Source organism: Microtus oregoni, unplaced genomic scaffold (genome assembly GCF_018167655.1).
Source record: "Microtus oregoni isolate MIOR12 unplaced genomic scaffold, Mior012 000012F_ref0000307, whole genome shotgun sequence".
NCBI classification, from domain to species: domain Eukaryota; kingdom Metazoa; phylum Chordata; class Mammalia; order Rodentia; family Cricetidae; genus Microtus; species Microtus oregoni.
The window spans coordinates 51,151,801-51,291,257 of NW_024543071.1; the positions used below are offsets into that span (position 1 = coordinate 51,151,801).

General features: G+C 49.2%; 6 protein-coding genes across 8 annotated transcripts; 1 reads left to right on the forward strand and 5 right to left on the reverse strand.

The window, feature by feature from the left end:
• Positions 1–4,098: 4,098 nt before the first annotated feature.
• Ehd1 (EH domain containing 1) lies at positions 4,099–25,877 on the reverse strand. The gene is made up of 5 exons (XM_041661629.1): positions 25,247–25,877; positions 21,375–21,472; positions 7,735–8,147; positions 5,274–5,438; positions 4,099–4,911 (listed from the first exon to the last, which is right to left on the reverse strand). The coding sequence occupies exons 1-5, from the start codon at positions 25,648–25,650 to the stop codon at positions 4,387–4,389; spliced, it is 1,605 nt and encodes a 534-aa protein (XP_041517563.1). The 5' UTR covers positions 25,651–25,877; the 3' UTR covers positions 4,099–4,386.
• A 14,414-nt stretch (positions 25,878–40,291) lies between these two features.
• Atg2a (autophagy related 2A) lies at positions 40,292–60,951 on the reverse strand. 2 transcript variants are annotated; one of them, XM_041661539.1, is made up of 40 exons: positions 60,670–60,951; positions 58,134–58,296; positions 57,902–58,054; positions 57,668–57,770; positions 57,136–57,370; positions 56,225–56,321; positions 55,982–56,143; positions 55,739–55,879; positions 54,647–54,890; positions 54,415–54,562; positions 54,246–54,338; positions 53,630–53,785; positions 53,299–53,542; positions 52,808–52,904; positions 52,563–52,722; positions 51,886–52,028; positions 51,689–51,804; positions 51,422–51,579; positions 50,930–51,080; positions 50,625–50,818; positions 50,427–50,507; positions 49,889–49,995; positions 49,712–49,804; positions 48,453–48,523; positions 48,162–48,238; positions 47,600–47,764; positions 47,331–47,460; positions 47,036–47,250; positions 46,451–46,659; positions 46,103–46,238; positions 44,983–45,186; positions 44,700–44,801; positions 44,532–44,616; positions 44,308–44,440; positions 44,153–44,225; positions 43,952–44,034; positions 43,451–43,572; positions 42,321–42,475; positions 41,033–41,185; positions 40,292–40,962 (listed from the first exon to the last, which is right to left on the reverse strand). In XM_041661539.1, the coding sequence occupies exons 1-40, from the start codon at positions 60,838–60,840 to the stop codon at positions 40,726–40,728; spliced, it is 5,760 nt and encodes a 1,919-aa protein (XP_041517473.1). In that variant the 5' UTR covers positions 60,841–60,951; the 3' UTR covers positions 40,292–40,725. The 2 variants fall into 2 exon arrangements, with proteins under 2 accessions (XP_041517473.1, XP_041517472.1); XM_041661538.1 differs by having other exon boundaries at positions 47,594–47,764.
• A 6,502-nt stretch (positions 60,952–67,453) lies between these two features.
• Positions 67,454–75,106, forward strand: Ppp2r5b (protein phosphatase 2 regulatory subunit B'beta). The gene is made up of 14 exons (XM_041661405.1): positions 67,454–67,798; positions 68,215–68,663; positions 69,335–69,531; positions 70,213–70,314; positions 70,462–70,554; positions 70,672–70,802; positions 71,857–71,916; positions 72,008–72,116; positions 72,451–72,504; positions 72,570–72,620; positions 72,730–72,849; positions 73,644–73,771; positions 73,970–74,071; positions 74,357–75,106. Exons 2-14 carry the CDS (start codon positions 68,465–68,467, stop codon positions 74,502–74,504), a joined length of 1,494 nt encoding a protein of 497 aa, XP_041517339.1. The 5' UTR covers positions 67,454–67,798; positions 68,215–68,464; the 3' UTR covers positions 74,505–75,106.
• A 179-nt stretch (positions 75,107–75,285) lies between these two features.
• On the reverse strand, positions 75,286–76,200 carry Gpha2 (glycoprotein hormone subunit alpha 2). Its single transcript, XM_041661406.1, has 4 exons — positions 76,178–76,200; positions 75,766–75,865; positions 75,472–75,656; positions 75,286–75,387 (listed from the first exon to the last, which is right to left on the reverse strand). Exons 2-4 carry the CDS (start codon positions 75,863–75,865, stop codon positions 75,286–75,288), a joined length of 387 nt encoding a protein of 128 aa, XP_041517340.1. The 5' UTR covers positions 76,178–76,200.
• A 3,596-nt stretch (positions 76,201–79,796) lies between these two features.
• Positions 79,797–100,663, reverse strand: Majin (membrane anchored junction protein). The gene is made up of 10 exons (XM_041660673.1): positions 100,563–100,663; positions 97,453–97,498; positions 94,073–94,148; positions 93,539–93,664; positions 92,472–92,503; positions 91,603–91,694; positions 89,241–89,304; positions 81,889–81,961; positions 80,725–80,833; positions 79,797–79,842 (listed from the first exon to the last, which is right to left on the reverse strand). Exons 1-10 carry the CDS (start codon positions 100,661–100,663, stop codon positions 79,797–79,799), a joined length of 765 nt encoding a protein of 254 aa, XP_041516607.1.
• A 21,487-nt stretch (positions 100,664–122,150) lies between these two features.
• Batf2 (basic leucine zipper ATF-like transcription factor 2) lies at positions 122,151–129,609 on the reverse strand. 2 transcript variants are annotated; one of them, XM_041661659.1, is made up of 3 exons: positions 129,378–129,609; positions 127,141–127,245; positions 122,151–123,391 (listed from the first exon to the last, which is right to left on the reverse strand). In XM_041661659.1, the coding sequence occupies exons 1-3, from the start codon at positions 129,414–129,416 to the stop codon at positions 122,705–122,707; spliced, it is 831 nt and encodes a 276-aa protein (XP_041517593.1). In that variant the 5' UTR covers positions 129,417–129,609; the 3' UTR covers positions 122,151–122,704. The 2 variants fall into 2 exon arrangements, with proteins under 2 accessions (XP_041517593.1, XP_041517592.1); XM_041661658.1 differs by having other exon boundaries at positions 122,151–123,394; positions 129,378–129,606.
• Between the last annotated feature and the right edge of the window lie 9,848 nt (positions 129,610–139,457).

Below are 139,457 nucleotides of genomic sequence, written 5' to 3' on the forward strand. Positions count from 1 at the left end.
GCGCCACCCTGTCTGAGCTGCTTCAGGGAAGGGTGGGTCTCCCTGTTTTATTCTGAGTGTTGGGTGGGGTACCATGCTCCCCACATTCCCCACCTTCCTGAATAGCCCTACCCAAGATGCTCAGGGAAGGAAGCTGAGCACAGGTCTCTTTGGAGTCCAAACAGGCTTCCTAGGCACAAGCCAGGCTCAACTCCAGTAAGGAGCAGAGCTGGAATTTAGACAGGCAGCTGTTTGATCAAGACTGCTGTTCCAACGCCGATCGCTGTTGCTGACAACTGATTCATTTACTGCAGTGCTGGGGGATTAAACCCAGTGTCTCATAAGTGCTATGCATACAAACTTTAAAGCATGTATTGGGCAGATTATTTCTTTTTTTTTTAATTTATTTTTTTAAAGATTTTATTTATTTATTATGTATACAACATTCCTCCCATGTATGCCCGCATGCCAGAAGAGGGCACCAGATCTCATTATAGATGGTTGTGAGCCACCATGTGGTTGCTGAGAATTGAACTCAGGACCTTTGGAAGAGCAGCCGGTGCTCTTAACCACTGAGCCATCTCTCCAGCCCTGGGCAGATTATTTCTATGTATAGGTGCATGTGTCCTTCCTCAATACCATTCACCTTACATTTTCAGACAGGGTCTCTCATGGGCTTGGCTGGCTGGACATCCCAGCGGTCTGCCTGTCTCCCTAGTACAGGGGTCCCGAGCATCACCACACACTGGTTTTATGACGGTTCTGGGGATTGAACTCAGATCTTTGTACTTGCCATTAACCCAGCCCAAGCATTGGAGCTTTGATTTTGACAGCAGAGGACAGGAATGGTGGTTGGTTGTCCTTTTACTATTTTAGGTGTATGGGTGTTTTGCCTCCATGTCTATATACCAACTCGAGCAGTGTCCTTGAAAGCCTGAAGACAGTGTTAGATCTGCCGGAACTGGAGTTAGAGTTGTGAGCCCCCACGTGTCAGATCGGGAGCCTCTGGAAGAGCAGCCAGTGCTCTAAATTGCTGAATCCTCCCTCCAATCCCCTTGCCCATTGTCCCCTTACCAGCCCACTGGCCTTGGGCAAGCCCTTTGACCAGGTAGGAAGGATCCTGCAAGAGACCTCAGCAGCACATTGAAGCCCTGGCATGTGCCGCACAGAAGTGGGCCCTGTACCTCTATGGTCTCGGGTTTGTGTGGTGCTGTGGGTTAGGATGACAGACTGTCCTGAAGGCCTCTTATCCTAGGGTTTGGAAGCAGGGTGGAGAGAATTTGCTTCCTGATAGAGCTTAGCTTCTAGGAAACTAGAAAGGAGGCAAGGGCGCAAGGGCCAGCCCTCCGGGTGGACATCTCTCCTTTATTCCCACATGGCCCAGAGTTGTGGAAGCCAAACTTGCTCTCAAGTTCATGGTCAGCAGGTGATGCCTGCCCTTGTTCTGCCTCAACCTTCTATTTCAGTGGGCACCATTTGGGTATCCTCTGGGGAAATCCCTCAGAGGGATGGGCCTGAGTGGACAGAATACCACTAGTCCCCCAGGCAAGGGGAAGGCCTTGTGCCCGTTTTCTTTGGTCCTGACAACTTGAGCCAGCGCAGGGCATCTATCTCTGCAAAGCTGACAGATGGTCGCAAGCTTCTAAAACCTTAGGTGGAGTGACAGTTTTGACTCTTTTGGAGCCTGAGAATAGTGGCAATTAAGGGTGATGTGGGCTCGGATGCACAAACTGTCTATGCTTTCAAAAGTGTTTCCAAGCCGGGTGGTGGTGGCGCACGCCTTTAATCCCAGCACTCGGGAGGCAGAGGCAGCCGGATCTCTGTGAGTTCGAGACCAGCCTGGTCTACAAGAGCTAGTTCCAGGACAGGCTCCAAAAACCACAGAGAAACCCTGTCTCGAAAAACAAAAAAACAAAAAAAACAAAAAAAAACAAAAAAAAAACAAAAAAAAAAAAAAGTGTTTCCATGGGCTGGAGAGATGGCTCAGTGGTTAAGAGCATTGCCTGCTCTTCCAAAGGTCCTGAGTTCAATTCCTGGCAATCACATGGTGGCTCACAACCATCTGTAATGACGTCTGATGTCCTCTTCTGGCCTGCAGACATACACACAGACAGAATATTGTAAACATAATAATAAATAAATATTAAAAAAAAAAAGTGTTTCCATGAGAACCTCCTCAAGAACAGGACCAGAGTTGGTAGGCTTGAGTTTGAATCCTTTTGGCTACCATTGCTACCTGTGTTGCCCTGTCCTGGGCCCTTACTGTGTGAAGTAGCAAACCTAGCACAAGGTAGGACCACACTGAGTGTCAAGTCTATGGCGCCTCCCTTGGCCACAGCAGAACCCTGGAGGCAGCTCTGCATCAGAGATAAACACCTGTTTGTCCCAACTGCTGACCCAACTGCCTGGAGCAGTCTCTCTCCAGCCCTGCTTCCCATCTGCACCCTTCCGGACTTGTCACTCCCAATTTGTCATCCTTTCCTCTCTTGTCATAAACAGGTCCCCTATCTGTGACATCAGCTGGCTCGAACCAACCCCACCCAGAACTGTGAATTTGGTCTGCTGTCTTCAGAGCAGGCTGCCACTGTCTCCAAACCTGCCTTAGGGCAAGTCTTTGTTTGAAAGACCCCTCCCAAATCCCAAGCACACTACAGATGATCCCACTAACCAGTCTGTGGCTACAAGGTGGTGGTCAGTGGGTCTCCTGTAATTCTGCTGTCAATCTCTGTTGGTGTTTGAACTCTTGGCCCTCCCTCCAAATCCCAAGTGCTGGGACTATGGGTGGGCACCATCAAGTTCAGCTTCCAGAGAGTCTTGTCAGTTTCAACACTGCACAGGTGGGTGGGTGGTCATGGGCTTCTTGCAAAGACTTCCAGGGCGCCTCCATGACCAGGAAAAGACAACGGAGCATGAGAAGCTTTGGCACAATTAAACTTTTTTTAATGCAAGGAACAAAGTCTTTGCTCAGGCACCCCCCCACACACACACACACAGGTGAGGATTGAGCCGGCTGGACTTTAGTGAACCTGTGAGGTCATCTCACCTAACTCTCAGCTGAGGCAGGGAGCTAGCAGGCTGGAGCTCAGCATCAACAAGGCCCAGAGCAGTGCTGGGAGGTGGTAGGCAGCTCCCTGAAGCCCACCTGCGGTGTGGGATGAGCAGGCTGCAGCTGCCCCACCCACCTCAGTAGAAAGCCCACCCTGACAGCCAACCACTGGCCAGAGGGTGTACCCGTCCCAGAGGCTGCAGTGGGGTGGTTAAAGTGGTCATTTGCTAGCTCTGGCTTCTTACTGCTCGGTCTGGGGATCTCAGGACACCCAGACCTCCTTGGCTCAGCAGGGGAGGAGGGAGGAAGGAAAGAGAGGGAAGGGGTTGGGTTTTCCCCTGTCCTGCTGCTCGGCCACTACACCCAGGCCAGAGCCACAGGCTTCCTCTTACCAGCACCAGACCACCCCAGGTCACAGGCCCCACTGCCCACCCCAGGCAGCCAGGGGCTCCAGGAAGCTGCCGTGAAGACTGATGAAGTGAGGACATTTCAGAGCACTCAAGAGCAGGAGCTAGGATGGCCTTCCCTCAGCTAGACTACAGAGCCAAGGCCAAGGGGTCTGCTCTGTGCTGGAACTGATGGACGCTAGGGTACAGGAAAGGGAAGACAAAGATCACAGCTTTGAACAAGTGTTGTGGAGTTACTGGAAACCTGGTCAAGTATAAAGAGTTCGCTTACAGAACAATGCCTAGCTTATGTGTTTTCCTGGAGGACACCGTCTCTCACCCCTCCAGTCCCCACAAAAGTTAACAGTGGCTGGGTCTTAACCTGTGGCTGCTGTATTGGCTGGGGTGTCAGAGACGGGGTGTGGAAGCAACAGGAGGGTATGCACCCCGACCACAGCAGAGACCTGAAGCAGCTTCCCCCGAGTGCTAGCAGGAAGCGAGTCACTGCCCCATGAATAAACCTCAGGTTGAAAACAAACTGAGAGAGCTGGGGGGCCCCTGTCTACACATGGGTGTGCCAGGGTGGGCTGTGAGGGGTGGATCCCCAGTCACTATGGCTGCCTGGGCAAGGCAGGGCAAAAGGAAAGGCTGAGTGTGGGGCTGCCAGACAGAGGAGGAGGCAAGAAAGAAGGCTGCCTCTAACATTATATATTAAAAATATTCATGGTTCTTGTGCACATCCAAGCATCACCCATGCCTCCCCGCTGAACCCCCGACAGCTTTAAAAGAAAGATGGTGGTTTTCCTATTCAAGAGCTGAGGAAACGCTGCTCAGTCTTTATGGACCTTGAAAGATGGTGACCCTTTCCCTCCCCAAATCTCTGCCCCTCCGGGCTCAGGCCCACATGGGCAGGCAAGGCGCTGGCAGGTAGAAAGTGCCAGGGCCCTGGAGCTTGGGGGTGTGTCAGCACAGCTGTCACTCATGCCTCCGTTTGGAGGGTGGGATGAGATGTGGAGGAAGGTCAGCAGGTAGCTCATGGCCTTCTAACTTGACCTTGATAAGGTGGTTGGCCAGGGCAAACTCCTCATCATCCAGCAGGCCATCCTTGTCCACGTCAGCCAGCTTCCAGATCTTCCCCAGCACGGTGTTCGGCAGCTTGGACTTCACCATCTCCTTCTTGGCGTTGGCACCGGTGATCTTGCCATTGACAGGAGACAGCGTATAGAAGATCTCGTCGTAGGTGGGCTTGTCCTTGCCAACCACCCACTCAACATCATCGATGCCCTCGCCAGCCCCCTCTCCGTAGCCATGCCCAAAGGGCCCATTCATGGTGCCATCAAAAGCCCCTCCCTTCACAGCCTGTGAGGGCATCAGGGACTCCTCTTGGCGCACCATCACCATCAGCCGGGCTATGTCGTTGGCCAGCATATCATCCACTGTATCTAGCAGCTTGGGCTTCAAGGCCTGGAACTTGCTGAAGTCCTGAGTCTGAAGGAGTTCCTGTGAGTGGAGAAGGAGAAAGGAAAGTTTGGATGGGACAGCCTCCCAGACTCCAGACCAGTGAACTGAGTCAGGCTACCTAAGCATGGAGAGTGGGAATCCACTTACTGGCTCAGGCAACTTAAGCTAGTGCTGCAGGCCTGGGCTCCACACAGTGAGGATTCCCCAACAGGCATGCCGCACCCCCATGCTGAGTCACCACATTCCCCTCTTCAGTGTCAGTGTCTCGACCTAGGTCAACTCTGACTCGGGTGGGGAACTGGTGACTAACCCAGCCGCTTCCTTTTGTGGTTCCCTCCAGAACCACTGCCCAGCCCCACGCAGAGCACTCGGAATGGTCCAGGCTGGCCTGGTGACTGTACCTGCATCTTGCGCAGGCTCGGGAAGTCGCCAGGGGAGATCTGGTGCTCCCGCTCGATTTTCTGGTAGATTTCTCCCAGGTTATTCACCAGCTCTTTCTTCTTGCTCTCTTTCCCAAAGACATTGGGCATCTCCTTCTTGAGGGAGCTGATGATGTAGGCATGGACCTGAGGGGATAGGAAACAGGGGGCATCAGGGACTTGCTTGACACATTGCCCTCTGTGTCTTTGAGGCCTCTCTAGTGCCTGAGGTTCACTCTTTGGGTAGAGGAAAGCAGAAAGGTCAAAGTCAAGCTGAAAGTTGAAGCCACCATCATAAGAATCCAAAGGCCCAGGATTGACACACGATTTTGACAAGGACCATGACAGCTCACTGCCATGGGAATGGAAGCAAGGAAAGGGCACTCCGAACAGAGGACAGATGATGATCTTACAGAAAACTACAATTCAGTTCTGCCTGGTTTTCTCCCTGTGCTGCCCTCCCAATAATACAACATAGTGCAGAGCCACAGAGAGCTGTGTGGGAGCCACTGTCCACCACGCATCTACGCAGTGCTCAGGATTCCCGAGCTGAATCCACTTGAGCAATAAGCCACATGTCACCAGAACAGGTCTGGATGACTCAGGACTAGAAAATTCCATGAAAGCTTTCCTCAGCTCCACTGCTCCCTACGCAGCACAGGGGACAGCCTGGCCAAACCATCCAAACCATCCAAGAGGTGTAGCCTTTCCTGGATCCTGGGGCTTGTGTCTGGGCCTTCCCAGGAAAGCAGGGGTAGGTAGGTCACGCAAAGTCAGTCACAGGTCTGCCTGCACAAGCCAAGAAGTCGCTGTCACTCGGCAGGACAGACCTGTGTGGAGCAGCGCTGGAGACTGCAGTCCAGGAAGTTGTACACTGCCGGGAAGCTCCTTTAGGACCCTAGGCTGTCAAAGGTGTTTGCATGAGTTCCTGTCTCAGACCTGCTCAGCTCATGAGGAGTTCCTACACACCGAAACATTTGGAGTTCCGGGGATGGGGGGTGGGAGTGGAACCACCTCTGTACCCTCCTGTAGAGAGGATGGGAAATGCCTGTCACTTTGCCAGTCAGGGGACTTGAGTGACAATGGTGGACACTTGACAGTAGTGAGGATAAAGTGTCAGTTCTGGTTGCCCTCGCCAGAAAACCCCCCAAATATTTCACGACTGGCCCTGAGTAGGGTGAATGCCTGGTTTCTAGGGTGCAGACACCAGTCTCAGCAGCAAACAGCAACAGGCAGGGCTGGCCGGGAAGCACTTCTCAGGCCCTGGGGTGGCTGCGCCCATGGCCACAGGCACTTGGTGCTTGCCTCTCCTTCTCCATGGACCCCGGTCAGCTGTAAACACCCTACCCTGCGAGATGTCTCCCTGGAGACCGGGTGGCTCACAGAACTGGTCTCTTGAGCCGAGAAGCAACTCCTTTCAAAGGAGGGGTAGGCAAGAACCTACTTTTGCGTTTGAGACAGTGTCTTGTTGTATTATTCAGGCTAATTTTAAACTAAGTGTTCAAGGTATCCTCCTGCCTCAGCCTCCAGACTAGCCTGATAATGGGCTCATCAGAGCATCTGCTCAGAGTCCATTTTTGAAAAACTGAACTGTGTGCTGAGAGTCTGAAAGGGACAACGGGAATCCCGCTAACTGTCTGGATAGAGTTGCCATCCGCCATCTACTCGACACATCAAGTCTTCCTGTTCAAAGGGCTCACTGGAGCTGGAGCCCATCCCTGAACAGCCCTTCCCAGTGACTTATCTAAGGCAATTCAGGAGGCAGAGACTCCTAAGGACTCAAACACCTCAGAAGCTGCTGCTGAGCCTGGGTGTGGCCCACATTCCCACCAAGTGACTGGACTGTAGCATCCAGCACAGTCTGGGCCCCAGATTGGCATCCACCTTTTTTCTAGTTACTTCTAGCTTACACAGCAGTCCCACGGAGTCCTCCTAAGTTCCCTTATCCTACCAGATGGCTCCCCATTACTCTACTCCACAGAATCCTTTACCTCCCCAACATCACCAGATAACCAAGCTTTCCCTTCAGATGTGCACTGCTCTCCACGAAGTCCCCATCCCTGACAGTCCCCACTGTCTAATGCCGAGCTGGCATACTTGTGCGCAACCAACCCCCAGGGGTTTGCTGGAGTCCACAGGCCAGCACATCCCACTTCCCGTGGCCTCCTTTCTTCTGTAGTAACTTCCTATTTGACATTTCTACTGCGAATGCTTGTTGTTTGCGTTTCTGATCTGGGTGGGGCATACGCCTCAGAAAGAAAGGCTGAGGTGACACAGGTTACAGGCCTTAGGCAAGAGTAGGCAGCACAGCAGGTATGTAGGACACTACTTTCCACACAGGGAATGTGACCCATGTTTGGTAAGCTGGGCCCCAAGTGCCAGTCCCAGAGCCCCTGGGCCTATCTGGTAGCAGCCAATCCCCTCACCCAGCCACAGGGTCTACCTTGGCCAGCCTGGCCCGCTTGATCAGGTCATTGAGCTTCCTAAGGGCAGCATTTCTGGGTAGAGACTGGATGTCTTTGAAGAGGTCCTGCTCCTCTGCCTCGAAGAGCTTCCGGTTGTCAGGGATAAGCAATGGGTGTGACCAGAAGGAGCCAATGTAGACCCGGACCACCTCGGGGGTGTTGATGATCTTCCCCAGCGACCACATGAGAGCCCCGTACACTCTCATCAGCTGCTGGGTCTCAATCTGGTCCGCCTTGTTCAGCACCACACGGATCTTGTCCTCGTGATTTTTGAGGGCCTTGATAACTTCTGAGAACTCGTCTGAGATGTCCAGCTTGTGGGCGTCAAAGAGTAGGATGATGCGGTCCACGCGCTCAGCAAACCACTCGAGGACAGCCGCAAAGTCATAACCTGAGGGAGGAGAGGACTGAGCATGGCCCCAAGGTCCAGGCTTCCCTAGCCTTTCTGAGCACTCAGGGGGCCTGGAATTTCTAGGACGGAGGTTATTTTGTAAATTCCTAAATTGCTCTGATCTGAACAGCACAGAAGCCCAAAGGCAGACTCATAGATCTCTCTGCCTCAAAGGGTATTTTTTTGCCCATATGACATACACAGATGCTCAGGCAAAGCAGGCCACTAAGCTCATGTGACAGCTCAGCACAGAAACACGCAGAGAAAGACTCGCCAGCTGTGCGCCTTGAACAGCCATGACACCTGCACCTGCCATCTAGCCTGGGTCTAAACACCAGATTCTTGTGCAAGCCACACTTGTTTTTTACAGTGGGGACTGGCAAGCTCAGGTTCCAAACTGGCCCTTCACTTGCTTGTATGAATAAAGTTTTATAGAAACAAAGGCACTCATTTACATGTCTATGCCAACTTTTGTCTGTAATAACTCAGTTCAATTGTTGTAACAGAAACCAAAAGGTCTACATAGCTGACAATACCAACTCCCAACCCTCCCAGAAGGTCTACTGACCTGTTTCCAACAAGCCCTCAAAAGTACCACAGACCACTTCCTTTTTCTGTAGGTCTTAAATGCTTCTCTAAACCAAGTTGCTGACCTGGGCAGACTTGGCCTGTATCTTACTCCATGCTGTTTCCCACCCCAATTAAAGTGACCTGAAGCCGGGCAGTGGTGCTGTACAACTTTAATCCCAGCACTATGGCAGAGGCAGGCAGATCTCTGTGAGCTGGGGGGCGGGGGAGTGACCGAGTCATCTATGACCGAGACATAACTGGAATTCCCCTTAATAACAGCACTATTAGCCAGGCATGGTGGTTAGTGCTGGCAATCCGAGAAGGCAGAAGCAGAAAGAGCAAGGTCACGACCCTTAGCTACAGAACAAATTTAAGGTCAGCCTGGGAGATATGCAACTGTTTCAAACAAAACAAAACAACAAAAAAAGTATGACCTGGGGCCAACAAGATGGTTGAGTGTAAGGCACTGGGCTTGCAAGCCTGCTGATGTGACCCCCTGGGCCCACAGATGGAGGAAGAGCAACAGCTCCGAAAGCTGTCCCTCTGCCTCCACAACTGCACTGTGCCATGTGTTCGTGTACACATAAATAAATAAAATTTAGAAATGAAAAAGAATGACTAAGAAACAGTGCATGAGCCTCCTGTGGTTTCCTTCTGTGGACTGGGATGCAGGTGTAGGGGTTAGGTCTGGGCATCACTGTCTGACCTGGCCCAAGGCTGCCACTCTCCACGTGAACTTAGGCCAGTGGCTTCTGGGCTCAGCATTCCATCCTGCCTGACAACTATGTTCTTTCAAATGTCACTCTGCTGCTCCCGGAAGTGAGGACCCCTCAGCTTTCATGGACACTAAAGCAGAGCTGGGAAGACTGGAAACACCTGAGAGCCTATGGGACAGCCTGACCTCTCCAGTGGACCCTGCACACTCTCCTTGGCCCTGGGTTCAGTCTGCCTAATACCCACAGGTTTTCCAGGTCACCCCAGATGTAGGCCAGCCCTCTAAGAACCACTAAGTATTGCCAAGAGCCTGAAAGATAAGCCAGAGAAGCCCCTCATGACAGAAGAGGACACTGACTGCCTGGCTCGGGCAAGCTCTCTGGGAAACCACTCCAGCAGCCACACCGTGGGAGGTCTGATGTAAGGCCCCCAGATATGTAGAAGGCATGAAGCTGACAGGAGAAGGGCTGTGTTAAGGCACACAACACCCCACCGCCCCATCACAAAGGCCTGTAGACACTGCACCATACAGCTAGGGAGAGAGCATGGGGTGCTCCCTATCCTGTGTGCAAAGCTCCTGGGCTCTGGGGTGATGGCATTTTGGAGGTGCTAGCCTAGACAGGCCAAGCAGAAACAAAGCTCCGCAAAGTCAAATGAACACTCCTGCCACCAGTCCCTTCGGGGCCAGGGAGTCCCTCCCAAAATGGGCTATCCAGAAAGAACACAGGCTTTGAAACTGGCAGCATGTTTGCATAGTATGAGGATGGCTCTGGGTTCAATCCCAGGCAATGCCAGAAAACAACTAACAAAAACTAAGCCAGCCCAATGAGACAGCTTGGCCAATAAAGGCACCTGCCATGGGAGCCTGAAGTCTGAGTTTGACCCCTGGGACTCAGATGACAGTAGAGAGAAACTTCTCTACAAGGTTGTCTTCTGGCCTCCACAAGCCCAGCACACAGGAATTTGGAGCAGACCGGTCAGCAGCTTGGGGCTTCCTCACAGGTGGAGGTACCCTGAGCTGCAGTCTGGGCAGGGGGAAGGGCTTCTCCTGTGGGTGTCTGGTTGGGTGTCAGAGTTTCAGGTTTCTGTGTACAGCAAGTGCCAGGTCACTTCATGTCAGCGGTCAGCTACTAGTACAGACGGTCAGTTCCAAAGTACAAAGCCCAGGGCACCGTTGCTCCCTGCAGCTGGCTCTCAGAGCAGGGAGGGGACACCTAAGGAGTGAACTGTCAGCAGAAAGCCGGAAGGGAAGGTCTAGAGCAGCAGAACAGTGGGGAAGCAGAGGCCAGGAGAGGTGGCTACTGCCCAGGGCTCTCTGGGCTGTACCCCAGCTGACCCCTGGGGCCTGTGTGAGTTCTAGGAACACAGCACAGCGCTGAAGACACGCTGACTCTGGAACTCTGACTCTCCAGTGACAAAGTCAGGCCTCTGCTCCTTCCTTCCCACTCACTCACTCAGCCTCATCCAAAATTGAAGCTAATTCACACAGTTGGGACAGCAGCGAGGCCAAATCCCAGTTCCTGGGAACAGGGGCACTATTGGCTTTGGCAAGGCGGCCAGAACCACAGCAGGGATGCTGAGGTCACCTTCCCAAGCCCTACCCAGTATGGTCTCAATCCCTTTCCCTCTCGGAGGGGAAAGGGAACCTAGAAATGGGAGAAATGGAGGAGCCTCTTTGCCTGCTCCTCTTGCTTGGCCATCACTTCAAGTTGGTTGTGTTTTTGGCTTTTTTTCTTCATTTTCTAGGAGGACAGGGTCTCACTATGTAGCCCTGATTGGCCTGGAACTCACTATAAGACCAGGCTAGCCTTCAAATTCAGAGATCCACCTGCCTCTGTCTCTCAAGTACAGGAATTAAGGGCATGAGTCACCATGTCCAGTGCCATTTAAGTCTTTTTCTTTTCTTCTTTTTTTCCAGGTAAAGGGAATTTTTCATTTATTTAATTATTTCTGGAGTTTTAAAACAGAATGTCCTCAAACTAGTAACAATTCTCCTGTCTCAACCCCCTGAGGGTTATGATCATAGGTAAGAGCTACCATGCTTGATTTCCTGTTCACTGTGGAAAAACCACTTCTGGTGGGAGGAGACACTACGGCTGAGCAAACCTAAAGGGCAGCAGTCACATATCACAGGCAGGTGACTATGCTAGTGCAGGCCACCTGCAGGCTGCTCTGGCATTCTCGAACCCTTAGAGAGGAGACACCAGTTTCCAGGGGTACTGGAGACACCAGTGCAGTGTCAGTGTGAGTTTTTATAACCAACAGTGCCCAGGCCTCACAGCACACTGCCTGGCATGGAGCTCAGGCAGGTGACAAGGGCTGGCAAAGCAATAGGCCTCAGACTCTTTTGATATACCAGGTAGGGTTGCATGTCCCGCCACACACACAGCAGCAAGCCCACAGCATAAAGGGCGCTGTATGCCACTAAGAGAAAAGAAGATCCTACAGGAATTGGGTGGTGGTGGAGCACACCTTTAATCCCAACACTCAAGGAGGCAGAGGCAGGCGGATCTCTGTGAGTTCCAGGACAGCCAAAGATATACAGAGAAACCCTATTTCGAAAAGCCAAATTAATTTTTAAAAAATGCCTTACAGGGAGGGATACACTGCATTGGCTGGCTAGAGAGAGTGGACATAGTTTCCACCAGAGACACAGAGCCACAGTCAGAGAGAATGAGCTAGACAGATAAGCAGAGGGACGAGCTTCAGTGGAAACCAGAGCCACCTCAGATAAGGGACAAGTAGCCATGTCAATAAATGAAATAAACCAGCCTAAGAGGACAAGCCCCAACAACCATGGACCCCTCAGAGAGGACGGTGGAACCTGTGCTGGGATGGAGGGCAGTTCTAAGGTAGACAGCAATGTGAAGAACCAAACCCACTCAACTGTACCCTGAGAATGTATAAAACAGTACACCTTACATATAGTAGGGACATTTACGAGAGTCAAAAAATAAAGGAAATTGCCCGGCAGTAGTGGTGGCAGCGCAAACCTATAGTCCCAGCACTGGGAGGCAGAGGCAGGTGGATCTCCAGGACTTCAAGGCCAACCTGGTCTACAAAATGAGTTTCAGGACGCACTCCAAAGAGAAACCCTATCTCGAAAAACCAAAAGATAAAAATAAAGAAAATTCAGGTGTGATAAATGCATGCCTATAATCCCAGCACTTGGAAGGTAGAAGCAGGAGAATTAGACATTCAAGGTCATCCTTGGAAAAATATGATATATCCCAGGCTATGTGATAGTCTTTTTGTTTTTTTTGTTTTGTTTTGTTTTGTTTTTTTAAGACAGGGTCTTACTATGTAGTCACCCTAGAATTCATAATGTAGACCAGAGTGGTCTCGAGATCCTCCTGCCTCTGCCTCCTGAGTGTTGGATTAAGGGCCTGGGCACCACACCTGGCTGACATTCTTCCTTCAAAAACAAAAACAAGGGCTGGAGAGATGGTTCAATGGTTAAGAACACTGACTGTTCTTCCAGAGGACCCGGGTTCAAGTCCCAGCATTCACATGGCAGCTAACAACTGACTATAACTCCAGTTCCAGGAGATCTGACGCCCTCACACAGACATACATGCAGGCAAAAAAAAACAAACACAAGATAAGACAGGCATGGTGGTCCACATTATACAATCCTAGCACTCAAGAGGCTGAGTAGGAACATGGCAAGTTTGATGCCATCTAGGGGTGTCTCAAAAAATTAAGACCCAGGGGGGCTGGAGAGATGGCTCACAGGTTAAGAGCACTGGCTGCTCTTCCAAAGGTCCTGAGTTCAACTCCCAGCAACCACATGGTGGCTCACAGCCATCCAAGATGAAATCTGGCGCCCTCTTCCAGCCTGCAGGCATATAGAACACTGTATACATAATACATAAATCTTAAAAAAAAAAAAAAAACCCAGGGCTAGAGAGAAGTCTCAGCAGCTAAGAGCACTAGTTGCTCTTCCAAGGTTCAATTCCCAGAACCCACATAGCAACTCACAACCATTTGTAACTCTAGTTCAACAGATCCATCAGCTTCTTTAAGAGCACCAGACAGGCATGTGCTGCACAGATATGCATACCGATAGCTCACACACAAAGTAATTCTGAGGAAGTAGAGGGAATAGAGCAGAGCAGAGCTGACCTGGAGTAAGTATTGGGGCTGCTGAGGGTGACCCCAAGGCCAGAAAAAGTGCTGTTCCCAATGCCTCCGTAGGTCCTCTGTGTGCAGGGAGCCCAGGTCGCCCCAGGTGCTGCTGGCCCATCTACAAGTCAGTTGACCTTCCTGACAAGAGGGGTCAGAGGTGGGGACCCGGGCTGTGATGGAGCACCCCACCCTACAACAGCACTCCCAAACACAGGTAGTTCCACAGCCAGGGAAAGTTGTTTCACACATTCCAAAAACTTGCAGAACATAAAACAATGGAGTGTTTGTCTCCATACACTCTGACTTCCTGTCATTCAAGCTGCATGGGCCTCATGATTTCTCACCACAGAGCTACCTCACAGTTTCCAGCTGCACTGACCCTGGAGTCAGGAGCCCAGAGCTGGGGACAAGTGGCACAAAGAGGACTCCTTCTCACGCTCAACTTCTTAAAGAAGGACCACTCCAAATAGCACAGAGGTTAAGCAAGGGGCCCCCACCCCTAGGCATTTGCCGCAGGAAAACAAACGCTCAGGTCCACATCAAGTCCTGTACACAGATGTTTCTAGTAGCTTGATTCAACTCTGCCTCAAAGCCGAGTGGCCCAGACCTCCTCTAGGGTGAAAGAATAGTGATGAAGAGGGATGCCACCACCCCTCTACAGCAAGGAGCAGCCCAAGGGCTGGGAACATGAGGCTCTAGGAGGATTCCATCTCTAGAAACAGTAATTTTTTAACGGCACAAACCCTTGACCTTTGACCTTCTCAAACACATGAATAAATCTCCAAAAGGGCCAGGTTTCATTACAGAAAATGACCACTCTGCCTGATTCCACTTAAGAGACATTTTGGGCTGGGCAGTGGTGGCGCACACTTTTAATCCCAGCACTTGGAAGGCAGAGGCAGGTGGATCTCTGTGAATTCGAGGCCAGCCTGGTCTACAAGAGCTAGTTCTAGGACAGGCTCCAAAGCTACAGAGAAACCCTGTCTCAGAAAAAGAGAGAGAGAGAGAGAGAGAGAGAGAGAGAGAGAGAGAGAGAGAGACATTTTGGAAAAGGCAAGCTTAAGCTTAAGCTTACCTAACTCAGAAGAGACGGACTGCACAGGGAATTTTTCTAGTTCAGGAGATGCTCTATATCCTGGTAGCAGGGGGTATGGCTTTGCAAAAAGGGTTAATCTAACACATGCAATGTGGCTCTAAATGCATCTTAAGTGAAAATAATGACAGCACAGCGATGGAGGAAGGGCAGACAGACTCTGTTGAACCCACATTTCAACCCTGAACCTCTTAGACTCAGGAGGCAGTTGTTGGGCCACTGGAGCGGGCCACTTGCCCTCTCTGAACCCCCAGCCCCCTCTCTGTAACATGACAGTAAGTTCCCAGCTCCGAGACCACTGGTAAGGCTGGGTGCCATGCATGCCTGGCAGACACCAGCGCTCTGTAAATGTTTGCTCCTATTTATTTCAGGCATTTGCACTGGGCCCAAGAAACGCAGGTCTGATGGATGAGTAGGCAAGGGTAACTTCTAAGGCGTGAAGAATGCTGCGTACCCCAAATATAAACCCAACATTTGCAGGCACTTGGGCCAGCTGCTCCCTAGCCCGCCGCCGACTGGCAGCCTGGGAAACAGGTGCCAAGGCCAGCACAGCCTGGTACGACGCCTCCACAGGCAGAGCCGGCGCACCCACACCAGAAGGCGAGGCCAAAGCAGCATGCTTGCCTAGAGGGGGGAGACAGGAAGGGATGGGGGTTGAAGGCTTTGGGCCCAGTCAGTCCTCAGGGGGCTGTGGAGTTCTGAGGAGAAATCCAGCTGAAGCAGAATTGCCTAAGCTTCCTCTCTGAGACATTACTCAGAAAACAGCAAAGTCTGGGAAACCCTGGGGTTTTTCAGTCTCATTATTAACTGGCTGACATTTGCACACTTAATTGTGTCAGGCATTAGGTAAAAGCCCAGCATACGGAAGTCCCTATCACAGTTACCAACAACCCTAAATGTCCACGTGTTACAGACACTTGGGTTCCTGCAGTACTAACCTGGGAGCTAAATCTGTGTCGTCCTGTGCGGTAGGCTCTGAAACCAAGAGGGGTTCAGCACTGAGCCTGGCACCAGGCTTCTGGGCAATCCCTGAAAACAATCTACAAAACATCCTGAGACCGGGCTGGAGAGTGTCTATGGCAAGCGTCTCAAGGGATGGTCAACAGGGCAGAACTACCATGGCATAGCCCCACTTCTGGGTCACTGGGCTCCAGGATACATGGATGGGAGTCTGGGCCAAAGGTCCTACCCAATCTCTAGGAACAGAATAGCTTAGGCTGAGCCTGGGAACCACGACAGTGGTAGAAAGGCAAATGAAAACACAGAGAATAATCAGATTGGCCTTGAGCTCTTCCAAGGAGAAGATAAGGTGCTTTTTGGTTTTTGTTTTAAGATTTATTTATTTATTTATTTATTTATACAGTGTTCTGTCTGCATGCCAGAAAAGGGTACCAGATCATGGTTGTGAGCTACCATGTGGTTGCTGGAAATTGAACTCTGGAAGAGCCGCCTGTGTTCTTAACCTCTGAGCCATCTCCCCAGCCCCGCATGAGGAGGTTTCTGGCTGGAGGCAGGGCTCAGAGAGAAGACAGAAGACAGTATAGCTATTCTGTTTCCTGGACTAAGGTCTGGCCATGGTGGCCTATGATTCCAGGAAGCCCAGCCCAGCAATAGCCTCAGAGGGTCTGACCCCACACAGGTACCCCTGCTGACAGATTCTGTAGGCTACTCTGCAGGTGCACAGAGCCCCTCCCAGGTCTGAGTCTGCAGACACTAGCCTGCTGTGTGTCCCTCAGGCTCATCTCTCAGTGCTCCTCAGACAGAGTTCCTCATCAGAAAAACAGTGGCTTCCTCCTCTACACAGCTACAGAGATAACACAGAGGGGCACATAGATAAGACAAGATAGCAAGAAGGCAGGCGCCAGGCCAGATGGGATGCCACTTCTATAACCCTAGCTGAAGCCACACTCCCTCTGCTGATAGAATTTTCCTGGGGTCAAGAGAGGTACCAAAGTTACAGCAAAGCTCACGGTCATATAGTGACAATGGCAGGGAGGGCCCTGGCACGCTCCCTGCCACTGCCCACAAAGGACTGACACAGAAAGATCACAGTCCTAGGTACAGTGATTATGTAGTGGTAATGACCCTGGAAGCCAAGGGCATCAGCCCCACTCAGCCCTGGATGCCCTTTGAATCCCTTTATCAGTCACACGAGTGGCACTCAGGAATAAATGGTGCTCCCAAAGGCCACCTTACCCTGCTGACACAAGAGAATGTTATCTCTCAAGCTGCAGCAGATAGGCAATGTCAGGAAGCTGACCCTGGGACCCCAAAGGACCACAATTATCAGGGGTCCCTAGCAGAGCCAGGGAACCTTGACCCCTTTGGTCTATGCCAGCAATATTTATCATTCTAGATTGAATTTCCTGCACATATGAGGGACCGTGAGGGAAAAGGCAAAAAGTTATGAGGGGCTAGCCGAAAGGGTAGGAATGGACCCAAAGGGAGCAGGCAGGGATGATGTGTTTCCCAAGGAACAACTCTGAGGAGAAACACCTGCTTTCCACGGGAACACACTCCCCGGTTCTGATCTCCCCTGCGTACAAGGAGGACTGCTAGGTGGGGTCTCTGAGATATGGCCTCCCTCATCCATAAGCTATGACCACCTTGGAGCCCACACTGACCACCTCTAAAAAGGGCCACATGATCATCTTGATCATCACCATGAAATGTTCACCTCCAAATATTAACTGGGTAACACTTAAATGGGGACTGCTAGGATTATGGAGGGGGTAAAGGGTTAAAAAAAATTGGTTCCATCTTGGTATTGCACTGCAGAACCCACCTTCAATGGGAGCCTTCTGCAAACAGAGAAGAAACTGGTTGCAGGGACACCTGAAGGGCACAGAAAGAACTAGTGTGTCGTGTCACCTACACAGTGTCCTGTCTGTGTACACTAATAGTCTCTTTAGCCCTAACCAAAACGCTGCTGGGGGTGCGGTGTGGCTCAGTGGTAAGAGCAATGATCTAGCACGCTGGGGACTCTAGATTCAGTCTGCAGCACAGACACAGAGAAAAGCCACATCTCAAAGCATCACTCCGGTGGTTCTCCCCAGACACAGGCAGTTCAGGTCCAGCCGTGTTGCTCTCCTAGCAGGAAAGCAACAGGAAAAGTCGTGTCCCTGTGGCCTCAGTGGCAGGCTGGGGATCCCAGGGCATGATGTCCAAGCTGGTCTGTCTGGAGAGCACGAGGAGGACACTATGCTGAGCGCTGGCTGCCTCTGAGCTCCTTTGGAGGAGCTACTCGGGCTACAGGAACCTCTGGCCCTTCCCATTCCGTCCCTCCCTCCAGCCCTGAAGGCCTCACCTCCACCTAACCAGCGGTGGCATTCTGGCAAGATAAGCCTCTGAGGGTGAGCTATTGTCCCCTATCTGAGGCTGTGTTCTCACCGCACAGCAGCCAGCAGGAGTCTGGCTCAGCCGAAAGATAAGCCTGTGGGCCTCAAACAATGGCCACATACCTCCGCCTAAGTGCCGGCTGGACCTGGCTCCTACTGGAGTTTTTCTCTTATTTAAAAGAAGCTTACTTGGATTTTCCAGCTTTACTCTGGCTTTGGGGAAAGAGTTACTTCTGGGTTCCCTTTATGAGCCTACAAGGACAACAAGAACCCCAAATCCTCTCCCCGACTCCTACCACCTTCACTTCACCCTGAAGGTCCATGAGCAATGGTGTTCCAGCAAGGAAAGCGCAATGCCAAACATGGTGGGCAATGCCAAACATGGCAGTATACACCTTTAATTCCAGCACTGCAGAAGTAGACACAGGTGCATCTGAGTTCAAGGTCAGCCTGATCTACAGAGTTAGTTCCAGGGCAGCCAGGGCTACTTGTGAGATCCTGTCTCAACATCCCTACCACCCAAAAAAGAAAGAAAAGAGTATTGCTTACCAAGCTTTATCTCTTTGCTCTTTGGCGATGAGAACTGAACCTGGGCCTCATGCATGCAAGGCAAAGGCTCTACCACTGAGCTATATTTTCAGGGGTGTTCATGTGGGGGGACCAGAGGTCACTGCCAGACATCTTCCTTTGTCCATTTTCAGCCTTTTTTTTTTTTTTTTTAATGACAGGGTCTCTCACTGAACCTGAAACTTCACTAATTCAGACAGACTACTAGCTGGTCTCTGTCCTCCAGTACTGGGATTACAGGCGTCTAAATCATACCAGCTGCACAGACACAAGTCTGTGTGGCGGGCACTTTCCCAACTGAGCTTTCTCCCCACCCCCCGTCTTTTTATTTTGGAACAAGATCTCAATAACTTGCCCTGAGCTCACTCTGCCAGGCAGGCCTGACGCATGTATGTTTTGTCCCATCCCTGAGGAGCTGGGGTCACAGGCTTGCGTCACTTGTTCAGAAGGTATTCTCCTAAAACAGGTCGACTAGTAATAGCAGTAAGAAAGAAGAAATGTGGCCCCTGCTTTTTTGCAAAGGGTTTCAAAAATCTGTTCCCTTGACCTTCCAAGAGAGTCACTCTCATAAGAATGGATAAGGCTGAAAACTTAACCAGTGTCAGGTATGAGGTCCACTTGGAATCCTGGCATCTCGGATGCTGAGACAGAGGGATAAAGAATTGAAGGTCAGCCTGTCTCAAAAAAAAAAAAAAAAAAAGAAAGAAAGAAAGGGAAATTCAGCTCAACTGGCTGCTTCTAATCCGATCAGAGACAGCCAGCTCACTGCATTGTGGTCTATGCACAGCTCCCACCATGCTGGCTGGGGTCCATACAACCACAGAAAAGAGGAGGGAACACCACAGCTGCAAGGACAGACAGGCTTGGTTGCAGTGCAGGCTGCTAGCTTCGACGTGCCCCATCTCACGTGCCCCACCTCAGGGCAAGGGCCAAAGGACAGACAAGTAAGTTAATGAAAACGAACTTAACCACAGGTGCTTGTTTGAGCCTGAGAATGGAAGTGACCTCCTGCCTAAGCCTCCCGAATGCTGGGATTAGAGCTGCTACCCAGGCTCTTGTATGTCTTCCTTTTCTTTTTTTCAAACTTTTCAATTACATTTGTGTGTGTGTGTGGTGTGTGTTTGAGTGCCACGGCATGAATAGACAGGTCAGAGGTGTGTGTGTGTGTGTGTGTGTGTGTGTGTGTGTGTGTGCGTGCGTGCCACGGCATGAATAGACAGGTCAGAGGATAACTTGTGGGAACTGTATCATGCTTTCCATGATATGGATTCCAGGGATCAAACTCAGGTCACCAGGCATGGTGGCCTTTACACACTGGGCCATTTTACTGTTCCCTCTTTTTTCCCCCTTTCTCTTTTTCCAGCACTGCTCTTTGACACATACCTTGACATTTTTTTTTTCTTTTTTTGCAGTGCTGGGGATTGAACCCAGGGCCCTGTGCATTCTAGCCCAGTGCTGCCCACTGAGCTACATCTCCAGGGAGGGTATTGCATTTCCTCCTTTGTAGTGGCTAACTCTACTTCTGGCCAGCCCTTAATGGCTTCCTGGAAGGTATTCCAACCCAATGGCTGGTGCCTAGCCCTCTGCTAAAGAGCCAGGGTTAAAACAAAGTCAGGCTTGTCCTGAACCAGGACCTCAAGGGGCAATGTAATAGACAGATCAGAGGATCCCCTAGCCTTGTGATCAGTGTTGGAATACAGCCTTGTGAGACAGTTGTCCCCGATGCTCCAGCTCCTCTTTGAGATGGGGGTCTGCTTTTGTTTTTGAGACAGCCTCAGACTTGCTCTGTAGCCAAGAAGAACCCTTCTTCGTGAATTACTGATCTTCTTGCCTCTCTTTCACTCCAAGTGCTGGGAGTCAGACACGTGCCACCACGCTCTGTCTGTGCTGTGCTGGGGACTGAACCCAGGGCTTCTGCATACTAAGCAGGCACTCTACTAACTGAACCCCACCCCCAGCCTCCCAGCCCCTTTTAACCACTCTGGAAAAGGTTGTTATCTTTATGTATTATGGAAATAAAGTGGTTTTTTTTAAAGATTTATTTATTATGTACACAACAGTCTGCCTCCATGTATGCCCGCACGCCAGAGCAGGGCGCCAGATCTCATTACAGATGGTTGTGAGCCACCATGTGGTTGCTGGGAATTGAACTCAGGACCTCTGGAAGAGCAGCTGGTGCTCTTAACCACTGAGCCATCTCTCCAGCCCCGGAAATAAAGTTTTATTTCATAAAATAAACAAACCTAAAAATTTTTAAAAAGCATGGCAAAAGCTGGCGAGAGCTGACACAACTAGACCAGAGCACCAGGACCTAGAGGGAACCTCTGCCCTGGCCCTGGGAGGCCGCTCATCAGCAAGGGCTAAGCAAATGTAAGCAAATTTCCACCAGCACTCAGGCAGGCCACACACAGTTTCTCCTTCTGCCGAGCTGGCTGAACTAACTAGGAACTGACATGACACCGAGAGGCACAGTGTCCCTATGCAAAAGGGGCAAGGAGGCCAGGGGTCAGCCAACACTGGCTGCACACGTGGGCACAGCTATCAGGCAATTTCCTGCCACTTTGCTTCACAGCCCAAGGCCCAAGCCTCAACGGGTTCAAAAACACCTGGCCATCCCGCATGGACTGGACTGTGATCTCAGCTGGGCCATTCTCGGTACCTGAGCACAGGAGGCAGCTGTGGCCCCTCAGGTCACCAATGTATAGATGAGGTATGAGGTAAGAAGCCTGTCACCTGAATACATTTTTTTAGAGCCTGGGGCTGGAAGAAACCTGGAAGGCAGCAGGGGCGTGGCTCTCCAGCACAGAGCTGGTTTACCTCGGCTGATGCGCTGCTTCTCGCCAGACAGGATCCCGGGAGTGTCGATGATACTGATGCTGTCCAGGACCGGGTTGGGCAGCTGTGCACACATGAACCTGCAGGGCAGTAAAGCCAGGGAGAGTCAGAGTGGGGCTGACACTGACTGATCCAGGTCATGGGAGGCTTTTCAGCCTCCCTCCCCCTGCAGAAACTAACTGAGAATGCTAGCAGAAAGGTCTAACTGGAGAACAGCAGGGCTTCGCTCCTTGTCATCTCTTCCCCCCAGGGTTCACGAGTTCAGCTTCTCAGTTGCTGACTTGTTAGCAAAGCTGTATGAGCCCAGACCATGCTTCAGTTCTGAAGGGAAACAGAAGCGTGATACTGAGACTTTGCAATTCCATCCTAAAATTTTCACCCAGGTATGATGGTATACACCTACAATCCCAGCACCTAGGGAACAGAGGCAGGAGGATTGGTGCTAATTAAATTCTAGGCAAGCATGGTCTACATAGGAAGACCTAGGCTCAGTGGGTAGAACACTTGCCACCAAGCCTGACAACCTTAGTTTAGTCCTCAGAACCTACGCAGTGGAAGGAGAAGGCTGACCCGCACTACCCACCGATCTTCACAGTGCTGTGACATACAATGCTAACTAACACAGAATAAGTAAGTGGAAAGAAATAACACAGCTGGGCATGGTGGCGCACACCGTTAATCTGAGCATGTAGGAGGGAGAGGCAGGCAATCTCTGTAAATTCAAGGCCAGCCTGGTCTAAAAAGAGAGTTTCAGGACAGCCGGGGCTACACAGAGAAACCCTGACTCAAAAAATAAAATAAAATAAAAAATAATAACAACAACAACAACAACAAAAAAAAAAAACCCAACAGCTTAGCTGAATTCCCAAACACTAAAGAGGAATGGTCTCTTTCTGTGTATGTGTGTGTACATGTGTGTGCAAACACACATGACGGCTAGACTGACCTCAAGTGTCTTCCTTTATCATCCTTCTGCTTTACTGAGACAGAACCTGTTACTGAGCCTGTAGCTCACAGATTCAGCTAGGCTGTCTGGACAGGGGGTCCCCAAAATCCACCTTGGTGTCTACCTGCTCCTCTAGCCCCAACCTGGGCTGGATTGCAGGCCTGCAATACGATCCTGTACCCAATGTTTACAGGGGTGCTGGAGCTCTGAGCTCGCCGAGCCATCCCCATCAGCCCCTGGAATGGTCATTTTCTACTGCTGATGGGGCCAGCTGCTTGTGAAGGGACTGTGATAGGCCACCAGTAGTCAAATGGTGTGGAAGGAGCACAGATACACCATTCTCTCAAAGTCAAAACCAGCCTCAGGAGAGAGGAAGCCACAACAGAGGGAAAACCCTTGATGGGGGCTGAGCTATGGACCTGCGTCCCACGCTGAACTAAGAGTTTAGCAGAGCCGCTATCAGCTGTCTCTAAGGGCTGGGTTCTTTAGTGGACAGAGAAAAGCCTCCTTTAAAAACCTCTTTATTGTCAGCAAAGAAAATACAGATCCATTAGACCCATTCATTGCCTGCCAGACACAGACTCCAAGCTGCTCCTCCAACAGTGGGGAGCACTCAGGCAGATCAAGTATCTCCTGTGACCCCACCCCAATGATGATCAGTGTCCCCACAGGCTGGAGGGACAAAGTAAAAGGTACAGTCTCCAAGTGCAGAGACTCTACTGCTGTAAGCCACTGCAGGCCAGACCTGAGTTTCTTCTTGCTTGGGAAGAAACTCCTAGACTCAATGGAGAGAGTGATGGAGAAAAAAAGGAGTAGAAGTGGAGCTGGCTCTGAGAAGTAGCACACACAAAAGGGCCTAAAAGGGGCCTCTGCAGGTCCAGGAGAACCCACTACTCTGCAAGGCCTGATAAGTGTATGGCAAGAAAGGCGGGGGGCAGTAAAAATGCTTCTCTTGGCAACAAGGATGGAGACTCCAGTTCGTAGGACAAGTGGGTGGGCCCAGTTATGCAAGGAGGAGTCATGACAAACCACTCTTGGGTTTCCTTCACGTCTGCCTCCATCTGTTCTTCTCACTATCTCTGCGGAGCACTCAAGAGAAAGAGGCTAGCAAGTCAAGTTCATGGCTCAATGGGTCCCTTTGAGAGTAACAGGAAAAGCTGTATCAGCCAGAGAAAAGCCCCCTTTGTTGTACCCTCCCTGGCCAGAGGCACCGTGGTCTGAACATCCTGACACAGCTCCTCCGGTCTTGGACTACACCAGCATCTTAGAGACCCTCTGGAATTGGGGTGATGTCAAGAAGTATAGCTCTTGGATCCCCTGGACCCCATGCTATCAAAGCGCCCGTCCTTTGCCAAGGGTTCCTCAGTTGTTCCTTTTTTGGAGACAGTAGTAGTGAGCGCACTAAGCACAAAGAACAAGCCATCAGCATGGCCTTAACTGTGACAATTCATTGGGGCCTGGGCTTCCTGAGTTAATGAACTGGGAGTGGATGGTGTATGAGATCCTACCAGCTCTTCAGCCATGCATTTCCAAGGTGCCAAGTTCCTTGTTTCAAAACGTCTGCCCTCAAAATGAGGGGAAGATAGGGCGCAGCGGCTGAAATAGGAGTGAAGGCTTCTCTCTTGCACTCCTGAAGAGGAGACCTAAGGCATAATGAACTCCTCGCCCAACAGCCAAACTTCTCAACAGAGTCTGAGCCAATGGCCTACCTACAGGTGCAGCAAAGTTCAGAAAACGGTAGAGAAATACTCCAGGCTATGATGACCACAGCACTGTATTCATCCAGGCCTGACAAACAAACACCATCACCAGAAAACAAGACAGGCTGAAATTGCCTAGAAGGGACACACGACAACATTAAAGGTCAGGTCCCTGCAAGAGGCAGGCCTGGCGGTGAGCTCGCTCTAGAACAAGCTGGCCCGCCCTGGACGGCTGGACAGTGTCTGTAGAGGAATGTGTTCATACAGGGCGGAGACCTGGAAAGCACGCTCAGATTCTTTCCTAGGCTGTTCCCCCAGGCTGAATGCAGACTTCGAAAGGCACGTAGAGTTACTCCTTGAAAGAGGGAGCACAGAGGGGAGGGTCTCTGAGTCCTGTCGTGCCTTTCATGGGCGGAGGCCGGGATCCCCAGTTGCCTGTACAGAAGTGACCCTGGGTGTTAATGCTCCTCAGACAGGCAGGCCACTGTGACTCATTCATAGCACCTTGAGGAGCTGATTCTCGCCTCACCCCTTAAACTGGTGACACTGAGACTCCTATCAACTCTATAGTGAAATGGAGGAACCTGGTCATTTCATGGGTCTCACTGTTACTGCTCCCTGAAGTCTCTTGAGACAGCACTGACTCATTAAGTTTTTTTGAGACAGGGTAGTCTCAGGGACTCCTGGCTGGCCTAGAATTTACTTAAGTGCTACTTTTAGGAGGGCTATTGAGACTTCCTTATCCCCTGCTTTCAATGGGGGCTGCCCCTCCTACACAGAACCACTGGTCCCTGGGGATATGAAGCAGACACAGCAGCTAAGGGAACATATAAGTCCTGGGGTTCCACATGACACTTAAAAAACAGACTCAAGTGGAGATGGAGGGAGATTAATGAGAATGAACTGGGGGCCTCCAGAATGAGAAATAAGGAGGACAGCAAAGGCTCATCTTCCTACAGTAGCCCCTGGCTCTGGGGTCTGCGGGGGTGGGATTGGGGGCAGTGAGAGTTAAATTGATAACCTGGAAGATTCTGGGGGTGACACAAGCCAGAAGAGTGGCCGACGCCTATTCCCCGACTCCTGGGTAGTCAATGTCCTTGGGAGTGGTCGCCTCGGGTCCGGCTGGGGCTCTTGGAGACAAAGGCCAGCGGGGCAATGGCTGCGGGGGGCCATGGCGGTCCTCGCGCCCGGAGAGAAGGGGTAGGTACCTGTTGAGGAAGGCGTTGCCGAAGGCGTTGAGCTTGCGAAAGGGGCGCCGCGGGTCGACGACGAGCGCGTTGCCCGGCACCACGCCCTCGGTGGGGCCGTGCATGACCGCGATGAAGGAGTCGGTGGTGGGCTCCGGCCCGATGCGCATCCCCGGGAAGTCCTGCTCGATCAAGTGGCGGATGAAGGTGGTCTTGCCGGTGCTGTACTGGCCGACCAGGAGCACCATGGGTTTGTTGTCGAAGTCAGCGTCCTCCAGCGCGGGCGAGTGGAACTCGTGGAAGCGATAGTGCTCCTCCAGCGGCAGCAGCTTCTGCGCGTACAGCAGTCGCAACCCCTCGGCCACCGTCTGGAAGAGCTCCGGCTCCTTCTTGCGGCGGGCATCCTTGCTCACCCAGCTGAACATGCTGCCGGACACTAGGCAGGCTGCTGCGGGACGGAGCGGCGGCTGAGCGGGACGAGGGCTCGCGGCCGAGGAGGGGCCGGCCGGCCGGCTGAGGGCAGCGGGGCAGGGGGCGGGGCGCGGCCCACAGTGCGCAGGCGCAGGTCGGCGGACGCCAATTACGAGAGCGCCCTCTGCAGACAGCCGCGCGAGCCTCGCCCAGCTGCCCCTTTATAGGCGGGAGCCCGGCGGAGCGGGGCCGCCGCCTCGCGGCCGGCCGGAGCGGGGCGGGGAAAGAGGCCTCCAGGCCCTGCCCCACTCGCGTGCCACGTCTTCCCCTGCTTCCCATTGGCTGATTTCAAATCTCGCGAGCCCGTGGCTGCGGTGCCCTGGCAACCGCACCTGTTTTGCTCCGCCCCTCGAGGGGAGGCTCTCGGAAGTGCCGCAGTTGGCCGTACCAGAGTCTGGTGCCAAGATGTAGTTAGCCTGAGCATCCTCCAGCGCCGGTGGACTGTGCTCCCCAACCACAGTGCTTCCACCGGCTCGGAACCCCAAAAGCACCGGGAGCCCGGGCGCTGTCTCTTTTCCCGCTTCCCTACTCCTCACCCTTTAGTCTTTTAGTGGCTCTGGGGACAGGATAGCGAAAATAGGGAAAGCTGAGAGTAGAGGACAACGGAAACAGAAAAATCGGCAAGGAAGGAGAAGTGCGGCGGGACTCCATTCAGGCAGACGAGAGAGGGACACAGCAATGGACACACGTGACGTGAGCTGGAGGGGAAAGGTCAAGGTCTCACCGAAGAGTTTTGTCCCTGTATTTGGGCTAAAGAAGATGAGGCTTTCTGGTTGCTTGAGTTTTGAGGAAGTGAAATCGGAAATTCCCCTTGTGAGGAAGAGGGGAAATGTTGGGCAACAATGAGATGTGGTGGGAACTTAGGGGAAATCAAAAGCCCAAGAACTTCCGCTTTCCTGTCAGAGACACCACCAGTACCATCTTTTGTTTTGCTCTGTGTCCCAGCCTGCTCACCAGTTGGTGGCTGTTCCACGGGGCTCATACCTCCCCCCCCTCCCACCCCCCCCACCCCCCGCCATCATCCCTGGCCACACCTAGCTCCCCTAGCTGTCTCTGCTGGTGAGACTTTCCAGTGGGTGACATCAGAGATTTGGGGTTGTTGTGATTGTTAGGTAACCAATATCAGATCACCTAAGGAGTAGCTGAGTGCTGTTGGAGAAGTCTAAAATGAACCTGGAGAGTTGACACACACCCGTGGTCTCAGCTATTTGAAAAGCTGAGGTTTGGAGGATCACTTGAACCCAACAATATGAGGCCAGCCTGGGCAACAGACTCTGTCTTCAAAAAAAAAAAAAAAAGACAAAATATTATTGATAGGACTAGTCTTCATGGTAAAGCTTTGCTAGCGTACACAAGTCCATGGGGCCCAACTCCAGCACCACTCCAACAAGCAAAAGTCCTGGGAACTTGAAAGCCTTGAGTCCATCATAGCTTTGAGAGACTTGGAAGCCTGAGGGCTGGACAGGGAAGAAATCAGGATGGGAGGAAGAGAGAAATGTGTACTGAGGAGGGGTCAGGTGGGATCCAGAGAAGGCAAGGTGGAGAGGCACAGGGCCCTGACTTACAGCTTTGGAAGTTTCTGGAGTTTCTCTTTGTGGGGTTGGGGTGGGGGTTGTGAGTGTACCCTGAACAAGTCAGAAGACAATTTTCAGAAGTTCTCGCTCTCCACCATGTGGAGCCTGGGAACCGAACTCAGATCATCACGCTCCGTGACAAGTGGTTTTTTCCACTGAGCCGTTGCCAACCCTCATTTCATGAGCATTCTTTTCAGCCATCACTGTAAAGCAAAGAAGCTCTTGGGCACAGATGGGCAGGGCTGTCACCATGGCTGTGTGTCAGCTGGTGACCAGGAGCCTCAGGCAAGCCCAGTCCAGACTCTCTCGAGCCTTAGAAGCTCAATGATTTTGACTCCTACACAGCCTAGATGAGGGGTCCACCCCGGAGATGTAATTTCAGGGCTGGTCCAGAGAAGAGCCGGAGGCTGGGGATTCTAAATGAGGTGGTTGTTTAGACATCTGAATAACTTGGCGGTGCTGTCTCCAGCAACACTCACACTGACCGGCCATGGTTTCCATGTCTCCCAAGAGCCCTGTGTACTGAGAAAACCCAGCCCCAGAAAAGTGAAAACACAATGTTCCTGGATTATTTATAACTGAAACGAGATGTTGTGTGTGCTTGCTCGACTTTGTCCCAGGAGCTGAGGGAAGGGGAAGGGGTCCTCACCCTTCCTCTTTCTTTCCTTCCCTTGTTGAGGCTTCCCCAAGGTACTGGCTGCCTTCCTATCTGGAACATCCCAGATTGTGAAGCTCCCGATTTCCCTCCCAGTTTTGAGAAGGGCACTTTCTGTTTGGTGGGAAGGTATAGAAAGTGAACAAGCAAATTGTGCTTTTGGTTTCTCTGCTATTTGGCCTTCTGCTGTTTGCCTGCGTCTGGGACAGATGGGCAAGATTCAAATATTTTCCTTCTGTCTTACAAACTCTGCCCACTGCCGGTGATAGTGATGCACATGTGCACACACACACACACACAACACCCTATAAACTGGAAGAGCAGGCATTGCCCCAGCATGCATCTCCCACTTCCTTGCCCTCAGTCTTCTTGGTCCTCTATTGCCTGGTCTAAGAAAGTGATTGCAATATCCCCAAAGACAGATTTTTTTAAAAATATTTATTTATTATGTATACAATATTCTGTCTGTGTGTATGTCTGCAGGCCATAAGAGGGCACCAGACCTCATTAGAGATGGCTGTGAGCCACCATGTGGTTGCTGGGAATTGAACTCAGGACCTTTGGAAGAGCAGGCAATGCTCTTAACCACTGAGCCATCTCTCCAGCCCCAAAGACAGATTTTTAAAAGAATTTGTGTATGTGTGTTTTGTCTATATGTATGTCTGCACAAAACATGCATGCCTAGTGTCACTGGGGGCCAGAAGAGGGTATCACATCCCCTGAGACTGGAGTTAAAGGTACTTGTGGGTGCTGGGAATCAAACCCAGGTCCTCTTCAGGAGAAGTCAGTGTTCAACGACTGAGCTCTCTCTTAAGATCCAACCTTCCCCTTTTTAAAGATGTATTTATTTTTAGCGCATTGGTGTTTTGTCTGCACATATATTTGTGAGGGCACCAGATGCCCCGGAACTGGAACTACAGACCATGGTGAGCTGCCATGTGGGTGCTGGGAATTAACCCAGGTCCTCTGGAAGAGCAGCCAGTGTTCTTAACTGCAGAGCCATCTCTTTAGCCCCTGCTTCCCCTCTTTTTTGAGGCATGGTCTCACCATGTAGTCCTGGCTGGCCTGGCACTCATCATGGAGATCAGGTTGGCCCCCAGGTCAGAGATTAGTCTATCTCCGCCTCCAGAATGTTGAGATTGAAGGCATGCACCACTATATCAGGCTTCCTAAAGGCAACTTTTGAAGGGGGAGCTTTTCTCCAAATATGGTAAAAGAATTGGACTGGGAAAAGCCCAAAACCCAGGTTTCTCCCTGGCTGGGCAGTGGCTCACTCTTTCCACTGAGGAAGTCTGCACAGAAGCACAGACTTTTGCTCCCACAGCTAGGAGGAGATTTGGCAGCAGACCAGTTCTATGAAACTGTAAACAGGCTGGAGAAATGGCTCAGCGGCCAAGAGCACTTGCTATGCACGCATGAGGACCTGAGTTCAAATCCCTAGGCCCACATAAAAAGCCTAAGAGACAGCTCTTGCAGAGGCCCACATTCAACTCCCAACACCTACATGGCAACTCACACCCATCTGTAACTCCAGTTCCAGGGCTTCTGACACCCTCACACAGACATACATACAGGCAAAACATCAATGAACATAAAATAATGAAAATAGCTGGGTAGTGGTGATATAAGCCTTTAATCCCTTAATTTAGGAGACAGAGACACTACCTAGTGAGTTCCAGGACAGCTAGAGCTACATAGTGAGACCCTGGGGCAGATGTAGGGGCAGGCTGGAGCCCCAGTGCTGTGATGGCAAACACAGGTGGATCTCTGGGGCTTAATGCCTACTGAGCCTAGCTCCAAGGGCAATGAGAGTTCCTGCCTCAAGGGAATAAAATGTTGAGTAGGACATCTGTCCTCTCCAGCTGTTCAGGGACTCGTGTGCCCATATACACTACAAAATCCAACCGATACTCAGGAGGCAGAGGCAGGCAGATCTCTGTGAGTTTGAAACCAGTCAGAGTTACAAGTCAAAAAAAAAAAAAGGAAAGGGGAGGAGTCTGCTCCTCTGCATTCCAGGTTTTTCAGTACTGGCTGGAATCTTGGTTCTTATAGACCAGAAAGGATAAAGTCTGAGGACCAGGGTGTCAGCTGACTTGCCTGAAGAAACACAGGCTGACAGAGGCTAGACCTTTGGAATCTGAACTGCTCACTCTGACCCATTCCACCTGCAAGTTCTGCAGTCCAGAGACTCTCGGTAAAGTCCAGGCTGGTGGGGACTCCACCCTGGAGCTCGCCTGCCCCTGCTCCTCAACATCTTCCACACCAGGCCTGCCCCTGCACCAGTTGACGCCGGAACAAGACATGTGCACATGCAGCCAGCCACGGTGCTTCACAGAGCTGAAGTCTGGACACATCTGAATGCTTTCACTCAAGTGACAGTTGAGGCTGGGGTAGCTTGGTGGAGCGCTTGCCACATAGAGCACAGGGTCCTGTACCCAGCAAGGTGTAAACCAGGCAGAAGGTGGAGGCAGGAAGATCAGAAATCAAGGTCACCCTGGCTACACAGGGAATTAAACGCCAGAATTCATTAGATAGGATCATGAAATCCTCTTTTTTTAAAAAAAAATATTTATTTATTATGTGTACAGCATTCCTTCCATGTGTGCCCACAAGTCAGAAGGGGGCGCCAGGTCTCATTATAGATGGCTGTGAGACACCATGTGATTGCTGGGAATTGAACTCAGGACCTCTGGAAGAGCAGTCAGTTCTCTTAACCACTGAGCCATCTCTCCAGCCTGTGAAATCCTCTCTTAAAAAAGGAAAGAAAAACAAAACCAACCCCCCTAAAAACCCTCTAGTAACTGCCAGGCTAAAGAAGACACCTGCTACTGGCTCCAATTATTAGGCCTCTGGCCACTGAAGCAGGAGCAACAGCTGAACCGCTGCAGGATGCAATATGCATTACCTCAAGGGCACTGGCCAGCCTGGCTACCCTCCTAGCCCTTACGGCAGGACCCCAGGAAGTGGCTTATCATTTGAAATAGGAGGGGCTGGAGAGATGGCTCAGAGGTTAAGAGCACTGACTGCTGAGGTCCTGAGTTCAATTCCCAGCAACCACATGGTGGCTCACAACCATCTATAATGATATCTGGTGCCTTCTTCTAGTATGCAAACATACATGGAAGGAATGTTGTATACATAATAAATCTAAAAAAAACAGGAGATACTGCCTCATTTGAAATAGGAATATTCTACCATCTACAAAAGAGTGGGGTCAGATAACATAGGAGGATCCCTTTCAGGATCCTGGGGTTCCTTTTTTTTTTTTTTTTTTTTGGTTTTGGTTTTTCGAGACAGGGTTTCTCTGTGGTTTTGGAGCCTGTCCTGGAACTAGCTCTGTAGACCAGGCTGGTCTCGAACTCACAGAAATCCGCCTGCCTCTGCCTCCCGAGTGCTGGGATTAAAGGCGTGCGCCACCATCGCCCGGCTTCCTGGGGTTCCTTTTAATATGGGTGTCATGGTCCACACCTATGAAGTCAGCCTATAGGAGGCAGAGATTGGAAGATTGTTAAAGACCAGCCTGGGCTATATAGCAAGATTTTGTCTCAAAAAGCAAGCTATACATATGAATTGCAGAGATAGATAGCTTCCCAGCCTGGTGTCAAGTTAGTCCCTCATATGTGAGCATGGCCACTGCCTTCTGAATGTCTCCTCCAGGCACTTTTGAAGGTGGGTCTGGCCTGTGTCTTGAGGGGCTCACAAAGTCAGTCTGTCTTCCTCCTGCATCCCATTGGCTAGTCTTCCTGCAGGAGAAGTGAGATGGTCCCTGAGTGATCCTTGCGGCTGTCCAGGCTGTGACAGGACAGCTGGCTTACTGTCCCCGTGGTCCAGCAGAGCCTTCCTCTGACTGCATCTTACCCTGAAGTACAGGCAGGGGTGACATTTGAAAGGGACTGAAGGGACATCCTCTCACCAAGGCCATCCCAAAGATGGGTGTAGTGGGACCCTCCCCAGAGTGGAACCCAAGCCGAGGTCTGCAGCTTATCCCTCCCGGTCCTGTCTCCTCCATTCACAGCCGTCCCCAGCAACACTTTCTTGCCCTCTTGATCATTGTGGAAGGCAGAATTGCTACATATCCGCAAGATCCCTTGGCCCTGGGGTACGCACCCCACCCAGGATTAAACATAGTGTGGATTCTTCCTGGTAGATTGTGTTAGAAGGCCTTCCTTTCCATAAGGCCATTGTCCCTGCAGGCTGATGGACTTACATTAGGGCTTTTCTTTATCTAAAGCATTTCTTTTGTGACAGGGTCTCACTATGCAACCCTGGCTTGTCTGAAACTCACGCTGTAGACCAGGCTGACCTCAAACTCACAGATCCCCTTGCTTCTGCCTCCCCAGTGCTGCGAGTAAAGGCATGTGTTGCCACCATCCAGTTGTTTTTATATTTTATGTTCATTGGTGTTTTGCCCGCATGTATATTTGTGTGAGGGTGTCAGAACCCCTGGAACTGGAGTTACAGACAGGTGTGAACTGCCATGTGGGTGCTGGGAATTGAACCTGAGTCCTCTGAAAGTCCTCTCTTTTTTCTTTTTGAAAGAGGACCAATGTCGGATGGTGGCATATGCCTTTCACCCAGCACTTGGGAGGCAGAGGCAGGCAGATCTCAGAGTTCGAGGCCAGACTGGTCTACAGGTCAAGTTCCATGACAGCCAGGGCTACATAGTGAGACCCTGCCTCAAAAAACAAACAAAAACCCCAAAAGAACAACAAATTTTACTATGTAGCTAAACTGGCCTAGAATTCATAGTGATTCTGTCTCCGTCTCTGTAATTATGGAATTACAACTATGTTTCACCACACCCAACTTTTTGTTTGTTTGTTTGCTGAAGCTTTTGGAGCCTGTCCTGGAAGTAGCTCTAGTAGACCAGGCTGGCCTTGAACTCACAGAGGTCCGTCAGCCTCTGCCTCCCGGTTTAACACAGTTTTACAAATTAGCCCAAATTTTCCTTGAAACTGCCTAGGCCTCAAGGTGCTTGGATTACACATAGGAGTCTCCATGGATGGCTCCCATGAACTTCCAGAGTCTTCCCTCTGGACAGTTGCAGAAAAGAAAGGCACAGACTCAAAACACAAGAACATGTCAGTGTATATCTGGGAGCATTGGCTCAGGCCTGTGAACCCAGGTACTTGGGAGGCTGAAGCAGAGAAATCACAAATTCAAGGCTGCCCAGCCTGGGCATCCTGACTCAAAAGTAAGGTCAGTTCAGTGGGCAAAGGCATTTGCTGCACAGACCTGAGGATTTAGGTTCAATCCTAGATCCCATGGTGGAAGTAGAGGATTGACTTCCGAGAGCCATTCTGACTGCCCCGTGAGTGTACACAGTCACACACGTGTGAGCACACACACGCAGCAAGTAATAGTAATTCCTGAATAAAAACCAAAATTAGGGCTGCAGAGATGATGGCTCAGCAGTTAAGAGCACTTGTTATGTGAGAGTCAAAGTTACATTTGAAGTTTTAGTTACTGTGCCTAAGAGACCTGTGAAGCAAAAACACTTGTGTTCTGCAAGCCCCTTGCCTGAGGACAGCCAGTTTCTGAACTGCTGGAGACAGTTGTCTACGGACGATAACAAGCCATGTGTTTTTCATTTCCCTAAACAAGTTTGACCCGTCGGCTCTGGACATATTTGATCACAGGGGTGGGAGGTTCACAGACTGGAGGTATGCTTGCCTGCTCTGGCAGAGGGGCTGGATCTATTCCTAGCACCCACATGGCAGCTAAGACCCCTCAGTCACTCCATTTTCCAGGGTATCAGGTATCAGGCACCCTTTCTTGGTTCCTGGGGCATACACACACACACATACACACACACACACACACACACACACACACACACGATATACAGACATGCATGCAAGCAAAACACTCATACATATAAATTAATTTTTTTTTTAAAAAAAAGTAAATAAAAGGTAAAAAGTAGGCCAGGAATGTTGCTTCATGGCTGGATGCTCATCTAGTTCGCAGGAGGCCTTAGGTTCAATGCCTAGTACTGCAAAATTCATAAGGCAGTTGTTTCTTATTGATTTAAAAATAGAGAAGCCTAAGCCTAGAAGAAAACGAAGTTTCGAGGCTGAGAAGAGCACCCAGCAGCCATCAGACAAGGAGGTGGAGCTGCCCTATCACCGCCGCAGTGGCAGGGATGGTGGCTCCCAAGGAGAGTTCTTGTTTCTACTCTCAGCACCATTAAAAAAAAAATCAAAGTCCAGGATGTTGAAAAACCAGCATTAAAGAACAGAGAAAGGCCAGTGGGCCGCAGCTGGCCAGGGCGCTCTGCGACATCTGGACGGACGGTGGGGACTGTGACTTGAAGAACAGGGTTGCATCAGTGGGGCGGACCTAAATTTGGCAACTTTGTGGTTGTGTAAGGGTATCATTTTTTCTTAGGAGATACATGTTGAAAGATTTCATGGTGAAGGGTCAGGCCCTGTATGCTGGTCTCTGGTAGCTCAGGAAAAAGCTGAGAGATCAAGAGGGGAAGCAGATGTTACTTTAGAATACCAGCTGTCCGTGAATCCAAACAAAGGGTCCGTGGGTGTTGATTGTTCTGTTCTTGCAACATTTCGGAAGGTTTCACAATTGCTGAAAAGAAAAACAAAGTGGCCTGAACCCAGGTATCCCCTTCTCCCTACCATGGAGACCCAATTCTGAAGCCCCACTGCTCAGAGCCCTAAGGAGGACAGGTGCCAAATCTGTTTATACTAAAAATGAAAAAGCAGCCGGGCGGTGGTGGCGCACGCCTTTAATCCCAGCACTCGGGAGGCAGAGGCAGGCGGATCTCTGTGAGTTCGAGACCAGCCTGGTCTACAAGAGCTAGTTCCAGGACAGGCTCCAAAACCACAGAGAAACCCTGTCTCGAAAAATCAAAAAAAAAAAAAAAAAAAAGAAAAAGCAATCAATTGGTGGTGGGGGGGGGTTGGCACATGCCTCTAATCCCAGCACTTGGGAGGCAGAGACAGGTGGATTTCCGTGAGTTTGAGTTCAGCAGAGTCTACATAGGGAGTTCCAGGACATGCACTAAAGCTACAGAGAAGCCTGTCACAAACCCAATTATTTTTTATTTCATATAACAGAATACTGTTGAGCCCCTAAAAGAGTAAACCAGGGTTCCAGAAACCTCAGGGGAACTTAGCCAGACCCAGTCCTGCCAACTCCCTGTATGTAAACAGTGGTGACCCATTATGTGGATGTTACACGAGGACCCATTTTCAAACCCACTCAGTGGAGGACAACATTGTGGCTGGGCACAGTTCAGAGGCGTCAGGAGGGACCCTGGGGAGATGCTGTGCTTGGATTAAGAAGAAGCAGCCCCAGAAGAGGCAGATTGCCTTGGGGTACCGAACAGGTCCAGCTCCGTAGCGGTGTCCCTGGCGCCCCCTGGTGGTGGGTCTGAGACGTGAGACTTGCAGAAGAGCACGCTGCCTCCTCCCGGGCTGCCCAGCGTTCTCAGAGCTTTCTGAATGTTTCTGCTCCTGGCCAATTGCCACCTTCAGAGCAGCAAAAGCTGAACTCAAATTCGCCGCTCAGGAATCTTTGTTGGTCACATTCGCCCAACTCTTACTCCTTTCCCACTGGCCCGTTCTTTGCCGTGAGAATGAGTTACTTGCGCATGCTCCCAGGATCCTTGGTGGTTCCATGTGTGCCACGATGGCAGTGATGGGGAAGACAACGGCTGGTACCTAAGGATCTCCTGTCCCCAGGCACTATGTCAACCCCACCTTATGATGTCTCTCCCTAAGAATTTCTATTTACGCAGCGGTGAGTCCTCAATAAGCATTTATTAAGCAATTCTTGTGTTAATCTCTGAGTCTATAGGAAGTAAAGACAGTGACTGTCACTCCCAGGGGTTCCGGGATTGTAAAGGAAATAGATGCTGGTGATGAAGTATGCAGAACAGGGTCACTAACAAGTCACCTGCAGCAGGGAAGTGGGCGGGGCAAGTGACTCAGGCAGGTATCCTGGAGGCAGAATGGGAGGGAGCCAGCAAGGGAAGATGTTCATAGGTCCCGGGGCTGCTGGGGAAAGAATGCAGGTCCACAGGGGTCAAGACCCTGGACCAGAGAGAGCTGGGTGTGCTGAGTTGAGATGGTTCCCTGAAGCATTAGAGACTTTTATGAGCTGCGTAGAGACAGATGGAGGTAACCCAGGTGAGGGACCACCTGCCATCGCCTTCTACCATAAGCCAGCTCCTGGGATGGAGCAAGGGATGGATGGTCCAGTGCCCATCTGTTCAGTCAGGGCACCTCCGGTACCTGCCAGGCCAGGGTGTGGAGCCAGCCCTGAAGATGAGTCAAGGACTGTGTTCGCCACAGGCTGAGACCAGCCAGGGATCAATAAGCAGTCAGAAAAGGGTGATGGGAGAAGCAGACACTGCAGGACCAGGGAAGGTCCCTGAGCCGGGCCTTAGATGTGGTGGATGGGAACCCAGGAGCAGCTGAGACAGTGCCAAAAGCACTCGGGTCCGTGGAAAGGGGGAGAGAATTCAGGACCCGAGCCATCCGTTTTCTTGACACACTTCACGGTGGTGAGTGGGTGCACACACAAGCACAAACCAGCAGTGGGACTCTGAATACAGTGTTTAGGGAAGCCTCGGGGGCCAGGGGACACTTCAAATCATTCCCCTGAAGGATCCTCGGCTGGGAATGAGCTCAGTTGGCAGAGAGCCTGCCTGGCCTGCGCAGGGCTGAAGCGTTAGCACACGCATAGGCAGGTCTGGCGGTGCATGGTTGTAATCTTAGCATTTAGGAGGTAGAGGCAGGAGGATCACAAGTTCTTAGTCAGTCAGGTGGTGGTGGTGCACCTTTGATTCCAGCACTCAGGAGGCAAAGACAGGCGGATCTCTGTGAGTTCAAGGCCAGCCTTGGTCTGTAGTGAGTTCCAGAATAGCCAGGACTGTTTCAGAGAAACCCTGTCTGGAAAAAAAAACAAAAAAACAAAACAACAACAAAAGAAGTTCCTGGGGGGCTGGAGAGATGGCTCAGTGGTTAAGAGCATTGCCTGCTCTTCCAAAGGTCCTGAGTTCAATTCCCGGCAACCACATGGTGGCTCACAACCATCTGGAATGAGGTCTGGTGCCCTCTTCTGGCCTGCAGACATACGCACAGATAGAATATTGTATACATAATAAATAAATAAATAAAATAAATAAAAAAGAAGTTCCTGGTCATACTATACTATACAGAAAGTGTGAGGCAAGCCTGGGCTGTATGAGACCCTGACTGAAGAGCACCTCATGTTTAACACAAGGGCCTGGCTCCTCCCCTAGCACCTCAAGAACAAGGCAGCAAATGCTGGGGCTGAGCCTGGACAGGGATCAGTAAGAGTGCACCTAGTGCTACAGACAATGGCACATGCCTGCATACCTATAATTCTGACACTTTGCAGAGACAGGTTCAAGGCCAGCCTGGTCTACGTAGCAAGTTCCTGCCAACAATCAAAGAGTGTGGCAAAGAAGCCGTGGAGGGACAACATGTTTCAAAGGCAGATGCAGGTGGAAATGTGGAAGGAGTGGGGGGTCTTGACCCCGACATCTTTCTCCCCACCCCCACCCCGCTCCTTCAGGTTCTTTCTTGTGGCTGGCATTGAGGCGAACATACCTGTGACCTATGGAATTGGCAGCCAGAGGAAAAACCAGAGTACTGGCTGTCAATTCATAGGTCAGAGCCCTGTGCACTCCATCTTGGCAGCTGCTGACAGCCTTCAGTCCCAGGCCTGAGGACTTCCGTGTCTCTGCAGGGTGGCTGTGGCTTCTCTTCCTCCGTGGGTACCAGCCTCCACCCCAGATAACAGCAGCCCCACTGGAACCAGTGGGCACTTCCACATGGAGTTGCTGTTACAGGAGGTGGGAGCCACTGTGGTCAGAGGATGGCTGCAGGCACCTCCTTTCTGGCAGGATCCTGGGAAGAGCCCCACAACTGCTGGCCCACCCATGGCCCTCTTGGCTCCAGGTTCACTCATTTTATTGAGGCTTCTTATCATTCACTCAAGGCCCACACCTGGCACCCCATAGGACGCCAACCTTGTTCCTGGGCGAAGTCCAGGCTCAATCCTGGAGCCTCCTCATCAGACCGGGAGTGGCTCGGATTTACAGCTCTCCTGCAGCCTTTGCCCCCAAGGCCCCTTGTTTCCTCCTAAATACACCTGGGGCCCAGTTACTGCTTTTGCCCACCCTCAGGGCGGCAGGCGCTGGGCAGAGGGAGAGCAAAGGACAACTGGGCTGTAACCTCCAAGGATCTCGAAATGCCACTTTCCTGAGGGTGGAGGGTGGCCCTACCCAGGAAGCTGGAGACAAGAGTGAAGGAATAGGAGAAAGAAAGAGGGTGAGTGAGTCTGGGAAGCCGAAAGAAAAGCTTGAGGACAGACAGGAAGCAAACAGACAAAACAGACGGGAGGTAGGGAAGGACAGGGACCCCAGGCTGACACACAGTGGTAGGGTGAAGAGCTTGAGGCTCTGGGTTTAATCATCAGCACAGCAAAAAATAAAATAAAAATTAAAAAAAAAATACAGGAGGGACAAGAGTGGACACTGGTACCCAGCCAAGTTCATTGAGTAGTTAGAGCAGGAGTATGGGCAGGCAGTCCCCGGAAGAATGATTCCTCAACAGTCTAAGTCAGCCAAGGCCTGGGAGCTTAACTTCTCTGAAGTACTACCGGTTCCACCTATGCGAGTGGGAGGCCATCTTGCACACTGGTTTGCACTGGTGAGAAGCTACCTACCCTTCCACCCACTCTGTCCATGTGCGAGGAGCTGGGACCCCTGAGCTGACCCAGGGGTCAGTGAGCTAGCTCATCTGCATTCTCATCCCTTCCAGAGATCCTGGCCCAAAAGGCTTCAGTGACGGGCCAGGGTCTGTCCTGCTGGGACTCAGCAGTCTGGAAGGAGAGGGAAGGTTCTGGAGCGCCCCATTTTGGCAGTGGTAGAAAAAGACCCAGAGAAGCAGAGGATGCTGCACAAGGTCCCACTGCTGGGCCTTGGGGGAGTCCTGCCCTGTCCTTTGCAGGACAGAGCCCAGCAGCAAATCCCAAGGCCTAGCTAAGCCCAGCCTCCTGCTGCATGAGGCACCAGCACTTCCGGAAGGCAGACATAGCGGCTGTTTAGGAATTCTGTCTCAGTGCTGGGCAGCTCCAGACATCGACACTGCAGCCTGTTACTCACCCAAAGGAGTGACACTGAGGCCACAGAGCCCTAATGGGCTTCCCCCAAAGTCCCCAGGCCCATCTCTTTTCTTGCTCAGAAGGGCTGACGGCTCCGCGCGCAGCAGCTTCCCGGGAGAGCCTGGGAGGTCTTACCTCGCGCTTAGCTGGCCTTCAGGGCACAAGGAGGAAGTGGGGCCACCCGGCCCAGGGCCTTTTGAGCCGTTGGCCCAGCCCTGGTAGTGTTAATGATTACCTCACTGCCATCAATACTGATGGCAGTGGGGTCCGAAGGGCAGCAGACCTGGACTGTGCCCCAGCTGGTGGGGCGGGTCCAGGAAGTGCCAGGGAGACCTTCAGCTACCCAGTGGCAGACCCTGGCCACCCATGGGCTTGTCTCCTCTCAGGTTTCATTGGCTTGAGCTCTTGTCTAGTCTGTTGGGCCCAGCTAACCACAGGCAGTCAAAATGGAGGAGGGAAGGAGGAGGGTAAGGGTCAGGTCTCTATTTAGTACTCAGATCTATGATGGGGCCCAAGAGACCACAGTTAACTTCAGTGGCCACTAGGACACCCAGTAAAGTGAGGGACCTCTGGTCCCTAACTTGTTCCTCGGCCGCCCCACAGACGACTCACTTCCTGGCAGTGCCACTGAAGGTGGAGTCACTGGTGTGGCTCCCTAGTGAACGAGGAAAGTGGGATGGGGGCAGTGGACGTCTTCTGGAGACCATAGTATAGCCCCAGTGTCTCCCCTTTAAGGCCCGGGCACCCCAAAAGCCTTTTGCTGAAGACGGTGGGAACAGCCTTCTAGAGTGGGACAGTCCTGGGTGCTGTCTCTGCTGGCAGACCAACAGGTGTGGCCTTAGGCCACAATCCAGGGTTTCACAGGGCTGGCCTGGAGCCCAAGGGTAAGGCTGGGCGCTGGGGTCTTACAGGGATAGAACCAAGAAACAGGGCTTTGATATGGGCTCCCAGAGCCTTCCTTCTCTGGGATCGCCAGGCGCCTCCTCCCAGCCTTAGTCTGCAACTGACACTCAGAAGCAGTGCCAGGGTGAGAGGCACCCAGGATAGTTGCTAGGTTGAGCCCAAGTGGGAGAGGCTGGTTCACACCAGTAGAAGGCTGAGGGTGGAGTGTGGTGCCCTCTGGTGGCAGCAAGCAGGTACTGCCTGCAGAGACGGGACCTGGCGGGGCAGGCTGGGGCCTCACAGGCACACAGGACCTGGAAGAGGGGCTGACGGTGGGCAAGTTTATTCCACTTCATGCAGACACTGACCCACACGCTCAGGGATCTTAAAAATACACTGACCCACATGACATCTGTCCCCCACCTCCCCATGAGACACGGAGAGACACTTGGCTGAGTGGGGTCTGCGGGTCCAAAAGCCTCCATCCTCATTCTGGAACAAGGCAGCAGTGTGGGCCCAGGTAGCAGGGAGGAGCAGCGTCCTTTCTCCCCAGACGAAAGTGCACAGACAGGGCAGAGGCCCCAAAGCCGCGAGGCCCCACTCTCACGGCCAATTGGCAACAGGCAGGCTGGGCAGGAATCCTTCACAGTGGCCTAGCTGTGGGTCACAGCAATCAGGAAACCAGGGAGCTGGTGGCACCACTGTGGCTGGCTGGACAGGTGAGCATGTTGGGACAGTGGGTAGATCTTAAGTGCCTGCAGTCAGTCCTGGGTCTCCTCCAAGCGCCACTTGAGAGCGTGGTCCTTGTGGGCATCCGGCAGGATCTGGTTCCGCATGCCCCCAAGCACGTTGGATGTGGCTTCTGTTGCTAGGATTATTGGTTTTACCACTGTTGGGGGCAGCTGTCGGATCACACCCCCCACGGCACCCGTCAGTCCCTTCTGCTCATGGCCCCTTGATGCCACATCACAGATGGTCTGGGCCGTATCCAGGATGCCCTGTGGAGGTCAGAGGTCAGTGAGAGAGTGGGGATGGGGCATCTGGGCATGGGACTAGGGTGGTTCTCACCTCTCGGACAGCGTCATAAGCCTTGGCCATGCCCTCCCGGAGGTCAGCAGGTTGTTGACCTCTGCGCAGTTTCCGTGAAGAACGCTTGTCTTGTAGGGAGCGGGAGATGGGAGATGCCGGGGACAGGATGTCATACACTGTCTCAGCTGTAGCCTGAGGAGACCAGAGTTGGAGGATGACAGATGGCCTGGCTGGCCAGGCTAAGATCAGACCTCCTTCAGCGTAACTGTTCCCCGTCGTACTCGGCCTACTTCCTCGCCTGCCTTTTCCCATCTCCTATCTCAGAAGACTTCCTTCTTACGATTTCATTTGTTTTTATTTTTGTATGGTACTGTGTGAATGCAGTGCCCCTAGAAGCCAGAAGGCCCAGGATCCTTTGGAGGAACTGAACTCAGGTCTTCTGCAAGAGCAGCAAGCAGCCTTAACCACCAAGCCATCTCTCCAGCTCTTCAAAAGGCTTCCTTAATTTAAGGGGACATTAGCAAACCTTTCTGGGGCTGGCAAGATGGTTCCAAAGGTCAAGGCATTTACTTTGAGGTGACATGAATTCAACCCCCAACCTCAGAGATCCACACAGTAGAGAATTGATTCCCCAAAATTGTCTGACCTTCAAAAAACAAGCTAGGGTACACACATAGAGAGTGAGTAAATTCAAAAGGAAAAAAACTTTTTAGGCTTGGTGGGATAGTTCAGTGGTCAAAGTCCTTGCTGCTGGAGAAAACTTTCCTGGGGCCTCGCATCCAGGCAGCCCACGGCTGAGACCTGCCTGAGCTGTCTAGTTTTCCAATTAGAGGGCAGCCCCTGTACAGTCCGACCCTAAAAGTCATCAAAACACGCCCGCTGCCCAACCCACCTCCTGTGTTCTGTCCACTCCCAGCCTTTCCCAACCAGATGAACTAACTTCTCCACTGCAGAGCGTGGAACCCTGCCCTTTCTCCTGCTGCAGTGTCCCACACGCCCGCAGGCTCACCCAGTCCCACCCTGGAGCTCAATCACTACCGGACAACCAGGGCTTTGCTGTGGTGGTGATGGGGTGCACTCTGGGGCCCAGGACAGCCCAGAACCTGGATGAACCAGAGCTGGTTTCTGCAGCTGCCCCTGTGCAGTCACCTCTCGCATAGAAGTGTGGGCTCTGAGAGCCGAGAACAGACTTTTGGTCCCACCCCCGGGAGCCACCATGAAACACCACGTCATGTGCCTTTATCTATGCCCAGCCTTTTCAACTGTGAGGAAAGAACCAGGAGCCCGGGGATGAGGGTGTCCCTTTCCTGTCCAGTCCTGCACTCACCTGGATGGCCTGGACCAGCCGGTTGCTCAGTTCCAGAGCAGCAGAGGCTGTGGATGACCCAAAGGAGGCAGCCCCACGCTGCAGCCCCCGAATGAGGCGCCCATCTTTCCTGTACTGTTCAATGGGGAGCCACAGGAGATCCCGGAACCCTTGGACTGTATGTAGGACAGGATTATCAGAGAGAGATGCTAAGACTGCCCTGGCCTCTCTTCCCTGCACAAGGACCCTTACCTCTTTCCCAAACCAGTTTCTTTTTCCTTTTTTTTTTTTTTTTGGTTTTTCGAGACAGGGTTTTTCTGTGGTTTTGGAGCCTGTCCTGGAACTAGCTCTTGTAGACCAGGCTGGTCTCGAACTCACAGAGATCCGCCTGCTTCTGCCTCCCAAGTGCTGGGATTAAAGGTATGTATTCTGTCTTTTTTTTTTATTTTATTTTATGGTTTATTTAACTTTATTTTTATGTGCATTGGTGTGAAGCTGTCAGATCCCCTGCATCTGGATCTTCAGACAGTTGTGAGCTGCCATGTGGGTGCTGGGAATTGAACCCAGGTCACTCTGGAAGAGCAGTCAGTGCTCTTAACCACTGAGCCATCTCTCCAGCCCCCTGTATTCTGTCTTTTAAAAGGGAAAAAGAAAGCTGGGCGATGGTGGCGCACGCCTTTAATCCCAGCACTCGGGAGGCAGAGGCAGTCGGATCTCTGTGAGTTTGAGCCCAGCCTGGTTTACAAAAGCTAGTTCCAGGACAGGCTCAATAGCTACAGAGAAACCCTGTCTTGAACCACCCATGGCCCCAAAAAGGAAGGAAGGAAGGAAGGAAGGAAGGAAGGAAGGAAGGAAGGAAGGGATGGCTCAGGAGGTAGAGGTCCTTGCCACCAGGTCTGCTGACCCGAGGACAACATCCAGGACTCCAAGGGTAGAAGGAACTGTCCCCTGACCTTTGTATGTGCTCTGTGGCAGGTGGCATGCGTGCAACAACCCACAACCACCCCCCCACACTAAATAAATGGGATTGTTTGAAAAGTGTCGTCTTCCCTTGAAACCCCCTCCCATGTTGGGGAGTTTTCCTTACTTCCCTTCATCTGTTTATTCTGTGAAAAGTACACAAAGCACAGTTCTCAGAGCCAGATACTCACAGAGCTGCACAACTGAGTGCATGGGGCCCACACCTCCCAGCAGGCCAGGCAGCTGATTCTTGCGGATGTCCTGCAGCCATTCATTGAGGGCATAGCCCAGCACCTTGTCCACACCCAGGAGACTGGAAGGGAGAGGCAACAGGGACAAGGTTGGGGCAAGCCACACACTGATAGCTCAGGGACAAGTGTGGCTGGGTCCTCCAAGACAAGAGCTGCCCCAGAGTCTTACCCAGCAGTGTGGAGCAACAACAGCCTACTACAAAGGAGAAACTAAGGCCTGAGTAAAGATTTGGCCAAGGCCATACAACCCGTGAGAAACAGCAGAGGAAGGCTGTGGCCCCCCCAAGGGGAGCTAGGGCTCACCCATGCCGGCAGCAGAGGAAGGCTGTGGCCCCCCAAGGGGAGCTGGGGCTCACCCATGCCGGCAGCAGAGGAAGGCTGTGGCCCCCCAGGGGGAGCTGGGGCTCACCCATGCCGGCAGCAGAGGGAGCTGGGGCTCACCCATGCCGGCAGCAGAGCCGCTTGAGCTTCAGCTCGGAGCAGTTGAGCTGGGCCAGGCCGATGAGGAGCCCTGTGAAAGTGCCCTGTTGGGAGAGGGGACAGGGGTGTGGTTATGTTTTGGGATACATACTGTGAATCTTGGCCCCAGCCCCTGGACCTACAGCGAGTGGCTCACACAGCCTGCCTGATGACATCACTTACCACTTGGTCCACGGTGACATGCTTGCCGTGGTAATCCAGGCAGATGGGCACCTCGGATGTGAAGCGGAACTCCCTAGAAGGGGAAGAGGGGAAAGGAGAATCTCTGCTCACTGACCTGCTTGGCAGACATCCTGGTCCAGAGCCCTCTTTCTTACCTGAAGTAGATGGGTTGTGGGTCAGAGGAGCTGTGGCCACTGCCTGGAGCCTCCTGGGGGCTGCTTGTAGTCTCTGTGCCCTCAGACTGCCCTTCCTGGGGGCTGCTGGGCCGGCTGTGGGTTTCTCGGTGAGCTGGAGGAAAAGAGGTCACAGGCCCAGGATGGAACTGGGAATGGTTGGGGCGGCCAGAATCTAGACTCCCCTCCTTGGCCTGGTCCCTCACCCTCAGCTGAAGTGTCCCCTGGGACCATGGGATTGATGCCAGCTGCTAGACTGGTGAAAAAGTCCTTGAGGAAGAAGAGGGCATCCTGTAGGAAGAATTCTGGGTCAGATTCAGGACCTGGAGATGGGGAGGGGGTCACGCCGGGCTCTGCCCTTGTCCACTACTCACCTGGTCTACATTGAGCCTTAGAGGCATCATGGAGACCCGAAGACAACACTCTGGCCCTCCCAGGCTGCTGGTGGGAGCCACATGCAGTGCCTTGATGGTAAGCTGATGGCGGAGGAGAAACTAAGTCTCTACTGCGCTTTGGAAACTCCATTCCCAGCTGCCATCAACCCTGCCTCCGCCCATGCTGTTCCTGCCACTGAGGCTGGTCTGCTTTGTCCTCTGGACACACAGCACCTTCAGGAGGTCTATGGAAAAGAGGCTGCCCGCATCCAGGCACGCTCACCATGTTAGAATGTGTGCGCCTAGGCAGCCGCTCACTCGTGTGCAGATGAAGGAACTTGTTGATCTTAGAGGTGGCCAGTCGGTCTCTGATCTCCAGCTCTTGAACAATGAGCACTTGTCGGGACAGTGGCCGCTCTTCCAGCTCCTGGCCAGGGTTCCCCCCTGGGGCTGGCTCTTCTGGGTATACTTCATGTTGGAAGCTCACCTGTGGATGGATGAGGCCTGAGTTGGGTCCTGTGGCCCAAAAGGGGGGTCTGGCTGAGGCCCCATCCTGACCCTACCTCAGGCCCATACTTGGCTAATACCACTGCACTCCTGGCCCAACCTGGCCACACAGAACTTGACCAGCCCAAATCCCTCCAACCTCTCCAACCTCTCCAAAGCCTTTGTTCTACTTCAAGTGTGCAGGCCCACCTTGTCAGACATTGCTGAGGCCCATTCTGTCCCTCACTGGTCTCTAAATGCCTTCCTTCTACCAGGACGGCTCCACCCTCTCTAAGCCAGTCTCCACACCGGGGGTGTGTGCTCTACTTCCTGTCCTGGGGGCCTTGACATCCCCTCCACACCTGTCCTTGTTCTTGCTCACTGTATGGTTGAGCCCAGGTCTGATTCATCATCTCTAAACTTCTGTTACAGAGGGTTTTATTCTTTCTGGATGCTTCGACTCCCACCCGGTCTTCGAGTTACTGCCGGGATGCTCTTCCCTGAACCCTCCCAGCTACTAACATTGCCATGCTTGCTCAACACCAAACAGGCTGCTCTAAGAAACTTGGAATCCCCTGGCCATTAATCCCAGCACTCAGGAGGCAGAGACAGGAGGAGCTCTGTGAGTTCAAGGCCAGCCTGGTTTATAGAGCGAATTCCAGGACATGCTCCCAAAAGCTACAAAGAAAAATCCTGTCTCAAAAGACAAAACAAAACAAACAAAAGGAACCCCTCAACACCCTTTTGGGCTCAAGTCCTTTGGACCTTTCTCTTTCTCATATGACCTGTGGCTTTTGCTATCCAACCCACCCTCTGCAACCCACCATCACCCGCCTCTGCCCTGCTCTAGTTGACAGGGCCTCTCTCTCCCCAGAGCCTCACTTCTGTGCTCACCCCCCACTCAGCCTTGCACTCACTTTGCTAAGCTGGATCTCCATGAGGACCTGGTGCTGCCGTCCGACACCGCCTTGGGTCCGCCAGGAGTTTTGGGGCCGGTTGGGACCAGAGGAGCGGGAAGGAGAGACCCTGGGGCCTGTGAAGCCAACTCTTGCTCTGAGAAAAGACACATGGGGACAAATTAACTCTAACTGTAAGGAAACATCTGCTCTCCTCGACCTCAGCACAGGCCTTTTAGCCTAGGAGAGGAGACTCTCAGGCAAGGAAAAAACTCAAGTTCAGGGTAGAGAGGCGCATGAAGCTTGAGGTTGCCAGCTAGGCTATACCCAGAGCCCAATGCCACCAACTGCCACCCACAGGCCTCTAACCTGTAAGTGGGGTGAAGGCCAAAGTCTCTACCCCCATAGAGGTGCCAGATGAAGGACACCTCCCGGAGGACCACACGGCTGCTAGGCACTGGGAAGTGAGCAGGTGCCCGCAGGAGGTCCGTGCTTCCTAGCGGCTGGGAGAAGTGTCCATCCTGCACAACGATGGGGCCCGGGTGCAGCTGCGTCACAATGGGCTCTCCATCTCGGGGCTGCCAGGAAATAGCCAAGTAAAGATGTAAAGAGGTGGCCAACCCCAGCACCTGCCTTTTTTGTCTCCCTCTCCTCCTCCTCCTGGACTACCAGCCAGGCTGGTGTTGGCTCCTCTTGGCCCTGTCACCTGGACCTTCAATGAGCTTGGACATTCCTTTAGCCCATGTAGTTACACGGTACTCCCATCTGCCAACTGGCCCTCTTCTTCCTCTATCCCCTGTCTGAGTAGGACACTGTGTCTCCTCTTCTGGACTTCCACCTGTTCTTTCAAGCCCAGAGCCAAGGCTGCTTCCTGGCTGCTTCTCCTACATATGAGTTCTTCTATCAGTACTGAGCAACTACCTGAACATCCAGAATCCCCATCCCAACACACACCGCAATGCCAAGGCCAGGGGCGTCAAGGATGCAGAACTCATCACTGTCCAGGGTGTCCCCATCCCCTTCCTCTTCTCTGTCATGCTCCTTTGTCTTATAACAGGACTCCACAGTATGAGAAGTGCCCCCAGGAGGAGACGAAGGGGCCTGGGCCCCACTCCGTTCACCGGGGAACAGATAGACGGAGACAGGAGAGGCCTGAGGAAGGGGGCCTCCTACGGGAGAAAGTGGTCAGTGTGAGGAGATGCAGCTGAGGGACCTGAGGGTCTGGTGTCCCTAGAGCACCCTCACCTACCTGATGACTGGGCCAGCTCCTGCAGGCTGCGCCGCTCAGTATCCAGAAGGGCATCAGTCAAGTCTCGCTGGTTGATGAGGGCTGTCTCCACGGGAGGGCACGAGGGCAGGGAGGCAGGGCTCTCTGAGAGCTGGGCAGGAGAGGGAAGAGGCACGAGTGAGCACTAGGAGGGGTAGCTCCAGGTATCCTCCAATCCAGGCCTTGTGTTTGTATAAAGAGAATGGCCTGGCCGAGCTCTGGTAGCCTATGTGGCCAGGCCTCACCTGTACCTTCTGGCCAGCGATCTCCGTGGGGCTGGGGGGCCGGGGTGGGGGGTGCAGGTCACCAGAGCTGGTTACATACTGGAGCAGGTTGACCAGCAGGGCGCAGGAGTCGGCACAGCTGTGCACATGCACCACATTGTTGGAGCAGCGCAGCTCGAACAGTGGCTGGCTCTGTAGGCGGTGGGCCATGGCATTGGCACAGGAGCCACCACATGCCAGGCTCCCACCCCACAGGAGCAAAGAGGACCTTTTCTTGTTTGGTCAGCTGACAACTGATGGGGGAACCCATGTTCCAGGGTACCCGGTACCCGCCCACCCCTGCCCCTGACTTCAGCCTAATTATACAGGAACTGCTATCTCACCATGAAGATGAGAAAAACTGGAACCCACAGTGGCTGTCACCCTGAGTCCCACCTCTGCCCTGCCTGCAAGTGCCCTCTGGTGCCCCCAGTGAGTTGGAAGGACACTTACAGTGTTCCCTGGAGGAACACTGGTGGTAGCCTGGCAAGGCAGGGGCATGCACTGTGACCTCTTGAGGCTCCCGTGACCTCTGGTGCCAGTCACTTACCAGCCTGCCCTCGGTGCTCCCCTTCCAGGTCTTGATTACAAGCTCTAGGAGGTCAATATCCAGGACACAGACGTAATCTGAGGCAGAGGGCAGAAGGTTCTCATGGTCTCCGTCCACCCTGTCCCGTACTACCCACCACGATTGTGTCCAGTATGGTTGTGGGCATGGGTGTGTAAACATGAATGTATGTGTAGCTGAGTACAGGTCAGCAGCTGGGTGACATCTGGCTGCTCTGAGTGTGGCAGGGGATTGTCCCTCAGTGTTGGGGAGCCCACCCCAGGCCCTGCCCACCTCGCCGCAGATCCAGGGTCTCCACCTCACACTTGTCGGACAGGTACAAAGCGGAGTCGTCAAGGATGAACCTGGTGGGGAACAGGGCTGAGAGGGGCCCAGGAGCCACTGCAGGGGGCAGCACAGTGGTAAATGGGCAGAGGGGTAGGAGGGGTCCTGGAGGTGACGGGCAAAGAGGTCCAAGTGACTAAGCTAGTGATGGGACCTTGACAGCCTCAGCACTGTCCCTTGACTGTCACCGGTGACCTGGGAAGACCCTGCAGGTTCTTACTCTTACGGGACTTCAGACACTCACTTTCTAATTTTGCATTGGACTTAGACTTCCCAGTGTGGAGGGTCTCTCTTTCCCCACCCCCCTACAGCATTATCTGTCTATCCATCTAGTACATCTTAAACACAGGACCTGACCCATGTTGAGTACATGGTCTAACCTGAGGTACACATCTTTCTAGTTTTTGAGACAGTCTCACTAAGTTGTCCAGGCAGGACTGGGATCACACACCTTGTCCACCAATACCAAAATTTCATTTTTTTTTTTTTGAGAGAGGGGCCTTGTGTTTGAGCCTATGCTTTCCTCCTTGCTACCTCCTGCTGGGGTCACAGGCTTATGCCACCATACCCACCTAGCACATTTTTTTAAACTGTGTAGGCTGGTGATGTAGCTCCTGGTAGCGTAAGCATGAGGCCCTGGGTTAAACTACCATTACCACTAAAACAAAACTTTTGTTTGCGGGGAGGAGTTGTCAAGACAAGGTTTCTCTGTGCAACAGCCTTAGTTGTCCTGGAACTCTCTCCATAGAACAGGCTCAGAGATCCACTAGCCTCTGCCTCTCGAGTACTGGGATTAAAGGCATATGCCACCACTGCCCAGCTAAAATAAAAGTTTCAAAACATGTTTTTTAATCTAAAATTTCCCAGGAGGCATTCTACTATAGGTCTAGGTCTTTCCTTCCTTCTGGTGCTTGTGGAGCTGCACCCCATGCAGGGCTGCACTTGGCTATTGTTCTGTTCCAGCTCTCTATTCTTTTGTATACTTTTACAACTGCCAGAAGAGATTACAAATCCAGGACACTGCGGTTCAAGTCTGATTTTGGATAGAAGAACAAACAACTCACATTCCTAAGGATATGTGAGAATATGGGACACCATCACTCCAAATGCAGACAGATGGCTCCAAGAGGCCCTGGGCACACGGGCAGCAGCAAGTCAGCACCGCCCATCTGGGTGTGGGGGGACCAGGTCTGGGGTAGCATGCATACCTGAGCAGGAAGGTTGACGTGTCCATGACAATGTTGCTGGAGAGGGTGAAGGTCTCAGCGGTGATGAGGACTCGCACAGGGAGGTAGAGAGGCCTGAGGGGCAAACACAGGCTGAAGCGGTTCCTTCCATTGGAGGCTGAACCCAACCCTACATCCCCAGCCCCCCAGCCCGGGTACCTGTAGTCCACAGCACAGGAGAATAGGTGTGTGTGGAGAACAGTGATGACCGTTGGGGGCATGTAGCCCAGCACAGGATCATCCAGTACATCCAAGAAGTCCAACAGCTACACAGGCAAGGGGGAGGGGTGGGTCGACAAAGAGGACAAAGTGACCTCTTCCTCTAATGCTGGTCTGGCACTCTGCCCATTGCCCACCAGCTGTCCACCATAGCCCTGGTCAGGAGCGCTCTAACCAACTGGTAAGCTCCAGTCCAGTATTTTTCTTTTTTTTTCTACTTTTGCTTTGTTTTGAGACAGGGTTTCTCTGTGTAACAGCTCTGACTGTCCAGGAACTCACTCTGTAGACCAGGCTGGCCTTGGACTCACTGAGATCCGCCTGCCTCTGCCTCCCAAGTATTGGGATTAAAGGAGTGCACCACCACCACTCAGCCAGGCTGTATTTTTCACACTGGCCTCTTTAGCCATGTTTGACCTGCTTGCTCAATCAGAAGTCCAGAGTCACAGGGCCATGTAACTTCTCAGGCACCTTTGCTCACCTGGGAGTGCCAGCTCTGCTCAGGTGGAGCCATGTAGTGGCGCAGAGTGGCTTTGTGCAGCCTTATTGTCACCAAAAACTCCTGGGGAAGGAGGTGCAGTCGGTCAGTCAGGAGGGACGGTGGGCGCCAAGCTCCAGCGTGCACCAAGGAGGCAGTTGCCCAAGCCAAGCGGGCAGCGGGCAACAGAAGAATCCTCACCTTGACATTCTTGTGGGGGTCCAGGTGGATTCGGACAGCTGCAGACAGCATGGGGGGGCCCTGACCCTTGCGGCCCAAGGCTCCCCGCTCAGTCACCCCTTCCTCTGATGGGTAGATGGTGGGAGCCAGCTGAGCCGGAGGAGCAAAGCTGGGGACTTCCAGGTGAGTGGGCAGCAGGTAGTCCTCAATGGCCGCTAAGGAGGAATCCTGTGAGTCCTGATGAGGCTGCTGACCACCCTGCTCACAGCCCACAGCCCTGAAAGCTCTCTCCCCCGGCCTGATATATACTCAAGTGGCCCCCAAACCTCGATGGTAGAGTGTTGCCTTTTCAGCTTCCAGGCAGAAGTAGCCAAGCCCTGGTTGGCCACGGTACTGGGAGACACTGAAGATGGTGCCCTGCTCCACGTCTAGCACCAGTTCCCCGTGAGTGACATCCAGCCGCTTCCCTGTCTCGTCCTGCAGATGTGCACATGCGTCACTGCTGCGCCCAGCACTGCTAACACCCAGAGACAGCGGCCTCGTGGGGTCCTAGCCCGAGGCAGCTCCAGTTCCTCCCAGACTTGACTGAGTCTGCGCCATGTGCTGATGGCTGGAGGGACTCTCTCATGCCTGACATGGAGAAAGGCTGGGAAGTGGCTGACAGCCGTGAGGGTTGATGGGTGATTTGGGTGGGCAGGCAGACTGTGGCAATGGGTGCTGCCAGCCCTCTAAGCTTTCTATCGTCTCGGTTCCTAATGTGATGTTGGCAGGCTTGTCTGGCTGGACAAGAGGAACTCCCTGGAGTTGGGCTGCCTCACCTTAGCGTCACAGAGCGCAGTGATCCGGCCCTTCAGCACTGTCACCAGTGTGGAGAAGGTACTCTGGGCCTGACGATGGGAAGACTCGGGGGCAGGAGTCTGGGGGACACCTGATGCCATCGAGAAGAACTGGGTGTCCTCTTCATCCGAGTCTGAGTCTGAGTGAACGAGTTGGCGGGGTGGGAAGAGGTAGTGGAGGGCTGGCCCCACCCCACCCGTACCTGGACTCCTCCTTCCCGCCTAGCCTAGCCAGCATTCCTCTCATACCCAGCTTGAAGGCTGACTTGCACATCTTGAAGCCCACTGAGCCAGGTGGCCGAGCAGCAGTGGCGGCCGTGGGCAGCAGGTCTGCAGGCTCCCACATGAGCAGGTCATTGTTGATCCTGGCGTGGAGCAGTGACAGTGGGGGTCAGAGAGGACGGGGCCTTGAGCCTAGCCCAGCCCAGCCTACCCCATGTCTCCACCTGTTGTAGATGCTTTCATAGACCTCCTTGCTGGGTAGGAAGATGTGGGCACTAGGCATGATCACGTCCAGGGTACAGCGAGACATCGCCAACGTCCGGCTCTGGAATGTCCTCATCTCCTCGGGATCTCCAGGGATCACCATCTAGACAGGAGAGGAAAGTCAATCAGGAGACCTGCCTGGGTCTGTGTCTGGTTTCAGAACTGGAGATTCTGGCAGCCAGCCAGCCATTCATCTATCCACTGGTGCCCTTTTTTCCTGGGGTGGGGGATGTTCATCTGGACACAGTGCCTAAGCATTCCAAGACTTCATGAATCTCTGTAATCCTCATAATTGCCTTCAAAACAGCAACTCCAGAGAAGGAAACACACAGGCCACCAGAGAGCAGACTTAAGAACCCAGGTGGTCTTTCCCCATGCTCTTCACTGCCTTACACTTGGCATCAGTACCCATCAACTCAGAAGAGGATTCTGAGGCTCAAGAGCACACTGGTGTTAGATGGCTGAAGTGGCCAGGGTCCTGATCTTGGTGCCTGAAGGGCAAGCTACTCCTGGTGCCCCCCTCCCTACCCCTGGGCAGGGTGGGTGCTTCAGAGTCCCTTGTAACCCAGAACAGGAGATGCTCCCCTCAGCAGTGATCCACAAGTGGCACCCACAGTGGAGAGTCAGGGAGCCTCACCTCCTCGGTTTCGTACATGGTCCTCTTGGAGGAGAAGGGCGAGGGTTCAGGCTGCCGGAGCTCACACGGACTCTCGGTAGACAGCTCTAGGTCCCGGCCTTTCTCAGAGGCTGTCTCCCAGTGTATGCCACTGGACTGGGGGTTCAGGGTCACCACTACCCTGCCAGGACACAGACCTGTTAGTGACCTGCCACAACACCAATAGATCCCTCCTCTTCAGTTGCCCCATCCAGCACCCTGCTTACTGAGGTAGGAAGTACTTGGCCCCAGTACTCCTGGGGTCCAGAGCTTTGGAGACTCGCAGGCAGGGGACAGGTGGCTTTTCTCCATCTTCGTAGATTCCTGAAGGGGACAGAGAGCACAGGGTCTCACTGCTGAGATCTTTTCTTTGTAATAATTTATTACCTTTTATTTCATTTGCATTGGTATTTTCCCTGCATGTATGTCTATGTGAGGTGTCAGATCTTGGAGTTAAGAGACAGTTGCCAGTTGCCATGTGGGTACTGGGAATTGAACCACAGTCCTCTGGAAGAGCGGTTAGTGCTCTTAACCACTGAGCCTGATGACTCTTTTCTTTTCCTTCCCATTGCTGGGTCAAGTCAGTGTCCCTGGGATAAAGGGTCTTCTTGGTCAATGATGGAGTCTGCTCTAACTGTAACCTGGACCCTCCTTAATCTCAAACCCAGCTCTCCAAGAGTCCCAGGCCTCTGTTCCAGCTGTACCTAGACACACTTACCTTGCAGGTCTGAGCAGGTCAGTTCCAGGCGGGTGGGAGCTGGGGGGCCAGGGCCACTGTTGAGTTCTGAGCAGAAATGGGGCTCACTCAGCTCCAATCGCAACTGCTCAGCCCGCACAGACTGGCCAGCCCAGGGATCCCGCTCAGGTCGTAGGTCTGGGATGGGGAAGCGTAGCCTCAGGGTGGCCCGGGGTGCAGAGAGTCGAAACACTGTCTGCTGCTCAGTGGCCTGTGGGGGCTCTGTCTGTGGGAGGGCTGGGGTCAGAGCTGTCACAGGGAATTTCAGTGCCTACTCCCCCCACCCGCAGTGCAAAACCAGCAGGCAGCTCACTAGTAGGCCAGTGGGTGGCTCAGGGGGTGTGGTGGTTTGATGTAGCAAGGCAGCAAGTCGGTCCAGGGACCCCAGCTCCACGTCAGCTTGGAAGTCGGCTAGGTCTAGTGACAGCTCTGAGTGGCAATGGCAGGCAACAGAACGCCGGGACCGGCTCTAGTTAGGGGTAAGAGCTATGGTGAGTGAGGTCAGGGTAGGAAGGGGCTCCCACAAACAAAAAAAACAGTTTCCCAATGGTGAGAGGGGAGCTGGGGCAGGAGTCATAGCAGGGACAGAGAGGCTTTAAACCCCCACAGGACCACTGTGCTGCCTAGCTCCTTTCTAACCTTTTGAGACAGGACCTCATTAAGTTGACTGGGCTGGCTTTGAACTCAATCTGTCACTCAGTGCTCAGGCAGGCCCAACTGATCATCTTCCTGCCTCAGCTCCCCAAATGATGGGGCTGTATGCCTGTGCCATTACCCCATCCTGCTGGCTTATACAACACAAGTACTCAGAGGTTCAACAAAGGCTGGGAAGGGGAAATCAGACCACAGTAATAGCAAGATCAGAACAAGGACAGACACGCAAGGGCCCTGAAGAGAGAGGGTAGCTTGGCTGGGGCAGCAGTGGTTACCTTGAGCACCCGGCGCAGGGTCTGTGTGTGACGCAGGTGGGCACAGGGTCGAGAGGAGGCTCGAGAGTCCGAGTGACTGGGGAAGCTCAGGATCTACAGGGGGACACACAAGGTAAACAAGGCCAGGCTGCCCTGAAGCCCCTGACCCCAGCCCCTCCTCTGCCCTCACCTCTGTGTACTCTGGCTCTGAGGTGGCTCTGGGCCACAGGCACTCTAGCACCTCCAGCTGCCCAAAGTGCACGTCAGTGCTGCTTGTCCTCTGACCGTGGCCGCCAGCCCGCAGCTCCCAGGACAGCTGCACAGCTGTGCCTGTTAGTCTGTGGGCAAGAATACAAGCTTCAGGGGGAGCTGTGGGCTCTGGGAGTTCCCCGCAGGTTCCTGCCTCAGGCTGTGGTGTGTACCGGACGTGACTGCAAGGGCAGGCCCTTTGGAAGCGTGGCCGGAGGTGGTGGAAGTCTCGGGAGCCGAAGGGGCCATCTTTGGCAGCATCAAACTCAGCAAAAAAGTGAGTGTTGAGGTCCGGTGGTCCTGAAGACGGGGCGGCTGTCTGAAGCAAGGTCAGGGTCACACCTCCCAGGGTCATCTTCAGCAGCGAGTCAGGGCGCATGGTGTCCGCAAGAGGAGTTGGAGTCGGGGTCGGCTTGCCTGGGGGAAGAGAGGCTTCAATAGGGGCTCCTGGGAATCTTAAATGGAGTCACTGGTGGCCACTGAGTAGAGGGTTGGAGAAACCCTGGCTAGGCCTGGCATGGTGGCACACACCTTTAATCCCAGCACTCAGAAGGAAGAGTCAGGCAGCCAGGTGGATCTCTGTGAATTCAAGTTCAGCCTGGCCTATATAGGGAATTCCAGGCCAGTCAGGGCTACATAAGTGAGACCTTGTCTAGGAGAAGGAGGAGGAAAAGGAAGAAAGAAACTGGCTAAACTGGACAGTGGGGGCCAAGTCACACGTGCCTGGAAGCGGTGACACCTAATTCCTCTTGTATGCCAGGCCCTCTGACCAGGCTCAGTCTAGTCCTCTGAAGGCGCTGGAAGGATCACTGGATGTGATAACACACCTATCCCAGTCTTTGACCTACACACTTACCTACTCACTAAGACATCCAGCCTGATCTGCACTATGCCTATGCCCCTTTATAGAAAGGGGAACTGAGTCCAAAGAGCTGGAGTTCCCGGCCCTGAGTTTGCTTCCCAGCAACCACATGGTGGCTCACAGCCATCTATAATAAGATCTGATAGCCTTTTCTGGCATGCAAACAGAATGTTCATACATCAAACACAAACTAAATAAATTTAAAAGAAAGGAACAAAGAAAGAAAGAAATCTAGATTGTGCACATTGTCTTAGCAGCTTCCACCGAGTTAGGAGCCTGGAGAACCCCACTGCTGGTGGTCTACAGGCATCAGAGACCTCCTGCATCATCTGTCACCCTGCCACCCCAATGCTCCTTCCACCCTATCTTGACCCTGGAATAAGTGCCTAAGGGGTCAACTTACCACCTGAGTGGGCTGGGGTAGAGGGCCGGTGGAAGGCCATGTTACTGTGAACAGAGGAGCCCAGGTCTACGCTGTACATGGAGAGCTCAGAGACAGCCGAGGTCACACTGCTCGTGAGGCCAGCCATGGAAAAGAAGAGGTCTGGGGGCGAGGTGAGGGGCAGTCAGGAATAGATAAGCAGGGCCCCCTAGCTCTTGCACGGACATAAACTGCCCCTTCAATCTGCAAGGGCTTGGTACCCACCAGTGCTGTCCAAACTGAGGGGGTTGGTGATGGGGTGTAGGCTGAGGGACTCCGCTACAGCACCCGCCTGCAGCTGCTGGTTCAGATCCTGCTCAATGAGCCACAGGTCTTCAGCACCCAGTGGGCGGCTCTTGTTTAGCTTGTCAGTCAGGCCTCCTGGGTCTGTAGGAAAGATGTTTCAAAATAGCCTACATGGTTACCCCTAGCTCACCCCACCTGCCACCCAGTGCCCAGCAGCCTCACCTGCAAGGTTGATGGCGCTGAGCAGTTCTTGAAGCTGCTGGAGCTGGCATGGGGTCAAGAGCAGGTGCAGGGAGCCCAGCTGTCCTGATACCTCCAACTGAGGACCAAGTGGACAGCCATGAAGCCCTTAAATGTCACCTATCCCAAGAACAGCAATCCACCTACCCATACCCTGGGACACGAGATACTAGTTGTAATGCAAAACTTGCTATCAAGCAGCTGCACAGACTTGGCCAACCTGACCTTTCAGTCTCTGCTTTTTCAATTGCCAAGAAGATAGCAATGTCACTCCCCGCTCCCCCGAGTCCTCACTGCAAGAACTGAAATTAAGCCAGGCAGTGGTAGCACACAAGTCTTTAATCTTAGCACTAAGGAGGCAGAGGCAGGTGTATCTCTGAGTTCGAGACCAGCCTGGTCTAGGACAGCCAGGGCTACACATAAAAACCATGCCTCAGAAAACAAACAAACGAACAACAATAACAAAAAGAAAATAAAAAAAGAACTGGAGGACTGGAGAAATGGCTCAGAGGTTAAGAGCACTGGCTGCTCTTCCAGAGGTCCTGAGTTTAATTCCGAGCAACCACATGGTGGCTCACAGCCATCTGTAATGAGGTCTGGTGCCCTCTTCTGGCCAGCAAGCATGCATACAGACAGAACATTGTATACATAATAAATAAATAAATAAATAAACAAATAAATTTAAAGAAAGAAATAAGAAAGAAGTGGAATTATTCTGTAGTCTAGGCTGGACCTGAACCTGGCAGCCTTCTGTCAGGCTCCCAAATGTTGGGATTACAGGTATGAACGGCTATACCTGGTTCCTCCCATTTCTAGCTAGAGGCCAGTCAATCAGTTCAGTACTTCTGGGAATGAATCGAGGATAGGGCAAACTCTCAAGGCCTATGACTCACCTTGGGACCCGGGAAGGCCTCGTTCTGCTTCAGCTTCACTATCAGCTCCATGTACCCTGTGCAGCTACCAATCTGCAAAGGGGGCTTTGGCGGGTCCAGCTGGGAGGGCAGCTCCTCAAAGTGCAGGCGGACCCCTGTCAGCTGCAGGAGCTTGTGCAGGAAGGCAGGAGGCTGGTGCACGTCCACAGGGGGAGCCTGGCTCGGGTCCCGCACTGCCTCATCACAGTACTCTAGTCTGCGGAGCCAAGGGTCTGGCCTCGTCTAGACATTCCAGGCCAGAAGCTCCCTCTTTAAAACTGTCCTAGGGGCATAGAACTGAGGAGCCTGGCTTCCATCTTGGAAACTCAACTAGCCTTGGCTTCTCTGAGTGTCAGGGTCCTTGGACTCACAGGGCCTATACCTGCTGGCCCTAGATACCAGTGCAGGCTCTCAGCAGGGCCCACTTACGACTCTCACCAACCCTGCCCTACCCTGCCCTATCCTAGGAGGCTGGCTAGGATTGAGGGCAGAGGCATTTGTCTTCCCTCCTTACCTCTGCACCCGGACCTCCACAGCCACGCCACGCTCCACATCGCCCACTGAATGCTCCACCCTCACCACAGTGTCCAAAAAGGTCACCTTGATCCTCCGAAGCACTGTGGAAGAGTGTCTAGAGTTAGGCAGTACAGGGGGCAGCAAGGTGGAGCTCGTGCTGCTGTCTAGAGCCCCGATCCTGTAGACTGTGGCGGGTCCAAGAACAGACTAGATAGAGCAGGGGCCTGCTCACCAGTCTCAATGGTCTGTGCGAACATTTCCAGTCCCTCCAGGGGCTGTGGTGGTTCTGAGGGTTCAGGCAGCCCTTCACGCAGGCATTCCTGGGCCAGCTGCAGGCTCGTGGTCATGCAGGAGGCCCAGGTCTGAGAGTCTGCAGCCCCTGGTCCTGTGGGAAGGAACAGGGACTCGGGCAGACCTGGGTCATCCCCAGCAGCTTCCCACCCTTGGTCTTGCTCTGCCCTCACCTGGTCCCTGGCGGGGTTGCAGGATAAGCTGGAGGCCTGACACACACACAGTGCAGTGGTCAGTGAGGAGTGCAGACCAGGGGACAGCCACCTCAATGGAACTCACGAAACCTTCCACCAGTTCCAGCGGCGACTCCATTGATCTCAGAACCTCGTTCACAGACTGAGCAAGAGGCAGGTTAAATCAGCTCACTGAAACTCCAGATACGGCTACCCGCCACAGTCCTGCATAGTCTTGGAGAAGTCCTAGGCACCATCATCCTTCTATATGCTCTTTATAAGGCCTTCCCTCTGGCCCCAACCTGTTTTCATCTTACCTTCAAACTGCTCAACCCTTTGGACCAGTTAAAAAGTTTCCTTCTTTGTTAGGTTCAAAACTTCATTTACTGCCGGGTGTGGTAGCTGGCATGCCTTTAATCCCAGCACACAGGCAGGCGTAGGTGAAATCTTCTAGATCTAAGCCAGCCTGGTCTACAGTTGGTTGAGTGCTTGTCTAATGTGCATTAAGTCCTGGCTCCCATCTCCAGCAGAGCGAAACTGGATGTGCTGAGCCTCAACCTGTAATTCTAGCACTCAGGAAGCAGAGGCTGGAAGATCAGGCTGGCCATTTTGAGCTCGAGGCCAGCCTGAGCCACATAATACTCTGAGCACCTTCTATGTGACAACCAGAGGCTGCAGGAGTATGTAATAAATGCCTTTACCTCCCAGTCTGGCTAAGCCAGCCAGGGTCTCAGAATGCCAAGCACCAGGAAGGGTGAGTACAGCCTGCACCTAACCCAGCAGGGCACACCTGGGATGGGGCAGTTGAAGAGGGAAGAGGAAGCTGCCGGGCAGAGGGAATAGGATGGTGGCCTAGCATAGGCACAAAAACAAGTGGAAGGACCTAGTCAAGGGGGTAGCAGGCAATCCAGGCTCATCCCAGGCAAGCAAAGAGTTCAAGGGTATAAAGTTCAGAAGAGGGATTGACCTGAGGCCACATGGGCCCTGAGTCCTAGACCCACAGTAGAGCATCCCTGCCAACCTGGGAGCTCCTAAGACAGAGGACAGAAATGTCTGTGCTGGGGTTGCGTCCCTGCCAACTGGGGAACTCCTAAGGGCATGAGTCACTGGCCTTCTCCCTATGACCCCAGGTGCTCTGGGTGGTACCAGAGAGGGCCTCAGTAAACACCTGCTGGGCCCATGAATAAACAAACAGAGTCAGAGTCAGGAGGCAAGAGGAGACTGACTCAAAATTTCTCCTCCGTGGATGGGGAAACTGAGGCCTAGGCTTAGTGACTCCAGGTAAAATGGAAACCGAGACTGGGAGCCAGGCCTTGCTTCCCATCTCCACTTAGCCCCGGGCATGTGGTCTCTTTGAAAGGGTCAAGGGAAGTGAAATGCCCATGCTGTCAGGGGAGGCCAGAAAACAGCCAATGCCACCGATTCCCCAAGAAAGGAGCATTAGAGAGATGCTGGGATCTCTTGCAGGGCAGCCTAAGAGGCTGAAGTAACAGGCTGGAGGCCTCCTAGACCAGGCCACTAAGAGATGCCACCAACTCTACAACTCAGTATTTGTTCTCAAGGTGTGGCCCACCTCTAGGTTTTTCTGAGTGGAGCTACAAACCCAAAGGCCAGCTTAAAAAAAAAAAAAAAGAAAAGAAAAAGCGCTTCCACATGCCCATTCTACTGCTCTGGAGCTGGAGGGATGACCCCATACCAGTAAAAACTGGAGCCTCTAATTGGTGGCTCTTGGCTACTACTCCCCAGTCATCCTAGCCGTGACTCAGTGCCCCTCATCTGTCACCTCCAGCCTCCTGCCCGATTCCACACCTTAGGCCTCAGACCTTCTAAGCTTCAGCTTCCAGAATCTCATCCCACCCCTACCCCTTCCCTGCCCAAAGGGAGACCTCAACACCTTTCCTGGAGGGCTGGCCTCCAGGCAGAGAGGCCAGGAAACAAATCCCTCCCAAACCCAAGCTAGGTCCCTCCCACTCTCCCAAAAGCAGGAAGTAGAGAGCAGCAGCAGTCACACGAGGTGTGGATCAACACAGCAGGCAGTGACGCTGTTGTTGACATCCACATCCGGGGGCGATCGCCACTCTTTATGCCCAGGATCATAGGGGTCAGGAGGTCAGGACATTTTCTACAGGTGCCCCTGGCAGGGCTCTCAATATCCCCCAAAGCCTCCCCTGACTAACTACCTCAACTCCAGCTCTGTCACAAGGAGCAACCCAGTCTCTTGGCTCCCCTCCTTAACTCTCTAGAATCCCCTTTCCCAACCAGCTCCCCCTAACTCCATATGATAATGGTGGCATTCTCTCGGCAAGTGACACCCATCCCCCAGCTTGTTTCTCCCCTTGAGGGACGAAGACAGGGATTCCTGTCCTAGTTCCTGGTTAAAAAGTTAAGGGCCAGCCAGGGGGCCTGGCGGAGACGGTGGGGACCACTGGCCTCTCCAAACACAGTGCCTGTCCTCCAGCCCAAACCTTCTGCGAAGCGCCTCCGGTAGTCGTGCTCCCTCCCTTCACACCATCCCGGCGGTGCTCTGCCTCCTCACCCAGGTCTCCAGGTGAATATCCCGCAGGGCAACGCTGCCCTTGTACAGATCCAGGCTGAGCTGGTCTAGGCTGAGGTGCTCCTGAAAGAAGTGACCCAAGTAGTGCTGTAGCAGGTAGCGGCAGACACGCTCTTTCACACAGTTTGACCATGGCCACAGCCATCGTGACATCTCGGGGACCGCCGGGCCCGGGCCGCTTCCTCTAGCCGCCAGCCGGCGACCTCCGTCCGGCTGCGTTGTTCACTAGAGCCCCTGGTTCGCCCCGCCGCCTCTCTCAGCGCCAGGCCGCGCCCCCGGACGCCCAGCCACGCCCCCACGCTCAATGCCATTGGTCATTGTAAAGGGCGAGGCCTGCTGATTGGCCGCAGGAGGCGGAGCCTCGAGGAGCGAAAAAAGGACCGACCGAGTTGCCTGCGAGATAAAGTGCTCCCAATCGTAGTTTACGCTTGCGCGTAAATTCTGCGTAGGAGGACCTTTAACCTCCAAACTACGAGCCGCGGGAAGGCTGTAACCGAAAGGCGACTGTCAGGCCGGGAGGAGTGCGCATGTGCAGATTTGTCCACCTTCTTTAGGTGATTGGGAAGAATTTAAAGGAACACTGACCCATCTAACTTTGTAGACCGCAGATTAGAGGAGTAAAGTCAGTGCGAATTCTGCAGCGCGCATTTGAGCAACAAATACACATTTGCAGTTTGTAAAACTTTTTTAACCACTTATCTCATTCAGTTTTATTAGCAAATCCCTAAAGAGGAACTATTATTGTTTCCACATTTTGTTTCTCTGTTTATTGAAACAAGGTTTCTTTGTGTAGTTGGCTGTCCTGGAAGAGTGAGGCTAGCCTCGAACTTAAATATTTGCCTGCCTCTGACTCCCGAAAACTGGGATTAAAGGCGTGTGCCACCACGCCCCCGCCCCCTCAGCAGGCATTTAGATAAAAGTCTGGCATTTAGATAAAAGAGCCAGCATCCCCTCAAGGACTTAGGAGAGTTCCTACCTGCTGAAAGGAGTCATTCTCCTTATCTCTGGCAACGGGGCCTTGTGGCTTTCAGTAACACAGGCCAAGGTGCCTATTAGCATATCAACCTCTAAACTGGCCTCCGGACACCCACAGTCCCCGCTCACAAGCACGCCTTACTTTACACTTTACGGAGTCTTCCTTGCTGACCTACCTTGTCCCTTGAACCTCTCTAGCCTAGGGGCTTTGCTTCCCTTTCCTCCAGCTTCGATTCTTAGATAACCCTGCCATTTTGACCACAGGCTCTCTTGGTCCTCTTTGCCCTCTTGGTTCTCTCTCCTCCCCTCCCCTCCCTTCCCCTTCTCTCCTCTCCTCTCTTCTCCCCCCCCCCCCTTTCTTTCTCTTGGCTAAGTTCATTCTCTCCCTGCTCTGGCCTCTTCCAGACTCCTCTGACTGTTCTCTTCCTCTTATCTACAATAAAAACTTTCTCCTCAACCATATTTTGGAGTCATCACGTCCTCACTGTCATACAATTTGCTATTGTTCCATTTTTAGGGCTAGAAAATAGAATTGAAGGTTCCTTAGCCCACCACCAGGAAGATTCCCCCCCCCCCCCACTTACAAAGGCACGCACAGCAAGAGATTAAAGAACCTTCCCTTCTGTGGTCCTTAGGGCCCTCTCTGAAATAATGGCTTTCCATATCTCTAATCCTAAAATCAATAATCGAATTTCCCCCAAAGCAGGGTTCTACTGTTTTCTACAGCCTGAAAGCTAAAAATGACTTCGAAGCTTTTCTGTCCTTTTTTGAGAATGGTCTCACTGTAGATTATTGGCTGGTATGGAAATTACCATACAGATGAGGCTGGCCTCAAACTTGAGGTGATCTTCCTGCCTCTTTGGTGATTTCTGTTCTTAAATGGTTGAGGAGAAATGGAAGAATAACATAGGAAAAAAAGTCTCTCAAAGTCACTCCGGTGTTCATACATTATTAGTGGATACAGGCTAGTTCACTTGGTAAATTCAATTGAGGGCCGCTCTCCTGATACAGTGGCAGACAGAGCTCAGGAATTGAGATCGAGACGGAGGCCTACAACACCTAAAAGGTTTATTTTTTAATCATTTAGAGACAAAGTTTAGTCACTTTTCTTCTATGGAGTTGGTCCCCAAACCTTTTCCATAATGGCAGATGTAAAGAACACCCATGAGTAACTGGGATTCTATTTTAGCTTTGCTAGTTTGACTCTCAGTTTGAAGAAGTCTGGCGTGGTAAATCCTGTCTCAAGAAAGGGTTGTGGGATGTGAAACGTGAACTGCAGAAGTCGCTCAGTTGGTCCAGTTTTTGCCCTTCCTGGGTTCGTTCCCAAACATAACATAACCGAGTGTGGTGGTCTGTGCCTATAATTCCAGAGTCCGGGAGGTGTAGGCAGAGAATCAGGTATTCAAGGCCATCCTCTGCTAGACCACCTCCAGGCTAGCCTGGGCTATGGGAGACAAACTGAGCGTGGGCAGAGACTTCAGGACCTCTGTGAGTTCAAGGCCAGCCTTAGTGAATTACAGAACAACCAAAGATACACAGAAAAACAAAAACCAAATCAGGCAATGGTGGTGTATGCCTTTAATCCCAGCACTCTGCAGAGCCAGAACAGGCTTCAAAGCTACACAGAGAAACCCTGTCTCAAAAAACAAAACAAAAAAAAGAAAGAAAAAAACTGAGTATGCACCTTTAATCCTTGCACTAGGCAGGCGGAACCAGGCAGATCTCTCTGAAATGGACACCACCCTGCTCTGTAGAGCAAGTTCCAGGATGCAGCTGCATAGAGAAATCCAGTCTTGAAAAAAAAAATAAAACAACAATGGGGGCTGGAGAGATGGCTCAGCGGTTAAGAGCATTGCCTGCTCTTCCAAAGGTCCTGAGTTCAATTCCCAGCAACCACATGGTGGCTCACAACCATCTGTAATGAGGCCTGCAGGAAGAATACTGTATACATAATAAACAAATAAATATTTAAAAAAAAAAATAAAAAAAAAAAAATAAAAAAAAAAAAATAAAACAACAACAAAAAATGAACAAATTTCCTTGAAGCAAGCATGAGCAAAAATCCTTGTCTGTGACAGACCTGGCTTCCTCTTAGCTCTTGGTGGCCTCAGCAAATCATCTTGAGCGAGGGAGCTCACAATTAAGGATGGTCTCAAAGGTAGACAAGGTTGGCCTTGAACTCCTAATCTTCTGCTGTGTGTGCAGGTAGTTCAGGCGTGCTCCGCCAGGCTCACCAGGAGATTCTGTTTTGTTTTACTGTTTTGTCAGGTGTTGCTTTTTTTTTTTTGTTCTGTTTTGTTGTTGTTTGTTTTTAGTACAGGAGATTGAGCTCAGGTCCTTGAGCTAAGCAAACACTCCCACTGAGCTGTGCTCCCCCTACACCTTTCTTATGTTTACTTCTCTCCACTTTTCTGTTAGAGTGGCAGCAGGGCAGCCCATTCTTTAAGTGGAAGGGGCTTCACAGAGTCTCCAAGAGAACTGGGGAACTCTGTAGAGGCCCTACTCAAAGAGACAGATCAATGGGGACAGCTATTATGAAAATATCTGTGGTGTGACTCAGAAGATCTATTTGTCCTTGACAGGCTTGAGCAGCCCCACACTCATCGAATGTTTTTTTAACAAATGATAGGAACAGGTGGACAAAATCCGGGTTAGGAATGGCGTTCAATTGGTAGAGCACTTGTTTAGTGAGCATGCAAGAAGTTCTGGGTTCAAACCTCATTGTTACATGACACGGTGTGACACACGTTTAATCCCAGCACTCAGGAGCAGAAACAGATCTCAGTGAGTTTGAAGCCAGCCTGGTCTACAAAGTGAGTTACAGGACAGTCAGGTCTGTTACACAGAGAAAAACCAGAAAAATAAGAAGTTCTGGGTTCAAACCTCATTGTTACATGATTTGTAATTCCAGCCCTGAGAGGTAGAGGCAGAAGGGTCAGAAATTCAAGGTCATCCACTCTCTGCAACAAGTATAGGCTACCTGAGACCTTTTCTTGGGGGGAAAAATTAACATCTGCAATCCCAGCAATTGGGAGAGTAAGGCAAAAGGATGGCTGTAAATTCAAGGCCAACCTGGGCTAAATAGCTCTAGGTAAGCCTGGGCTATAGAGTGAAAAAATCCCATACTGGTTGTCCTATGCCTTTGATCCCAGAATTTGGGAGGCAGAGGCAAGTGGTACTCTGTGGAAGCTGGCGGAAGCTGGCCTGGGTTACACCAAGAGTTCCAGGAAAACCAAGGCTAAGTAGAGATACCCTATCTTAAACAAACAAACAAACAAGTTGGCTGTGTACAGGACACAGTGGCACACACCTTTAATCCCAGCACTCAGGAGGAGAAACAGATAGATCTCAGTGAGTTTGAGGCCAACCTGGTTTACAAAGTGAGTTCCAGGACAGTCAGGTCTGTTACACAGAGAAAAACCAGAAAAATAAGCAAACAAATAAGTTGTAAAGAATGGCCAAAATATCCCCTGTGAATGAGGAACAGATGAGTGTAAACCGTGCTGTGTTCAGAAGGAACCTGGGTCCCCTGCAAGAGCAGACATCTTACATGCACTCTCAGGAAATTCTTTCTCGGTAATTTCCCCTCGGTCTAACAGAATAAAGCTGGATAGATCTGAAAAAAAAAAAAAAAGAATGGCCAAAATGTTAAAGGATCACCCACAAAATCTAAGCAGTGAGTTCCAAGACAGCTGGGATAACACAGACACAGCACAACTAAAGAGATGTGCCACGCGGTGGTGGCGCACGCCTTTAATCCCAGCACTCGGGAGGCAGAGGCAGGCAGATCTCTGTGAGTACGAGACCAGCCTGGTCTACAAGAGTTAGTTCCAGGACAGGCTCCAAAACCACAGAGAAACCCTGTCTGGAAAAACAAAAACAAAACAAAAACAAAAACACCCAACAACTAGAGAGATATAAATAAATATAATGAAACTTTGCTAATAAGAGATAGTTGGGTGGTGGTGGCATATGCCTTTAATCCCAGCACTTAGGAGGTAGAGGCAGGTGGATCTCTGTGAGTTCAAGGCCAGCCTGGTCTACAGAGCAAGTTCCAGGACAGGCTTCAAAGCTACACAGAGAAACCCTGTCTGGAAAAATAAAGAAAAAAAAAAAAAGCTGGGTGGTGGTGGCACACCTCTTTAATCTCAGCACTCGAGGGACAGAGACAGGTGAATTTTCTGTGAATTCGAAGCCAGCCTGATCTACAGAGCTAGTTCCAAGACAGGCTCCAAAACTACAAAGAAACCCTGTCTCAAAAACCAAACAAAGAATAAGAAGAAACTTTTCAATTTTCAATCTTTCAATGCCTGTTTGAAATTTAATCCAAATTCCACTTGTAAAGCAAAGGACGCGGCAGCTCAGCAGTGAGCCCTGGCAGTAGCAGGCCCCCTGCCCTATCCCCAGGGCCACTTTGTCCAGTAGCATTACCCCACCTTGTCCCCACCCTGCCTAGTCAGTCTAGTCTGAAGAACCAGCACAGAGGGTCTGTGGAGGGTCCTAAAGCCAGCTGGTGCCTGATCCTGCTTTGGATGACAGACTGTGCCCCCCATGGGCCAGTCTCCTGTCTGGGCCTCTGGGTCTTGGTCTGGCATCTTAAGAGGCTCTGTGCATCTGACTTTCTGAGCCTCAGAGGTGGGCCAAGTAGTGGTTTAGAGGTTCCTGTTCTGCCTGGCAGATGAAGAGCAAAGGGAGTACTGGCTGGGTCTCCATTTATGCGGTCCTAGATTTCAGCTCAACTGAACTGTTGGCTTCAACCCAGGCTTCTGTTCTTTGTTGCTCCACGGGTGGGCACGCCCTGGGGACATAGGCTTCTGCAGCACTAGGTCAACACCAGGGGACAAAGCTAGGTGGGGCTATCCCAGTTCCCCTGACCCCACTGTCCAGACACATTGCTTTCTCTCCTCCTGTTCAGCATGGACCAGTTAGTCACTTGGGAAAAATTTTGGGGTGAAGACCTCACATCCCACAGTCATTGTAGGGAACAGCGTGTTAGAGTCCTGGTACTATAAAGGGGGTCCAGGTCTGCAGGCTGAGAACTTTTGGCCAGAGTGCCAAACTCTTAGAATATACCTGAGTCTTAGATACCCAGCATTGGTGTTTTTATCAAGAACGCTGACTCTCCAGGGCACATCTTGGAGCCAGAGGAGGTTGCCTTAGGGTGGGGGCAACTCCAGGGTGGTACTTCTGCCCTCATGCTTTGCCATCCCAGGGCTGGCCCTTTAAACTACAGACCATGATGTCACCATAGACAGCAAGTGACAGGAGGGGCACTGCAGGCCCGAAAGATGGACTACATTTCCCAGGACCCTCTCGTGAACCACACCCCTCCCAGCAGGCGCAAAAGCAAAGCAGACGATTAACCACTCCAACGCCGGTTTCAAGAGTTTTTAAAAGTATCTGGCTTCATTCTGGGCTGAGTATGGGCCTCCTTTGGGGTTGGCCTGAGGCATATATAGCACAGACCAAACTGTGGGCCTGGTACATCATGCTAGGCCTGTGTTCGGCCACAGTTCTGGCATTAGAAGTTTCCAACCCCAGAATCCTCTTCTTTCCCTATACAGTGTTCCTTCCAGAATTCGGGAGTCCAGCTCTGAGCTGGACTCCGTCCCACTGTGCTTGCAGGTTTTAAAAGCCTCAGCTCTGTCCCGGGAGCGCAGAGTCTGTCCCCAGGGTTACCCGTGATGTCTGGTCGCTCCCTTTAAGCAGGGCGCGGACTACATTTCCCAGCAGCCCCTAGGCCTCCCTGACGCAGCCCCCCCAGAGGAGGGGAGGTACGGGCCGGGAGGGGGGGAGGTGACTTGATGTCATCCTGAGCAGCTGGGCGGCGGGTGCCGGTGCGCAGCGAGCCGGGGCTCCCGCTGCGCTGCACCGCGCGGGTCTGAGTCGCGAGATAGCTGCCGAGGATCGCGTGCTACTGGGGTCTAGCCCAGAGCCCGCCGAGCGCCCGGCCCCTTCTGGGGCTGAGCTGGGGGCATGCTCCAGCACCCCCAGAGCCCGGGAGCGAACCCAGGAGCGCCGCCGCCCAGCCCCAGCGCCCCGAGCGGCGGAATCGCCGCTAAGGACCCTTGAACCGCCGCCCCCTCCTCCGAGTCGGCCTCTAGGGGTCCGCGACCAAAGTCTGGGTTTCTGAGAAGTGAGTGTGTACCCTACTACCACCATGAGGTTTGGAGATCAGGAAGGAGCGGGATGCAGGGAGAGATGCTAGAGTCTGAAAGGGGGTGCATGAGAACAGGACCCTTATTTTCGTGTGAGTGCACCGGGACGGAAGGCATTAGTGGAGCAGGGGCGTCCCACTGCTCTAAGGAGCTGGAGATACTAAACTGAGTCCCCATCCTGAGTAGAAGCCGTAGGCCGTATTTGGGGAGGGGCTACTTTGGAGCTTGGGTCTGGAAGAAGGGAGGGACATACGTGCACTCTTGTTTGGGGGTCTAGCAAGGGGAATGAGGGAAAAGAAGTGAGAGGATCGGAGCAGCACACGGGCTGTCTCCGGAAAAGAACCTACCTGCTCTCTGTGTCTCTCCTGCTGACCTTTCTAACCTGACTTCTCAGAAGAGCCAGCGTGGGAACCTGACTGGACTCTTCTGGACCCCCAGGAAAGACTTGAGCCATTGCCTTCTTACCTTGCCTGTCCCCCCCAGGACTGGGCAGTTGCCAAAGGCCCTGGGGGGGTCAGGACTGTGTTTGTGCCCCCCTACAACACGCTGGTCAGGATGGATCCCAGTTAGTGGCCTCACTCAGCTTCCTCAAGACCCACAAGGAGCCCCCCAGGCTCTGAAAGGTTGACTGCTGCTCACTGGCCATGGAGACAAAGCTGCCCCCTGCGAGCACCCCCACAAGCCCCTCCTCCCCAGGGCTGTCTCCAGTGCCCCCCCCAGACAAGGTTGACGGCTTCTCCCGCCGGTCCCTCCGCAGGGCTCGGCCCCGCCGTTCACACAGCTCTTCTCAATTCCGCTATCAGAGCAACCAGCAAGAGCTCACTCCGCTGCCCCTTCTCAAAGGTGAGCTGTTGCTATCTGCCAAGGTACCTGAGCCTAGAAGGAAGCAAGGTAGGGGAGGACCGAGGGAGAAACAGCCGTCAGGTAGAGTTTGGATACCCTTTTAGCCTGGGAATTCCATTGGAACTGACCCCTCAGTCTCCAGCCCTCTGCTGACGCATGGCCTGACTGGCCTGTCATCTCTGGAGGTGGGGCATCTGGAAGTGGTGCCAGGGGCAGGCAAGGGCCAAGGGTGGGGCACACAGCCTACATTTCAGGAGGCTCGTATCAGCAGCAGCCAGCTGCCTAGGTCTTGGGGTAGGTGCTTGGCGTGATTCCCTGTGACATAACCCCAACGTCACTCCTGCCCCGCTTTCCACTTCTGGCTGATAAATCCATGTGCCACCCAGGAGTGAGGCAGTGGATGTTTGGGGGAATGACTGTGTATCTAGAGCTTGTGGTCTTGCTTTAAAGTGATGAAGTCTCTGATCATGGATTAGAAAAGATGACCACCTTCCTACCCCATCCTCCCAGGCGTGAAGGATGGCACTAGAATTGTTGTTAGATGTTCCAGAGTTACCCTGGATCGGGGCAGCTGAAACTGCTTGGAAAGTCAGCCTGAGGGATGAGACCCACTCCTGTCCAGAGCCCTGACGGCTGTGGTCCAGGCTCAGTCTCCCCGTCCCTCCCCGCAGATGTGCCAGCCTCTGAGTTGCATGAGTTGCTGAGCCGGAAACTGGCCCAGTGTGGGGTGATGTTTGACTTCTTGGACTGTGTGGCTGACCTCAAGGGGAAGGAGGTGAAGCGTGCGGCCCTCAACGAACTAGTGGAATGTGTGGGGAGCACCCGGGGTGTCCTCATTGAGCCTGTCTACCCAGACATCATCCGCATGGTAAGCACTGTCCAGCCTCAGGGGACAAGAATCCTATCCATCCACCACTAGGCCCCCTGTGGGAAGAATTAATGTCTGCTCTTCAGCTTGTCCTCAAGGGCCATGCTTCCATCTCCACTGAGCCCCACTGAGCCCAGCACCCACTCAGGAGTCCCTTTCCCTGCTGTCCCTGCACCTGTGTGAGCTGGGCCTGGGTACCTATCCTTCGAGCCACTTGTCTCCCCTGGCCTGACTCCGGCATATGAGTTAAACTCTTTGGCCCTAAATGCCTGGGATTTCATTGCTTTCAACCTCACCGTCCCACCATATCCATCTGGAGATGTGGCAAGCCACCCCTGGGTCCCCAGCCCCTGGCTTAAGGTTTTCATGAACGTGGTGTTTAGGTGAGGACTGTCCAGAGGAGTAGGTTGCTTGCTGGGGAGTAGGTCAGTCCAGGAGAACTGGATGAGGAAAGGGTTGGTGGTAAAACTCAATGCATGGCCTCAAGTTTAAGTCCCATGAGTCTGTGTACTTGAAAAGTGCTTGGCCTGGCGCTACATGCCTATAATCCTAGCTACAGAGGAGGCTGAGGCAGGATGGTCATAAGGTCATTGCCTGCCTGGGATATAGAGAACTCTGAGAGTTCCCCAAACTTCTCCCTCCAAGGTCTCATCCTTAAAGAACCCTGACTTGCCCCCCTAGATATCAATAAATATCTTTCGGACCCTGCCACCCAGTGAGAACCCTGAATTTGACCCTGAAGAGGATGAGCCCAACCTTGAGCCTTCGTGGCCACATCTACAGGTGTGAAGGGCTGGGGAGCAGGGGTCTGCATTTCAGAGAGGGTTGTGGGGGGAGATTGTATAGATGTATAGATGCTGACTGTTGGCTGCGAGGAAAGTCGATCAGGCTGTAACTAAGTGCACCTTTTGGTCTGTCTCCAACCTCCAGCTGGTATACGAGTTTTTCCTGCGTTTCTTGGAGAGTCCAGACTTCCAGCCCTCTGTGGCCAAGAGATATGTGGATCAAAAGTTTGTCCTGATGGTGACTTGGGGAGCTCAGGCTGGGTGGTACCATACGGCAGGCACAGGCTATCTGGGGGTCATGGGAAAAACAGGGGTTGACATCTGGACTTATTTACTCTAACCCTGGGTCCTACAGCTGCTGGAGCTATTTGACAGCGAGGACCCTCGGGAACGTGAGTACCTCAAGACCATTTTGCATCGGGTGTATGGCAAGTTCCTGGGTCTCCGGGCCTACATTCGCAAGCAGTGCACCCACATCTTCCTCCGGTGAGTGGCTGTTGCCTCTCAGCAGAGAACTGGGAGGGAGGCAGGAAAGGAGGGACCTGCTGGGACTACCAGGCTGTGTGGGCTATATGTTTACCAAGGTCTGTCTCTGCAAAGTAGTACTGATGATGCGATGCCTGTGACAGCAGTGGAGAATTGAGTTTTATTTCCATTTTACAGATGAGCAAATAGAGGGCAAGTAAGAATATAGGAAAGCAGAGGTCAGTTAAGTGTTTAGAGGGATGAGGGCAGCCCAGTTGAATGTAGGGTCTAGATCTTCTGATCGTATCAGGTCTTCTACAAACGCTACTTAGCACCATATCCGCTGGGTGGTGGGAGCCCCTGTGACCTTGTGGTTGAGACTATGGTTGTGTATTTGAGTTTGGTTCATGTATTTGGGTGAAATCGGGCAAATCCTTGAAGTTCTCGGCTTGCTTCATTCTTTGAAGTGGGCACAGCGCCTGTGCTGATGCGGGGCCGTTCTCTAGATGAAGCCAGCTGGGGCCTCCAAAGCATCTGGCAGAGCTGCTAGCCTGAGGTGGGGCCTCTGAAACACTAGCTGTTGTTTCTAGTGATAAAACAGAGAAGATGTGCCCTGTTCTCTAGGAGCTCACAGTCCATTAGCTTCCCCACTTATTAACCTGGAGGCGAGTAGCCTTTAGCTGGAGTCTCAGCTTCATCTCTGTAATGGCTTTCATATGCCCTGCCTCCCAGGGGGATTTGGGGAATTACAGTGCTGGGTGGAGGTGTTTGTCATTGCTTTGGTTGACTGCGTGAAGGTTGAAGGTTCTAGGCTGGGTGCCTGCTGGCTGGGCATCAGGTAAGAACCGCTGGGGACTGGAAGAAATGAGCTGGGACTGACAGTGGCAGAGGCGGCTGGACTGGGAAAGACGTTCTGCCTGTGGGTGAGGACTCAGAGGGGCCTGGTTTGGGGCACCAGAAAGGGTGCACTACTGTGGGTTGGGGAGGGCTGGACAGCTGTGCAGGGTGAGTCAGGCTGGGAGAGCTGGACCTGTCCCAACGCTCCCACCCTCTAGAGTCTTCTCCTCTCCGGCAGGTTCATCTATGAGCTGGAGCACTTCAATGGTGTGGCCGAACTGCTGGAGATCTTAGGAAGGTAATTGCTTTGGCTGGAGTTGGGGTCCCCCCTGTAGGAAGGACTGGGGCCTGATTGGCTGAGTCCTGCTCCCCTCCTCTCCACTCCAAAGCATCATCAATGGCTTTGCGCTGCCCCTGAAGACTGAGCACAAGCAGTTTCTGGTTCGAGTCCTGATTCCCTTGCACTCTGTCAAGTCGCTTTCTGTTTTTCATGCCCAGGTGAGCCCCAAACCTATCCCTGAAGTAGCAGCTGCTGCTGACATTCAGGGCTGCCTGTGGGGCTGGGAAGTCAGATTGGCATTCGCTGCATCCTCTTACCCCCGAGTCTCTAATTCAGTCTCCCTCTACTTGAGAGCTGACCTCAGACACCAGCTCTGTGCTGCTGGGCACTCAGGAGCTTGGTGCCTTGAAGTCCAAAGCAGCAGTAAGTGCCCAGTGAACAAGAGTGTGAAGGCAGTAATGAGCAGGTGCCTGGCACGCTGTCCTGGGCAGCTAGTTCTTGGCTCCTCTTCCTTCCTGATCTTGGCTCCCTCTTTCCATCCTGGCCCTGCAGCTGGCATACTGTGTGGTGCAGTTCCTGGAGAAGGATGCCACTTTGACCGAGCATGTGAGTACCTTGGAGGGAAGGTGGGCTCCTCACTCTTCGGGTCTGACTCCTCCTCCACCCTACAGGTTATCCGGGGGCTCCTCAAATACTGGCCTAAAACCTGCACCCAGAAGGAGGTATGAAGGGCTCTCCCAACCCTGAGAGTGGGTGGGAGGGCTCGGCTTCCAGAAGGCAAGCAGGTCATGCTTTAGGGGAATGTGAGCTGCTGCCCTGCCCTCTCCCCAGGTGATGTTCCTGGGGGAGATGGAAGAAATTCTTGATGTCATCGAGCCCTCCCAGTTTGTGAAGATCCAGGAGCCCCTCTTCAAGCAGGTGGCTCGCTGTGTCTCCAGCCCCCATTTCCAGGTATGTGACAAAGGCAAGTGGGTCAGGGCAGGGGCACAGCCTGGCAAAGTTTCAAAGTTAGTCTAACATAGTCTTCTCTCCCCTCAGCTTCTCTTCCAGCCTTAGCGACCTGATAATAGGCAGATGCTGGCCTTAGGGTCACGAGACCTAGGGCCAAACCTCAGATCTGTATTCCACTAGTTGAGAGGCCTTGGGGAATCATTTCTGAGTCTTAAGTGGGTTTCCTTGATCAAAAATGGGGCAACAATAGTCATTCATAGTGTAGTGACCGGAACTCATAGTGGTAAACACAGCAGGGAAACTGAGGCAAAGTGGGCTGCAGGACTGTTGGTCCCTTTCTTTTCTTGGTAACCTTAGATGTCACTGGCCCCACTTTCTGGCCAGAAGGCTCAGTCCCCACGCTAGACTAGACTCACTGTTAGGAGCCATGACCTGGTGGGAGCTGATTCTTCTCACGATGGCTCTGGTGTTTCACTTTGAAAACACCTTGAAGTACAGGAACTCATTTCCTCCTGACAACAGCTGTGGCGATGGGTATTCTTAGCCCCACTCACACAGCAGACAGCTGAGGCTGAGGAGCTGCATGGCTCACCAAGGCCGCACACGTGCAGTGGGCTCTGGAGGAGTCGGAACTGCGGTGTTGACTGAAGCCATGCTTTCTCTCCTCCATTTGTTTCCTCCAATGGGTTAGATAAGCCCGTGGGATGGGGTGTGGAGGTCGGAGGATCCGGGTTTGGGGGGAAGGCTGAAAGATAGACCATTACCAGGCCCTCTCTCCTGCTTCACTTGTCCAGGTTGCAGAGCGGGCTCTGTATTTCTGGAATAATGAGTACATCCTGAGCCTCATTGAGGACAACTGCCACACTGTGCTGCCTGCGGTATTTGGGACCCTCTACCAAGTGTCCAAGGAGCACTGGAACCCGTGAGTGCCCAAGCCTGTGCCCTTGAAGTCAGGCACCACAGCTAGTCCAGCCCCCAGGGCCATTCCTAGCTGGACAGAGAGCAAATGTCAGGATACCAAAGGGCGGTAAAAGGGCATGGAAATGGGCAGTGTTCAGGGACCAGGGACGAGCAGCATGGTATTTCATTCACCTCCGTAATACCTCTCCTTGGCAATCAGAACCATCGTTTCGCTGATCTACAATGTACTCAAGACTTTCATGGAGATGAATGGGAAGCTGTTTGATGAGCTTACGGCCTCCTACAAGCTGGAGAAACAGCAGTGAGTACAGGGTCAGAGGCTGGCCACCAGGGAGGGACATCAGACCATCCCAGTGTGGTCAGCTTCACCCTGTTTCCAGAGGGGCTGCCCACTGACTGCTCTGACTCCCTGTACCAATGCCTCAGGGCAGCTCACAGCCTAATTTTTCCTCCTTTCTCTCCTCACCTCCCCTCTAAGCCGAGGTGCCCCATGGAGTCCTAGTCACTTTACAGTGGGGTGGCCATGAGGGAGGTTAGACTGTTGGCAGTCCAGGAGAGGAAGAGTTGCCTCACCCTCTCTCCCCAGGGAGCAGCAGAAAGCCCAGGAACGACAGGAACTATGGCGAGGTTTGGAGGAGCTGCAGCTACGACGGCTACAGGGGACGCAAGGGGCCAAGGAAGCCCCCCTTCCTCGGCCTACACCCCAGGTGGCTGCCAGTGGGGGTCAGAGCTAGACAAATCTAGGAGAAGCTAAACCCAGAGCTATCAGCCCTTCCATCCCTTCTGCCTAGGGGCCCAGTGAGGTCCACACCTCCCCGTGGCCTTGCCAGAGTGGTTCTAGGACTCCCTGCCAGCCCCATGGGAATAGCTTTCATGGAGGGGAGACAAGAATGCAAGTTGGTAGTCTTGGCAGGCAGAACTCTCAGGCCTTTGTGGCAAGATTCTGGCAAGACTAGACCAGGGCAAGTGTGCAACTGGGAAGCTGCCATCAGGGATCCTCCTCTGCCCTATACAGCTGGGTTCCCATCTCTGCTCCTGGCCTGGGACATGGGCACTCAGCACCTGGCCAGGGCCTTCCTCATTCCCACCATGGGGGCACGGTCTATTTATTCTGCCCAGCTCACCCTCAACAAGACACTGTCCAGGGACATTCTCCTCTCCTCTCTCCCTTGCCCTGTACTTTCTTGTCCCCTTTTTATTTATTGGGCAGGGGGAGGGGTGAGGGCACAGGCAAGAAGAGATTCACATTGTCCTGGGGTGAGGGGGGGGTTACAGTAATCATGGTCTGCTCCCTTCACCTGGCTAGGGGGCAGACTTAATAAAGAGCGAAACTCAAGCATTGCTTGCTTTATTGAGGGCAGGGGTGAAGGACAGCGTAGCAATGAGACTGCTTATAGACCAGGTAAAAGGAGATCATAGTCACTGACTCTAAGGAGGGGCAGAGCTGAAGTTGCCCCTTCATTGGAGAGATCCATAGCATACGGTGTCAGGACTGGAGCCTGAGCCATTCAGGCACTAGTAGCGGGAGAGGCGGCACATATCACACTGGCAGGCCCTGGCAGTGAAGATCTCAAGCTCCCCCTGCTGGTTCCCCACGCAGTCCAGCCACACCTTCACCTGTTGGAGGAACCCAAATTTGTTCCCATTCCTTCCCACCCCGGGTCCCCACCCTCACGACCCCATCAGGCCCAGGTCCCTCACCTTTTTTAGCCTGCTAATAGTGCAGCACTGGGAGATAGAGGTGACATTGTGTCGGTAGCCACTGGCCACCAGCACGGAGTAGCGGGAAGGGAAGGCGCTGGACTCACAGTGTCCTACACAGGCCTGTGCTACATGGGAGCCCTGGCAGGTGCCATGGCGGTCACTTCGCACTGTTACATTGAAGGCTGGAAGGAGAGGAAAAAAGGCTGTGAAGACTGCTGGCTGGGGTCTATCTGCAGCTCTGGGACACCTCTGCTCTTGCCCCAATCCACTCTCCCTAGCAGAGTTACTCACGGTGCAAGTGGCAGCCTGGGATGGCTGCCTCCCGACAACGGCCTTCAATGACTGCCAGGACCAGCAGGCAGAAGAGCAGGACACGCGGTGCCATGGGCATCTGAGAAGGAGTGGGTGGGTGGGGGAGGTCTCTGAAGATGTGCCTCTGCCAACAGGCCGGGCTGCTGGGTCTTCTGACTGGTGAAGTGTGCCTGGGTGGTGCTGTCTGTTCTGCCTGGTTTTGGCGGGAATATATGGGGTGTTTGCCACTCTGCCTGGACCACTCCGAAAGGGTATGAGTGGCCATTTCAGGATGGGACTTTCTATTGTGTGCAGATTTTCCCTGGAATGCCCCATACCATCTGGGTACAAATCTCTTCCCTGCTCCATGTGACCCCCAACCCTCCAGCTCTCCCCGGCTTTAGCAGCTCACCAGCTTCAGCAGAAACAGCAGACTCCCAGTACCTCCTGTTGGTCTCCAAACTGGTACTGGTTCTCCAGGCTTTTATTTGCCGTGTTTTAGAGCCCCGCCTTCCTGGAGATCAGTTTTCAGGCCCCTCCTAGTCTGAGGCCTCAGCGGCGCAGTCCCACCTGGGGATCAGGGTCTGACTCTGTTGACATTTCCCTTTCCCAGAAGGCTGTCTAGGGTAGAGTACTAGAGGAGCTGAGGCAAGCTCAGAAGTGGCCCAGGGTGACGTGTGCAGCTGGGTTCTCTTCCCACCAAGCTTGGGCAGGACTCTTCCCTGATCAGCCAGCCATTCTTCGTCTAAAAACTACGACCCTCAGTTCTGTTGCCTAGATGCCTTTTAGTGATGCAAAGTAATGGGATTAAAAAAATAACCTTTTTTTTTTTCTTAAAACACAATCTCATGCATTCCAGAAGCAACTTTGAACTTCTGATCCTTCTGCCTCTACCTCCCAAGTCCTGGAATAACAGGCATGAGCCACCACATCCAGTTTATGTTGTTCTAGGGTCAAATCCAGGGCTTTGTGGATGCTAGGGAGGCACTCCACCAAGGGAGTTACATCCCCATCCCAAGAACAAGATTCTTTTTTTCAAGGGGTGTCCCACGTGTAGGGTCACCTAAGTTGTGCTTGGTGGCAGACTAGGGGTAGGTTCATGTCAGTCTGCCAGTGACTTGTGAATGCTTTCTCCTCATGTGGCCAGCTGCAGAGTGAATTCTGAGCTAGAGTCTCCCTAGTCCCTGGAACAACAGGGAGTAGACTCCAATCTCAGCAAATCGGTGGTGTTCAGCTCTGGTTGTAGAGGAGAGGCTACCTACTAAACAGCACATTCAAATACCCTGTTGTCTATCCGTGGTGGTGAATGACACCTGGGACAAGGCTGTGACATGCTGAGGGTTGTGGATGCAGTTCAGTGGCAGAGCACTAGCCTAGCAGCTTGAGGCTTTGGATTCCATCCATTTTTAGCACCATAAAGAACATTAACAAGCCAGGTGGTGGTGGTGGCAGGCTCAGAAGGCAGAGGCAGGTGGATTTCTGAGTTCAAGGCCAGCCTATTCTACAGAGTGAGTTCTAGGAGGCGCAGAGCTACACAGAGAAAACTGTCTTGGGAAGGATGGACAAATGAAACAAAACAACCCAAACCAAATAAACAAAACAAAAAATCCCAAACCACAATAAAAAAAAAAGCAAAACAAAAGAAACCCAAAACAAAACACAGTAACAAAGACCTTAGCTGAGTTGGAAAGGGCCCAGCTCAGAAAGCCTACAGTTGTTGTAGGAGCTCCTTTCAGCCCACTACCACACTGACCTGGTTCAGAATAGGGCAGTCCACAGCCTGCCAGAACTCAAGAGATACTTGGAGATTTCAAATCCTACCTTTTTTTTTTTTTTTGGTTTTTTCGAGACAAGGTTTCTCTGTGGTTTTGGAGCCTGTCCTGGAACTAGCTCTTGTAGACCAGGCTGGTCTCGAACTCACAGAGATCCGCCTGCCTCTGCCTCCCGAGTGCTGGGATTACAGGCGTGCGCCACCACCGCCCGGCTCAAATCCTACCTTTTATTTTCTAGATGAGAAGAAAGGGCCTCAGAGGTCCTTTGGTAAGCTGGTCCCAGTCAGTATGGGCACTCAGGTCTCCAGGCTTTGGAGCTGTGCCCTTCAAGAATATCTTTCAAATTATGTTTGGAATGGTAGGACAAAGGTGTAAACGGAATTTGGGAGGAACTGGTGGTACCATGTTGCATACCTCCCATCCCTGCACTCTGCTGCCTTTTGGTGTCTTCCTCCCTAGATCCCAGGTCCTTGAGTGCCAGCCCCCTCTCCAGAGCACCCCACTTCTCCCTTTTCCCTGTCAAAGGTAGAGGCAGCCAAGCAGAGGGACTCAGAGGGACCTTAGCATTCTAGCCTTGGGCTTCCTTCCCATCAGGAACCCTGGCATGTGACAAACTGTCTAAAGACCTGAGGTGACAGGGCTCATTACCTACAAGTAATCCATTCTCATATCAGACTTCACTAAAAGTTAAAACACAGATTCGTTTGTTCAGAGCTAAAACGAATTTTCCTAAATGTCCATCCATTATTCTTTTGGTTCCCTGAGGCCACGTAAATCCATGATGCTTCTCTCTCTTCTCTCTTTTTTTTTTTTTTTTAGTTTTTCGAGACAGGGTTTCTCTGTAGCTTTGGAACCTGTCCTGGCACTAGCTCTTGTAGACTAGGCTGGCCTCGAATTCACAGAGATCCGCCTGCCTCTGCCTCCCGAGTGCTGGGATTAAAGGCATGTGCCACCACCGCCCGGCTCCATGATGCTTCTCTAAATAGCCCTTTGGTTGAAGAGAGGGTTTGGGCACCTTAGCCTTCTCCAGGGCCCTAACTCGCACAGGCTTCCAGGTACACTGATGAACTAGTTTGTGTTCTTGTGAAGGCACCAGAAGGATAAGCAGGTGAGGAGCATTTTACATTTAAGGCATTATCCTTTGAGGTTCAACCAAATGAAGAATTCCTTTTGAGGCAGTGGGACTCAAGCTAGAGAACCTTGTGTGACCCTATCCCCTGACCCCTGGTGAAGAACCATAAGAGCTGAGGTCAGGTGAGCATCCCATGTGGTTCACTAAGCAACAACCCATGATCCGGGGAGAAGGTCTGTGAAGGCTTGTCTGGTCTTTCTCATGCTCTGCTTCACCATGTCCAATCAATAATCCATCATGAACAATTATTGTCATTAGAATCCTGCATATTAGAGACAAAAGACTTAAACCTCAGGGCAGTGGAATTCTTAGTGTTTTATTTTTATTTATTTATTTATTTATTTATTTATTTTTTAAGTTTTTCGAGACAGGGTTTCTCTGTGGTTTTGGAGCCTGTCCTGGAACTAGCTCTTGTAGACCAGGCTGGTCTCGAACTCACAAAGATCCGCCTGCCTCTGCCTCCCAAGTGCTGGGATTAAAGGCGTGCACCACCACTGCCCGGCATGTTTTATTTTTTTTTAAATTACATTTTATTTTGTGTGAATGTGCAAGTCATGGTACACATATGGAGGTTGAACTCAGGTTATTAGCTTTGAGTACAGTTGCTTTACCTATCAAGCCACCTCGCAGGACCTTAGTGTTGTTTTGTTATTGTAATAGGGAGGGGCGGAGTGCAAGTGCCCGCAGAGGCCAGAAGAGGGTGTTGGATCCTGCCGGTTAGAGGTTCCTGAGGACCCCTTGATGTGATACTGAGAGCCAAATTCAGGCTCTCTGCAATAGCAGTCTGCCCTCTTAACTAGTGTCTCTCCAGGCCCATCCTTATGTAAAAAACAAAGGCAAACAACAGGATAAACTCCTATGAGGATTCAGTCTGTGCCCTCATCCACATAACCCAGGAATTACAGGAAAAGGGTGGTGTGTGGTGGTGCAACTGGGAGCCCAGGACACAGATGGAGCACTTGAAGCCAGCCTAGGCCATTTAACAATAATGCTTATCTCAAAAATAAACAAGAGAAAAAAGGAAGAAAATGGAAGCAAAGGATGTTTGGTATAGCTCAGGTGGAGTCACTGCAAGAGAAAGTCCTCTTTCCAACCAACCACCGCCACCGCTGTAGTGCCTGGCAGGCTCACTGACTGTTCTTCCTGAAGAAACACCGAAACGGGAAGAGAGTGCTGCAGGGAGGAGAGCAGAGGGGCTGAGACGGAGGAGGTTGGGTCCCTTCTCCCTGGTTCCCATTAGTGCTTCATTAACTGGGGCATTTTGCTCTGGGGAACCACAGAATGGAAATTCAAGTCTAAAACAGCATTTGAGAAGGTACCCAAATTAGATTATACCCGGAAGGGGGAAATAAAGGAAATATAATTGCAATAGGATGGTTGAACTCTAGATAGACAAAGATTGCTCAGTGTTCTCTCCAAAAAGGATTCTGAACACACACCTAGATTCAGAGGGGAGAGTTGGAAGCATTCTGGACTCAAATCATCTGAATGACCCAAGGCAGACAGATGTTTCTGTTCAAGCAACATTTGTGAAACAGGCTTATGAGGGCACCTCAGGGCAGAAAGAGCTTTACACATGGACAGAGAGCACACAGCCCAAGCTCAAAGTGACACCATGTCTCAACAGGAAGAAACCTGGTGTGACGGTGCACATCTTTAATCTCAGCACTCTGCAGGCAGAGGCAGGAGGATCTCTTAGTTCAAGGACAGAATGGTCTACATAGTGAGTTGCATGCCAGGGTTACACAGTGAGACCTTGCCTCAAAAAAAAAAAAAATCAAAAAACCCAACCAACCAACCAACCAAACAAACAAAAAAACCAAAAAAAAAACCCCCAAAAACCACATTCTTTTGAATTAGGGCCCTTGTTTCATTTCCACCATCTATCTTTGATACAACTGAGAAATCTTAGTAAAGTCTCTACTCCTTCTCTAGTCTTTCCCTCCCCAAGACTCAATGAAGCAACTGGACCTAGAGACTGCTTTTTAGCTTAAAGGCAAAAAATAAAAAAGTAATAAATAAATAAAAATAAAAACAACAACAACCCTGTTTTACCTTAGAAACCCAAAGAAGCCACTGGATCCTGGTTCTTTGGGTGGTGGTGGGTTGCTATGTTGCAGGGGAGGGACAACCAGCTCTAGCAGGCTATGCTCCAACTTAGGATCTGTAAGGGAAACAGGCAGACAGAGAAAAGAGACTGGCCCAGAGGCTCCGTGAACTGAAAGAACACAGGGCAGCCTCACACACCAAGATTTATTTAGAGCCAGGTGAAATGTTTGCTCTGACCTTTCCAATTTCATATCAGCTCAGTAAAATTCTGTTTTGTCCCTGTGCATTTTCAAGTCTCAGCCATGCACCAGAGCTGACATGTTTCCACAAGGAACCACAACTTGTTCACATGCTTATCCCCTGCATCTGGCTAAATGCATCCCACTCTAAGTCCTTGTGCTGGGTAACAGATAAGAAAGCTGGAAGGGGGCTGGAGAGATGGCTCACAGGTTAAGAATGCTGACTGTTCTTCCAGAGCTCCTGAGTTCAATTCCCAGCAACCACATGGTGGCTCACAGCCATCTGTAATGAGATCTGATGCCCTCTTCTGGCCTGTAGGCAGACATGGAAACTAACACTGTATACATAATAAACAAACAAACAAATAATTTTTTTTTTTAAAAGAAAGCTGGATTGGCATGCCTCATTGGGCATTCACAGGCCTGGCAGAGCATCTGTCTATACCTTCACTCTTCTTGTTTTATGCAGCCCAGGTCAGCTATGCAGCGAAGCACTGGATTCTAGAATGGCAGGGGTGCACCTTGCCTGGTTTTGTAAGGCACTGGGGATTGTCCCCAGGGTTCTGTGCAAGTGAGGCGAGAATTTCACCAACTGAGCTCCAGCTCCAGTCTTTGCACCTTCAGTCTTAATGCAGATGCCCCAGGGAAGAGGAGAAAGTACTTCCCAGAAACAGTTCTTCAACCCCACAGAAGAGCAAACCACAGCTCTTCCAACTTCCCTTCGAGCCCTCTCAGTTAGTTAGGAAATGTTTTGGAATTGCTGGACTACTGAGTTCACTGTCAGAAGTAAGGGGAAGCTGGGCACGGTAGCTCGTGCCTATGATCTCAGCGAACAGAAGGCTCAAGAGTTAGAAGGCAGCCTGGGCTCTACCACAAGAGCCAGTCTCAAAGAACAAAACCACCCACCAAACAAGAACCCACCTAAACCTACCCTGTTCCTGGACATCAGAGGGATCAAAAACTGGGGTATCTTGGTATTCTCGCTGGGTTTCTCCTTCCCTGTTCTGTTTAAAAAAGAGAAAAAAGGCTTGAGGGCTCTGTGGTGTAGCAGTTATCATGTTTGCTTTACATGCAGTAGGTCCTGGGTTTGAGCTCCAGGGGACAACAATAATATCAACCTTTTGATAAGTAGCTTGCATAAAAATAAAAACCTGAGACCTAAAAAATGCCAGGGATAAAATATTAACTTCATCCTACAAGGTCTGAAATCGGGGGGGGGGGGGCTACTGGCTTCTGATGGCCTGGCAGGTGCCTTCTGTAGGACTCCTCTTGTTCACTCCAGCTTCCAACGTAATCCCTCTAAAATCATGTCTGCAGGAGCTCAGAACAAGCCGCCTGGGCTTGCCTGTCCATCCCTATTGCTGAGCAAATGTCATTCTGGAGACATGTACAGTTCATGGGGCAAGATTATACTCTATCACCATGCACAAAACTCAAGTCCAAATGGATTAAAGACCTCAATATCAGTCTGAACACACTGAACCTGATAGAAGAGAAAGTGGGAAGTACTCTACAACACATGGGCACAGGAGACCACTTCCTACGTATAACTCCAGCAGCACAGACATTAAGGGCCTCACTGAATAAATGGGACCTCCTGAGACTGAGAAGCTTCTGTAAAGCAAAGGACACTGTCACTAAGACAAAAAGGCAACCCACTTACTGGGAGATCTTCACCAACCCCGCAACTGACAAAGGTCTGATCTCCAAAATATATAAAGAACTCAAGAAACTAGACCGTAAAAGGCTAATCAACCCAATTATAAAATGGGGCACTGAGCTGAACAGAGAATTCTCAACAGAAGAACTTCAAATGGCCAAAAGACACTTAAGGTCATGCTCAACTTCCTTAGCGATCAGGGAAATGCAAATCAAGACAACTTTAAGATACCATCTTACACCTGTCAGAATGGCTAAGATAAAAAACACCAATGATAGCCTTTGCTGGAGAGGTTGTAGAGAAAGGGGTACACTCACCCACTGCTGGTGGGAATGCAAACTTGTGCAACCACTCTGGAAACCACTCAGGAAATTCGGGATCAACCTACCCCTGGATCCAGCAATACCAATCTTGGGAATATACCCAAGAGAAGCCCTATCATACAACAAAAGTATATGCTCAACTATGTTCATAGCAGCATTGTTTGTAATAGCCAGAACCTGAAAACAACCTAGATGCCCTTCAATGGAAGAATGGATGAAGAAAGTATGGAATATATACATATTAGAGTACTACTCAGCAGTAAAAAACAAGGACTTCTTGAATTTTGCATACAAATGGATGGAAATAGAAAACACTATCCTGAGTGAGGTAAGCCAGACCCAAAAAGAGGAACATGGGATGTACTCACTCATATTTGGTTTCTAGCCATAAATAAAGGACATTGAGCCTATAATTAGTGATCCTAGAGAAGCTAAATAAGAAGGGGAACCCAAAGAAAAACATATAGGCATCCTCCTGAATATTAACTTTCATCAGGCGATGAAAGGAGACAGAGACAGAGACCCACATTGGAGCACCGGACAGAAATCTCAAGGTCCAAATCAGGAGCGGAAGGAGAGGGAGCACGAGCAATGAACTCAGGACCGTGAGGGGTACACCCACACACTGAGACAATGGGGATGTTCTATCGGGAATTCACCAAGGCCAGCTGGCCTGGGTCTGAAAAAGCATGGGATAAAACCGGACTTGCTGAACATAGCGGACAATGAGGACTACTGAGAACTCAAGAACAATGGCAATGGGTTTTTGATCCTACTGCACATACTGGCTTTGTGGGAGCCTAGGCAGTTTGGATGCTCACCTTACTAAACCTGGATGGAGGTGGGCGGTCCTTGGACTTCCCACAAGTCAGGGAACCCTGATTGCTCTTCGAGCTGATGAGGGAGAGGGACTTGATCGGGGGAGGGGGAGGGAAATGGGAGGCGGTGGTGGGGAGGAGGCAGAAATCCTTAATAAATAAATAAATTTAAAAAAAAAAGATTATACTACAAGCCAGTATGATGAGGCCGCTCTACGAGTCTGTAGTGCTATGATTGCAAAATGGGTGGTTATTGTGAAGGAAGGTTCCACAGGGGAAGTGACATTTGGATGGTGCTCTGATGGATGGATGGGATTTTGTCATAATTGGGGTGAGGAGCTGGTCAGGAAGAGCAGGGCTTTCCGGGCAGAGACATGATGAAAAGGGCACAGTGCCATTACTGAGTAAATACAATCAGCATAGCTAGAGTCAGGCATGGTGGAAGCAGGACAGCTGAACAGCCAGTATAATACAATGCGATCTTATATCTTTCCGTGTGTCACTGCTTGGTAGAAATTCCTTCATCTGTTGGTGAAATTCCTTCATGGTTCCAGGTCTGCATTTCCAGTAAACATTCTGAAGGTCAGAAACACAGGCATACATTTCTTGGGAATATCCGCCAGCTGGCTCGTCCTCACCCAGCATAGCCTGTGCACCTGAGTGCACAGCAGCACGTACGCTATTCAGGCTGTGCTTCTGGTGAAGAATTTGTACAGGGTGGCTGGAGAGGCAGAGTCACAATAAGTCCCGAGGAAGTCATCTCTAATCCCAATTCTAAGCATAACTTTCAAGTCAGAATGGAAGATCTCCCTGAGATGAGCTTCCTCATAAACACTTCAGATGGAGGTCTGCAGTGGGCAGGCCCAGGCTCATATTCCTATATAGAGCTAAAGGGAGGAAGAAAATCATTCTTACCCCCTAGACAGAAAGGAAGGATTTAGAAGGCCTAGGTCTAGTTTCATGAAAGCATGAAAGAATAATTCTTTTTTTCCCTTGAGACAGGGTTTCTTTGTAGCTTTGGAGCCTGTTCTGGAACTTGTTCTGAAGACCAGGTTAGACTCGAACTCATGGAGATCCGCCTGTCTCTGTCTCCTGAGTGCTGGGATTAAAGGCGTGCACCATCACCACCTGGCGAAAGGATAATTCCTATAAATTTAAGAAAACTATGATTTTGGACTTAAGTCTTGCTGCAGAGATGACCAAAGAGAGCAGTATCCATGAGGGCTGGATATAAGGGATCAGAGGGCAACAGTCAACTCAGAAGTAAGGAGACTGCTCTTACAAGGGTAGCTTCCCTTGAAGGCACAAGCTGTAAGGGAGGAAAGACAGCTGAGACTGTGGTACCACTGGAGACAGCCAGCGAGTGTCACACCTTGAATGGCACTAAATGTTAAGAGCCAGTTCTGCTTAGAAGTGGGGAACACACTGTGAGCAGTCTGGTCCGCATCAGGGCCATTTATCTGTGCTCTCCTGTCTTTTAATCTTTTCGTAGTCTGGGTTTCTAGGTCTGGGACCTGAAAGACCAAAAAGAAAAGGTCTTCTCTTCTTTATTCTTCCCCAAACATCTCTTATGAGACAAGTGTTGTATTCTTCTAAGTTCCCTGCAAACTTTTCAAATGTGTTTAGACATATGCAACACACTCCCCTCCGCCCCTGTGCTGTATGTGATCCTGTACCCAAATTTCCCACAAAGGGGTGGGGTGCCAAGCACTGAACCAAGGGAGCAAATTCAATTTTTCCAGCTCAAGTGGCTTGCACTGAGAGTCTCTGTGATTACCTTAATTTAGGAGAAATCCTCTCCCTGGGAACAGAGTCTGTGAAGGAGGCTGTCTTTGGGTGTTGAGTCAAAATCAATAAACATGCTTCTTTAGCTCAGCTTTTCTCTAAGCCAGAATCAGGTTGAAAAGGTAATTATGTTGAGTAAGAAGCTGTGGGTTCTGTTCTTGCGGGAGATGATGTGTCAAACTAAGAATAGGAAGGTACAGAGGATAGTGCGAGGGAAATGCTCCCGTACAGCAATTATCTCGCTTTGTAGAGAGCTTTGTTCTCCAGAGCTTCATGTACCCTCCTATTCTTTCTCATTTCTCTTTCTGCCACTCTAAAGGCTGGGAGCATAGGAGACAGCTTTCTACCTAAACCTCATGGGCTGTGGGGTTGTGACACAAAACTGGAGCCCCATCTTCTAACTTTCTTCCCAGAGGCAGAAATCTAGATCCCAAGGGCACGGTCAAGTAACTGATAAACTCCTAGAATAAGCAGCCAGGTTTTACATGTGTGTTGGGTGTCCTAGCCCACAACATGTTAGCAAAATAGTGGACTGGAAATAAAATTGCTTCGTTACATTTTTAATAATTAATTTTATTTCATGTGCACTGGTATCAGATCTCCAGGAACTGGAGTTACAGACAATTGTGAGCTGCCATGGGAACCTGGGTCCTCTGAAGAGCAGCCAGTGTCCTAATGCTGAGCCACTCTCCAGCCCCTTGCTTCATTTCTTCACTCAAAAATATTTTAGGTAAATTCCTGTGATCCTGGTGGATGTAAGGCCTATCACTATCTAGCCCATGCTGATCTGTCCAGTAAAAGTTCTGGGTGCACTGGCCTGCAGGCATGAAAAGCATCACACTCTTTCCTCCTGGCCTAAGTTCTTCAAAGGCCTCAACCTGCCCACGGAACTCTTTCCTCAGGCCGCTTGTATCCACTAGGTACCCAGTGCTTCCTGTACACAGCACAGCTATCTTGTCTGTCTGGTCTGACATTCCTGGCGGCTTTAGAAGCTGACAGCCCAAGTACATGGCACATGGGAGACACAGAATAGTGTCTTGAATGAATGCACATGGTAGATCCTTGCTCCTTAACTGATTGTGCTGTGGGCCTGGGAAGGTGAAGGGGTGACTAGTAGAGGAAAAAACCATGAAGCTTTGAAGACAACTATTGAAAAGGAGCTTTACAATGAGGAAGTAGTCAGTATATGAACATTAAAATAAAGGTACAAAAGGTACAAACCCATAAATCAATAAAATCAAACAAAATAAAATCATTGGGACAGCCACGAGGTGGTGGTGCACACCTTTAATCCCAGGACTCAGGAGGCAGAGGCAGGCAGATCTCTAGTTCCAGGTCAGCCTGGTCTACACAGTGAGTTCCAATATAGTGGAAGCTACAGAGAAACCCGGTTTCAAAAACAACACAAACAAACAAAAAAATCTCTGGGACAGCCTGTTACTGTTCTAGAGGCTTTGCTCCATTTTTGTTTGTTTGGTTTTTGTTTGTTTCTTTTTTCTGTTTTTTTGAGACAGACAGGGTTTCTCTGTGTAGCTCTGGCTATCCTGGTACTTGCTCTTTAGACCAGGTTGGCCTCGAACTCATCGAGATCCACCTGCCTCTGCTTCCCAAGTGCTGGGATTAAAGGCATGCTCCACTACTGCCCAGCTGTTCTTACATTTTAATTGATTTACTTTATTTTAAATTATGTGTATGTGTGTGAATATGTACATGTAAGTGAAGTATCCACAGAAGACAGAGGCCTCTGTTGGCAGGAAAGATCCCTCTGGAGCTGGAGGCAGTTGTGAGATACCTAACCTGAATGCTGGGAATTGAACTCATAACCTCTAAAGAGCAGTTTATGATATTAACCACTAACCCATATCTCTAGCCTTTTTAATTACTTTATGGGGGGGGCAGGAACAGAGTCTATTTTGCCCTGGCTGTCCTTGAACTCAGTGATCTGTGTGCTAGAATTAAAGGCATGAGCACTCATGCCCTGGCCTAACAACATTTACAGTGTCTCTATGTAGATATACGGGTGAGAGGTGCCTGAAGGTGTGCTCGTGTCACTGTGTGCACACAGAAGCCAGAGCACCCTGGATGAGTCAGTTCCTCCTCCCACCATGTGGTCCTCAGGAGAGAGGCGAACGCGTTAGACTTGGCGCAGGTGATTCTGCCAAATGAGCCATCTCACTGGCTATTTGTTTTTGGTTTTTATTAAAAAATTTGGGGCTGGAGAGATGGCTCAGTTGTCAAGAGCTTTGCCTGCTCTTCCAAAGGTCCTGAGTTCAATTCCCAGTAACTACATGGTGGCTCACAACCATTTGTAATGAGATTTGACTGTATACATAATAAATAAATAAATTAAAAAAATTATTTATGTGTGTGTTTGAGTGCTTGCACATGTGTGAAGGTATTCACAGAAGCCAGAAAAGGGTGTTGGATCTCCTGGAGATGGAGTTACGGGCAGTTGTGAGTTGTCCAACATGGATACTGGGAACTGAACTCAGGTCTTCTGTAAGAGCTGCAAATGCTCCTAAGGGCTGAGCCATCTCCCTCTGTTTGTTTATTTCTTTAAAAACTAGGTCTGGCCTGGAACTCTCTGTGTAGAACAGGAGGACTGTGAACTCAAGAGAATTCAGAACCTGTCAGACTCCTAAATGCCAAGATTAAAGGCATGTGCTACCATGTCTAGCTTCCTCCATTTTTTTTCTACAAAATAATTTAAAATTTATTCTTTCACAACTCCATAAATGTAAAATAAATAATATATTTAGATCATCTTTACTCCCCACTCCACTCTCTTACCCTCCTTCCTCTTGTTCTGTAGCCTTTCTTCCCAGCACATCCCCTTCCTCCTGCCATGTTTTTCTTTCCCTAGAACTCACAACTTAATTAGGGTTGCTTGCATGTATATAGGTGTAGGATTATTTACTGGATCATGGGCAGTTTACCAGTAGCTACACACCTGCATAAAACGATTCCCCTGTGTTCCAGTAGATCATGAACTGCTGGCACCTTAGTTAGGGGCTGAGCGTCATGTGCCCTTCCCAGTCCATGAAGGAATGATGACTGGCTAGGTCTGGTCCAGGTTTGATTCAGAATCCACTGCTGCTGAGAGACTGAATGACTGACTAGTCAGGCCTGGACGACATCACTTCACGGCACCTGTAGCTTCTATAGCTTCCTTATCTTGTTTCTTTTTAGATAGTGTCTCACTCCACAGACCCGTCTGACCTAAAACTTACAGTGGAGTCAGGCTGGCCTCAAACTTGTAACCATCTCACTGTCTTGGCCCGAGCACTGGACTTAAGGTGTGTGCTACTACTTTTTACCAACTTCTAGTGCCCATCTCATCTGCTAAAACTAGACCCACACCAGACTCAGACTCCAGTGTAGACTAAGGCAAAAGTTTTCTACAGTGAGGATTCTATATTGGATTTCACACTCATTCAATACAGACCTATTTTAAATTATAGAACACAAGCAGTTTTTAACTTGAGAAGACAATGTGAAAAGATCTATGGGTATGTGCATTATACAACCACTTTAGGGATAGACTGTGACAAGGACAGAATAGTTGGATGTCATTAAATCCAAGAATGAGTTTAGTCAGTTCAATCTGTAGCAAGGACCAAGCTGAGCATGTAACAGGAATCTCAGCCTCTAACAAAGGAGCCATCAAGAACCTCACAGCCTCCAACTTGATGCTTACCCTCTGGTTTTTCTTCAGGGGCTTCTGATTACTGAAGGCTTCACTAGAAGTCTCTATCTTGGCCCTGAAGTGGGGGAGGAAAGCCCAGGAAATGTCATTGGCCATGGCAACATTACCACATTCAAGCAAATGTAGTCCAAATGAATATTTCAGCAAGTTGGCTATTTTTATACTACTCCTGGCTGGCAGGGAAAATTGTGTGGCAAAAACTTCTTTGGTTGCTTTAATTCACAATAGAATTCCAATTGGAGACATTTAAGGACATGTCTGAGAAACAAAAAATGTGATTGACAGAGGTATCCGACTATGAAATATTCAGTTGTGCATCAAAACCCAGGGGAGACTTGGGGCCTCATCGCTGTGGGAAAATTAGTTAAATAAAATCAAACCAAGTCTTACACCTCAGATATGCTCACATTCCACATGGCTTGTCACTGACACATCACCTGAACCCACAGGGTCAGCCCCTTCCTAGTTCATATTCACTATGTCTACATCTAAGGGCCTTAGGCCCTAGGAGACCTTGGCACAAAAGCACCGTTGGGCTGGGGAGCAAACCATGTAGTGAACTATTCCAGGTGGCTTCTCTCTGGGATTCTAAGAATGACTAAATTGTCTTATTGACTAATTCTTCCTTTGACAGAGGATCAAAAGTACACAAGTAGCCTCTACAACAGCACCTTCTGCGTGCTGGGATACGCTCAGCATTCCCCCTAACAACTCATGCACACTATGTTTTCTTTTAAGACAAGATCTCACTAGCATCCTTGGCTGGCTTCTTGTAGTAAGTGATTCTACTGCTTCTGTTTCCTGAAGGCTGTGTTTACAAGTGTGCACCACCACACGCACAGTATATTGCATACATTTTACCCAGTTGCTCATGGGATAAAACAGAATTCTATTTTATTTGTTCTAATTCTTTCGAAGTTTTTTGTATGTGCATGTGTATGTATTAACAGTGCTGTTAATACACATGTACACTCGTGTGGAGGGCCAAACACAACCTCCAGTGCTCTTTCCCAAGTGTTGTTCGTTTTTTGTTTGAGACGGGGTCTTTTATTGGCCTAGAGCTTGCTCAGTAGGCTAGGTTGACCAGCCAGTGAGCCATAAGTCCACCTTCCAGCTCCTCAGTTATAAACCTGTGCCACCATGCCTAGCAGCCCCCGTGGGCTCTGCGGATTATTCAGGTTCTCAAGCTTGCATGGTAAATACTTTAGCCACCACGCTATCTCTTCAGCCTCCTTCTGTTTTTATATAATAGTCTAAGACTTCCTAAGTTTTGTGCCTTCCACAACATAATGCCATTATTTATTCATTGACTATGTTGAGTTTAGATTTATAGAGCTATGTTTCCTCTTAGCCTTTGTTTGTGTTTTCTTCTTGTCCTCTTTTTTTCATTTTTTTTTTTTTTTGAGATAGCGTTTCTGTGTGTAACAGCTCTGTCTATCCTAGAACTCAGTTTGTAGACCAGACTGGCTTTGAACTCACAGAGATCCACCTGCCTCTACCTCCTGAGTGCTGGAGTTAAAGGGGAGTGCCACCACTGCCTGGCCTGTTTTGATGCCAAGGCCTCACACTTGATAAGCCAGCACTCCTCCAAGCTACAGTCCAGTTCAGCCTCCATTTTGATAAACAGAACAATCTTACATTGATGAGAGACTGTTCAAATTAAATAGAAAATATAAACTTATTCCCTTTCTGATGGAGGAAGGTCATTGGTTAAATAAAAAGAAACTGCTTGGTCCTCATTGGTTAGAAGATAGGTGGGAGGAGTAAACAGAACAGAACGCTGGGAGGAAGAGGAAGTGAGCTCAGACTCCACAGCTCTCCTCTCGGGAGCAGATGCCTCAGAGAGATGCCATGCTCCGCTCTCCCTGGCAGATGCACGCGATGAAGCAAGCCGCCAGGTTAGACACCCTGAACCTTTCCTGGTAAGACCGGTGCTCACAGATTATTAGAGATGGGTTGATCAGGATGTAAGAATTAGCCTGTAAGAGCTAGAGCTAAAGGGCCAAGCAGTGTTTAAATGAATACAGTTTGTGTGTTGTTATTTTGGAGCATAAGCTAGCCATGTGGGCCGCCGAAGTGCTGGGGACGCAGCCCCGCCACTCTTATTACTACAGATTGGCGCCCAACGTGGGGCTCGAACCCACGACCCTGAGATTAAGAGTCTCATGCTCTACCGACTGAGCTAGCCGGGCTGCTGGGGTGCTGGGGATGCAGCCCCGCCACTCTTATTACTACACCTTTCATCAGTTTGCCCTGGGATGGACAAGGTACTGAATAGCCCTGCAAATCAAGCAACTGCCCACGGGCAAATCAACAATAGCAATAGGTGGCAAAGCCTCTCTATACCACTAACCTGTATGGTCTTGGTCTGCTAGGGGAGTTGGGCTCCTCCACAAGTTTTCGTTTCCGCATTGTGGTTTCTTCTGCTTTCTTCTCAGCTAGGACCTTCAGGAAGGAAACCAGACTCCTGTGAACCCACATTTTTCTAAAGTGGCTCATGGTTTAGGAAGGCCCAACACAGAGGACTGCCAACCAAAGGCAATTTGTAATACCTCTACTTCAACAAGACATTCTGCCAGAGATATTGCCTCTGAAATCTAGATGGAGATATGGTCTCATATTTACAGTTGGGATGGGATCTGAGCAGCAATTGAGGGACAAAGGCAGAAGAGACAAGAGCATCACTTTTGAGGCAAGAAAGGCAATATTCATTTTATATAGAAATTCAATATTGCTGGGCATGGTGGTGCACAACCTTAATCCCAGCACTCAGGAGGCATGTGGATCTCTGAGTCTACAGAGCAAGTTCCAGGACAGTCAGGACTGCTACACAGAAACTAATCTCAAACAAACAAATTAGCTGGGCGGTGGTGGTGCACGCCTTTAATCCCAGCACTTGGGAGGCAGAGGCAGGAGGATCTCTTTGAGTTTGAGGTCTACAAGAGCTAGTTTCTGGACAGGCTCAAAGCTACAGAGAAGGGGCTAGAGAAATGGCTCAGCGGTTAAGAGCACTGACTGCTCTTCCAGAGGACCTGGGTTCAATTCCCAGCACCCACATGGCAGCTCACAACTGTCTGAAAATCCAGTTCCAGGGGATCTGACACCTTCACACCAATGCACATAAAATAAAGATAAATAAATCATAAAAATTAAAAAAAAGCTACAGAGAAACCCTGTCTTGAAAAACAAACAAAAAAAGAAAGAAAGAAAGAACAAACTTACCAACTCAAGAGGACTATCATCTGTTGGCTTTCCTACAATGGAAATTTGAACATCATAATGGATCAAGACTGTCTTATCTGGGTTTCTGAACTTTATTTCTGGGAAATGGATTGAGACAAAACTTCTGCTTGAGCCCTTTCCTCTTCTGCCTGGAACCATTTTCCCTGCATAGTGTCATGAGATTCTGTCCTACCCTCCGGAACAACTGCCACCTTTAAGCTGAAGTGGAGTTGGTTTACCATACTTCATAGTATGCTCTTCAAAAGAGGTGTTTTACTACCTGACAAACTGGGTTGTTTTCCATCTAATTCCCTTGAGGCAGTATCTCTCACTGAATCACAAACTCAGCTTTTCTGATAGGCTGGCCAGCCAGTGAGCTCCCAGGATCTGCCAGTTTCTATCAACCCTGCCAAGGTCAGGGTTAGAGGTAAGTGTGGCCTTGGGCAATGGGGATTCAAATTGAGGCTCTTGTGCTTATATAACAAACATTATCCACTGAATCATCTCTTCAGCCTCCTTTTGTACTTTTAAAATTAAACTAGCAGGTATTTATTTGCTTTTTAGTAAAATAACCATATATCTCTTGGAGATTAATAACTGGGAAATAGTGTTAAGATATCAGAGGCCTGACATGGCTTTTAATCACCTTACTCAGGAGGCAGAGCAGGTGGATCATTGTGAGTTCGAGGCCAGCCTAGTCTATATAGTGAGCTTCAGGGCAGCTAGGGCTACATAGTGAGACCCTGGATCAGAAACAAAAACAAAGTGTTTGCATATGTTTCTCTCACTGAGCTATTACTCTCCAACCAGACTATGTATCCCCATCCACCAATACTTAATACATACAACCCCTGAAATTAGTGTCTCTTCACCATTTAATGAAAGAGACGCAGGGAGATTAAATAATTTATCATAGTGCCTAAGCCAGGGTATTGAGCCAAGTTTGGAGGAAATGCTTCAGAGCTCTGTTCTGTCAGTTAGAGACTGGTGGGACAGACAGCTACACGGCACTCAGCTCATCCTCCTGCCTATTCCCTCTTCTACCACTCATTCTCATCACTACTTACCTGTAGGCATATTTCCAGTAAACCATTTCATCTCGACATACAGAGTGAAAACAAATGGGTAGGGAGTCAAGATGATGTCTCCGTGTTTAAACTTCAGGTGGGAAACTCTCTCCCACTTGCTTTTATCTGAGGATGGTGCTAAGGAAACGAGAAACGGGGACAGCATGTGTTCCTGGTAACTATTTGAAGGCTGAGGCTCTAGCTCTCCTTTCTCTGGTCTCGCTGCTTCCACTGAAATCTATGCTGTGACTTGTAGCTCATTAACAGCTGGGAAAAGCCAGGTGTGATGTTGCATGCCTCCAATCACAATACTCAGGAGCCCGAGGCAGGAGGATTACTGTGAATTCCATGCTACCCTTGATAATATACTGAGTAGTAGGCCAGTCATGGTTAACTACCTCAAAAACCCAAATGTCAGGCATGGTGTTTTACATAGTGATTTCAAGGCCAGCCTGTGTTCCATGAGATAGGGCCTATCTTAAACACAAACCCACTTTTCTGGGGAAAAATAAGACACCAGGAAAGAAAGGATATAGGGAAATACAGTGAAGTGTTCTGTAACAAAGGGCTGCAGGCTGTCCATGTTTGCCAAGACTGCACGGATAGAATCCTGAAAAAGATACTTAAAGTTATTTTAATACTGTTGAAGCTCAGCTAATCTTTCCATTTATATCTTCTACTCTTTTTAAAACATGATGTTTGTTGTTGCTGGGTTTTTTTTTTTGTTTTTTTGTTTTTTTGAGGCAGGGTCTTACTGTGTAGCACTCACTGGCCTGCAACTCACTATGTAGACAAGGCTAGCCTCAAACTCACAGAGATCTACCACTATAGAGATCAGCCACTATACTCAGATTTATATTATTTTTTAATTAAAAATGTTAAGAGATTGATTGTGGTATCAAAACAAAGAAACAAACAAAAATTGTTTAGCGAGATGGAGCTAGACAGATGGCTCAGTGGTAAGAGCAGTTGCTATTCTTCCTCAGGACCCAGTTTCAGTTCTCAGCACCCACATGGTGGCTCACAACCATCTGTTTTTACTCCAGTTCCAGGGGCTTCACCACCTCTTCTGGCCTCCATAGTTACCAGGTATTCATAGTGCACAGATAACACATGCAGGCAAAACACTTTTTATGGGTGCTGAGGATCTGAACTCAGGTCCGCATGCTTTTGTGGTAGGTACCTTTCCAGCCTCTAGAGCTGATATTTTGAATCATTAGGCTACTATTTCTTTTTTTTCTTTTTTTTTTTAAAGATTTATTTATTTATTATGTATACAGTATTCTGTCTGCATGTGTGTCTGCAGGCCAGAAGAGGGCGCCAGATCTCATTACAGATGGTTGTGAGCCACCATGTGGTTGCTGGGAATTGAACTCAGGACCTTTGGAAGAGCAGGAAGCACTCTTAACCTCTGAGCCATCTCTCCAGCCCTAGGCTACTATTTCTAAAGGAATAAAAGAGAATAACAACATTATCCCTGAAACTAATAAGAAATGAGAGAAAACAAGTAGAGCAGGAGAGATGGCTCAGTGGCAAAGAGCACAGGCTTCTAGAGGACCCTGGTTTGATTTGCAGCACTCACGTGGCTGCTCACAACCTGTAACTCTAGTTCCAAGGGATGCAACACCCTCTTCTGCCACTGCAAACACTGGGCACATGGGTGTTGCACAGACATGCATGCAGTCAAAACATCCACACACATAAAATAAATACAATTTGTAACAATGAAAGAAAACATATAAAACATGTTTTGCTGCTAGATATGGTGGCACATACCCACAGCACTTGGGAGGCTAAGGCAGAAGGAGGACTATGAATTCATGGTTAACCTAGGTTTTATAGTGAGGACTTGCCTCAAAAAAAAAAATTTTTAAAAATACTATGGATCTGCCAGTGCATCCCAGCACTTGGGAGGCTGAAGCAGGCGGATCTCTGTGAGTTTGAGGCCAGCCTGGTCTAGAGAGCCAGTTTCAGGACAGCTAGGACTGTTACACAGAGAAACCCTGTTTCGAATACTAAAACAAAAACAACAACAAAATTCTTTGTATCTGGGAATGATGGTATATGCCTTTAATCCCAGCACTTGGAAAGCTGAAGCAGGAGAACTGCCATTAGTTCCAGGTTATGTCTGGGCTTCATGACAAGTACCAACCTAGCAAGGGCTATTACCAAATAAGACCCTGTCTCAAAAATCAAGAAAAGGGGCTGGAGAAATGGTTCAGGGGTTTAGAGTTCTGACTGTTCTTCCAGAGGAACAGAGTTCCATTCCCATTACCCATATGGTGGCTTACAACCATCTGTAATTCTAGTTCCAAGGGATCCAATGCCCTCTTTTGGCCCTTTTGGGCACATGACATATACACATGGTACACAGATATACATGCAGGCAAAGTATCCATATTCATAAAATAATAATAAACAAAAATTGAAAATAGAGTTGGGGATGCAACTTAGGTGGTAGAGTCATCATTTAATATGCATGAAGTTCTTTTTTTAAAAAATATTTATTTATTTACTTATTATGTATACAATATTCTGTTTGTGTGTAGCCTGCAGGCCAGAAGAGGGCACCAGACCTCATTCCAGATGGTTGTGAGCCACCATGTGGTTGCTGGGAATTGAACTCAGGACCTTTGGAAGAGCAGGCAATGCTCTTAACCACTGAGCCATCTCTCCAGACCTTTTTTTTTTTTTTTTTTTTTTTGGTTTTTTCGAGACAGGGTTTCTCTGTGGTTTTGGAGCCTGTCCTGGAACTAGCTCTTGTATACCAGGCTGGTCTCAAACTCACAGAGATCCGCCTGCCTCTGCCTCCCTAGTGCTAGGATTAAAGGCGTGCGCCACCACGCATGAAGTTTATGCATGAAGTTCTAAATTCAATCTCTAGCACTGTATAAACCAGGTTTAGTGATGTACACCATAATCCCAGGCAGGAGGATCAGAAGTTCAAGGACATTCTCAGATACATAGGCCAGCCTGGGATTTATGAGACCTTGCTGAAAAAATGAAACACACACGTACTCACCCACAAATTCACGCAAAGGACCAACAGTAGAAGCTCATGCAATCCCAGTACTTAGGATGAAAAGGAAGAAGGATCTCTGAAAGTTCAAAGCCAGTTTGGTCTACACACATTCTAGGCCAGGTAGTAATATATAGGGAGACCATGTGTATAAAGTATAACAAAAACAAAAACAAAAAAGCAGCTTTTGACCCTTGATATGCACATAAATGTATGCAAATGTTTTCTAGCCTAGATATGTGGCAGGCATTGAACACACGTATTTGAAATTCATACCGTAATCTTGGAAACAAGTTAACTTTATTTGACAGGTGAAGGGACAGACTGGGATACAGGACCGGGCCCCAGAACTACAACCGGGCCCAATGCTTTCATCAGTTTAGTTTACAAAGCTGTATCCCTGTTCAGTCTTCTTTCTGGAAATCTCTAACAAGCAGAGCTGTGCAGAAAAGGAATGAACATGAACTTGGAACAAAGCAATGGCAAATGTTTCCAATTTAAATGAAGACACAGCCACTTGTCAGTGTATTTACTGCCCAGTTTCCTGAACGTCAAACACCAGGCGGTGGTTGGGATCGTGGCATTCCCAGAGCCCTGAAAGGCAGCAGTCCTCCGGAAGCTCCTCTGTGCCAACTGCCACAACAGAGCTGCCCTGTCTGGGAACCCTCGTAGAAACAAACAATAACCAGGCTCAAAGGCGCTCATACTTTAGTGAGAATTGAAAAAAGATATGCTTTAAAATTTCCTGTAGAAAGTGGCTTCTTTGCATGGAGACACCAGTTTACCAGGTGGAGTTTGAGACTCAGTATGAGGGCATAATAGCAGCCTAGATATGGATTCATCCTTGGCTTGAGGAGTAAATACTTTCTTCAGAAGCTGTCTGATTTTTTCCTACCTCCAGCTCCTGGATGACGACTTCCTTGTCCTCTATTTCTTCTTCTCTAGAAGGTAAACAGACAGGTACCATAAGACAGCAACCCCTGTCCAGCATCTGTTTTCTGGTGCTAAAGACACCAGATACATTACAGTCTGGTTGACCCATTGCTTGCCTTACATTGGGCTGTGGTTTGAGCATTAGTTACCTCTCCCCCGAGTCTTCCCTGTTAAATTTCCAAGACCTTATATTTCTGTTGTGATGGTTAATACTTTTTAGAGCATATTTTTAAAAGTCTACTAAATTGGAGGGGCTCAGAGCACTGAACCTGGCTTTGTAGTACATCCAGTGCAGATATCCTACCACTGAGCTACATGTTAAGCCCACTATTTAGCCGGGCGGTGGTGGCGCACGCCTGTAATCCCAGCACTCGGGAGGCAGAGGCAAGCGGATCTCTGTGAGTTCGAGGCCAGCCTGGTCTACAAAGGGAGTCCCAGGACAGGCTCCAAAGCTACAGAGAAACCCTGTCTCGAAAAACCAAAAAGAAAAAAAAGCCCACTATTTAAATTTATTCGAACTGCCAAGCACTGTGGCAAATGTCTGTAATCCCAGTACCTGAGAGGTATAGGTAAATGGATCAGGAATTCAAGACTAGACTCAGCTACACAGTAAATGAAGCTGGCCCGAGCTGCAAAAAACCCTGTCTCAAAAACAAAATAGTTTTAACTGGTAAATAGAAATATAAAATTTTATGAGATTTCAGGAGATATTTCTTTGTCTTTCCCTAAGACAGGGTCTCATTGTGGCTCTGGCTATCCATGAACTCACTCTGTAGACCAGGCTGGCTTCAAATTCACAGAGATCTGACTGTTTCTGCTTCCCCAGTGCTGGGATTTAAGAACTATACCATTGTACTAGGCTTCATGATTGTCTCTTAAATTTCTTTAACTTAAATTTTTATCACATGCATCACATGTGAGAAGTGACCACATATGGGAAGAGGGCATTAGATTTCCTTAGGTTTGAATTACAGTTGATTGTGGGTGCTGGTAATTGAACCCTGGTCTCATGGAAGAGCAGCCAATGCTCTTACCCACTGAGCCATTTCTCTAGTCTCTCATTACTATTTTAAAGTATGTGTGATGGCTATTCTTGGTTGTTAGCTTGACTACATCTGAAATTAATCAAAGCCCAAGTGGGTAGGTACACCTGTGAGGAATTTTTCTTAATTAAGTCATTTCAAGTAGGAAGACCCACTTTTAATCCAGATCTTTAGAGGTGGGAAGATATACTTTCATTTGGGCCACACCTTCCACTGTCAGCCTATATAAAGGACATGGAAGAAGGAAGCTTGTTCTCTTTGCCTGCTTACTCTCATTTTTTGCTGTCAAGTTCATTCCTTTACTGGCATTCCATTGGTAGACAGCCATTGTTGGGCTAGCTGGACCACATCCTGTAAGCCATTCTAACAAATCCTCTTCATTCATATATATAAATGTGTGTGTGTGTGTCTGTCTGTGTGTATGTGCGCACACACGCACACACGTGCGCCCAGTTTCATTCCCTAAGCTCTGTTCCTCTAGAGAACACCGATTCAGTACACAGCAAAACAAAAAGCACTAGTCAGGCAGTGGTGGCGCACACCTTTAATCCCAGCACCCGGGAGGCAAAGGCAGGCAGATCTCTGTGAGTTTGGGGCCAGCCTGGTCTATAGAGTGAGTTCCAGGACAGCCTCCAAAGCTACACAGAAAAACCCTGTCCCGAAAAAAACAAAAACAAAAAAACAAAAAAAATCAAACCAAACCAAACCCCAACAACAAAACATGCCCTGAGGAAATGTACTTGTGTGACGCTTTAAGCAGCAAACTGAATGAGTTGCTCTTTCCATGCAATAATATTTTACTTGAATAATTAGCTGATAAACAAACTGTCTGCTATTCAGCTCTGTGAGGTTAACATACATTTTCTCAAAAATAAATAAAGCAAGTATGTCAAATCAAGGAAAACAATTGGCAATATTTGTTATCAATATTAAGTTTTGGGCTTTCGAGAGAAAATTTTGAAAAAAAATTATCTTTTTTCCCCCAAGACAGGGTTCCTCTATTTAATGGCTCTAACTGTCCTAGAACTCATTTTGTAGACTAGACTGGCTTTAAACTCAGAACTCAGAGATCCACCTGCCTCTGCTTCCCAAGTGCTGAGATTAAAGGTCTGCACCACCACTGCCCGGCTGGGTTCTGGAAATCTTATTCTGATCCTTCGGGAGAGTAATACTCTTAACTGCCACATCATCTCACATATTTTATGAATATGGGCATTCTGCCTGTATGTATGTCTGTGTACCACATGCATGTGGTACCTGTGGAGGCTAGGCCAGAAGGCCATCAGATCCACTGGAACTAAAGTTGGAGAGAAATCACCACATAGGTTCACTGAACAGAACCCAAATCTGGAAGAGAAGTCAGTGCTCTTAACTTAATGTGGGATTCCCCTCTGTATGCTGTGAATACCACTGGTTAATAAAGAATCTTCTTTGGGCCTATTGCAGTGCAGAATAGGGCAAGGCGGGAATTCTAAGCAGATAGAGGAGAGAGTAGGCGGAGTCAGAGAGAAGCCATGTAACTGGACAAGAGACAGGCACCTGATGCCAGATGCCAGACAGAACCTTACCAGTAGGCCTCAACCTTGTGGCGACACACAGATTAATAGAAATGGGTTAATTTAAGATATAAGAACTAGAAGCGTGAGCTAATAGGCCAAGCAGTATTGTAATAACACAGTTTCTGTGTGATTATTTCGGGTCTAGGTGACCAGGAAACAAAAGAACAGCCTGCAACTACATTAACTGACAAGCAATTTCTCCAGACCTATTTAAAATTCTCTCTCTCTTTCTTTAATGTTTTGAGACAAGGTCAAGCTGAAAAATATTCTGAGAAATATCTCCTCAAAGCCACATTGACCCTACTTTAGGACATTCTATCAACAGTGAATATAACAAAGACTAAGCATCTGGGAAGGCCTGACCAGGTGCTATTGCGGTCACTCCCCTGGAGTGAGTTAGGCAAAGATGAGGACCTGGAGGAATTCACTTGCCTGTGCTAGCATGAGCTATCTCCCACCTTTTAAATTACCTGATACTGTCACCATATCTGATTTTGAACTTATACACATTGGGTCCTGCATGAAGGAACCTTGTCTCTGGAAAAGGGTAGGTGAACGGTTTTAAACTCATTGTGTCTTGATGGTAGCCTAAAACAAAGTAGAAATATTAATCAGAAAAAGCTGAAGATGTCTCCTTAAATATAGGAAAGGAAGCCTGTCAGTCTGCAGCATCTCTTGAAGGGTAAGTGTTCAACACAGTACCAGTGCCCATGAACCAGGCTCATTCAGCATGGCTACTGATTAGCTGGACCCTTCTCCTCCCTATACAGTGAAGATACATGGTGTGCTGGTCCTACATATATATAAAGGCAAAAAGACAACATTCAAATTTAAATTTTATTACTGTGCTGGTTAGTTATGTTTTGTTCTCTCTGTGTGTGTTTTGATTGCTTTGTTAACTTGACATGACCTAGAATCACCTGGAAGAGGGAACCTCAACTAAAGAAATGCTTCCTTCAGATTGACCTGTGGGCAAGTCTGTGGGGCATTGTCTTGATTAGTGACTGCTGTGGGAGGACCCAGCCCACTGTGGGAAGTACTACCCCTCCTCAGGTGGCCCTGGGTTGTATGGGAAAGTAAGCTGACCAAGCCAGGGGGAGCAATAGTCTCTGCTTCAGTTCCTGCCTTGGCTTTCCCCGATAATGGACTGTAACTCCTCAGCCAAATAGATCCCTTCATCTCCAACTTGCTGTGGTCATGGAGACTTACTGCACTAAGAGAAAGAAAACCAAGACAGCTCATATTTGGCATGAGCTCAGGGATAAAATCAAGGACACTATGATTCCCTAAATTACTAGGGTTTTTCTGTGCCTCCCTTCATTTTTTTTTTGTTTTTTTTTTTTTTTGCCTCCCTTCATTTTATAGTAGAGATAATAAATACTTCAGTCCCTTGGCCTTAATATGTAGAACTCTAAATGATAAGTAGGCCCACAGTTTCCAAGGATCAAGGTTTCCTATATACAATTCCTAGACATTGATTTTAGAAGAAGCAACTGAGATGTAATAAACAGAATAGGCAAAAAAGAGAATTTTTAATCTCAGCCTTAATGTCCCTACTTGGTTTCTGAATGTCTGTCTCTCCTCTCTTCTCTCCATCTTTCCTTTTCCTCTTTAATAGGAAAATTTTCAGACAAGTTCTTACTTTGTAACCCAGACTGGCTTGGAACAATGTAGCCTACGCTACCTTCAGACTCATGGTAATCCTCCAGCCTCAAGCTTGAGCCTTAGTTTTCTTACAGAGTAACAACTGTTGTTTTTGCTTTTTGAACATTGAGTCCTTTGTAGTTCAGGATGGCCTTCGATACCCTATGTGTCCACCCTGAGACCACCTAAGGATGACCTCGAACTGATCTCAGCCCTCTAACTCCCAAGGGCTGGGACAATAAGAGTTTTTGTTGTTGTTGTATTTGTTTTGAAGATGGGTCTTGGTATGTTACCCGGTCTGGCCCTGTCTTAGTCAGGGTTTCTATTGCTGTGACAAAACACCATGACCAAAAACACAAGTTGGGGAGGAAAGGGTTAATTAGGCTTATACTTAGCATTGCTGTTCATCACTGAAGGGAGTTAGGGCAGGATCCTGGAGGCAGGAGCTGATGCACAGGCCACGGAGGGGTTTGATTACTGCCTTACTTCCCATGGCTTGCTCAGCCTTCTTTCTTATAGAAACCAGGACTAGCAACCCAGGAATGACACCACCCACCATGGGCTGGGCCCTCCCCCATTGATCACTAAATGAGAAAATGTCTTACAGTTGGATCTCAAGGAGGCATTTCCTCAGCTGAGGCTCCTTCCTATATGACTCTATACTTTGTGTCAAACTGACACACAAAACCACATACTAGCAGCCTAGATCTACTGAGCTCAAGGGATCTTCCTGCTTCAGCCTTCTGAATAGTTGGGGCTACAGGGTATGTCACATGACCAACTAACAATTACTTTTGCTACACTCTATTCTAAATGCTTAATATGTATTTATCTCACTTGCTACAAGCCTATGCAACAAGTAGTATAAACCTAACATACTAGGAAACTGAAACACTATTGAAGGAGTGTATGTCCATCAACCACTCTGTTAGCCCAACTTATCAAGATAATAAGCATAAAATCTTTTTTTTTTTTTTTTGGTTTTTCGAGACAGGGTTTCTCTGTGGCTTTGGAGCCTGCCCTGGAACTAGCTCTGTAGACCAGGCTGGTCTCGAACTCACAGAAATCCACCTGCCTCTGCCTCCCGAGTGCTGGGCATAAAATCATTTTGTAAGTAGTAAAATATCATATAGATAGTCATAAAAAGAATTTTCTTTTTTCTTATTTTCTCTTTTGGCTATTTGTTCTTTTTTTTTAAGATTTATTTATTATGTATACAACTTTCTGCCTCCATTTATACCCACACGCCAGAGGAGGGCGCCAGATCTCTTTACAGATGGTTTGGAGCCACCATGTGGTTGCTGGGAATTGAATTTAGGACCTCTGGAAGAGCAGACAGTGCTCTTAACCACTGAGCCATCTCTCCAGCCCCTCTTTTGGTTATTTGAAACAGGATTTCTCTATGCATCACAGAAAAGCCTTGAGCTCATCATTAATCTGGCTAATTAGCCCAGACTTGCCTCTCATTCACAGCAATCCTCCTGCCTCAGTATCCCAGAGTGCTGGAATTACAGGTATGTACCACCACATTCTGTATTATTTTCATTATTTTTTCCTCTATATCATCTTATACCATTTCTATTCAGCAGCAGAAAATCTTATATGGCAGAATTATAAAAGCTATGTGCCAAAAGAAAAGGAATTTTCTGAAATTTCCAAAGTTCAAGTTTGAGCTGTCAGTAAGGAGATATTCCAGTGTCTGATCCTGGCTATTTGGGAACAGAATGAGAGGTGGTTGGAACAGGGACTATTTAGACAGAATTTCAGTCAAAACTGAAAAGCAATGGTTGCTATGTGTAGAGTTATCCAAGGGATATGCTATGCATGAGGGGAAAAGCAGTGAACAACCCTTGGACAAGGCACGGCACGAATCCCAGGTAAAGCTGATCAGTCTGGGTTCCAGGTGATTTTTCTAAGTAGGTAGGGAGCCCACCTGGTGAGGCTTAGGCTGCTGCCTAGGAACTCAGTTATTCAGAGTTGTAGATGCAGCAACCTCCCCACAACCTAAGACATGGGGCACCTGAGCAAAAGAAAGGACGTTTGCTGAAAATGACTATCCAAAGAGGGAACTTCTTATGCTGCACCGCAGCTGGCTGAGAAAAGAAAAACAACTCCCTTCTCGCTGAGGCCTGTTCCTATTAGTTGCTGGCTGCCTGCTTCAGATACAAACACCACACTAATTACCTCATCTGAAAATGAAGATTAGATAGCATTGTCCTAAACAACCACGCGGCAGTAGCGGCTCAAGGGTTCACAGGGCTGTTTTCCACCTCTGACTACTGCAGTCATGGTGACACTAGGTGACAGTAACTATTACTAAGTTGACGGACCCTCAGGGAGTAAAGGTTAGACTCTCAGCCCATTTGCAGGTGACTACAAGTCATGATGGAAGAAAGCAAAGAAAAATTAAAGGAAGCAAGGCATTGTGCAGAAGACATAAAAGATGAGATCAGGAAACCATAGCTTGAGTTGTTTTTTTCTTTCCCAAATAGGGTCTCACTATGTAGTCCATTCTGGCCTGGAGTTCAAAATCCTCCTGCCACCCAAAGAAAAACATATAGGCATCCTCCTGAATATTAACCTTCATCAGGCGATGAAAGGAGACAGAGACAGAGACCCACATTGGAGCACCGGACAGAAATCTCAAGGTCCAAATCAGGAGCGGAAGGAGAGAGAGCACGAGCAAGGAACTCAGGACCGCGAGGGGTGCACCCACACACTGAGACAATGGGGATGTTCTATCGGGAATTCACCAAGGCCAGCTGGCCTGGATCTGAAAAAGCCTGGGATAAAACCGGACTCGCTGAACATAGCGGACAATGAGGACTACTGAGAACTCAAGAACAATGGCAATGGGTTTTTGATCCTACTGCACGTACTGGCTTTGTGGGAGCCTAGGCAGTTTGGATGCTCACCTTACTAGACCTGGATGGAGGTGGGTGGTCCTTGGACTTCCCACAGGGCAGGGAACCCTGATTGCTCTTTGGGCAGATGAGGGAGGGGGACTTAATTGGGGGAGGGGGATGGAAATGGGAGGCGGTGGCAGGGAAGAGACAGAAATCTTTAATAAAGAAAGAAAGAAAAACCAAATAAATAAATAAAAAACAAAATCCTCCTGCCTTGGCCTCCCAAGTGCTTTAGCAGACTTCTGCTTCATAGAAACCATTAGGCCCTGAGAACTGTAACTCAGACTCTTCATTTCTTAGTTTCTACCACAGATACAGCGATGATCCTACTTACTCCTAGAATTGCAGGATTAAGTGAAATATATTATAAATAACCACCTCATAAACCCCAAGATTTTATACAAGCATCAGCTATTAATGATGGATTTTTTTGTGTATGTGTGTATAGTATACACGAGTGTGTGAGTGGATGCTCCTATCTGTGCAATGTGGAAGCCAGAGCTGGACATGAATCTCTGCCTTCTGCCTCCAGACCAGGTTTCTCACTAACCAGTGAACTCCTGGCATCCTCCTGTCCCAAACCTTCAATGCTGGGGTTACAGGCAAGTACAGCCTGCCTGGCTTTTTATGTGGGTGTTGAAGATTCAAACTCACACCCCATGACTGCAGAGCAAACACTATTCTCCACTGTCCCCATCCAGACCCTCACTATTGAAGAGGTTTTCTCTTAATGCTTTACAAAAAAAGCAAATTTAAGAGAGCAAAACTGAGGGGCTGGAGAGATGGCTCAGTGGTTAAGAGCATTGCCTGCTCTTCCAAAGGTCCTGAGTTCAATTCCCAGCAACCACATGGTGGCTCACAACCATCTGTAAAGAGGTCTGGCGCCCTCTTCTGGCCTTCAGGCATACAGACAGAATATTGTATACATAATAAATAAACAAACAAACAGCAAAACTGGGTCTGGGTGACAGTGGTGGCGCACGTCTTTAATCCCAGCACTCGGGAGGCAGAGACAGGTGGATCTCTGTGAGTTTGAGGCCAGCCTGATCTATAGAGTGAGTTCCAGGACAGTTAGGGCTTGTTATACAGAGAAACGTTGTTTTGAAAAACCACAAAAAAAAAGGAAGCAAAAACAAAACAACCCTGCTTAGATTTAACACAGACACACTATCTGACATGAGCTTCCCAAATATTAGATTTAAATGACATCTAAGAAAGATTTTTCAAGGTTTGAGTAATTTGTTTAACACGAACATCTGGGTCACTGCACAGAATCTGATGTAGGACTGAAGGCAAATGAGGACAGGAAAAAGTCACCTGGACGACAACAGTAAGGATGTGCAGTCACTACACACAGCTGGAGGAAAAACGCCTACAACATGAGAGAATAAAGACGGCCTACATTTATTCAGCACATATCCACACAGTAAGCTAACGTGGCAGGCTGCTGTGACCACGAATGAATGTAGACGACAATGTAGCAGAATGTACTAATGTACAGATCCAGCTCCAGGACCGAGATCAAGGGTTTATGGCCACTTCCTCCTCCTTACAAAGTCCTTGGTAGGAGATTCAGAATCTCTGAAAGCCTGTATTTTCAACTAGAGCAGTGGTTCTCAACCGCGGTCACAACCCCTCTGGGAACAGAACAACCCTTTCACAGTGGTCGCATATCATATAATCAAATATTCACATTATGACTCATAACAGTATCAAAATTATACAGTAGCAATGAAAATGATTTTATGGTTGGGAGTCTGTAGCAATTTTTTTTTTTTTGGTTTTTCAAGACAGGGTTTCCCTGTGTAACAGTCCTAGCTGTCCTGGAACTAGCTCTTGTAGACCAGGCTGGCCTCGAACTCACAGAGATCCGCCTGCCTTTGCCTCCTGTGTGCTGGGATTAAAGGCGTGTGCCACCACTGCCTGGCTTTTCATTTGTATTTTTAATAAATAAAGCTTGCCTGAAGTTAAGAGAGTAAAACAGTCACATTGATCAGCCTTACACACCAGGCAGTGATGACACACACCTTTAATTTCAGTAGCCACATTAGTTTGACACAAAAACTGGGCAGGAGTAGTTAGTGCATGCCTTTAATCCCAGCCTTAGAGAGGAATTTAAGATGGGAGGAGACAGCTCTCAGACAAGTCTCATTCTGAGATTCCTAGAGGCAGTATTGCTGTTTCGGACTGAGGTAGGGGTAGGAGCCAGTGGCTGTTTTGCTTTTCTGACATTCAGGTTAAACCCCAATTTCTGTATCTGGGTTTTTATGAATCGTGCTATAGAGGTCACCACGACAAGAGGACTGTATCAAAGAGTCGTGGCATGAGGAAGGTAGAGAACCACTACCTTCTGCACACAGGACACTTACAGTTCAAAGTATGTAATTTCAGAGGGCATTGGAGGGAAGCAACTTCACCAATGGAGGAAATCTTTCATGGTCACATAGTTCTGTATGGAAACAGGCTGAGGCATGACTGCCAAGAGTAAGATTCCTTTGGTTCACGAAATGTTCACTACAGCCTACATCTTTCAGTCATTTCATTAAATTATATCCCTGGGCATTTTCTTGAGTCAGGTAATTCTAGGCAAATTCATTCTGGTTCAAATCATCAAGCCAAAATATAAACTTTTCTGATTAGTGCTTATTAAAATTATAATTTGGGGTATGAAGTGTTAAATCATATTTCTCTTCAAGGTGCACTTTCATGAGCTGGGCATGGTGAGTGGTGTTTATCTTTAATCTCAACAGACTCAAGATGATCTCTAGAAGTTTGAGTCCAGGCTTATCTACATAGTGAGTTCCAGGACAGCCAGGGCTACATAGAGAAACCTTGTCTCAACAAAACAAAAATCCAATTTCAAAGGAAATGTTGGCTTTTCCACTTGCAGGCTGATCATGCTGCCTGATGAAAGGAAGCACACAGAAATGCTTCCTGTAGTCTCTAGTCTGTAGCACTGGACAGTCAGTAGAGAAATCTTTTTAATCTCAGCACTAAGGGGGCACAGGTAGGCAGAATTCTGAGTTTGAGGCCAGTCTGGTCTCCAAACTGAGTTTCAGGACAGCTAGGGCTACACAGAAAAACCTGTCTAGACAAAACAAAACAAAACCAAGAAGTGTTAAATTGTGTGGTGGTGATGCACTCCTTTAATCCCAACTCTCCAAAGACAGAGGCAGGTGGATCTCTGAGTTCCAGGTCAGCCTGGTCTACATAGCAAGACCCTGTTTCAAGAAAAAAAAATGTGAGCTGGGTGGTGGTGGCGCACGCCTGTAATCCCAGCACTCGGGAGGCAGAGGCAGGCGGATCTCTGTGAGTTCGAGGCCAGCCTGGTCTACAAAGGGAGTTCCAGGACAGGCTCCCAAAGCTACAGAGAAACCCCGTCTCTAAAAACCAAAAAAAAAAAAAAAAAAGAAAAGAAAAAAGAAAAAGAGAAAAATGTGTTTAGAACAGGAAAAGACTGATGACCTGGTCCAGATTTCTGGAAATTTCCACATTATTGAGATTATTCTGTTCTTTCACCTGTTTATTCCCACTCTTTCTAGTAAACACAGCTTTTAACATTGGCCTGTGTGATAAAAGTCTTGCCTTTAGAGCTGTGCCAGATTTGGTTTTATTTAGTAGAAAAGGGGAACCTTAAGTCGCAAAGATACCCTGAAAATCAAATTAAAAGACTTTGGTGGACAACCCTACAAGCCAGGAGTCAAAGTTAAACTCTTAAATTCCTCATTGCACCTGAGTGCATCTTCCACATCTCCCTTAGCCGTACTGAGCGCTAAAAGAGACTGCCTCTGCTCAACAGATCCAGGACTGTGTTCCTATTCTGGAAAACACTATTTTCTCATCTCTCTGCCCTGCCCAATGTCAGGCCCCAAAGAGCCGGAACAAATGGCTAACTGTGGTGCCTATTCACACACCAAAGCGCATGCTGGCATCCTGGCTCCTCTCAGTTCCTTACCCTGCCCTAATCGTCTCCAGCTCATGGGTTTCTCTTTCCCCGTATAACCCTTCCACTTCGGCCATGCCCTCTCTTGGTCCGTTTGACCCTCTTGCTCTCCCCACCCTCTTCTCTCCTCTCATAGCCTGGTTCAGTCTACTGGTCACGTCTAGTCTACTTTCTCTCCCTGCTCTGGCCTCTTCCAGATGCCTGTGGCTGTACTCTCCCTTATAGCCACAATAAAAGCCTTCCCCTTGACCAGTCATGTCCTCATTTTACATCCCTAGTTCTGAAACCTGTAAGGGTCGCAGATGAGCTCCCTTCCAAGGGGCTTGGCCTCTCCTAACTGAACCAAGCTGCTGATGTGACTCTTCCGATGTATGTACGTGTGGAGCATTTGTTTCTGCTGGCTTCTGCCACCCACCACTGTGGCCTGTGACATGATGAACAACCTGAGTTAGCACTCTATTGCACTGATTCTCTGCAGCACTCAAGATTCTACCTGTCCCAGGAACCTAAAATCATTTGGATGGAAACTACAGGTAATAGGAGACGCTTTATTTTTGATTATACCAACCGGGCCCACTGCTTAAAGCTACAACCTAGAACATTACAAAAGAACGTGAGGCAGAGTCTGTTGTTTCCAGAGAGCAAGATTGCAAGAGAAAGCTTCTGTTACAATGCTGGGTTATAGGCCCTGTGTCTCTGAGATATATAACTCAAGGGTCTTAGAGGCGGAAGACAGGAACAAGGAAGTGTGAAAGAAAGCTCCTAAAATATACATCTTTGTTCTTGGCAAGAAACAATGGTAGACTCTGAGGAAATTAAATTAATATGAAAACTGAAGCTGGGTGTGGTGCCTCCTGACTGCAATTCTAGCACTGAGGAAGCTGAAGTAGAAGGTCTGTTGCAAATTCAAAGTCAGCTGGGCTACACAGCAAAACTCTGTCTTAACAAAGAAAAGACAATGAAAGAAAAACTTTTTATATAAGAAAAGAAAATTTCACTCAGGGAATCTGAAATATTTTGGTGAGATTTGGGATATAATAATTGTACTCACAAAGTTTATTTATTTATTTATTTATTTGGTTTTTCGAGACAGGGTTTCTCTGTGGTTTTGGAGTCTGTCCTGGAACTAGCTCTTGTAGACCAGGCTGGTCTCGAACTCACAGAGATCTGCCTGCCTCTGCCTCCCGAGTGCTGGGATTAAAGGTACTCACAAAGTTTATGAAGACAGACTTGAAAAGGCTTATAGGAAATATAGGCCTATAATCTCGGCTACTCTAGAGGCTGACACAGGTTCCAAGTTCAAGACCTGATGGGGATATAGACTGAGTTCAAGGTCAACCCAGGCAATTTAGTGAAATGTGATCTCAAATTGTAAGTGTATGGAAACAAAGGCTCAGTTGTAGAGGACTTGCTTAGCATGCATAAAACCCCAGGTTCTATTTTTACTACACACACAAAGACAAAAATAGTGGGTCTGCCATGAGGTCATCTGATTTGAACAAAGTTAAGACTAGGCAAGCGGCCATGTATAGTGACACATACTTTTAATCTCACAGTGTTTGTGTTTTGAAAATTTTGTTTGTGGGTGTACATGTGCCACAGCAAACACACTGAGGTCAGAGGTCAGCTCTGCCGAGTGGAACCCCTAGATGAAACTTAGTTATCAGGGTTGGCAGAAGGCACTTTACCCACTGAACCATCTCACTGGCCCTGCTTTAGGGATTTTGGTATCTGGCTGCTAAGATGAAAAGGACGAAACACAAGCGCAGAAGCCGAGCAGCCAGTCAGAATGCTGCTGCCACTCCAGCAGAAAGCTCTGCAGTCCGCAGTGAATAACTGGACTGGAGAAAGGCTTTACCTTCTCAGAAGGGCTGGAAATGGGAATCAGGAATGGCTTTTGGAAACTGGGTAAGCAATGGTGCTTCCTCTTTCCTGAGGACTCTGGAGAAGGGTTCTGTGGTTGTGCTGAGGAGGTAGTGTCCTCCTGTGCAAAGATGGAAACGTAATGGCAGGCATCAGTGTTTCAGTGGCACTTGAAGCTGTCTGGAGGGGGGAGATCATCAGGAAGGGCAGAGAAGGGACGAGGGCCTTCCTTATGAAGATGGTTATGGATCATAGAGCCTATGCTAAGTCAGAAAGAAAGCATTGAAGGGCATCATAAAAACCTCTGGCCTCTGCACACACATGCGCCTGCACATCTGTGCACACCCTCATATTAACATGTATAACACACACACATGATGGTTGATTTTTGCTTTGTTGTTTTGACACAGACTCTCTAGTAGCCCTGGCTGGCCTTTATCTGAACCTAAGGATGATCTTGAACTCCAGTTTACTGGTTGTAATGTTGGGGAAAAAAAAACTTGTATGGTGTGGTGGTTTGAATGAGAATGGCCTCTATAGGCTCATATATCTGAAGGCTTGATCTGCAGTTGGCAAACTGTTTGAGAAGGTTAAGAAGAATTAGGACATGCAGCCTCAGAAGGTGGAGACCGGGGAGCTCAGGTGCAAAGCTCTGGGTTTGCCTGAGACTCCGCCTCAATTAATGAGGTGAAGAGTAATGAAGGCTAATTCTGACATCAATCTCATACCTATTGCACATGTGAATACACACGCACACCACATACACATGAAAATGGAAAGAGAAAAATAATTGTTAAAAAACAAAAAAAAGCAAACCAAGAGAGATGCCCTGGGGAAAACAGGGGTCTTGTAAAAGAAGCTCTGTTTTTTTTTTCTTTAAATATTACTCTTTTTGCTATCATTTAATTATTTTGTGTGTATGGGTATTTTGCCTCTGTGTATTTCTGTGCAGGACATTGAGCTTGGTGCCCACAGAGGCCAGAAGAGGACATCAGATCCCCTGGAACTGGAGTTACTGATAGCTGTGACCCTCCCCCAAGGGTACTCAGAATCAAACCTGGGTCCTCTGAAAGAACAGCCTGTGCTCTTAATTGCTGAGCCATCTCTCCAGCCCCAGAGAATAAGTCAGTAGCCCACACTTCTCATCCTACTACTTAGGGGGTAGAGGCAGGAGAATCATTAAGTTCAAGGTCATCCTTAGCTATATGATGAGTTTCAGGCCAATTAGAGCTATAGGAGACCCTGTTCTCCATGAGACTCCAAAACACAAATGCATAAAAAAAAACCCAAAATATGTGAATAAGGAAAAGAACAACACCAACAACAAAAAATATGTTGTGACAGGAAGAAGTCTTGTGGATTTTTTTTTTCATGGCAATTGATAAACCTGAATTAGGGAGTGGTTATGAACTAGGATGAACACTTTGATTATCTGGAAATTTTAGTGTAGAAGGGTTGCCTGCGGGGAAGCTGGGGACCCTAAAAAGCTGAACAGGTGTCACGGGCCACATGGCGCGGCCTTAGGAGTGCCAGGGTAGAACAGTCCTCAGTAGCCCCGAAGACAAAGGTTCTCGTCACCTCTGAGCTGGCTACCCTCTGGAGTCAGGGGACCTGGAGGCTGGCTGAGGTGGCGGGAGGCCAGTGCTCAAGGCCGCCATTTCCCCCTCACTGCAGCCCAGCCCCCCCCCCCCCACCACCCGCGCCTCCACTTGGAGGCTGGACAGTAGCACAGCCCACTGGACGACGCGCACGGGACAGTCTTCAAGCCGCACAGAGAAGGTGACCTCACGGAGAAGGGATCCCTACAAAGGCTGAGGAGTGGGGCCGGGGCCCAGAAACTTCCCTCAAAGCCACGCTCCAGGGAGCCCCGACAACGGGGCTGTTACCTCAGCTTGAAGTGCCCAGCTCAGCCACACTTTGTCACTCGCACACCTCAGAAAAGTGGCCACGCTTGAGTTCCCGCTCAGAAACCTTTTCTCAGAGATAGCGCTGATCCCAGACTTCAGACTACAGACTATGCTCTAGTCCATCTCTGAACTCGGCCTCGAGACAAATCGTCTGCGCAAGCGCAGCCTCAGGACTTTCCCGCCAGATCTTCAGCGCATGCGCAGGTTTGAGGCGATTCCACAAAATCTAAAAGCTGTGCAAGCACACACAATTTCCGGGCCTTACATGCAGCCTTATGATCGATCAGAGCATTTATAGTCTCTGAGGTGGCTGCAGGGTGCTGTGAAGGGCTCTTTTTTGGTGTGTGTGTGTGTGTGTGTGTGTGTGTGGCATTTCTCTTCCTTCCACCATGTGGTTTCTGGGAAGTGAACTCAGGCCATCAGGGTTAGCCTGCGAGTACCTCTACTGAGCTAGGTCGCGGTCTGCCTTGCTTAGTTTTTACAGGACCACACAAGTCCATAATGGGCCGGACGCCCAGGCACGTTTTACTCTGAGGTTTATTCATGAATTACTCCCCCGCCCACCTACTCCATGCTGGGCAGAGTCCAGCCAGGTCCACGCCACTTTATGGCATCTACTGTGGGCCGGCGTTGTGCAGAGCGCTGCGGTATACTCTCTTTTAATCCTCGCCACACCCTAAGGCAGGTCTTCCATGTTCCGATTTTAAAGCGCCCAGGGGATGGAAGGATTTACGGAGGCATTTCCTGTTGCCCAGGTTTCAGGTTGCGAATCATTAGGTAATCGGGCATCCATGTGTACGCAGGGCATGCTGGATTGGTGACGACGGGCCTGCCTCTGTGGGAGATGACCCCTGGCCTCATGCTGTCCAAACTCTACATTTCTCTGTTTAATTTGCCATTCTCTGCAGGGAAACCCCCTCTCGTTTATTCCACGAATCTCATTTTTGTATTCAGAGCAATTAAGCAGCTACTGGTTTAGGGAACAGGAACTGTTTCATCTACAGAGGACATCAAGGCCTGGGAAGTGGCTCAGCTGGTAGAGTGCTTGCCCGCCATGTACAAGGCTCCAGCAGTGCGCACGTGTCCTGAGCTGGAGCTCCCCTGTAATCCTGGCACTCAGCAGTGAAGGGGCAGAAGTTCAAGGTCATCCTCAGGAATTTGAGGACAGCCTGGGTACAGGAGACCCTGCCTCTACAACAACAAACAGAACCAGAAGGCTGGTCATGGTGGTGCACCTCTAACCCCAGAGAGAGAAGCCGATACAGGTAGATCTGAATTCAAGACCAGCCTGCTAGCCCGTCTCTTTGAAGCCTGACCCCAGACTGGTTGGTTCTTTGCTCACAGAGACTCCTGTCCATGGAAAGGGAGAAAGGATGAAACACCCTGAAGACTTGGGATCCTCTTGGAAGGGGAAGGGTCAAGACAGGGCACGTCTCCTTTAAGAACCCCTGCTGCCTATTTAGCTCTTGGGTTCCTAGAGCTGAGGGAGGGGCTACTTAATCAATAGCTTCACTTCCAACCAACCCTTCCCAGTCCCTCGCCATCTCCCTTTGAGCTTCCCAGGGTCCATTCCTTGCCCAACAATAGCCTTCAGCTCAGGGAAGCCAGTAGGCCAGACTGGAGCCTGGTAGGGTCACTGGGAGCAAAGCTAGCGGCTGGCTCGGACAGGCAGTCCTGGGTATGGGGCAAAGCGTCTCCAAGGACAGAGACTGCTATCTCTCTGTGTCAGACTATCTGGGTCACTGTACGTGGGTAAAACCTGCTGGGCACCCAGGTGTGTGATGTAGGGCTTAGAGAAGGGACGGGGTGGCCTCCAGCTGATCTGAGGCCCTCTCCAGGTCCTGGCTGCCTTTGTGGGTAGTTGAGTAGTGGAACTGGTTACTGCAGGTGGTGGCTGCATAGGACAGAAGGCAAAAATCCCAGGCAGAATGTGAAATTCCTAAAAAGATGAGCAACGGCCCAGAAATACACACACACACACACACACACACACACACACACACACACCACCGCTCACCACCCCATACCAGGAGAAAGCTCTTTGGAAGACTGCTCCTTGCAACAGCTCAAACGTGCCCATGGCACATAGGGCCAGGAGTCTGGCTATGCTTGAGCTTCTAAGAAATTTGGGTGTATCTGCCATGTTCTTCCATGCCAGATAAACACAAGCCTGTGATGAACAGGAAGAAAAGTCTCCGACTGGGGACAGCCACTGGATCTGTGTGACCCAGGGAGACTTCAGCATTCACAGGTTTAAAAAGACAAGGGGCTGTAGACCCTTTTCCCGGAAAATCTGCACATAGACTACACGGACACAGTCCTCGGGAATCCTCTCCTGGCTGCTGGACGGGAATTACCCAAAAAGCACAGACAAGCCCTCATCCAGAGGCAGGTCCGAATAGTCTTTCCTGACGTGAGACACCTCTGTGAGACCTGAAACCCCTTCTCCCTCAACCCTCGTCAGGGGTCCTTTAAGGGCAGCCTCAGCTCTGTCCATGGTTCTGATGGTTAATGACGTCAACCTGGCAGCAAGATGCTCCGTGCTTCTCTCCCCCAAGCCCTTCACTCTTCTATTTTTTCCTTCCCTTCCTTCCTCTTTGCATGCCTTTTGTTCATGGTGCACATGCTAGGCAAGCATTCTGCCACTGAGTTTGTTTTGAGAGAAGACCTTGTGCAGTAGCCCAGGCTGCTGGCCTCCACCTCCCAAATACAGCTGGGCTCGTGCTACAGCAGTCTTTTCCTTCTTTTTCTTCTTTCTTTCTTTGTGTGGATGTTTACATGAATGTGTTTGATTGCCTTTTAAATAAACAAACAAACAAAAAACCCAGAATCTTACATAGCCCATCCTGGTCTCAAACTCCTGACTCTTCTGCCTCACCTCCTGTATTACAGAATTATAGCCACATTTTATTTATTTTTTTTTTTTTTTTGGTTTTTCGAGACAGGGTTTCTCTGGCTTTGGAGCCTGTCCTGGAACTAGCTCTGTAGACCAGGCTGGTCTCGAACTCACAGAGATCCGCCTGTCTCTGCCTCCCGAGTGCTGGGATTAAAGGCGTGCGCCACCATCGCCCGGCTATAGCCACATTCTACTCCTAGATCTGGGGAGGGGAAGAATAGACAGATTGTCACTATATAGACCAGGCTAGCTTAGAATTCACAGCAATCCTCCTGCCTCTGCCTCCCAAGTGCCACGAACCACCAAGCCTGGCTTCATTCTTTCTTAAGAATTAGCATTTAGGCCAGGCAGTGATGGTAGCACACACCTTTAATCCCAGCACTCAGGAGGCCAAGGTAGGCAGAGTTTTGAGTTAGAGGCCAGCCTGATCGACAGAGCGAGTTCCAGGACAGCCAAGGTTACACAGAGAAACCCTGTTTGAAAAAACAAACAACTGAGAGACAAAGAAAGAGAGACAAAGAGAGAGACAGAGAGACAGAGAGAGAGGAGGAAGGAAGGAAGGAAGGAAGGAAGGAAGGAAGGAAGAGAGCAGAGCATGGTGGAGCTGTTGAGGACCCTCCTTGGGACTCCCTGAGGCTGTCAGCTGTGACCACTCACTCAGCTTTTAACTGTAGATTCCTCCTGACTGTAGTTTCCTCCTGAACCTGAAGTAAACGGAACACACAAATTTTCTTCTCCTTATGTCTGAAGCAGGATAGGAAGGATGAGGAAAATGGGGGGGGGGTGCAGGAAAGGAGCCCCCTTCCCAGAGTCTGAACGAAGCTTCTCACCAGCTGAGAAACAAACTTTAGTACAATTAGCATTTCTGTAAGAGCTGCAGAAATAAAGACACCAGTCCTCTGCTTATAGATATTTTCCATTAAAAAAGCAAAGAGTTAAGGCCTGCAAGGTATATGACCTTGGCTGGGCTTTGTTTCTTTTTTCTTTTTTAGACATGTTCTGGGGATCCCAAACAAGGCTATAAGCTTGGTTTACAGTAATGGTACCTTTACATTTTTGTCTTTTAAAAATTTATGGGTTTTTGTTTTATTTGTATGGGGTTTATCTGCATGCCTGGTACTCCTGAAGGTCAGAGAGGGTGTCAAATCCCCTGGAATTGAATTTACAGATGGTTGTGACCTACCGTGTGGGTGCTGGGAATCAAACTTGTGTTCTCTGGAATCACCTCTCCAACTGCTTGGTTCCCTTTGTTAACAGTATTGATTTGTCATCCTGTCAGAAACCCTGGGGTCTCATTTGGAGTGCAGAATAGCTTTTTGGGGGTAATAGCTTCAAACAAAACCAAAATCCTATGTGTGGTCATCATGAAGACAGTGAAGAGAGCTGCTTTGTGAAGACCGCATCATACTCCGGGGTGGGTCCCTCTTTCTGAATGCCTCTTTCTCCTAGTCCTCACCCTTAAATATGTATTAAAATATCCTTAACACACCTCATTTGGCTTTGTACTAGCTAGTCCTGAAGTTCTTTTCCACAGAGGAGCCAAGGATCAGTCCAACTTTACCTGTTCTGAGGTCTCCAAGAGCTAAGGGAACTCTTGGGCTGTTGACTGGAAACCGGAGCTGTCACTCACAGCCCCTGCTTGCGTTGACATTTGTGACGTTTATCGCACGGTCCTAGACAGCTGTGTACCTTACTCACTCCCACAGTTGTATAGTGTGTCCCACGTAAAATATTCTAGCTTATTCATTTTTAGTTGATAGGGGTTAGGTATTTGGGTTGTTTCCAGTTTTCTTCCATTATGAATATTACTGATTCCCAGCACTCGGGAGGCAGAGGCAGGCGGATCTCTGTGAGTTCGAGACCAGCCTGGTCTACAGAGCTAGTTTCAGGACAGGCTCCAAAGCCACAGAGAAACCCTGTCTCGGAAAAAACCGAAAAAAAAAAAGGATATTACTGATGCAAGCATTTTGGTATTTTTGTTATTGTTATTTCCTTTTAGAAACAAACTGTCTTCAAACCCCCTTTACTCTCTATGTAGCTGAGTCTGGCTTTGAACTCCTGATCCTCCTGCCTCTACCTTCTGCCACACCTAAATCTACTTTTATTTTGGGGGGGTGGTGAACATATATTTCTTATTTCTTTTTTTTAAAGATTTATTTATTAATTATATATACGGCATTCTGCTTGCACGTGTCCCTGCAGGCCAGAAGAGGGCACCAGATCTTATTACAGATGGTTGGTAGCCACCATGTGGTTGCTGGGAATTGAACTCAGAACCTCTGGAAGAACAGTCAGTGCTCTAAACCTACCTCTGAGCCATCTCTCCAGCCCTTTCTATTTTACATATACAAATATTTATGTATGATATATACATATAAACAAAATGGGTTGTAAATGGCTACTTTTTCTTTTTATTTCTATTTTACAGATTTAAAACAAAACAGAACAGAACAAAAACAGCTGAATCTGGAATGAGTTGGACCAGAAGCATGAAGACCTATGTTTGGATCCCAGAATCCATATAAACACCCAAGAGCAGTGGTGTGTCAGCCCAGAAATAGCAGTTGGAGAGTGGGAGACAGGCGAATCCCTGAGGCTCATTGGCTAGCTCACTGCAAGGCCTGTCTCAGGATAGACGTAGAGAGTGATTGAGCAGATACATGTGCACACACACACACGCACAATTAAGCCAGGAAATAGTCAAGCCAAGACTTAACCCCACTCCTGTTTGGCATGGGGCCTGAGCTCTCCGGTAATTATGGTGGATTACCTCCTATAGCAAGGGCTGTTGACAAGTGTCCATGGGACCAGGAATGGAGTTAAACCACCTCCACAAACAAAACAACTTACAGTGTTCCGGTGTCTGCTCACTCATCCCATACCATTTCCTCTGTGGGCTGCACAATCTCATGGCCCACGCTCCAGCTTCTTGCTGGTCTTTCCCCTCATTGATGGGACTCTGGTCACATCAGTCTTCTTTCTTGTCTTCAGACACAGTTAACTTGTTCCAACCAAGAATTTTTGCTCATTGCCTGTCCTCTGCTTAGGGCATCCCTAGCCCAAATTTCTACATAACCAACTCCCTACTACCCAGGACTTGGCCATGAATGTTACCTCCCTAGAGATTCTATTCCTTTAACTCTGTTTTTTTTATTTCCTTTTCTTTTCTCTCTCTCACTTTTTTTTTGAGGCAAAATCTCATTATGTAGCCCAGGCTGTCTGGAACTTGCTCTGTACACCAGGCTGCCTTCGAACTCACAGAAATCTGCCTGCCTCTGCCTCCCTAGTGCTGCAATTGAAGGAGTGTGCCACTATTACCTGCTCATTCTTAACTATCTAATTCTACTTTCTGAATTTTTTTTTGTGAATTGGTGCAGGAGACTGAACCAAAGGGTTCACACATGCTAAGCAGGCACCCTACCACTAAACTATATCGACAGTTCACTTCCTAGATTTTTGTGTGTATGTTTATGTGTGTGGATATACAGGAATGCACAAATGTGTGTACATGAGTGTGCTCATGTTTGTGGAAGCCAGCGGATAATCTTGGGTATCATTCCTCAAGTACCATGTATCTCCTTCTCTTCCTCCCTTTTCTTCTCCCCCTCCTTCTTTTTCAGAATCTCTTGCTGGTCTGAAATTCACCAAATAGCCTAGGCTAGCTGAAAGCAAGTCCCAGGGATCTGCCAGTCTCTGTCTCCAGGACTGAGATTACAAGCATGTTCTATAATGCACCATTTTTTTTGTTTGTTTAAGGTGATTTCTGCAGATTGAATCTAGGCACTCATGCTTGCAAAGCAAACATTTTACTAACTAATCTATCTTCCCAGACCAATGTTTACTTAAGTTTTTGCAATATTAAGGATGAACAAATGCTTCATGTATGCTAGGCAAGCACTCTGTCATTAAGCCACATCCCCATCCCTTTAATATTTTTTAAAGGTTTATTTTAATTATGTGTATATGTCTGTGGAATATGCACATATAAAGGAAGGTGGCCAAGGAGTTCAGAAGAGGGCATCAGATCCCACTGAGCTGGAATTAACAGGTGGTTATGAGCTGTCTGACATGCTGGAAACCAAACTTGGGTCCTTTGCAAGAACAGTATGGGCTCTTTTTTGTTTTGTTTTGGTTTTTGGAGGCAGGGTTTCTCTGTGTAGTTTTGGAGCCTGTCATGGAACTTGCTCTGTAGACCAGGCTGGCCTTGAACTCATAGAGATTCACCTGCCTCTGCCTCTCAGTGCTGGGATTAAAGGCATGCGCCACCATCGCCCGGCCCCTTTTTGTATTTTTGATACAACGTTTTGTTATATATTCCCTGACTGGCCTAGAGTTGTCCATGTAGACCAATCTGACTTCAAACTCAGAGATCCACCTGACTCTGCCTCCCCAAGGTCTGGAACTAAAGGTGTGTGTCAGCTTTCCCAATCTGACTTCAAACTCAGAGATCCACCTGACTCTGCCTCCCCCAAGGTCTGGAACTAAAGGTGTGTGTCAGCTTTCCCAATCTGACTTCAAACTCAGAGATCCACCTAACTCTACCTCCCCCAAGGTCTGGAACTAAAGGTGTGTGTCAGCTTTCCCAATCTGACTTCAAACTCAGAGATCCACCTAACTCTGCCTCCCCCAAGGTCTGGAACTAAAGGTGTGTGTCAGCTTTCCCAGCTCTATAATTTTTTTCTTCAAAAAGTCAAGCATGGAAGTCGGGGTGGGGTGGCAGCGGCACATACCTTTAATCCCAGCACTTAGGAGGCAGAGGTAGGTGAGTTTGAGACCAGCGTGGTCTATAGAGCAAATTCTAGGACAACCAGGAATACACAGAGAAACCCCATTTTGAAAAATCAAAACCAAAACCAAAAAAAAAAAAAAAAAAAAGCAAGCGTTGCTGTAATCCCAGCACTTGGAAGGCAGAAACAGAAAACAGAAAGAGAAAGATTACCTTGAATTCAAGGCCTGTGTGAGCTACAGTATAAGACTGTATCTTTAAAAGGAAGAAAGGAAGAAGAAAGAGAGGAAGGAGGGAAGGAAGGAAAGAAGGAAGAACTGTTTGGTGCCACTAAGTTTTGGAGTCATTGTCACATAGCAACCGATCACTAGCACAGCACGTGCTGTCTTCGGAACGTATCACGCCTCCTGGAAAGCTCTGCTAGCCAGCGAGCTGTGTTTGCACATTTGTAGATGCACAGAGAGTGCCTGCTACTCTCAGAGCCCCAGCTTTCCTCCCACTGCTGTGATTCTGTTTATGTTTTTAAGCAAACGTAGGATCAAACTACAATTCAAGTGCTAGATTCTAGGTTTTTTGCTTAAGATGTTGACAACATCGCCTCCTCTCACTTGATCTACAAAGCACTATGGTTCTTCACGGTGTGCAGGGATGATGTGTGGGGTGGGGTGCACCGCGGCACACCTGTAGAGACCCTTGGGATGATGTGTGGGGTGGGGTGCATGGCAGCACACCTGTAGAGACTCTCGGGATGATGTGTGGGGTGGGGTGCGCCATGGCACACCTGTGGAGACCCAAAGACAACTTTGTGGAGTCAATTCTCTTCTACTTTTATGTGAAGCGCAGCTCATCAGCGCTAAATGGCAAGTAAGTTGTTTTGCCATCTGGCTGGCCCTCCGAAATATTTTCTCTTCTTAGAAACTCTTCATCAGTCACCAAATGAGCAGCAGCCTAAGTGCAGCCCTTTCATATTTGAGCAGAAGATCGAGGGTTGCCCCCTGAGCCCCTTCCAAGCAGCATATCTGCCCTTCTGCTCAGGGTTTGCAATCAGAGTTCAGGGAAGACGCAGCCATGGTGGCTCATGTCTGTAATCTTAGCGTTTGGGATGCTGAGGCACAGAGACAGATGTGCGTTCAAGGCTAACCTGGACTACATAGTGAATTCCTGGGCAAGTCTGGACCACCCAGTGAGAACCCTGATGACTAACATGCCTGAGGAACTGCATCTCATCTCTACTTTGCTGTCTTGTTTTTGCTTTCAAAGTGTGTGTGTTCATGTGTGTAAGGCACACCTTGTTTGAGGCAGATTCTCTTGTTCTCTACTGTGCATGCAGGGCTAGCTGGCATCACAAGGAGTGCCGTGGGCTCTCCTGTCTCTGCGTCATTCTGCAGCTGGGGTGACAGGATTACAGCACACGCCCCTGGCCTTGGCTTGACTACAAGTCTGGAGATTTGAATTGAGTCCTTGGGCTTGTGCCTTACCCCCTGAGCCATCCCCCAGTCACCCATCTTCGTCCTCAGGCCTCTCTTGAGATTCTAGAGCTCTTTTTTTAAAAAAAAAAAAAAAAAAAAAAACAAAAAAGAAACTTATCATGGGCGGAGAACACCTGTGCCATGGCTGATGGAGGACAGCTTTGTAGAATCAACTCTCCTTCCCACCATTCGGGTTCCTGGGCTCCTATCTGATTGCCGGGCTTGCGTGGCAAGCAAGCCTATGCACCGAGCCATCCATTGGACCTACTCTATCTTTGTGAAGACCCTGAGGTTTCAACAGTTAGTGTGTGGGCTAGAGAGCTGTCTCTGGTTAACCAGAGGTTCCTGCAGAGGATCCAGGTTCAGTACTGAACGTCCACATGATGATGGCTCACAACCATTTGTAACTCTAGGCCCAGGGAAGCTGATGACCTCTTCTGACCTCCACAGGCACCAAGTGTGCATGTGGTACACAAACATACATGCAGGCAAAATACTCATACACATAATTTTGCTTTCTTTCCTGAGACAAGTTCTCTCCACACAGCCCTGGCTGTCCTGGAACTCAGTATGTAGACCAGGCTGGCCTAAAACTCACAGACTTCCACCTGCCTCTGTCTCCCAGGTATTAGGATTAGAGGAGTGTACCACTAGACCCAGTTCACACATATATGTTTCTATATAATATATATTTATATAAAATATATAATCAACAGAGTGTATCCAGTTTCAACAACTCAGAAAAACAGAGGCCTGAGAAACACTTTTTCTCAGCAACACACGCACCGAGATGCGTGTTCTGACCCAGGAGTGAGTCCACTTCCGATACACCGCCCCACTCAGTTCCATGTGTGAAAAACCTGCCGAGCTCAAGGCCCTTTGGAGTGCTGAGAGTGAATGATGGCCCTTTTCAGAGATGATAACCCTGCAGAGCTCCCACCTATGCTCTGAGCTGTCACGGCCAGGTCCCAAGAGTCATGAAGGAGCCACTTTAAGGGAGCCCGAGGGTCACGGGACCTGGTACTGTGCAGGGCTGGGAGAGCCACCAAGGAAAACACAGGTAATATTGCAGCCAGGTTCAAGGCTCTTGCATTTGGCCCTTCCATCGTCTTTTCCTGGAGCCTCTGGTGAGGGAGAGGATGGCTTTGCTTGGTCCACAGGGGTAGGCACTTGGTGACATGAGCAGAAGTGGAGGAGCTGCCTGGGTGCTGAGGCTGTTTCAGGAGCCCAGGGAAGGCAGCCCAGCTCGAGATACAGGCTAGAAATGGACTTTTGCAGAAGAGAGCAGCGGGAAGGCCACGAGGGTATGTGGGCTTGGGTCCACAGACATCTTCTGCCAATCTGCCAAGGAGCTAGACAGTGCAGGCAAGCGTTCTATGTTCTGTGGATACTCTGGTCCGGGAGCAGTTGGAGTGCTGGAGGAGGATGCCAGACTCCTGCTGGTGGGGTGTTCCAGCCTGAGGGGCTGTGGAGGGACCAGCTGGTCTGGGGGGCTGGGCATGAGAGCATCAAACTTAGAGGAAGACCCCAGCAAGCTGGAGCCACGGGGCGATGCAGACAGTACATGGCTGGGGGATAGCTGGGCTAGAGGAGCCCTCACCATGAGAGGGTCAAAGGTCAGTGAGGGCAGTGGGGAAGGGAGGAGGCCGGGAGCCTCCTGTAAGCATGGACCTGGGGAGAGTTGCTGGGCTGGGGGAGAGGAGCCAGGAGTCTGGAACAGGCCCAACTGTTCCTGGCAGCCACGGTATCCATGGGAGGCAGGTTGTCCTGAGAGTTGCTCAGCCTGGACTGGGCATCCAGAGGGCAGCAGAGCAGGGGAGGAGCCACAGTCCACTTGGCACAGGCGTTCATGCAGATGCAGCGTCCGGCCCCAGCGTGCCAGCTCAGCCTGCAAGACCTGGATCTCCTTCCGAAGGGCGTGGTTGTGCTTCTCCAAGGACTCGTGCTGCTAGAGGAGAAATGGGGGGGGGGGGCGGTGTCAGCATCAGGACCCTGCAGGGTGCTCACTGATGCAGGCTATGGATAGCCACACAGAACCTCTTGGCTACTCTCTGGCACTCATTATGTCCCCCTATTCCTCATGTCCAGAGCTGGGACCTTGCTCTCTGCCCATTATGGGTCCTCTGAGAAGCACCCCTTCTCACCCAGGATCTCCACCTGGCCTCTCACTAACTGCCCCACTCCCTACCTCCTGTCACTTCATTGGCCCATTCAGGGACTGTGTCTTGTCTGATGGGTTTAAACTGTAGGTTGGGGAGGGGGCACTGTGAGCAAATGAGGTGACAGGAAGACATTGCGTATCTTCTATTGTTCTCTGCGCTATATTCCCTTAAGTCTGGATTCTCACCAAACCTGGAGCTGGACATTTTGGTCATCAGGCTCCTGGGATGTGCCCGTGTCTGCCTCTAGTGCTGCAGTTATGGGCACAGCATTCTAAGACGGCAGTAGAGATTTGAACTCAGGTCCTCATGCTTGCGCAGCAAATGCTGTCACCTAAGTCATATCCTCAGGGCTTTTGAGACAAAGTCTTTCTCTACAGCTCAGGCTAGCCTTGAACTTGCTGCAGCCCTCCTTGCCTCAGCCCCCCACATTCTGGAATTACAGGCATGTACCACCACGCTCTCCTATGCCATTAATTATAGATTGAAGTCATTAAAGATTCCCAAGACTCCAGAATCTGCGTGCACTGCTTTGGGCTCAAGGTTTCTCTCTTAACTCCCATCCTTCTGGAATCTGTGTCTTTCACACAGCTGCTATCTGCTCTGCCTGAACACTTTGACCCCTGCTCCCACGGCACTTTCGATATGGCCTTTACAGGGCAATTTCAGTGCAATTCTTTCCTGGATACAGACAGTCTAAACAGGCCAGGGCTCAGCCTCAGGCCCCTGTAAGGTACCAACAAAAGGCTATAAAGGACTCAGAACACAGCTGCATAGGTTGGCAGGTACCCCGAGTCAGCATTTTCTAAGCCCTGTTTGGCTGAGCGATAGGTTCTGAAAACCCACAGGGCAAATCATCAACATGCAACTTTGTTCTGTTCTCAATAGAGTTGCATGTAGCCCAGCCTGGCCTTGAACCCTGTGTGTACACATGCCAATGCTGGCCTTGAACTCCTGATCCTCCAGACTCTAGCTTCCAAATCTTAGAATTATAGGCACACGCCACCATGCCCAACTCCGCCGTTCTTCTCTTGGATTGGAGACCCATCTGCGTATGTATGTCATGCAAGGATTGTGCTTCTATTTTTTTTTTATCATTTTGGGGGCGTGGCATGTGCCATGACCCATGTGTGGAGATCAGAGTAAGTGCTCTCTTCCCTCTGCTCAAACTCCTGGGACCAGATTTTTTTACCCACCAAAGCATCTTGCCTCCCTCCTCTCCACATTTGCGCTTCTGAACAACATTTAAAGTGACAGTAACGGTGAAGACACAGAGAGAATTTGATTTCCATATCTTGTAAGTCCCCCTCGAGGGACACTGTAAAAGGTGCATTTTCAAGGGCATTCTGCAGAATGTGGCATAGGCCATGAACTGGTTCTGAGAGGCCGCAGAGCTACCAGCAGCCCCATCTGCACAATGATTTCTACAGATGGGAAGGAGATTTCTTTTTCCCTTTACAGAAATTTAAAGTGTATTTTATTTATGTGTTTGTTTAGTGTGTGTGTGTGTGTGTGTGTGTGTGTGTGTACTTGGGCAGATCCACACCACAGAAGACAACTTTCGGGAGGCAGCTCTCTTCCCCCACTGTGTAGGTCTTAGAGATTGAAGTCACGTCCTCTTACCTGTTGAGCCCTCCCTACAGCCCCAGAATGGCTACTTCTACCTAGAGACATATACCAGTCAGTAGAGAGCTCATCTAGCATAAATGATGTCCTGAGATCACTCCCTCACACCACACAAACTGGGCATGGAGGCCCATGCCCGTAATTGTAGCACCAGAGAGGCAGAGGCAGATCAGTGGTTAAGAGACTGAACTGGTCTTCTAGAGTATCCAAGTTCAGTTGCCAGCACCCATGCCAGGTGGCTTATACCACCTGCAAACCCAGTTCCAGGGTATCTGACATCTTTGTCTCCTGTGGGCACTGCACCTATAAGCACATAGACACATATATACATAATAAAAAATAAATTAAAGCTGGGTGGCGGTGGTGGTGCATGCTTTTAATCCCAGTACTCGGGAGGCAGAGGCAGGCGGATCTCTGAGTTCGAGGCTAGCCTGGTCTACAAGAGCTAGTTCCAGGACAGCTCCAAAGCCACAGAGAAACCCTATCTCGAAAAACCAAAAAAAAAAAAAATAATAATAATTAATTAATTAATTAAAACTAAGTGTGGTAGTGCATGTCTTTAATACTAGCACTTGACAAGCAGAGGTAGGCCAGTCTGGTCCACATAGTGAATTCCAGGACAGTCAGGGCTACACAGAGAAACCTTGTCTCTAAATGAATAAATGAAATGAAAAGTGAGCCAATCCAGTGAGATGGTGCAGCAGGCACAGGCGCTTTGTCCACAGCCTAATGGAAGGAGAAAACTGACTTCACAAAGTTGTCCTCCGGCCTCACATGCAAGCTGTAGTCCATATGCACCCCAAACTCACAAAACAACCAATCAAAATCTAATAAATAAACAAGAGTGGGGGCTGGAGATGTAGCTCAGGGATAGAGAGCAGCTGCCCAGCACCGCATCCTTGATCTGTAGCGGTGCGGCCCAGCATCCAGTTCTCTGGAGAAATGTTGACTGCGTGTGGGTTAAGCCAGTCTGCGGTGCTCCGTCCTCCCACTATGTGCTTCCAGCTCTTTATCCCGATGCTGTCATTTGCTCTACAGTAAACTGTGGAGCCTCCTTTTTTTCTGCCCGGCCCTGTCATAGGTGATTGCAAGCAGAATGCAATGGGACAGTTCCCTGTCTGCCTGGCACCTGGACTCAGTGGAGAAGCAATGTGGAGGAGGCAGGGAAGGCTCCCGTGAGGGATAACTGATCTGCTCCCAGGCTAATGACTCAAAGTAACAGTGTGGACAAAGTGTGGCATGGAAGCCGTTGCGAAGGACGGCCTGGTCCGCTCGCGGGCTACTGTGTGATGTTTCTGATATACTCCTTCTTTACCAGGTCATATCCTTACTTTCCCATGACTCCCCAAGAGGTCCCTCCTAGGTGCTGGGCAGATACTGGATCATGTTCTGGACTTTGCAGCCCCCAGAACCAAGAGCTAAATGAAACTCATCTGGGTCTAGAGCTATGGCTCATTGGTTAAGAGCACTGCCTGCTCTTCCAGAGGACCAGGCTCCATTCCCAGCACCTTTATGGGGGCTCACAACCATCTGTAAATCTAATCCTAGGGGATCTGCTGCCCTCTTCTGTCCTCTAGAACATGGCACACATGTGGTGCACAGACATATATGCAGGCAAAATACCCATACCCACACATATAAAATAAAACTAACTCTTAACTAGGCGGTGGTGGTGCACTCCTTTAATCCCAACACTTGGACGGCAGAGGTAGGTGGATCTCTGTGAGTTCGAGGTCAGCCTAGTCTACAGAGTGAGTTCCAGGACAGCCAGGGCTACACAGAGAAACCCTGTCTTAAAACAAAACAAAGCAAAACAACAAACAAACAAATAAGATACACTTTTAAAAGAAAGAGCGCTCTTTTCTCTGTAAGATACTCAGTCTTTTGAAGCAGAAGAGGGCATCCCTACCTGGTGCAGAGCATCTGCCTTGTCAGTGTGCTTCTGCCGGCTGCGCTGGGCAGCCAGCCGGTTCTTCTGCTTCTTCTTCAGCAGCTTCTGACACTCCTCGGGGTCCTATAAAGCATGAGGCAGAGGGTTCCGGGGTCCTGGCTGCGGCTTGTCACCTCTACCCTCATCAGCTGTTTGGAAAGCTATCTTTCTCAGGTCTAGTCCTTGAGAATCCTTGTTCTCTCAAAATCTGTTTCCTCCCATGGAAACAACCCTCCTACAATCCCCCTACGACCCCCCTGAAGACACTGCACTCCTTATTGTAAAGCCAACGCTATCCGATGTCCAGCTCACCACTTACATAAATAGGGAGGCTGGGATTCGAACTCAGAACAGAGCAACCTCAAACACACGTTCTCAAAAGCCAGCATTGACTTTTCTGAGTACAATAATCCCAGCAGTACAACAGAGGCACATGGTCCTTCCCCAGCTGTCCACGGAGAGTAGAGGAGAGAAGCTAGAAGTAGACAAACCAGTGATCTGCCATTTCTATAAGCCAAGGCCAGAGCTCCACAAAGACAGGGTCAGGGCCTGATAAAGTTCCAAGTGCCTGTGCCCACCTCAGTCCCAAAGTGCTGGAATTCACTTACTCAAAAAAGATTTATTTTTAATGTGTGTGTGTGTGGTGTGTGTGTGTATGCAGACAAACGTGTATAGAGAGACCAGAAACACAACCTTAAGTATCATTCATGCTCAGACATCATCTACTTTAACTTTTAAAATCATATGTGTAAGTGTGTGGTGACAGGTATGTGTGAGAGTGTAGGTACCCGTGGAGGCCAGAAGAGGGCGTTAAATCCCCTGGAGCTGGAGTTACAGGTGGTTTGGTTGTGAGGTGCCCCGTGTAGATTCTGGGAACCAAACTCAGATCTCTCTAAGAGCAGTAGTAAATGCTCCTTGACCGATGAGCCATCTCTCCAACCTCCACTTACTTTTTTTTTTTTTTCGAGACAGGGTTTCTCTGTGGTTTTGGAGCCTGTCCTGGAACTAGCTCTTGTAGACCAGGCTGGTCTCGAACTCACAGAGATCCGCCTGCCTCTGACTCCCGAGTGCTGGGATTAAAGGCATGCGCCACCACCACCCGGCCCTCCACTTACTTTTTGAGGGCGGAGTCTCTCACTGGCCTGGGGTTCACCACCAAGGCTAGGCTACCTGTCATTGCACAGAGATCGGCTGGTGTCACCTTCCCCAGTGCTTGACACCAGACTCTTTTAGTGGATGCTAGGGATCAAACTCAGGTCTTCATGCTTACAAGGCAAGTACTTCATCAACTAAGCCATCTCCCCATCCTTTCAACAAACATTTATTAAGCACCTACTGTGTACCAGGCCCTAAGTTAGGAGGGCACATAAGTGGGAAGAGAAAACCAACCAACCAATAAACAAAGAAAAACAAAACCAGGCAAAATGGCCAGAGGTGGTGGTGCCTGCCTATAATAATAATAATAATAATAGTAATAATATCCCAACAGGAGGATTAGGTCAAGTCCAGGCTGGCTGCAGAGTAAGGCCAGGAAGGCATACATGAGGTCTTTCCTCAAACAAACAATGAAGAAGGTAGGACCTAGCTTAGAAGGGGTCACAGAATTCCATGCTCCCACTGAAATGAGGTGGTTGCCTAGAACGAATGAATGGAGAGTCAGTCTGTCTGGCAGAAAAGAGGACTCTAACGACAGCTCTGAGCCTAATCCTGAAGACCATGAAACTTAAGTGGAACTTGAGGCCAAATGCCCTGAGCTGTCCCCTGCTCTACCCCAGGCAAGACCCCAGCCACCCTGGCCTAGGACTCCACACGTTCCTTGGTTTGTGGCTACCCAGTGGCTATATCTTCTTCAGGACAAACTGCAGAACCCAGAGGACCAGAAGAATAGACTAGAGAGGCTGGGGAAAGTCTGAGAAAAGAAAGAAGCTGCGATTTGAGGGATTGAGAAGAGAGAAAAAAAAAGGTCTGGAAAACAGAGCAGCAAGGTGAGGACAAATGGGACAAGAGAAAGCAGGTCTGCAGAGTCCAGAGAGCTGGGAAGGCTCCGCTCCAACCCCAGGAGGAACTGAACCCGGAGATGGGAGTGTAGAGCCCAGCCTCACGTCACACAGACGTGGAGAGGGGACCAGAGCTCCTCACTGCGTCCTCCCTCATCTGTCCCTGGGACCCTTGGCTGTGTCTCTCCAGGTGTGTCTCTCCTAGTCCCCTGTACTCACTGTCCCAGGCAGCGGTGCACCACCCCCACAGAGTTGCATGGCTTAGGCAGGGGGAGCAGATGTTCAGTCGATCCTGAGTGTTCCCTCAGCAGCTTTGCCCTCCCAATGTCCTCTGGAGGCCCAAGGAAGTGGTGGCTCTTTAAAACCCCAGTGACCACTCCGCCCCCAGCACACCCAGTTTCAGTTTCTCCTAAAGCCACCGGCTGCTCAGAATCCTTGGCTCCTGCTTGCTCACGTGGCTGGAACTTCCTAACATGAACTGCCTTCCGGTTGGCCCCTTCTCTGGAAGAAGGATGGTGGAGGGTAGACAGGAGGAACACCAGGACAGTATCCTGGAAAGGGCTGGCAGGCTACCAGGAGAAACAGGAGGGTGGGGGATGGGGTGTGTGTGTGTGCATGAAGGAGCCCAGGTTCATAGTTCACACAGGAGCTGTGCAGCTTTGAGAAGGTGACTCATCTTCTCTGAACTTCAGTTTCTTCATTTATAAAGGATGTGGTAGGATGGAACACATTCCCAGGCTTGGGGCAGGGTGTGGTCAGCAAGGTGCTTGGGGCAGGGTGAGGGCAGCAGGGTGCTTGGGGCAGGGTGAGGTCAGCAGGGTGCTTGCACTACCGAAGCAGGGCCTGACTGTGAGGCCAACCCTGGTTACACAGTAAAAGTCCCCAGGTCCGACAAAGGAGCTTAGGCAGTGCCACCTCTGCAAACTCTCGGAGACCAATGTGGCAGGCATGACTGCAAAAACAGCCAGGACTGGCACAGTGGCGCATACCTTTAAATTCCAGTGCTCAGAAGCAAAGCCAGGAGGGTGTCCGTGAGTTGAAGGCTATCAAGTTACAGGGTAGCCAGTACTAAACAACTGAGACCCTGTCTCAATGATGATGGCCAGGCAGTTGTGTCCTATGCCTTTAATCCCAGCACTCCGGAGGCAGAGGCAGACAGATCTGAGTTTGAGGCCAGCCTAGTCTACAGAGTGAGTTCCAAGACAGCCAGGGCTACACACAAGAGAAATTCTATCTTAATAAGAAAAAAGGAATGATGATGAAGAATTTTTAATTTTAACTTTATGCCTGTGAATATGTCTGTGTACTACATATGTGCCCAGTGTGCTCAGAAGTCCAAAGAGGGCATTAGTTCCCTTTGGCAGTTGTGAGCTGCCAAGAGGGTGTTGGGAACTGGGCCTGGGTCCCCTGGAAAAATAGTCAGTGCTCTTAACCACTGAGACATCTCTAGCCCCCAAAATAAAAATTTTAAAAGAATACTTAGGTCCAGGTTTGTTTTTGTTTTTTTTTTAAAGGTGCTAAATCCTTGCATGGTGGCAGATGCCGATAATCCCAGCAGTCGGGAAATGGAGGCAAGAAGATCAGAAAGTCAAACCCATTTATAGCTACACAGAGAGTCGGAGATTAACCTGAGCTATAAAAGGCAGTGTTTCTTAATAAATAAGTAAATAAATAAAAATAAAAGAGCACTGAAATTGATCAGCAATATCTGCCATGCCATGATTGATTAATGATATCTGTAATGACCAGGGCTATGGAGCACAACAATCCTTTGTCATCTCTAGAACTGTTCCTGAAGCCAGTCTGGGCTTCATAGTTGGAAGACTTAACTGAGTCTTGGTGCTCTGCCCACCAGGTTTAAGGCCCAGAGATTTTAGTATGCTCATCCCTTTTCTGGAAATGATAAAATAAGTCTTAAACCAGGCGGTGGTGGCACATGCCTTTAATCCCAACATTTGGGAGGCAGAGGCAGGTGGATGGATCTCTGTAGATAGAAGCTGCTTGTTTGTTGCAGCGATATGCCTCTGTCAATTCTAGAGTTTTGGAAGTTGCTTACAATACACTTCCTGTTTACTTAGGTAATATTATATCCTTCTAGAGTCTTTGATGGAGTTGAAGAATATAGTTATAATTATAATTTTCCTTAGTTATAATAAAAGACAAAATAGACATAAATATTATAACTATAATTTTTGTTTGATACCTGTTTTGTTATATGTAATTTTTAATAAATTATTTTAAAATTTAATTTATTATTATTTTATGTTTATTGGTGTGGAACAGGAGTTACGGACAGTTGTGAGCTGCTATGTGGGTGCTGGGAAATGAACTCAGGACCTCTGGAAGAACAGTCAGTGCTCTTAACTGCTGAGCCATCTCTCCAACCCGTTATATGTAATTTTACTATGTTAAAGTTAAAAACCTTCCTTTTTATTTAGACAAAAAAAGGGAGGTGATGTATGCTGTGAATATGTTTTACGGCCTTTGGTTAATAAAGAAGCTGCTTTTGGCCAATGGCTTAACAAAATATAACCAGTCTGGAAAGGATATATAGAGAGAGTAAGTGAAGTCAGGGAGAAGCCATATAGCTGCCACAGGAGACAGACGCCAGACGAAACCTTACCTGTAGGCCATAACCATATGGCAATACACAGATTAATAGAAATGAATTTAATTTAGGATATAGGAGCTACCCAATAAGAAGCATGAGCTAATAGGCTAAGCAGTGTTGTAATAATACAGTTTCTGTGTGATTATTTCTGGTCTGGGTGGCCGGGAACAAACAAGCAGCCTCTGCCAACAGATTTCTGTGAGTTCAAGGCCAACCTGGACTACAGAATAAATTCCAGGACAGGCTCCAAAAGCTACACAGAGAAATTCTGTCTTGAAAAAAAAAAAAGACAAAACAACAACAACCACAACAAAATTCTGTCTGAGTTTACAGAGCTATCTGAGGGAAAGAACAGGATGAGGAGAAAGTCCTTCCCCTATCAGAAAGTACTGCCAGGCTAGGTGCAATCCCTCATCTGAGATTTGTAATGAACCTGGAGTCTAAGATTGTTGATGTACGTTCATAATTAAAACTATCTGGGTAGGGGCTGGAGAGATGGCTCAGAGGTTAAGAGCATTGCCTGCTCTTCCAAAGGTCCTGGGTTCAATTCCCAGCAACCACATGGTGGCTCACAACCATCTGTAATGAGGCCTGCAGGAAGAATACTGTATACATAATAAACAAATAAATATTTTAAAAAAAACCTATCTGGGTAGGTGATATGACAGCTGGACCCCGTCACCTTGCTTCTGAGAGCCCTACGTGCAGAGGCTGAAATGCAGTACCCCATACAATGAGGCTGCCCATTTCCTGAAATTAGTTTTGTTTCCCAGATATCAGAAGACTAGGGCCGCTAGCTTGAGGCATGCACCTAAGGGACTTATTAAGCCAGTCTGTGAACTTCACTAGGGAACAATCAGGAGGTTCAGGCATGATGTCACACACACACCCCCGCCAAAAAAAAAAAAAAAACACCTCTGGGGGAGGCTAGGGCCTAGTGTCCCTACTTCAGCCTCTAGCTCTAACTAGAGTCAGATTCCCTTGACCTTCTAGACCAGCGACTTCTAGTAGAGGGTAGAGTCTGCAAGAGTGTGTCCTCCTGGGAGATAGTACTCCCAGAGGAAGAGGAAAGGAGGTGTTTATGGCTTGATCTCCAGGAAAAGGGAGAGGGTGTGGCAGGCAGGGAGGGGTACGAGGTAATATTTAACCTTAAATGGTCCTGGAAAGCTTCCTTGAGAGGTGAACGGGCTCCCAGGCCAGTGGGGCCACACACTCCGACCCCTCACTCAGAAAGTGCCCTGGTTACCTCACACCAACACAATACTGTAGCCTGAATGGCTTAAGCAATGTTTATTTCCCATAACTTTGGGGGCAGAGAAGTCCAAAGATGCCAGCAGATTTGGCTCCTTCAGAAGGTTGCCGGGGTGTCATTTTGTAGCCCAGGCTAAACTTAAACTAAGGAAAAGCTTTCATCGTAGCCTCTAGAGCACTGGGATTACAGGTGTGTGGCTCCAAATTCCATAGTCCTGTGGTAGTGCTTTTTTGTTTTATTTTGTTTAGCTTTTCTTTTTGTTTCTATTTTTTGAGACAGGGTTTCTCTGTAGCTTTGGAACTTGTCCTGGAACTTGTTCTGTAGACCAGGCTGGCCTCCAATTCACAGAAATTTGCTGGCCTCTGCCTCCCAAGTGCTGGGATTAAAGGTGTGCACCACCACTGCCCAACAGAAAATCTTGGTTTAAATCTTCCCATTAATGCATCGCTTGGGGGCTGGAGAGATGGCTCAGTGGTTAAAAGCATTGCCTGCTCTTCCAAAGGTCCTGAGTTCAATTCCAGGCAACCACATGGTGGCTCACAACCATCTGTAATGAGGTCTGGTGCCCTCTTCTGGCCTGCAGACATACACACAGACAGAATATTATATATATAATAATAAATAAAAAAATAAAAATAATAATAAATGCATCGCTTGTTTAGGCCTGGCCTCCTCAGCCCTTGAAGTGAACAGAAGAGGCCTAACTTCTTTTTTTTTATTTTTTATTTTTGACTTCTTAGTTTTTAATGATTATTTTTATTTTATATTCATTGGTATTTTGCCTGATGTATGTCTGTGTGGAGGTTTTGGGTCACCTAGAGGTAGAGTTACAAGCAGTTGTACACTGTCATGTAGGTGCTGGGAATTGAACTCAGGACCTCTGAAAGAGAGGCCAGTGCTCTTAACTTCTGAGTCATCTCTCCAGCCTGGGCTGACTTCTCATGAAGAATGAAGGACCTACTGAAAGTGAAGCCACGGCTGCTCACACTCCTGTTTGGGAGGTGGGGGCACAGCTCTGTGGCAGTGCAGCAGGGAAGTTGGTTCTGTGCTTGTCTGGAATCTGTCCTGGACCCATCACCGGACTAAGTTCTGTGTCCCCTTCGTAAAGTGGGCTAATAAGGGTTAGATGAAATAGGAAGTGTAAAAGCCCTAGAAAATGCACAGCAGACAGTGAGTCAAACTTTCAGGAAATATTTTTGGGTTTTGCTTTTTTCTAACAGTCTTTTACTTTTTTTGTGGTTATTTTTTTTTTCAGACAGGGTTTCTGTCTAGCCCTGACTGTCCTGAAACTCAATTTGTAGAACTGGCTGGTCTTAAGCTTGTAGAGATCTGCCTGCCTCTGCCTCCTGAGTGCTGGGATTAAAGGTGTGTACCACCACCACTCAGAAGAAAATCATTTTCATATTCTGTGTGTGTGAGAGAGAGATAGACAGAGACAGACAGAGAGACAGAGACAGAGATTCTAGCTAGCCTAAAACTCACTACTTAGAATTTGTGGGTGATCTTCCCACCTTCTGCACAGCCAGAGTTTTTTGGGAGCCACTAGCTCACCAAAAGTGACAGGAGACTTATTATATGAAAACTCAGCCTTAGCTTAGACTTATTTTCAACTAGTTTTTATAACTTAAATAAACTTACTTTTTAAATCTACATTCTTCCAAATGCCTGTAACCTCATCTCTATTTTGCCCATGCTGCTTCTTCTACTTCTGGCTAGTGTCCCTGCCTTTCTTCTTCCCAGAGCTCTCTCTGTCCAGAAGTCCTGCCTACCTCCTGCCTGGCTATTGGCCATTTAGCTTTTTATTAAAGCAATCACAGTGACACATCTTCACATAGTGTAAAGGATATTCCACAGCATTTCCCCCTTTTGTCTAAATATAAAGAATATGTTTTAACTCTAACAATAAGAACAATTATCAGGTAAGATTACATTCACAATGTCCAGTCCACATGTATTTAGAAAATTTGAAGACACTATTGTAGTATCTATCCTATCTTAGTGAGTCCAAAGTTATATACTAGCAAAACTGTTTTCTATCATGGTTTGTATTACCAACCTAAAAATATCTTTTTAGACCTTAAAACATTTTCTTAAACAATATATTTCTCAACCTTACAGATTTTACATCTCTTTTGTAGGTTTTTTCCTGAATTTGGAAGAAATGGCTATAACTATAACTGTCTTGTCTTCAACTCCATTAGAGCCCTGAGAAAGATAAAATATTACTTGAGAGCCTGGCGGCGGTGGTGCAAGCCTTTAATCCCAGCACTCGGGAGGCAGAGGCAGGCGGATCTCTGGGAATTCGAGGCCAGCCTGGTCTACAAGAGCTAGTTCCGGGACAGGCACCAAAGCAACAGAGAAACCCTATCTTGAAAAACAAAAACATATATATATATATATATATATATATATATATATATATCTTGAATAAAAAGGAAGAGCAGAGCAAACAACTTCCAAAACTAAGAACTAAGAAACTACAGAGAAGGCTAACTGTCTCAACAGCCACCCAAGGTTCCTCTGTAATTCTGGAGTATTCATCTTCAGCCTGAGGGCCTGAAATATCAGTCAGACTTTTCTGTGAAGCAATGGTTTCAAAAGACTGTCCTACCTTGTCTTAGCAAAGTTTGGCAATTATCTTCTTTTTTGTCCTGCTTGCTCAATTTGGACAGCATTCTTTTTTTTTTTTTTTAAAGACTAGGTCCTTTTGCTACTTTTTTTTCTAAATATTTATTTATTATGTATACAATATTCTGTCTGTGTGTGTGTGTGCCTACAGGCCAGAAGAGGGCACCAGACCTCTTTACAGATGGTTGTGAGCCACCATGTGGTTGCTGGGAACTGAACTCAGGACCTTTGGAAGAGCAGGCAATGCTCTTAACCTCTGAGCCATCTCTCCAGCCCTTTGGACAGCATTCTGATAGCAGTTGAGGAAGGGGCAGTTTCTTGCCCAAATGGCTAGCTTTTGCCACAAAAAAAGCACACTCCATATGGTGGTTCTTATTTGATGCCTTTCATCTTTTTTTTAATTATTTTTTTTCTGGGAAGATGTTGAGACAGGGTTTCTCTATGTAACAGCTTTGGCTGTCCTGGAACTCACACTCTGTAGAACAGGCTGACCTTGAACTCACAGAGATCCACCTGCCTCTGCCCCTGGTGCTGGGATTAAAGGCGTGCGCCAGCACTGCCCACCTTCATTCTTGTTTGAATTAGATTGGTGCTGCCAGAAGCAGAAACAACTCACTGTCATGAAACATCTTATATAATTATAACATTTTAAATGCCATATTCTGTAGGTCTTTGAAGTGTTTGAATATCACCTATCTATCTAATATGTATCTCTGTATGACCTTAAAAACATACCTAAAATGACTATAAGTTTCATTGTTATAAATCACTATTAAACCTGTATTTCTTTATTATCCTAAATAGCTTTCAAGGATTAAACGTTAAAATACATTTTTAAACGAGTGTCATAGATATAATACCTTAAACAAGAGTAGAAACATATATACAGTATAACAGAAATAATTTTAAGTTTGTATCAAATCCATACCAATGTAAAATATTTGAGACTAGTGGTTTGTTTAAAAGTAGACTCAACAATTCACAATTTTATTCTATCATTTCTATACTATATCCCCCTTTCTCCTTTCAGAAATGGATCCCTGAATCTAATCTCATTTGTTTAGCCTTTTCCCTGGCCAGGATCAGTACCACTTTGTAACTAACCACCCTAAAAGATGATAAACATCCATAACCCACTGAATGATCAAAATTCACCCATCATACCTCTTAAGACTTTGGGAATTGTGTTCTCTAGACTGATTCCTGTTGTCTGGGGACAATGGCAACTTTTAGAGATCATGAGAAAATTAGAATCACAGTCAAACCCTGGGAGAGCTAGCTGTAACATTTATTGACCCGTTTCTGTGCAATGGGAAAGCACAAGGTTTATCTGTAGTCCCAGCTAGAACAGGCTTTGAGGCTGGACCATCTCAGCCAGCAGCCTTGAAGCTGTTTTGTATGCAGAACTCTAAGAAAACTGCAACAGAGGCTGGAGCAACTGGGTCACCTTTTTCATTGGTGTCTGATTCCCTTTAGTCCTCTTGTTCTGAAAACACACAAACTTTTAAAGGTAACATACATATCTGCATTAAGACAAGTATGGACTATGCACTATACACAAGTCAGCCAAAGATGATATTTTTGTTTATGTTTGAGTAGATAAAATATACATCACTGTCTTGTTGTTTTTCTAGGTTTATTTCCTTATTTCTGTAACCAGAATTTTCAGGGGATCTCCCTGGATGAAATCTGATTTCTATTAACCTTGAATGAATCCACAACCTTTCATTTCCTATGGAAACAAAAGCATAAAAAACCTCTTCCCCAACGTGAAATATTTTTTACTTCCATTTTGAAGTTAAGACATTTTAAAAATATATAGCTTGGTTTAATTTATCAGTTTCCATAATCCAATGTCTCTAAGCAGCTATTGTTCACTCATCAGCAATCAAAAAATTTAAAGTCAGCTGGGCAGTGGTGCACACCTTTAATCTCAGCACTTGGGAGGCAGAGGCAGGTGGATCTCTGTGAGTTCAAGGCCAGCCTGGTCTACAACAGTTAGTTCCAGGACAGGCTCCAAAGCTACAGCAAAACCCTGTCTCGGAAAGAAAAAAAGTTTAAGTCAACAAGACACCACACAGGATCCAGACTGTGTATTTTCCATCTTTACAAGGCTTATATCTTTTGTATTATTTTATTCTCCCTTTAAAAAATTCATCTTTTTATTTATAAACTTTTTTTCTATGACTGCCTATAACCATTTTCTTTTCTAAATCTATGAACATTTTTTAAACTCACGATAACCTGTTGAGAGTTTTTTTCCCATCTGGACCTGTCTTTGCTGAACAACTGCAGTGTTCTCTGATCCCATGAGACAAATCTGAAACTGCTATGTTAGCCACCATGCAGGTTAGCTTAGTGCATGGTGCTGGCGCATGGTGCTAGCAGCTGGCTCCAGCTCGCAGCAAGTGCCAAGCCTACCCAAGAGACTGTGGTCACTAAGAAGCCATATTTGACTCTGTTTCAAACTTTTGTTAAGCTTTCTCAGTCCTTTTGTGGATCTACATGGCCCATATGTAGTTGGCTTTTCCTTTGGGCTGCCAGCTCACAAAAAAACAATATGAAGACAGTATTAATTATGAGAACTCGACCTACAGTTTAGGCTTGTTTCTAACTAGCTCTCATAAGTTAAATTAACTCATGCTTTAAAATCTACGTTCTTCCACACACTTGTTTCCTCGTGTCCATTTTGCCCATTTTGTTTCCTCCACGTCCGGCAGGCGACTCTGTCTTTCTCCTTCCCAGATCTCTCTACATCCAAAAGTCCCTGTTATACCTCCTGCCTACCTATTGGCCAGTTAGCTTTTTATTAAACCAAAAACAATGGACACATTTTCACACAGCGTACAGAGATATTCCACAACACTTTTGTCTTTTTAGTTCTTAAGTTTTAAGTGATACAGGTTCCCACAATGTTGTCTGTAACTCACTATGTAGGCCAGGCTAGCCTCAGACTCACAGAGATCTGTCTTTCTCTGCTTACTGAGTGCTGAGGCTAAAGGTGTGTAGGGCCACGTCTAAAACTTAAAAGTGGCATCTTTCAACCTACTATAAACAACTTAGTGGTTTACAACTAGGACTAGGGAAGTAGGGGCAGCTGGATCAGAAAGTCAAGGTTATTTTCAGCTACATAGTAAATAAGAATATTTGGCCCTCTTCTTAACATAATTTTTAATTTATCCTTTAGGAATGTCACACCAGACACTCCAGCCCCACTCGTTCTCTAGTCCACTCTTGTAACTCCCCACCCCCTAGAAAATAAAGTAAGTCTAAAAAGCCATCTTGCCAACCCCTCTGGGCCTCCGTAGCAGGCTGCCCACAAGAGGCAGCACCTTAGTTGTCCCAGGAAAGGGGAGTCCCCCACACTTTCTCAATAGGTATGACAAACACTTCCAGGCTTTTCTCTCCTTGGTCTGACTTGAGTCTCCTGTTATTACTAATATCCACGAACTGGGCAAGCCAAGGTCCCAGGCTCACTCTGTGCCAGGGGGTGGAGTTAGCCTTTTCTGAACCAAAGGAACTAGGAGTGAGGAAGGGACAACTCCCAAGACCACCAGGACAATGCTGTCGTGGATGAGTGGGCCCTGGGTGGGTCCTGCGCTCAGAGCAATCTGTTATGAAGAGTCTAAGCATCTAGGTTGTCTCCCCCCAGTCACCTTGCCAGGGAGGGACAGACTCTGGTTGTTTGAAATGGAGTCTTTTATATACCCCAGGATAAACACAAATTCCCTATATAGCTAAAGATGCCTTGAACTCTTTTTTAAAAAATTTATTATTTTGTTTGCATGTGTATTTTGCTTGCAAATAT

Coding starts and splice junctions, on each gene's coding strand:
- Ehd1 (XM_041661629.1), bottom strand. CDS start 25,650: ATGTTCAGCTGGGTGAGCAAGGATGCCCGCCGCAAGAAGGAGCCGGAG. Junction 21,473..25,246: donor GGCAACGCCTTCCTCAACAG/GTACCTACCCCT, acceptor ACTGCCCTGCAG/GTTCATGTGTGCACAGCTGC. Junction 4,912..5,273: donor CGAGCCTGCGCAAGATGCAG/GTACAGTCACCA, acceptor CTCCACTCACAG/GAACTCCTTCAGACTCAGGA.
- Atg2a (XM_041661538.1), bottom strand. CDS start 60,840: ATGTCACGATGGCTGTGGCCATGGTCAAACTGTGTGAAAGAGCGTGTC. Junction 57,771..57,901: donor CGCACAGACCATTGAGACTG/GTGAGCAGGCCC, acceptor ACTCTTCCACAG/TGCTTCGGAGGATCAAGGTG. Junction 48,239..48,452: donor GACCCTGGATCTGCGGCGAG/GTGGGCAGGGCC, acceptor CCTCTGCCTCAG/ATTACGTCTGTGTCCTGGAT.
- Ppp2r5b (XM_041661405.1), top strand. CDS start 68,465: ATGGAGACAAAGCTGCCCCCTGCGAGCACCCCCACAAGCCCCTCCTCC. Junction 72,117..72,450: donor TTTCTGTTTTTCATGCCCAG/GTGAGCCCCAAA, acceptor CTGGCCCTGCAG/CTGGCATACTGTGTGGTGCA. Junction 72,505..72,569: donor ATGCCACTTTGACCGAGCAT/GTGAGTACCTTG, acceptor TCCACCCTACAG/GTTATCCGGGGGCTCCTCAA.
- Gpha2 (XM_041661406.1), bottom strand. CDS start 75,865: ATGCCCATGGCACCGCGTGTCCTGCTCTTCTGCCTGCTGGTCCTGGCA. Junction 75,657..75,765: donor CCCAGGCTGCCACTTGCACC/GTGAGTAACTCT, acceptor CTCTCCTTCCAG/CCTTCAATGTAACAGTGCGA. Junction 75,388..75,471: donor CTATTAGCAGGCTAAAAAAG/GTGAGGGACCTG, acceptor TTCCTCCAACAG/GTGAAGGTGTGGCTGGACTG.
- Majin (XM_041660673.1), bottom strand. CDS start 100,663: ATGAGTTTAAAACCGTTCACCTACCCTTTTCCAGAGACAAGGTTCCTT. Junction 93,665..94,072: donor ACACTTCACTGTATTTCCCT/ATATCCTTTCTT, acceptor CACCATCCTCAG/ATAAAAGCAAGTGGGAGAGA. Junction 79,843..80,724: donor GGCTTCTTTGGGTTTCTAAG/GTAAAACAGGGT, acceptor TCCTCCCTGCAG/CACTCTCTTCCCGTTTCGGT.
- Batf2 (XM_041661658.1), bottom strand. CDS start 129,416: ATGCAACTCTGTGGGGGTGGTGCACCGCTGCCTGGGACA. Junction 127,246..129,377: donor GTGCACCGCTGCCTGGGACA/GTGAGTACAGGG, acceptor CATGCTTTATAG/GACCCCGAGGAGTGTCAGAA. Junction 123,395..127,140: donor AGGCAGATGCTCTGCACCAG/GTAGGGATGCCC, acceptor TTTCTCCTCTAG/CAGCACGAGTCCTTGGAGAA.